The following is a 142,931-nucleotide window of genomic DNA, read 5'->3' on the forward strand; positions in this document are numbered from 1 at the left end:
TTTAGTACATTTCCTAATGAAAGGGATGATAACAGAATCAATCCATCTTTATTATGTTTAGTGTTAATAGGAAACCCAAAAAATATATTTTCCCTATCTTCAGGGAAAAAAAGAAGAAAGGAAATTGGCCTCTTTATTTTTTTTTAATACATTTTGTTTTTAGGATATGGTGGGAAGGAAATTAAGAACAAAGGGGGGCGTTGGGTACCTTCATAAATAACCAAAACGACACCGTTTATAGAAAATCACCTCTCTCACCCATGCTCACCGTTTCATGACCCATGCCAAGTAAGCAGAGCCCTCTTTTCCGCCCAAGTTGAACCCTCGCGTACATTAGTAACTTCACCCATTTGCCCTTAGCCATGGCAAGGGGGGAGCTAGGGCAGCTAATATTCACGTGAATAGTGGTTGCCCTTGCAAATAGTATTTTGTGTTTCCACCCATTGTCATGGCTAAGGGCAATTACTATTCATTTTTTTTGTTTTTTTCACAACTTTTTTAATGAAAATAATTAATTTGGATAATATTTTCAGATAAGATTTCCGGGTTCCTACGTGTTAAGACTATTCATAATCGGATAAAATTTCCGGATAAGATTTTTGGATTCAAATTTCGGATGAATTTTAAAATTCAAATTTCAGATAAATTTTTGGGTTCAAATTTCGAATGAATTTCAAAATTCAAAATTCGAATGAATTTCAAAATTCAAAATTCATATAAATTTGGGTTCAAATTTCGGATGAATTTCAAATTTCAAATAAGAAAATCATCTAATCAAATCAAGCCACGTGGCATGTCTATCTTGTCAAAATTTTCTATAAAATCAGAGGCTCAGCTCATACCTCTCACACCTATATTTTCATTTCTCAGAGTTTAGATTTCATACTTCATTCATTCTCAATGGAAGATTTTAGGAGATGCTTGGAGAGGCAAGAGTGAGAAACAAATGAGAGAAACCGTAGAGCAGATGAAATCAATGAGTTGCAGAGACAAGTCGATGAACAAGTTCTCATAGCAGTGTCTTTGCAAGATAAAGAGAACCAAGGTCGTCGCCGTGGTTCACAAGTCGGCCGCCGCCGGAATGTGGACAAACATAGGCATTTTCGGGGTAAGAATCTTTTGGAAGATTATTTTATCCCAACTTCTTTGTACTCTGATATTGATTTTCGAAGGCGATTTAGAATGCAACCTCATTTGTTCAATAAAGTCATGCATGATATTTGCAATTATGATGTATACTTTGTTCAAAAGTGTGATGCTACTAGGGTTTTGGGGCTTCTTCTAGAGCAAAAGCTTACAGCTATTATACGAATGTTGGCGTATGGAGCATCTGCTGATCAGGTGGATGAGATTGCCCGGATGGGGAAGTCCACTACGTTGGAGGCTTTGGTAAGATTTTGTCAAGCAGTTGAAACTCTGTACACTATGGACTACCTGCTTAGACCTACTCCCAGGGACGTCCAACGGCTTCTACAAAAAGCTGAAGCTCGAGGATTTCCAAGAATGACTGGTAGCATCAACTGCATGCACGGGCAATGGAAGAATTGCCCAACTGCCTGGCAAAGTGATTACGGAAATAGAAAAGGCCAAAAAAGTATCATCCTTGAAGTCGTTGCTGGCTTCGACACATGGGTTTGACATGCCTTCTTTGGAGTTGCAGGATCCCAAAATGACCTCAACGTGCTGGGTCAATCCCCGGTCTTCAACGATGTATTGAGATGCCAATGTTCCAATATCACCTATCAAGTCAACAATACAGTGTACCAGACGGGGTATTATCTAGCTGACGGCATCTACCCGAGGTAGACCACTTTTGTCAAATCCATTCCGAATCCCCGATCCCAGAAGCAAAAATTATTTGCTACCTATCAAGAGGGATACAGGAAAGATGTCGAAAGGTGTTTTGGCATCCTTCAAGCTCGGTGGTTGATTATTCGAGGTGCGGCCCGTATGTTTGATGAGGAGATCCTCAGAAGCATTATGATGACTTGCATCATCCTCCATAATATGATTGTGGAGGCTGAGTATGATTATGATGCTTTAGAGGTCTACGAACCGGATCTAATGAACACGGCCTTGACACGGATTTATGAAAGGCCCATGGGGCCAAGTGGAGAACCGTTTCAACCGGAACCGTTGGTGAGGGATGGTCATTTGATGACCCGAATGATAGATCGATATACAGAGATGCAATCTTCGTATATTCATGAAATGCGTTAAGTTCACTTGATGGAGCATCTATGGGCGGTGAAAGGCAATGAAGATGAATGATGGAGCATAGATGCTTTGGTTATGTTTTATTTAGTTATGGTTAGGTTGTGTTGTATTTTTATTTATTATGGTTTGGTTGTGGTTTGTTATTATTATTGTGCCTTGTTTATAGTTTTTTTTATTTTAATTTTGTTTTGTTTGAAGTATGGAATATGTTGAATAAAAAGGTAATTTATTGAATGCTTTGTTTATTAAATAACGAAATCTAATACAAGTCATTACGAATTACTACTACTAAAATAAAATACATGAATTACAACAACTTTAATAGAAAACATGAAAAATACAAATACATAAAAGGTATACTAACTAATTTAATGGTTTCCATCATTTAACCAATCCGTGTTGCTAGGCCCATCATCTCGGAAAAGTCTTCTTCTCATAACATCCCTTCGTTCTAGCTTCCAAAATTATTTTGTTTCAGGGGGACATATGACTTGTATCCATCGCCATGGTTTCCCGATCCATCTCGTCCATATCTTTTTTGCCCAAATACTCCATTTCTCGTGCATACTCAACTTGAAGGGCCAACTCGTTATCTTGGCGTTTCTGCTCCATTTCAATTCTTATGCCGTTTTGCCTTGCAATTTCCTCCAAAAACTTTGAATTATTATTGCTTGAATTACCCACTTTCTTTGCCTTCACGGCCTTTCGACCAATAGGCCTCGGCTCCTTTTCGATGGGTGAGTCTTGACTCATAGGAGAATCGAGAGGTGTATCCGATGTCATTGAATCACGAAGTGGCGTCTCGTTTAACACAACGGCGGGACCCGTCGGAATAATTATGAAGCGTTTGCAATATTTCACCACCTCCCAACATTCATGATGGTTGAAACTTTTTTTGCCACCCCCGGTTGCACTGAATCCACATTTGTGCTTGAATCATCTATTTAACAAAAAAATGAAAATGCAATAAATATTTAAAATGCATTGGATATGCAAGTAACAAAAAAAATAATAATGGAAATGCAAATTAACCTTACAAATAAATTAGAAGTGCAAGAAAATTAAGAAACAAGTGGAAATGCAAGAAATATTAACAACATATTGAAAATGCAAGAAATATTAACAAAATATTGAAAATGCAAGAAATATGAACAAAATATTTAAAATGCAAGAAATATTAACAAAATATTGATAATGCAAGAAATATGAACAAAATATTTAAAATGCAAGAAATATTAACAACATATTGATAATGCAAGAAATATGAACAAAATATTTAAAATGCAAGAAATATGAACAAAATATTGAAAATGCAAGCAATATTAACAAAATATATATATTAGGAGATTAAACTTAATAAAACAAAAATTATAAAATACTTACCTCGTTAGTACGATTTTCCCTGCTTCTATAGTTGTCCATCGCTTTTGCTAGGGCATCTCTCTATTTTCCCAACTCTTTATTGAGAATTTTCCACCTACTGGATAATGTCATCTCCATACGAATAGACCCCGGAAATTTTTCACAAAATTCGGCATGAATTTTTTTCCACATATGAAAAAATTTCATCTCATTGCCGAACACGGGACAATGACAAATTTGGAGCCAAGCCTCACACAAGGAAACATCTTCCATGGTGCTCCAAGCCCCTCCGGTTTCAATAGAAAAAGCCATAAAAATATGAAATCAAAATACAAGGTGAAAAAGAGGAAAATGTTCAGTAAAGAGTGAATAATAGTAGAAGTATAATGAAATGTATGAGGATTGGTGTTGAAAGTGAAGGGTATTGATAGGTATTTATAGAAAGAAAAAAAAATCTGAATTTTTTAGAATTTTAAAAAAAAATTTCTGATTTTTTTTCATATTTTTATTGCCCAAAAAATGCCAGCCGTAGGATTGGATTCGGATATGCTGATCGGAGGGCTGGGGGCGCGACACGTAGCATCTAGCCATTGGAGCTGGCATCGCGCTGACGTCAGCGTGCGCTGGTTCAAATTTTTTAGCGCCCGCGGGCTGAAGCTCGGGCTCGACTTGCCTTTGGGCTGACCCGAGTTGGTGGGTCCCACAAGCCCCCCAAGCTTGGGCTAGCCGCTGGAACGAAATTTTTTTTTTTTCTCCCCTCGCCTTGGGCTCGGCTGGCCCGTTGGACTTGCTCTTAGGTGCTAGACTCTCTCTCTCTTTCTCTCTCACGTCGCAGAGCCCTCTTTTTCCTTCACTCCTATATTATATCATGTCCCAGGCCCAGATTTACTCTGAAACTTGTTAGTAATAGGAAAAACATGTAAAGGGTTCTTTTTCCTCTTCAATCCGTTTTTAATTAGGCCGGTCAATTCTGGGTTCTGTGCCAATGTAGTGATTTTGGATTCTAACCCTTGTTATAAAATGACCTGAAATATGTATGAATATTGAGCTGCACGTAAAGTAGATGAGACACAGCATTTAACGAGGTTCGGCTATGCCTACGTCCTCAGAGAGCAGCAGCAGTAACTTTTCACTATATAAAATAATATGGCTACAACTTTAGTGTTTACAACATGTGTGGCTCACTGAATTCTCTCTAGGAGAATTTCTCTCTACTCTCTCTCTCTCTTCACTCATTCACCCTCTTTCTTCCTTCTCTTCCTCTTGTCTCTTTCCTTTTCTCTCTTTCCTCTTTTCTCTTCTCTCTCTTATTTGTTTCCTCTTCTCTCTTTCCTCTCTTCTCTCTTTCCTCTTCTTTGTTTCTTTCCGTTTCCTTTTTTTCTTTGCAGGCAGGAGGATTGCCTATTTATAGGAATGATAAATGGCACCCGTGATGTTTCTATCCAATCATCTTCACTATTCACTATTCACCCGTGAATAAACTCATGCACCAAAGTCTACAAACAAATAGTAAGTGGGCTCCACTACTTTATACTTTACAACACTCCCCCTTGGAGACCACATGTCCCTAGATTGGTTGCCTCATTAAAATATTGCTTGGAGAAAACCTAGTAAGGTAGAGAACTGATGGAAGGAAGAAAGAAGAGTACAACAATCTGTATAGCATACTTCTGGATGCTCCCCCTGATTAATATCTCCCCCTGATGTCTTCATGACTATCTTTTGGAGTGAGAATCTTTCGGAGTGAGTGGAGGATGTAGCCATTAACAATTCTCGTAGTTGAGTAAGTAAATATATTTCCAGTGAGCTATCTCTATGTAAATCATAGAAATTTTCAAAGTCCGCATTTCCAACAAAACTTGGGCTATTTGTAAGTTCCCTTGAAAGAATATGCCCGTACAAGGTGTTATGCGGAGATAGCATCAAATATACCTCACATCATTCCAAAATGATGGTGATGGAGTTGAGCCCTATCTGGAAAATATGATGTCCGGTCAAATATACTTCCGGAAAATCATTAAAGTGTCCAACGGATAATCCTCATAAAAATGCTTCAATACTTTCTTAGTATAAGCAAGAATCTCGTTGGCATAATGCTCGATCCTTAAGTCGAGACAAATATTTCTTGAACTCTTGAGAAGCTTTAATGTGTTGCAAACACATTATAATCAATATACTCACTGATGTAATTTATGTACATTAATATTGAGTACAAATTTTGTGCTTCAGGCACATGTCATTCAGGGACTTGCTTCATGCAATTTCAATCCTTTCAAGGATTTTGTTTAAAGGGATTAAACTTTATGACACATTATATAGCTTTAACCCAGCTATTTATACATCTTTAGGGAATCACTTCAGGTGGTATGCTCTGTGCATTTAATAACCCTTAAGGATAACATGTTGGTCTCCGTAAATGTGCAATAAAGGGGCACAATTGAATCTATAAATATGGAGAAAACCCAACATTCCTTGTTTCTGCCAGAAACATTGTGTCATGCAAAGTAGGTATATTCCCTTTTATTCCGAACACCCAAGTATAACATTCAGTATTAACAAATTTTGGGGTTCGTACTGTGGGTTGTTCCTTCACGTTCATTCTTATCTATAATGGAATTACCTCATTCCATTTTGGCCAATGATATTGTCGACATTTAATAATTGAACGTGGTTCCAATCAACACAGCCCATTGATGATTTGAGTAGCTACTCCAAAATCAAAATTTGTCATTCATCAATTTATGATCCCACCATTCTCATTTGCATGCGCATACATCAATTATAAGCATTTCTTTGCTTTTGGGTACCCAAGCCACTGCAGGGGGCTTTTATTATGTGAGAATGTGGATTATAACCTCCAATGGAGCGTTATTTTATAGTAGGGCGTGGATAATCTCCATTTAGGGAGTTGAAACATTTAGAACCCATATATCTGTCATGCTGCAGGCATGCCACAGATTAATACATACATGTCAATTAATTTATGGGACTTTAACCCATACAATTTGCTACGCATTAGGCGTGCACAATATCAATATTGACATGTCAAAGGATTGTCCTTTCGGGACTTCAATCCACATCATCTGCTACGCAACAGGCGTGCATCATATTGATCACTGCTATACCCATATTATGTTCTTATGGGACTTTAATCTGTGCAGTGTATTATCAATGTATCCAACTTGTAATCTGTAAAATTTGCGTTAATAATTCATGGATACATACAAGCCATTCTTTTGGAACGGACTTATCTCCCCATTTGGTTACCTTTCAAGATAAAATATCAAATAGGTATATAAGCATAAAATAACACAAGTATTGCTTACATCCTTAGGTGGGAGAAACTTTTCTCAAGTATCATTCAAGCTCATATCGGCCCAGTAAATATAATGTAGCGCTTGATGATCTAGTTATATCCTGCAAGAGCAAAAATCATAACTCTTTTGCCTCTGTCAAAAAAAATAACCCTCATAGTTAGGATTACTTCATGGATTCATTCTTCAGATGTTCATTCTAAAGAAATAAAATCTCTTATGAACAGAGAGTTATAAAAAGAGAAAAAATGCAAAAATAATGTGATATTGATTGCAAGAGAAGGTAAGCAATCAAGGAAGGAAGCTGGTGGGAGCAGACAATAAGCTCTCATATCTCCTAGTCTAGAAGGACTTCCGGAGATTAGAGCATAAGATCGCCTTCTCAGTTTCCTGATGTAGTGGAAACGTGATCAGGGATAGTCTTGCTTCCTGAATGGATGATCAGAGATAGTCTTGCTTCTCGGGCATATTGAGTGCTCACTGATAAGAAAAATAAGTAGATATCGCATCACTAGGTATGGAGTAAACTGGATGTCTTCTGCAAAGAAAATTTCGTTAGTAACACATTTATACACAAATACAATGAATAGATAGAACCGGTGAATTTCAAATTAACCATAGGAAAATTGCGAGATTCTCGGGATACTTTTGAAAAAGTAGCTCCGTGAAATCCGTAAAGCAAGATCGGCTTTGACGAAAATAATACTTGAAAACGCCGAAAGTGCCGACAGGCATTATTAGAGGCCACGTGAAGTTTTGGACTCTGGGAAAGAAAAAGATAATATGGGGATTCAAGAAGATATTGGAATCCTGAAGATATTGCCATATTTTCGTCTATAGATATTGCCTTTGCAAAACTTGATTGGAGCAATTGCGTTTCAACTTAACTTCCTTCATTTTCTGAAACTTTAGTTTTCCTAAGGCTTTCTTCGAAACCTTCTTAAAAATGGCTTCCTCTTCTTCCTGCCCAAATTATTTCAATTTAAATGATGCTCCCACAACAACTAGTGACGCCAAAGTTTGGCGTCCATCCTTTGTATCCTAAAATCGTCATCTCACAGTTAATGATTCTGTGATGATGAATGATGCTACTGCTGTCATAGTAGCTAGGAATTTCATTACTCCAATGGATGAAATGCTGTTAACAGGGAGGTCTGAGGAAGAGGCTATTGATGACTCAATGGCTTTTAGCATTCAGAGTGCTGCTTCTGTTTCTAACATGGCTGATCGTTTGCGTGCTAGAGCAAACGAGGTTGAGAGGTTAACAACTGAAAATTCGTCTCTCCAAAGAATGCTTCATGAGTCTCAACAGGAGGTTGAGAAACTTAAAGGAGAGAATAATGTCTTGTTGAAACTGGTGAGTTCGTACTCTGTTGATACACTGAGAAGGCTAGACATGCTGCAGGTCTCCAATGAAAGAATTTTGGGAGACCACGAGAAGCTCATGGCTAAGCTTAAGAGGCGCCGTCCTCTTCCTTCAGAGGCTTCCAGAACATAATGTAATTTTATAGATTTTACAGGGCCTGCACCTTCATTGCAGGTGGAAAAAATCTATCTGTTATATGCTCCTTTCCTATTATAATAATTGCGCACATTCTTAAACTTACACCTGTGGTTTTTACGTCTTTTCAAAATGACGGTTTGGAACCTTGTGCCTTATAGGTTCAAATAACCACATTGTCTCTCCCAAATTTCATATTTTATCGCATGGTAGCCTGGAACTTTTGGCCTGAGCTAAACACAAACTCAGAATTTATTTGCCCTTTTCAAATGGACATGAAATATGAATTGAGTAAAAGCCACGATAATATCGCAATATAGTAGTGAAGAGCATTAACTACTATATACCCACAACTTCAAGTTCAGGATCTCTCATATATTTGGATCCATGGGCCTCCGGCCCAGATATAACAAAGTATGTGGGGAGCCTCAATTCATTATTTGAGGTTTATATTAATATTATCCATTTCGCGGTGTATTCTTAACAACCGGAATTCACAAAATATATTTCTTCCTTGAGGTGTCGATTATAACAAAATCGAACTTTATTAAATTCATCATCTTCTTATGCCAAAGAAATATGTGGCATACCACAATTTGCAATAATACCTCAAGGGTTGTCCATTTAATTGTTGGAACTTCAGGTTCTCAACACTGTTAAATTTTGAACTTCAGGCCAAAGCCACATATTCTCATGGTATGGACATTTTTACAATTTTCTGTACATATTTCGGGACTTCAAGCCCTTACATAATTGTCCATATTTTGAGGAACTTCTGGCATCTCATTTAATTGCTCATCCATGAGTTTAAGGAACTGCAGGTTCCTTTTTGTATATAGTGACGGTTTACCCAAAATGGTTAATATTTATGCATACGTCACTATTCATGTGAATAGTACTATTCATCAAGTCATGAATACGTATCTATTCATGTGTACAGTACATCTGCCAGTACAGTTATCATCCATGTGTACGGCACTATGAACCAATACGGTACTGTTACATCATTAAGGAACTCTAGGTCCTTATTTACATGTCAGGGATCAAGGACCCTTAAGTCCAATCACATGTTTACAAATACAGTACCGGAGAGACTGCCAGCTCTCATATTAATATCATCATCAAGGATCTTCAAGTCCTGATGTAATTGTATGATGAGGATCAAAGAACTTCTGGTCTTGATCTGCATACTGTAAAAACTCACCATACAGCACAATTAATCCATAAAATAAATTGCTGATAAATAAATTACTGGTATGGACGATAAACCCGCACCATACTTTAAATAAATGTAAATGTGCGGTAAAATAAATTCATAAATTAAATTGCTTGCTGTATGGACGTTAATCCCGCACCATACCTTAAATAAAATTAAATGTGCGGAAAGTAAATGTGCTTGTATGGGCACTAATTCTGCTCCATACATTTAAATAAAAGTAAAGACATGGGCGATAAACCCGCGCCACCCTTTTAAATAAATACTGTCGTATGGGTAATAATCCTACACCATACAGTAAACAAAATAAATGTGGGGATAAAAACCTCCACCTAATATATATGAAGTGCATAATATATTATATAGTGTGGGCAATATAACTGCGCCACTATTCAAGATATAATAGATGGGTTTTAAGATCACACCATCATTTTATTACAATAATTTGTATTACAACGCGATGGGTAAAAATTACACCACCATAAAATAACAGGACTGATTAAACAATATAGAAATTACAAATTACGTTACAAAGAAGTAAATTAAACAAGCATGGATTAAACAACATAGAAATTGTGAGAACATAAAAAAGAAAGTTTGCATGTCGTTGTAGTAGTAAAGTGAGAGTAGACATATGACAGAGAGGAGACAGAGAAGTAACCACATAGTGTTGAGTTGAAAAATTTCAGAAATAAAAGGAGAGACTATCGTGCTGATAACGTGTTATAAAATGACCTGAAATATGTATGAATATTGAGCTGCACGTAAAGTAGATGAGACACAGCATTTAACGAGGTTCGGCTATGCCTACGTCCTCGGAGAGCAGCAGCAGTAACTTTTCACTATATAAAATAATATGGCTACAACTTTAGTGTTTACAACATGTGTGGCTCACTGAATTCTCTCTAGGAGAATTTCTCTCTGCTCTCTCTCTCTCTTCACTCATTCACCCTCTTTCTTCCTTCTCTTCCTCTTTTCTCTTTCCTTTTCTCTCTTTCCTCTTTTCTCTTTTTTCTCTTCTTTGTTTCCTCTTCTCTCTTTCCTCTCTTCTCTCTTTCGTCTTCTTTGTTTCTTTTCGTTTCCTTTTTTTTCTTTGCAGGCAGGAAGATTGCCTATTTATAGGCATGATAAATAGCACCCGTGATGTTTCTATCCAATCATCTTCACTATTCACTATTCACCCGTGAATAAACTCATGCACCAAAGTCTACAAACAAATAGTAAGTGGGCTCCACTACTTTATACTTTACAACAACCCTTTATTTATTTTATTTTTGATTTCTATTCACGAAGAGGAAAAGAAAATCTGATGAGGAAATCTTTGTCAAACCCATTAGAGAGATGGAAGAGGAAATTACTTAATTCCTTCTTTAAATCCTGCAAATTTGGAGCAGTAGATGATTCCTGCGTTTCTAACTTGTTTCCTAAATTTTCTATACTTTCTGGATTTCTTATTTGATTACCTTTTCTCTTTGGATTAGGATTTCTTTCCTAGAATAAGTTTAATTTTCTTTTCACTCTAGGGTTAGATCGTTATAAATACAACCCACCTCCCCCTCCTCCTATGTAACAGAGATTGGAGATTTGAGTTATTGAGTAAAGTTTATTTTGCAGAGATTGGAGAATTCTTGGTGTGAAGCCATTGCATCAAAATCCACAGCTTCAGCCACCCCAATACGAAACACAGAAATGGGTCCTTTTATAACAGATGTTCCAAAGTCTGTCCTTCAAGATGTTATATTAAAGCTGCCAACAAAGAGCATTATCTTGTGCAAAAGCGTCTGCAAGACTTGGTATTCTCTAATTTCGGACCCTGCATTTGCTAGGCTGCATTTCGCACAAGCAGAGGCCTATCCTTTGGTCCGGCCCGTGGATGGAAGAAGCGTGTCAAGAAACCTTTTCTTGGTTGAGCCTGAAGATACCTTTGGTTTTGATTTGAAGGACCATGATTGTAACCGGTCTCGTGTCCACATGAATCTTTCCAAATATAAATTCCCATTGTGTCATGCTGAGGAGTTACTCAATTACCATAGGAATGGCAATGTGATGCCTAGTCATGAAACTGAAAGAGAGGTTCACATGAAGATAACGAATATTGATGACAACAACAACGAGGTGGATTGGGGTGAAGGTATCGCTTTCATGATGCAATATGATCACAACAACTACAACTTGGTAAATTCTTGTAACGGTTTGCTCTGCCTGTCTGATTTTTTCGTGAATTACCCTGCTGCTGTGTGCAATCCAATAACCGGCGAATTTATAAACCTTCCCTATGGTCCTAAACATGAGAAGGCAATGACTTTAATCGGTAGTGGATTAGGTTTCAGTCCGAGGACTAACGAATATAAGGTGGTGAGAATTCTTAAGGAACGGACACCTGATCCCAAGGTTGCTGAGATACACACCCTGGGAACAGGTTCATGGAAATCTGTTGGCACTGCTCCCTTTTCAGACGCTGAGCTATCATTCCCCACTTGTGTGAAAGGAATGCTTTATTGGTTTTGCGATAGGTGGACAGGTTGTAGTGTGATTTCATTTGACTTGGATACTGAAGAGTTCCAATCGGTTCCATCACTGCCTTTTATGGAGGATGATTGTGATGTGGGCATGGGAGATTTGGGAGGTAGTCTTTGTCTGTGTGAAACTGAGAGTTTTGAAATCAATGTGTGGGTAATGAATGATTCTGGTCCACAAAAACTTTGGATGAAGAAGTTATCAATTCGTACTGGTTTTTCTGGAAGGTGGCCAGATGACGTATACATACCCATGAAATACTTTGAGAATGATGGTCTGTTGATGTTTAATTCTCGTCTCAATGCCTTCTTTTACTATCACCCAGGAAACCATAGTCCATTCATTTATCTTAAGCTTCGAGAGATCAATAAATCTTCTTCTGAGGCAATTAGTCATGTTCCGAGCTTTATTTCGTTGAAGGATATTCTGGTGGGGAAGGATGTAGAAATACTGAATATAAATTCAAGGTAAGGATATTTGATTGTACATGGTTGAGTTTTATACTTTTGAGTAGATGAACAGCAGATTTGAATCTATTTTTCTCAGTTGGTTTCACTTGCTAGATGTTTTGTTTTTAATGTCACAACTGTTGTTGATGCAGGTGTGCAGTGTTGAAGCTGCCCGGAGAGACCGAAGCCCTATCTCTGGTGGAAGAAAATGCCAGTTCGAGATACTCTTCTGACAGTTGGGAAGAATGAACAAGCACATAATGGTGGATGGGATGCAGTCTAAGACTGAGCTAAAAGACCATTTCGTTACCCTAATTAATATTTTTAGAGTTGGACACCAGAACCTTAATTCGCATTTAACTTGGTGTTTTGTTGATGTTACTTTGAATAGTTTTGGATTAGAGGTTAAACTACTTGTCGTGTTTGTGGAGGTACATTGCTAATTACAGGCTTTACTTATCATCATTGCTTTGGTTAATTTGGTGAGTGAAAGATTTAACTACATGTCTGTCTGCCCTGAACACACAACTATGACTGCAAAACTCAATTCGATTCTGTCTCACAGCAGCAATTACAAATAAGCTAAAGTAAATATCATAGTTTCTGTTGGCACACCCAAACCAACTGAATACACCCTTCTATCCGTTTACATTTCCAAATGTACACTCTCATAAGGAGAGACCTTTCTTCATCCAAAGTTACTTTAAATATTTTTGGAATCTCTTTATTAGATCCACACTTTTGCACACAAAGACATAAGTTGATGCTTGCCGTAGTGTATCAGGCTTCATATTCATTAGTTAGTAGGACCTTTATTTTTAAGGTCTGACTTGGTTGGACTTTTATGATGACAAAACTACGTTATCACAATTTTGAAAAGTAAAGTGTTTGAATTGTGTTTGGGTCCTAAATTCCACTCGCCAGCCCAATTTATTTTTGGCCTATGTCAAAAACAGGAGTTTGGGCTTTGTTTTGTTAAAGTAAGAAGTCAGCCCAGATGGGTTTAGAGGCCCGGACCTTTGTGTACCCAATTTGCAAGGAATAAATTTACAGATTAAAGATTAATTGCCATTTATGGTGATTTAATTTGGACAAATCAATTTCTAAATTGGTTTAAAACTAAGCCCGACTTCTAATCTCTCAAAAGGCTCAAAACTTGATCATCACCGTTGATAACAATTTCATAAATCAAGTCAGCAGATTCCTAGGAAGATCTCTCTCTCTACAAAAGCTTAAAGTCAAGATTTCAACATGGCTGGTAGAAGGTTTAATCGGAAAACCACTCTCCATACCCATTTAATGCCAGAAAAGAGGGTCAAGTTTCTTTCCTATGCTCGTGAGGGCTTTGCATCAGGGCAAGTGGGGTTTATGAGAGATAGACAAGAGATAAGAGAGTTGGTTGACAAAAGATCAAAATTGATCATCTTAAAAACTAACTTTTGATAGGGGTTTTCTGTTGTCAGACTTAATCATTATCCCATTTTCGCGCTAGAACAAGGAATCCTCTCAACATATCCGTCCTCCATATATTAAGGAATAAACTCTCATTTAGATTCTCTATAAATATGAGAGGAGGTGAACAGGGTTGGTGACAGCCAAAAAATTCAATCACAACAAAAACTCTTAAGTCATACGGACAATTCAAAACAAGATCATACGATTTCAAAAGCCTTCAGACTCTGAAGCAATCAAGCTCTTTGATTTACAAAAGACATCCAATATCTAACAAAATAGGCAGAACTCAGACTTCTGACTTCAATTCAACCCAGGAAGGTAGTTCACAAAGGAAACGAGATTTCTCTTATTACAAATTTGGTTCAACATGGGCCAATCAAGCAGAATTCAGGTTTTTCATAATATGAAAACCTCAACAAATTTACAGAGATGCCTTGATGTATGAGAATCATCAAAACAGATCGCAAGTGATCCACAATTAAGCAGAACAGGTGCTGAAGTGCAGTTTTGTATCAGAAATTATCAATCCAGCCACTTCCAATCTAATCAAGACTAGTGAAATCCCAGTTCTGCCTATCCAACAAGCCTCTCCATGACGAAAATATATTAAAGCTCTGCCAATCTCAACATTGGTATTGATTTCCAGCTTAACCTCATCAGTTGAAGGTGCTGACGTTTGAATCCAACACAGGTACATCCAGTCCAGCCTAAATCACAGGCAACAATCCAAGCAGAAATCGAAGCCCAATGTTCTGTTGTCCTTTCAAACGTGGCAGTTTCCTTTTGTTTTAAAATGTGTAATAGGAATTTCTCTTTAAAACAGCTGGATTTATTTTCAATATTCATTTTGGCCAGAACTACTAGTTTTTACTATGAGAAATTGTGAAGTCCTCACCAGTCTGAGGCAAGAAAAGAACTTACTTGTGAGATATTCCTCACCCAAATTCACAATCACTTGTTTAAAGTTAGTAACTTGAGGCACAAGTTATTTATTTTTCATAAGTCTATTAGGGTCTTGGCTGTTAACAATGGCACCCTCGCACATCAAAGAAAGTTGACTTGTTGACCACCAATAGTTTTCAAGACAATAGGGAATTTTACCCTACCATCACATGAACTATATCAAAATAGGTGAACAAATTGAAAACCAGTATTACCATGCTACCATGTTATTTAGTGAAAAATTCAAGATACTAAACTGAAATTAACCAATTTTTTTTTTATGGGTTAGAAACTCAATTGTGATTAATTGTTTAGAACTAAAACTGAGTTGTATTTTATGAACTTTGTAATACTTCATTACTGTATATTTGTGATTGGCAAGGCTTAATAGAGAGCTAATAATGTGCATTATCTCACTATAACCTTTGATTTGATTAGAAGCATGTAGACAACAATTTTGGCTTTGTTTATGTATACTTTTTTGTTTTAGTACAAGTTAAATTCTAAATTACGAGGGATAGAGTTTCTCTCACACACACAATCAAGATGTCATGAGAGTTTGAATTTAAGATTTATAGTCTGCAAGTCAAGGCCTTCTTTCACTGAACTAGACCCCGTTGGCTTTATGTATCCTTAGTTAAAATACTAAAAAACCAGAGGATTTATTTACCTATAGCATCATTAATTGAACAATTTGTACTGTAAAATAATATGTATTAGTAAAAACAAAATTGTCAAAAGTAACTATAATTGATCAAGCAGTGCATTGTTTTGACATTACATTGCATTGTTTTGCCATTACATTGCATCTACACTGAAATAGAATTTGGTTTGTTTTGGAATTTCGATGGTCTAGGATGGTTGAATGTGTTGAAAAGTTTAAAAATATAAGAGCTTATGAATTTATTTATTCCAGCTTTGCTTTGCTATTGTTTTACCTTTTAAATCCTTAAGCCATTTGGAAATACCTTATAAAAGAACATGAACAAAGTAAACAATCACACAAAACCAAGAATTTAATGATATTCAACAATGTGCCGACATTCTTAGTCATTACCAAGGTCTAAAATATTGATGATTTTGGAAATATCAGTAATTCAAAAATACGAGATATTATCAATATCGATAAAAATTGAATAAAAACCACGAAAATTATAAGAAAAACTTGGAAATTTTTCTTGAAACTTTGGAGGATGTTTATTTAGTCATTATCTATTACTTTATCACAAAAAATTGGAAGGAAATGCATTGCATGATGGGTTTAATGGATTTAAGTTGATTATATAGCGAGCTGACAAACAATGCGAGTGTAGAAAATATGTAGTAATTAATGAAGAATATTAAACGCACCATAATCATTTATTTATAATGATTTACCAATATTTTACACTTTATACATTGCATGATAAGATACATGACTAACTTAGTACCACATAGAGTTCCTATAAGGTTCAAATTTGAGTTATTTACACTTACACCTATTTTCGGTTTTTTCACAAAACTTGTTGAGGTTTTAGAAATTACAAGAACACCCCCTGAGGTTTTAAATTATTTTCACAAAACTCATTTTCATCCAAAGCTATGATTTTAGACATTTGGCTTTTGGAATTGTTGTAAAACTGAAAGGTGAATGGTGGTAAGGAAAGAGTATTAGAATGTGTGTTGGCAATTAGTAGAGAGGGCCTTGAAGGGAATATTGTGGGAATGATGTTGTGTAGAGATTTCTAAAACTCTACAACCAAACTTTGAGAGTATAAATCACCTAGCAAGCCATATTTAATTTGAAATCAAAGTAAGAGCAAAAGCATTAAATGAACTAGGGATTCATGCAAGTCTCATTTGGTCCCGATCTTTATAAGTCTAGGAAAGTGTGCATCAAAGACTCTCTAAATTCTATTTGAGAGAAAGATAAGATATTCATACCCTTGGAGCGAATCTCGAAACCAAGAATGGTGTTCAAGTAGAGGGAGTGGTCTCTTTGTTGTTGACTCTCCCTTTGATGTTGATTCTCCACCTTGTAGCTCTCCAAATAGGTACAAAGATATGCACCACCCCAAAGCCCTTCACCAAGGATTGAATGAGATGAGAGAATGAGTAGACAACAAGTGAAGAGTTGTGCTAGCACCATTACTTGATGTGATAGATTGAAGGGGTTAGGGAGAGAGACCTTGATGTTTTCTCTCTTCCAATTTCACAAACTTGAAAACCCTAGAATGATAGGATTCCATAGCTACACACTTATAGGATCAAAAATATCACAAGAGTAACAAAAATGCCCCCAAACCCTAGTGTAGCCACACACCCCCTTTTGTGTGTCATATTTTGCTATCTTGGTCTAACACATTAATCCTATAATGTATCACATATGTGCCTAAGTCCATATGTCAAATCCCTTTTGAATTTCCAAGTCATATGAGACCTTTAATTAAAGTTTCATAACTTTAATTGAATAACTAAATTAATCTAATTAATTTAATTACTCTAATGACTTGTCTAACGAGTGTTGGTCCCAGTTATCCTTAGTTGACCGTGTCAAGTCTCGGGTCAATCATTTGACCTTTGACTTTTGACTTTGACCTTTGACTTTCATATTGACTTTGACCAAGTCACAAAATCACTGATTCTCTTCATAATTTTCCAATCAATTTCTTTTCGGTGTGCGATCTTATAAGTTCTAATTAGCGAGGCAGTGGGTATAAATGATTCACTCTGAATCAAGTGTGAATTATATCCCTTCATACAATTCTCCCTATTGACGAAGGCTAATTATAAGTAGTCCTTACAAAGCTTCCACAAGTCATGAGTGACACCTAGCAGTATGTCATGGCTACCCAAGCTAAAAAGAATTCATTTAGAGAACCTAGTCAATTTGTGATCAATTCGATCCTTCTCTAATTCAATACTATATGTCATGATCATATTCTCGGGATATGGTAAACTTGTGTCATATACTCTATGTCAAATTCCATAGTTTGTCATGAGGAAGCAGGTATGATCATTATTTGTGAACTGTGTATGTTTCTTTTTTGGTTAAAATAATCTTATTTGTCCATGATGCAGTAATCCCCAAATTCACATTCTATTTTCCTTTACAAAACTCCAAATGTCATGATACTTATCTGCTACTATTGAGAGATTTATTATTATTATTATTATTGTTATGTTAGAGACTTATTCCATATGTTGATGTATATATTCCTTTTTCTCTCTAGAAGATCAAATTTTGCCTGGGGGGCCGCCTCCATCTGAATGCCATGCAGAAGTTCATACAGATTATGATGAATCTCTAAATTAAGATACAAGCCTTAGCTTTAGCTTTTCACCGGTTAGGGTTTGCTTGGATCAAGCTAAACGTGCCAAGCCTAATGAAAAGAGATGTAATATAAGGGTATACAGCCCATTTGAAACCTGTTGCCATTCTCCAGATATCTATGGGCATAGACTTGGACAGTGCTGGCTGAAATACGTAAGAATTAAACCTCTTTACCACGATTGACACATTCATTACTTTTTCCTTTAATCTGATCCTAGACGAGTCTTAATTATGTGGATCCAATTGATAGGATTTTTAGTACCTGCGCAAACAAGGTTAAAATCACATAAAATACTTGCAAGAATACAAGGCTATTGTAGTATAGATGCTCATGCAAGGTCGTTGTTCCCAGAGATTGTTTGACTAATTTGTAATTAAACTAACTCTTAAATAATAATTAAAATAGATTTTATCAAAGATTTGAAGTTTATGAATTTGAAAAGAGTAAATTAACAGTAAAAGAAATTTGAAAGTTGGGAAATAATAACAGCAAAGAAGAAAAACGTTTTCTTTTTAAAAACTAACAATTTAGAGAAAACTAGGGCTTAGCCATTACCGTCACAATCCTATTCAATTTTATCAATTACTTATGAATTTCCATATATATGTTTTGAAGGTTAGGTTTTCCTAATGCATATTTTCCTTGTGATGTTCAAGCGAAAACATATATCTAACATGCAATCCGTCTGTGATGTTCAGATCAAATATAAACATGCAAGACTCATTAAGCTTTGTGAAAACCCTTTGAAAAACCTTGCAACCCTTAAGAACGTGATGTTTGCCTTAACTGAACTTACAAATACTAATCACAAGAAGCCCTCCTCAATTTCAGGGTGATGTTCCAACATAAATTGCATCAAATTACTTTTCTAAATATCCTAATGGTGATCAGTCATTAAAATAGACAGATAGTTTTAAACGCAGTAATTAGTAATTCAAAGCAAACATGCATCCATTCATAAGCAAATTAATGAAATTACATATTCATGCTAAGGCTTATGGCCTTGTCCTAGCAGTTGAATTAGTTACACATACTCATAATTAAAATCAAAGAAAATATCATTCGAATGAATAGGAATAAAAACACCTGAAAGTCGCAAATACTCCAAAACCCTAGCAATTGCTCTCCACTTTCAAGAGCCAAAAAGAAGTCCTAAAATTGCTGTGAGAAGGAGCTTAAATACTTCCTAAAACCTAGCTACCCCATCCCCACAAGAAAACTAAGTTAAAATAAAATAATACTAGGAGATAAAGTCCAAATTGGATTAGGAGAATTGAGTTCGTCTATAGTGAGTGGAAAGTTATAAGGGGTGTTTTTAAGGGGTATGTAAGAGCCGTCGGAAGAAATCCAACGGTGAGTTTTTAAAAGAGGGTGCATGTAGAACCGGGTTGAAATCTGACCCGTTAGAAACCCAACTTCAGTTGAAGATTTTTCCTTCTCAGTGAAAAACTCAAGAACACAATCCTCTCTTTTTGAATGTAATGCAAACCCACAATTAGAAAGATCCAAAGCTCCCAAACCCTATAGTCGCTCCATTGTCATCAGCTCCTTGGGAGGCTTGCGATTTATGGTATCCTCGGTATGACGATTAATGGCTCTTACCTAGCTATTGCCTTGTTTTGATTCTATGGCTCAAGTGAAAACCCCTTCTCTTTTTCATTCAGCAGACGAGATTCCAGATGAAAGCAAAGTAGCATATCTCTTTCTGTAGCTAGACGCCGCAGCAGCAGTTGTTCCTCGATTTTGGTAGAGATGGAGTCTCCACTACCAAAGAGTATTCTCTAATGTCCACCACATTCTCTCAAGCTGACTAACTTCGGAGCTCCTGATTGACTTTGAGAGGTAAGTTCACTCTTGCTGGATTGATTTTATTGGGTTTAGTGTATTTTTTGTGAGGGTGGAAAATTCGCATTTGTGGCATCAATAATGCGTCATTTGTGGAATCAACAATGCGTCATTTCTGCCATCAATATTGTGTCATTTCCTTATGAATATTCAATATACTTAATTGATTATTTTTGGTGGGGGTGGAAAATTATGAAATGTAGGTAAAAGATCCTAAACTTAGGCTTTATGGCATTAGGAGTAAGCATTTGGAGAGGATATTGGGTGAAGTTCTGTAATTGCTGGTGTGAATTACATTTGTATTCTTAGTTGAACATGTTGGTTCTAATGTTATTTTTTTCAAATTATTTCACAAGAGATGACGTAACTATTATTAAATTTTGCTTGTGTTTTGTGTAATTGGAATCCAACAAGCTAGGCTATGCATGTTTTGTGTCAATTTGGGCAATATTTTGTGTAAGTGGAATGCATTGATATGTTGTAATGCAGTAATGATTGGTTAATGAATTAATATTTGCTATGCAGTACTATAGAAGTAGTTTAATAATATATATGGGTAAAATGTCTGGAGGCTCAGATAGTGATGACTCTGTAACAGCTAATGGGAGGGTTTACATTCGTGAAGTAAGAAATGAGGAAACACCAGCAGTTGGGATGAAGTTCGACCCGCTTGACCTCGTTTATAATTTCTATAATAGATATGCATTTTTGGCTGGCTTTGGTATTCAACTTCATTCCAGCTTTTGGGGGAAAAATAAGAAAGAGATTATGAGGAAAGAATTTGAATATTGCAAACAAGGTGCATACATGAAAGATGAAACTCGGGAGAGAAAAAGACAGCGGGGAATAAGTAGATGCAATTGCAAAGCTAAGATTGTGGTTGTGAAGACAAATGGGAGCAAGAAGTATACCATATCTCTTTTTGCAAAGGGACACAATCATAAGATGACACCTTCAGAAAGAGTGCATTTATTGAGATCACACTGTCGTATTTCAGATTCTACAAAAGTATCCACAAAACAATTAGGTTCGGTTAATATTCCCATTCATCAGAAGGTAAGTATTTTCGAGGTACAATCTGGAGGAATGGATAAAATCAGTTTTATCAAAAAGGATATTTACAATCTTGAATGTAGTGTGAATGGGAAGATGAGGAACCACGATGTTGAACTAGTGACCGAGTATTTTATGGCTGAATAGAAAAAAAATGGGGCTTTTTATTTCAAGATTGAGGGAGATGGCGATGTTGAACTAGCCACCCAATGCTTATACTTCGTCAACATACAAGGGGCATACACCTTATACGTGTTCTGCCAATCCATCCCACATGCCGGAACCCTGCCATTTACAACGTTCAGTAAACTGTTTCTAATTTTCCACTCAACCTGCTCTTTTTTTCTTTTATTATCTGCAAAGCAAGTATGGATGTGATTCTGTGAAAAAGAAAACAATCAATGGTTAAACATCTCCATAAAGCAAGTATGGATAATTTGTAATTATTAACTGCACTTGGTCAAGGCCTATGACATACCATGAAAAATACATCGGTCGTTGTCCAGTCCGATATTTCTACAACCTCCAAATCTTGTTGTCGCTTCCGGATGAGATACAACCCTAAATCAATGTGCTGCACATATTTTTCTGGTCAATCTCATAATCTATGTACATTAAAACAAATGCATAATCAATTAAACTTATATCTCCTTTCAGCCAACCGTCAGCTTTTACGAGGGAAGTGAAGAATTCAATCTCAGCTTCCAGGTGGCCAAATTGCATCACTAAACTGTGAATATAAAAAAAATTTAATCACAACAATTAAAAAAATATATACATTCATGCCTTCTATCTCAAAAAATAAAGGACTTACTTTTGGGTTATGATGCCATTCCTAACAAAGTTTCAGCAATTTCACCATATCATCATGCGGAATCACCTTCATTGGGTCTAACATCCGAAGTCGAGTTGTCTTTGGCATAGTTTTTTTCACCAATTCACTAGCTTCAATGATCTTCCACATAGGAATAATCCTCTTCCTCTTCCGTAATTGGACCCCTTGTTCCACAGCTTTACCTTTATCATTCAACAAAACGTTCAACTGAGATAGCACAGCTGTAGGTTGATCCAAATCAATGTCCCCGAGAGTAAACTCAACCTTTGTCCCCACCGTGCTCTCACCAATGTCATCACCAAGCAACATAACTTCATCATCCTCTTCCTCACATTCCTTTCTTTGCACTTCCTTTTCCTCACTTCTTTTTCTTTTCACTTCCTTGCCCTCCCTTCTTTTTCTTTTCGGATCCTCTCCATCATTGCTTTTTATTTGCAGTTCCTCTTCCTCACTGCTTTTTCTTTGCAGTTTATCTCCCTCACTATTTTTTCTTTTCACTTCCTCTCCCTCACTGCTCTTTCTTTGCAGTTCCTCTCCCTCACTGCTCTTTCTTTGTAGTTCATCTCCCTTATTGCTTTTTCTTTTCACTTCCTCTCCCTCATTGCTCTTTCTTTGTGCTTCCTCTCCCTTGCTGCTTTTTATTTTCACTTGTTCTTCCTCACTTCTTTTCCTTTGCGTTTCCTCTCCCTCACTTGGTTTTCTTTGCACTTCACCCCCTTCAATCCCCTCATCTTCCTTTTCCTCTCCCTCAAATCTGTTACTTGGCCCTTCATCCCATTCAATGTCATCAACTTCCTCACATCCCTTAAATAGATGTGAGATAGCACAATGATTCATCCTCTCTTTTAGTAAATCTGGGTCCCTCCTTACTTCCTACTCAAACTGAGGACCTAAACAGTGGTCCAAAAGTTTTTCCATCTGTATGACCTTTAACTTAAGAACGTCCATTTCCCGCTTTACTTGAAACAACTCGGACCTCAACAAGCTTACCATCTTATTCAACTCATCAAGATCAGCACATGAAGAAGGAATTGACTATGCCGAGACAACAGCAGGGTGATCCTGTGGCCAACTCCAATATGGTTGTCTCATTTCCTCTTCACTCGGACGTAGCGCCCGCAACTGAACTGACTGTTTTAGAATACAGACAAGATTCATATTCAATCATTCTACTTAATAATTTCATTGAATCTTATAAACAGTTTCAAGGGTTGCAAACCAAACCTCTTTGCTCTGGAAAAAATAATTGTTCAACTTTCTCATCTCGGAAACAACGTAGTAGTTCTCCATTGCAAAATACGCGGGACAGCTGTTGGATCAACAACCTTGCAGTAATCCAAGTCCGCCATTCTAGGAATTAATTCATATACCCAAATCTACACAATTCACATGACAAAAGTCATTATTTAAGTTTTAAAGTCCACAAATCATAACTGACATGAACATTATTACCATCTCCTTTGCACTTCACCATGCTTATCCTTCTTGCCCTTCTCATTTCTCCGGCTTGTTCCCGTTACCTTACTTTTCCCCTTCCCTCTTCCCTCTTCATTTTCAAAGCTTTTCGTATACTTTGTTGGTGCAGAAAATAGACTGTATTGGGTTTTTTCAAAGGACACCGAACCCCACGAATACTTGTTGAATGCATTCAAGTCCTTTAAAGGGTCAGGTAATTTACATTGATGTTCAAATGCTTGTCCCTTCCCAAAACCAATAACTCAACAAAGTAAACAAGAGCTAGCTTGTAGATGTCATCTTCCTCTGTGCACCTCAGAAATGCTTCTTTTAAAGCATTACATGTAATTTCTTCGTCTATAAAATATCTTTTCTGAAGTCTAATTTCAGTATTTTCTCCATTACAAACTTCAGGCACTTCCCCAAAACGAAGCTCTGTGATCAAACAAAAATCCAGACGAGTGAACTGAGCAACGTCGCACCCTATTAAGAAACTCAGTCCATCCAAGTCTTTCACACCTTACCCCGCGACTCGACGCAACACAACCCCATGCACAATCTGCCTACTAAACTGAATCTGATCTATATTTAGAAGATGGCCAAAGCATGATGTCTTGAATTGTTCTAATTGTTCGGCACTCAACTTCGCTCTAATTGCAGCTAGGGATGAATTTGCATGTGAGCAGTTGTTCACCCGTGACGCATATGCCTCTGACTCTGGCCATACCAGCTGCACGTTGGATCCCATTTTCTAAAATAAAAGATGAAATAACGTGAACACATATATTACCACGTATTTGCACAATCATATTGGTATTTACACAACTAGTCAACCAGGCACATTACAAATTTTACATGCTCATAGGGATTTCAAAAAATATATATATTCTAGTGCCAGAGAGATAATCTGCACTCTGCACTGCTTCAAATGTGGAAGGTTTTGAGGGCCTCCTCCAATTCAACACCATTATCTTATTCATATCATTATTGACATGTTATTGATATGTTATTGACATGTTATTGACTTGATTTTCATTCGTTTTTTAACATATACCCAAGCAAAAATTAACATGCAAGTGAAGCACAAAGAAGAGATGCCAAATCCAACTACATTGATGGTACAAATAGAGGAAAACCGTTACTCTAACCCTAAACTCAAATTCCATAAATTACTCACCAAATGCTGGTTATTGAACAATCGCAAGGTGTTTGTGCGGGGTCTTTGTGCGGCTTTGCTCCCCAAATGGAACCTATCACTTCCAACGAATACGGCTTCTCTCCTTCCCCTTCCACTGCTTCGTCCCTTCCACTCAAAATAAATACTTTTTCAGGGTTTAGAGAACGGAGTTGCATTCAACTGTTGCCTTCAACCGTCGTTAACCGTTGCCTTCAACCGTTTCTCAGAGCTTAGTGGTTTCTCAGAGCTATGGGTTTTAGAGCGATGAGTTTTTTCTGTTCAAACTTCGAACGTGCCTTCTTTTTTTTTGGGACCAACTTCAATGCTGGATATTAAATTCGGGTTTGGGTTCCTCACCTACCCAATTGTAAAACTTTATCTCAATTCTCCTCAGCCCTTAGATTGATCTGATGGCTATAAAGTGAACCCTTTATAACTTGCCACTCATTATAGTCTGGGCGAGGAGAATCTGTCCACAATCTGGTCAGCCACGTTTTGGCCTCAAATCTCCTCCAAATCTGGCCAAAGACAACTTTTTTTAAAGATAAAAATATTCTGAACACTTCTCCAGAAGGCCACGAACCCATCCGAGGTCATCTTGGGCTCCGAAACGCAATAAAAGCCAACAATCTCACTATTCCAGCACCGCGCACTGCTCCTTTATTTTATTGTCAGAAAATAACCGCTTGGTAGAAAAATCTGAAATTTTGATACGATCAAGCTAAGTGACTCACGTATGTCCTCCAACTGGAATTACTCCAAAATTCGTCCATTTGGTTATGTTTTGCTCCATAGGAAGTCGAAAGCCCTATATTAGAAATATAATTCAAAGTATCAAAATTCTTCCAAAATATTAACCAAAATATACTAAGAATGAGGTTAAATATATAATATAAACTCGACTCATCACCAATCCAGTCTAATATTTCTTGCTTTCAATTATCAAAGTGCAGGCAGAAACGCTGAAACTCAATTTTAAGGACAAGTATCCTGAATCATACAGAAACTCCCATCCATCTGCACCACTCATGTTGTTCCTTGGGCCTTTGGCATTGTTGGTCCATGCAGATAGCTTCACTGGAATCTATAATCATGATAGGATATCACCAGAAAAAAAGGACGAAGCGTTGTCATTGTAATGTGACCCACAAAGGCTACCAATGTTTTGAAAATATCACAACACACATGCAGATAGCTTCACTGGAATCTATAATCATTGTCTCCCTGGGTTTATATACTCTTGTTCCTTTCAAATTGTTTTACGAAAAATGGAAGAAATAGGGAGAAATTCTTTGTAAGAGAGTGGGGTGTTTGTTCACAACTCATTTTTGGTAATTCGGATTGTCATTGTATTGGTTCTGATGGTTCAAGGTGAACATATCTTGGTCGGAGGCAAAGTGAGCCTTGTTGTTAAGACGTTGAAACTTTCCCGGTGAATTATACTCCCTATCTTTTCTCTAGGGGACCGGTACAGATTTTTCGCATTCTTGTTTCTCAAGTATCTTTTGATTTGTATCTTGGAGAAGTAAGATGAAGGTGCATGTAAAAAAATAAATTAAATTTCCAATTACTAAAAGCTCGAACAAAAATTCTTTCTACCAATTACCACAGTACAAAATTGAGGGGTTGCAAATCTGCTAAGAACTAACTAATATCTCGATTCGACTGGAAAAAAAACCTAAGTAATACAAAATTAAAAAGAAATAAACAAGAACACCAGTGGAGCCAGTACTAGCTTCAGCTTTCCCATTGATAGCTTGGAACTCGAGCCACCATTCACATCTAAGTGCAAGATTGGATGAGGAGGGTCTGAGTTGAAAGTTGGATAAGGGGGGATGCTCTGCTCGTTCCTGAAGAAATTTGCTGGATCAACAGCAGTCTTCACCTTCACCAACCTATCAAAATTTTCATTGAAGTACTTCAAACCATACACCTTTCCCTGTTCATAGCTTCTATTACCAAATTTATTGACACCAATGTCAAGGTCCCTGTAATTCAAGAAAGCACTCCTTGGGTTCTTGGACACAAATGGGGTCATGAACCTGAAAAGCCTCCTGGTGTCTGTGGTATAATTCTTCTCTGCTTCAGCCCCTGCTTCCCCCCAGCTCACAGAGTACTGAACTTTGAACAAGTTCCCAGCACGGTGCGGAAAAGGGGTGGCAGAGGCCGGAATCCGACTCATCATCCCACCATATGGATTGAAAACCAAACCTATTTTGCCTATTTCAATCATCTTCTTCCACACTAACTCCAACCTACTTTTGGAAATTGGGGTTTGAACATAATCAGACTTTCTTTTCAGGAAATTTGCATGATCAGGATTTCTATCAAGCAACACATCAGGGGAGGTCCCATTATCATAGTTAGCCCACCAAAGAACAGACTCAATCCAGCTCATCTCCTTACAGTCATCCTTCTTCAAACCTAACTCAGGAAACTGCTTCCCCAACAATGACACAAGTTGGTCAGCATTGCCTAGAAACTCAGCCATAATTGTGGCCTTAACAGTGTTGCTCCCTGGCTGCAACAGCAGCCTCATAAACAGACCATCATCTGTGGTTGGCGCCACCTCTTGCCACCTCGAAACAATGGCGGTTGCATTCTCTTCCAACGTTCTCGCAGCCTGGAAAACTGTGACAGTTTCTGGGACAGGAACCAGCTTCAATTTGTATGCAACAATGACACCAAAGCTTCCTCCACCCCCTCCTTTAATGGCCCAAAACAGGTCTTCTCCCATGGCTTTTCTGTCAAGAAGTCTCCCCTTAGCATCAACAATCTGAGCATCAAGGACATTGTCAACAGCAAGGCCAAACTTCCTCAACATGTTTCCATAGCCACCACCACTTATGTGCCCACCAATACCAACTGTGGGACAAATTCCAGCAGGAAAGCCATGAACTTTGCTCTTCTCTGAAATCCTATAGTACAATTCTCCAAGTGTGGCTCCAGCCTGAACCCAAACCGAGCTGTCCTCAATGTCGTCTACAGTCACAGTCCTGAGGTTGAACATGTCAAGGACAATAAAGGTCTGATCAGACCAGTAAGAAAGGCCCTCATAATCGTGCCCGCCGCTTCGGATTCTCAGCTGTATGCCAAGCTGTTTGGCACAGACAACAGAAGCTTGAACATGAGATGAAGCTGAGGGTGTGACGATGAGGACTGGTTTTGGGGTTGAAGTGGTGTTGAACCTTGAGTTTCTGATGTAGGCTCTTAGAACAGATGAGTATGAAGGGTTGTTTTCGGCATAGATTATGTTGGACAATTGGGTTGATGATGGGTTTGTGTTGGTGTTTAGGCATTGAAGAAAGTTGTCATAGACAGAAGCTGAGGCTGCCCATGAAGCAGAAACATGAAAAACCAGGAGAAGAACAAGTGAAAGCATCATCATCCGAGGCATTGCTTCTCTCATTATCTTTGTCAATTTGTTGTATTTTTGTATGTTGTAAGGTTTTGGTCCTCCTATATATATAAATACATAGACACCTGTTTGTTAAGGGAATTGTCAACTGTAGAAATTTAAAATCATTCCTTGGCACAATGGGAAACTCAATTCCTTGGCACAATGGGAAAGTTTTGTTTCCTTTTTTTCCATCAACACTTTTTTTAGTATCTTTCCTAATGAAAGGGGCGATAATAGAATCAATTCATCTTTATTATGTCTAGCGTTAATAGGAAAACCAAAAAGTATATTTTCTCTATCTTCAGGAAAAAGAAGAAAGGAAATTGGCCTTTTTTTATAAAAAAAAAAAATTTAATACATTTTGTTTTTAGGATATGGTGGGAATGAAATTAAGAACGGAGGGGGAGCGTTGGGTACCTTGAAAAATAACCAAAACGACACCGTGTATAAAAAATCCCCTCTCTCACCCATGCTCACCGTTTCATGACCCATGCCAAACAAGCAGAGCCCTCTTTTCCGCCCAAGGTGCCAGACTCTCTCTCACTCTCTCTCTCTCTCTCTCTCTCTCTCTCTATATTATATCACTCGTATATTATATCACTGATTTACGCTGAAACTTGTTAGTAATAGGAAAAACATGTAAATGGTTCTTTTCCACTTTAATCTATTTATTTTATTTTTGATTTCTATTCACGAAGGGGAAAAGAAAATCTGATGAGGAAATCTTTGTCAAACCCATTAGAGAGATGGAAGAGGAAATTACTTAATTCCTTCTTTAAATCCTGCGTTTCTAACTTGTTTCCTAAATTTTTTATACTTTCTGGTTTTCTTATTTGATTAGGATTTCTTTCCACTCTAGGGTTAGATCGTTATAAATACAACCCCCCTCCCCCTCCTCCTATGTAATAGAGATTGGAGATTTGAGTTATTGAGTAAAGTTTATTTTGCAGAGATTGGAGAATTCTTGGTGTGAAGCCATTGCATCAAAATCCACAGCTTCAGCCACCCCAATACGAAACACAGAAATGGGTCCTTTTATAACAGATGTTCCAAAGTCTGTCCTTCAAGATGTTATAATGAAGCTGCCACCAAGGAGCATTATCATGTGCAAAAGCGTCTGCAAGACTTGGTATTCTCTAATTTCGGACCCTGCATTTGCTAGGCTGCATTTCGCACAAGCAGAGGCCTATCCTATGGTCCGGCCCGTGGATGGAAGAAGCGTGTCAAGAAACCTTTTCTTGGTTGAGCCTGAAGATAGCTCTGGTTTTGATTTGAAGGACTATGATTGTAACCGGTCTCGTGTCCACATGAATCTTTCCAAATATAAATTCCCATTGTGTCATGCTGAGGAGTTACTCAATTACCATAGGAATGGCAATGTGATGCCTAGTCATGAAACTGAAAGAGAGGTTCACATGAAGATGACGAAAATTGATGACAACAACAACGAGGTGGATTGGGGTGAAAGTATCGCTTTCATGATGCAATATGATCACAACAACTACAACTTGGTAAATTCTTGTAACGGTTTGCTTTGCCTGTCTGATTATTTCGTGAAGTACCCTGCTGCTGTGTGCAATCCAATAACCGGCGAATTTATAAACCTTCCCCATGGTCCTCAACATGAGAAGGCAATGACTTTAATCGGTAGTGGATTAGGTTTCAGTCCGAGGACTAACGAATATAAGGTGGTGAGAATTCTTAAGGAACGGACACGTGATCCCAATAAGGTTGCTGAGATACACACCCTGGGAACAGGTTCATGGAAATCTGTTGGCGCTGCTCCCTGCTCAGACTCTCAGCAATCATTCCCCACTTGTGTGAAAGGAATGCTTTATTGGTTTTGCGGTGAGTGGACATGTGCTAGTGTGATTTCATTTGACTTGGATACTGAAGAGTTCGAATCGGTTCCATCACTGCCTTTTCGGGAGGGTGGTCGTGATGTGGGCATGGGAGATTTGGGAGGTAGCCTTTGTCTGTGTAAAATTGAGAGTTTTGAAATCAATGTGTGGGTAATGAATGATTCTGGTCCACAAAAACTTTGGATGAAGAAGATATCGATTTGTACTGCTTTTACTCGAAGTTGGCCAAGTGGCGTATACATACCCATGAAATACTTTGAGAATGATGGTCTGTTGATGTTTAATTCTCGTCTCAATGCCTTCTTTTACCATCACCCAGGAAACCACAGTCCATTCATTTATCTTAAGCTTCGAGAGATGAATTATTCAGCTTCTGAGGCAATTAGTCATGTTCCGAGCTTTATTTCGCTCAAGGATATTCTGGTGGGGAAGGATGTAGAAATACTGAATATCAATTCAAGGTAAGGATATTTAAACTGTCGTCTATGTTTTTATTCAGTCTTTGATTGTACATGGTTGAGTTTTATACTTTTGAGTAGATGAACAGCATATTTGAATTTATTTTTCTCAGTTGGTTTCACTTGCTAGATATTTTGTTTTTAATGTCACAACTGTTGTTGATGCAGGTGTGCAGTGTTGAAGCTGCCCGGAGAGACCGAAGCCCTATCTCTGGTGGAAGAAAATGCCAGTTCGATACGCTTCTGACAGTTGGGAAGAATGAAACAAGCACACAATGGTGGATGTGATGCAGTCTAAGAACCTTAATTCGCATCTAACTTAGTGGCCGTCAAGTGTTTTGTTGATGTTACTTTAAATAGTTTTGGATTACTTGTCATGTTTGTGGAAGTACATTGCTAATTACAGGCTTTACTTATCATCTTTGCTTTGGTTAATTTGGTGAGTGAAAGATTTAACTACATGTCTGTCTGCCCTGAACACAAAACTCAATTCGATTCTGTCTTACAGCAGCAATTACAAATAAGCAAAAGTAAATATCATAGTTTCTGTTGGCACACCAAAATCACCCAAAACAACTGAATTCACCCTTTTCTCCGTTTGTAAATCAAATTTACATTCCCAAATGTACACTCTTCATCCGAAGTTACTTTAAACATTTTTGGATTAGAAATCAATGAGCCCAAGTTTAAGAACATAAAAAGAACACTTGCAGTAGCAGGGGAGTAATAGAGGAAGGGATTGAAAACAAGCAAAAATTTGGATACTATATTGAAATTAACCAAATTGAAAATGCCATAACTACGTAACTTTTGGAAAATACTTGCCTCCTGCCCTGGAAGTAGGAACTCATATTTTCCTGCCAATCACAGTTTGACATGTGTGTAGAGATTTTCTTTTTGTGTTTTTGATGAATTATTTTCGCACGTGTCAAACTGTGATTTGTAAGAAGTAGGAATGCCCCTTTCCAAGGAAGGAGGGAAGCAGTATCCGTAAGTTTTTTTTTTTTTCTCTTCAAATCCCTTGCGCTTAACAATTTAGGTTGCATTTCTGCCCTTATGTTGTTTTTTTATTTTTTTTATTTTTCTGAAGTAGTTTGTAGGCATGGTTTATTGTTCCATGTTTCAACCAAATCACTGCTAGAGAAGTAATTTTGATACTAAAACAAAAAAGGATACATGGTAATAGCAGGGTGAAAAACCCATAAAAAAGTCCCATAAAAAAAAAAATTGTGATACCCATAGCAGTGTTCCATTTTTCACTAAAGACCCATAAAAAAAATTGGTTAATTTCAGTTTAGTATCCTTAATGTTTCACAATTTTGAAAAGTAAAGTGTTTGAATTGAAATTAACCAATTTTTTTGGGTTAGAAACTCAGTTGTGAATAATTGTTTAGAACTAAAATGAGTTGTATTTTATGAACTTTGTAATACTTCATTACTGTATATCTGTGAGGCTTAATAGAGAGCTAATAATGTGCATTATCAACCTTTGATTTGATTAGAGGCATGTAGACAACAATTTTGGCATTGTTTATATCCTTTTTTCTCTCACACACACAATGAAGATGTCAAAGGGGTTCGAATCTAAGATTTATAATAAGCGAGTCAAGGCCTTTTCCACTGGACTAGACCCCGGTGGCTTTATGTATCTTTGGTTAAAATACTAAAAGACCAGAGGATTTATTTACCTATAGTGTCATTACTTGAACAATTTGTACTGTAAAATTATATGTATTAGTAAAAACAAAATTGTAAAAAGTAACTATAATTGATCAAGCAGTGCCTTGTTTTGCCATTACCTTGTATCTACACTGAAATAGAATTTGGTTTGTTTTGGAATTTTGATGGTCTAGGATGGTTGAATGTGTTGGAAAATTTAAAAATGTAGGAGCTTATGAATTTATTTATTCCAGCTTTGCTCTGCTATTGTTTTACCTTTTAAATCCTTAAGCCATTTGGAAATACCTTATAAAAGAACATGAACAAAGTAAACAATCGCACAACACCAAGAATTTAACGATATTCAACAACGTGCCAACATTCCCAGTCATCAGCAAGGTCTAAAATATTGATGATTTCGGAAATATCGGAAGTTAAAAAATATATAAATTAAATAGAAATATTGGGATATTATCAATATCGATAAAAATTGAATAAAAACCAAGGAAATTGTAAGAAAAACTTGAAAATTTTTCTTGAAACTTTGGAGGATGTTTATTTAGTCAATTATCTGTTACTTTCTCACAAAAAATTGGAAGGAAAGGCATTGCATGATGGGTTTAATTTATTTAAGTTGATTATACAGCGAGCTGACAAACACTGCGAGCGTAGAAAATATGTAGTAATTAATGAAGAATATTAAACACACCATAATCATTTATTTATAATGATTTATTACAATATTTTACACTTTATATATTGCATGATAAGATACATGAGTGATTTAGTACCACATAAAGTTCCTATAAGGTTCAAATTTGAGTTATTTACATTAACACCTCCTGAGATTTTCGGCTTTTTAACAAAACTTTTTGAGGTTTTAGAAATTACAAGAACACCCCCTGAGGTTTTAAATTGTTTTCACAAAACTCATTTTCATTGCTTTTTCATCCAAAGATTGGTGATTTTATACAAGAAAATTCTCCAAATGACTAAGTTGGCCTTTGAGATTAGATTGCATATACTTCATTGAGGTTAATTTTGTCATTTGTAAAATATTTTTCAATGAAATCATCAATTTTAGGACAAACAATCAACGAAAAGGGGTTTTGTGAAAACAAACTGAAACCTTAGGGAGTGTTCGTGTAATTTTTGAGACATGAGGGGGTTTTATGAAAACACAAGAAACCTCAAGTGGTGTTAGTTTAAATAACTCTTCAAAATTTTCATTGTCTTCATCATCTTGATATTGTCGATATTATAGCAATATTTGGGCAAATATTGCTGAAGTGTGAGAGAAATTATCGATATCAATATTTTTCAATATTATCGATATTTATATGATATGTATATGGATATGTTCTAAAATATCTTTGACTCGAAAAAACGATAATATCCTCGATATTATCAATATTTTAGACTATGCTCATCACATACATAAAATTCACTAGTATGACCAAGATGTAGGCCTCATCATTTGGTTCACGGGCTCATGGGCCAATGGGGGCCTAGCTGGCCCCTGAGAAATAGCCCGGCCCGGCCCGTTATGTACTTTGGGATGGCCCGGCCCGCATTGGGCTGGGCTTGACTTGGACTTGGGTGTTTAAAGCCTAGCCCGGTCCATAGGCCCTGCCTGGTTGAGCCCAAGAAAGCCTGGCCCAACCAGCCCACAAAAGCTCAGCCCGTTATGACAGGACCTGCCCCGGAATTTCTCGGAACCCGGAGCAGACCCTGTCTTTGTTACCGACATCACCCCCGATGCCGGGCCCAATTACTAAAAATCGAGACTTCTACCAAAATTTTGGCAGAGTCTCCCCTGTAAATTGAGCAAACCCAACAAAAATTTAACCTGCACAAAACACATAATATAATCCCAACCAGCAGCATGCTTCCAACATACTAAATGGCCTCCGGCCTCACAAGTAAAATCTAACATGGGCAATAACAGAGCATCTACTGAATTTAGTTTACAAGAATAGTTGAGTAGAAGGAAATTACTCGAAGCCTAATCTACTGATGTAAACGATTCGGCCTTCGAACACTGCTTGCAACCTTCCTGGAGCGACTACTGGTTGGGGGGTGCAAAACAGAAAGCATGTGAGTGGACAAAAACAAGATTTGCATTTAAAACAACATAGTAACCCCACCGTGTAAAAGTAATGCTCAAGACATGTAGGTTCACAATTCATAATTAAATGTTCAAAAACATATTTCACTAAAAACTCTTTAAAACCACAAATCATTCCATCCATAAACCTCATGCCCACAATTTTACTGCTCCTACCAACCCACTGTATAGACTCTAATTTCTTCACACTCACATATAACTATACAACATACTCATCACACTACCTAGGTACCGGGAAAACAATCCAACCGGGGGATCGTTTGACTAGCCTGTAGGGTTTCCAGGTGCTACCCTGCGTCTAGGGATGAGTGGTCTAACCGGGGGACGAAACTCCATAGCTCACACACCGGAATATCCAACGCCATGTGTAGCTCCAATACTAAGCCCTACACGCGCAGACTAGATCATCACACACCGGAACATCCAACGCCATATGTGATGATCCCAAGCAATATACAGAATCTTTCCATACGCCAGAAATTCCAACGCTGCGTATGGGAAGTGTCTCACATGACGGAACATCCAACGCCACGTTGTGGGAAGCCTAGTAACTGGAGGAGGTACTTACATAGTGTAATCATACAACTTCTCGCAACAACCCCTCATACTCAAGTCCTTCCACAAACTCACCTCAACAACTCAAGTACCCCACCAATAGACAATATATATATATATAGAACTTCCCCAATATCCATACAAACATACTCTCTATACTCAAATATGTCAAACCCACAATATATTGCCAAAGCGCTATACAAACATCAAATTCAACATTTGAATATAATATATTCAATATACCAGTTAAAACATTATGCATAAATCTTTCATCAATAAAACCATGCGTATGATTGAAAACAAAGTCCACTCATAAGTATTCCCACGCTGCCTGACCACAGAGGGTCCTGCCTGCTGAGTACTTGTAGTCGGAGCACATATTTTGAGATACAAACTCTGAATTAATATAAAATTACTTCGAAACAAAAATTAATTTCTTAAATCCCCAATTCCTGGTGTGTGTACGTAGAACGAGATATCCTGTGGTCCGGTTACAGGTTTAGGTTTGTACGGTTATCGCTGACCCACAAATTTTGAATTATTGAATTGGAACATTCGGGGCTCTGATTCACGATCCGCGAACTCCTACACGTTTCTAAGAGTGGCTAGAACAACATATTTTAATTGGGAAACGATCCAACGGTCAGAACCTATCGAACCCGGATAACGCACAATATGCGAAAATCCGTTCGATAGTCAAACGACGTCCGAATTGAGATCTGCGAAATCCTACGTACTCATGACAACCTGAGGATCTCATCGAGACAAAATGTAGCTTCACCACCCTCGCCCATGCGCAGCCACATGCGTCGGCAGCGCGTGGGTGTGTAGAGTAAATTCCGGTGACGGAAAAACTCCACACATGAGCTCCCCCTTCCTATCCTAGATACTTCTCGAGGTAAGGATCATTTTATTCAACTACAGGGAGGTCCAAATAGGACGGCAACTGGCCGGAATTTCACTTTGAAATCCGGCCAAAAACTAGGTTTTCAAATTGATTTTCTACAAAGCAAATCGATCCAAACCTATGCAACAGTCAGCTAGAGCAAGGAAAAAGAGGAAGAAACCTCACATTTTTCATCATAATCGGACGGCAGAGGCGACGGCACAACGATGGCCAAATCTCCGATTGAACCAGTCAATATTGCCGGCCGAATTCGAGGTTTTCGACGGGGAAAGCTGGCAGGTCCTGACCGGGACGTCGAGAGGAGTCGATCGGGACCAGTGGCACGCCCAGCCGTGGCCAGTGTTGGGAGAATCGAAGAGAGAGAGAGTTGGTGTCGGGGAAAGAGAGAGACTGAGGAGAAAGAGAGAGACTGAGAGAGAGAGAGAGAGAGTTGAGAGCGCGTGAGGAGAGAGAGAGAGCTGAGGTGAAAAATCTGATTTTTACTAAACTTTTAGAATTATTTACAGTTTTGCCACTGAAAGTGTTTTGATTGTCGTTTCCTCATTATAACTCCGATTCAAGCTTATCGCGTGTCTACGAATTCGTCTCAGTACGACACCCAAAAATACTAGTTGTGGTCCCAAACTCCTTCCGGATAAGAAAATGACTAATTTACCCCTACCCCAAGGGTAAATTTGTAAATTCACTTAAATAATTTAAAATATAAATTAAATTTGGAGTCGGGGTGTTACACGTTAGGCCCGCATACATATATAATTATGTATAAATAAGGGTTTAGAATTAGGATTATATCACTTGAATCACAAACCACCCCTCTCTCCCCCCTTCCCCCATCCCCCTTCCCGCCTCCTTTTCATTTTTTTTTGTGTGTGTGGCTTGTTTGAAACGTTGTGTTTGTTTCCACTGAATTCTGCTAATTTTTGTATCTATATTTTATTTTTTTGTGCTGAATCCAACCGTATAAAGAAGAAAAAAATTTGCATAAATGGTTGAAAAGTTATAGGTCAAAAACTAGACAGATGTCGAAACTGAGAAACACAACTCTGCCTAAAACGTGATAAACTAGTGCTACCATGGTGATAAAAGGGTTGATATAAATTGTTGTTTGTGTTTATTTTGGGTTTCTTGTTTTGTTTTCATTTCATTTACTTTTCTTTACTCATTCCTAGTTTATAAGTGGATGATTAGCACATTAATTTATGTCAATTCTTAATACAACAATTATATATATCAAGAATAAGACCAACAACATATCATATCATCAAACATAATCATACCACCAAATATATTCATGCTTTTCTTGAACCCATCACCAAGCATTTGCATATTTCTTCATACAATCCTTTTTAAAAAAATATTTTTTTGATACTTATTATTTTTTAAAATTATTTCTTACAACGTGTTACGGTCTAATTATGATGCAACTGAGTGCCTCTTTTTGAATGGCACACTGTTTCTTTCTCCTCTTCTTCTTCTTCTTTTAGAATAAAGTAGGCCCATTTCGGTCCGGCTCGATGGGCTTTCTCAAGCTCGGCCCATGACTCGGGCCTGGACTTTGAATTTTCTAAAAAACCCAGTCCAACTCAGCCCGTTATTTTCTCCATCCTCTTTGAAGCTCTGCCTGGCCCGACCATGCCCATTGAGAAGCCCTAGCAAGAAGCAATTTCAATTACAAGAATACTCTCTCCACCCTTTAGCCTCTTTTTTCTAAACTCCTAGGCCCCATTTGGTTCATGGGATAGGAGACTTGGGGATGGGAAATCAATTACTTTCTCATGTTTGGTAAGTCCAGACATGTGAAATCGTTGTCTAGCCCATGGGAAAGTAGGAGGGAAAGTGAAGCCATCCTCCCAACTTGGGTTTTGTTTTCCCTCCTCATGGGAAAGTTTGGGAAAATGAGCCAATATTAAATAAAAAAATTTCATGAATATTTTGTCCCCATTAACAATTTAGAATTACTATATATCATTAAATGTATTTTTTTATTTGATTTAATATGGGCATAATTGAAAATTTATACAAACTTTATTTTCCATTCCTACTCAAAACAAACACAGGAAAGGAAATAAAGTGATATTTCCTGGTTACTTTCCTAGCATTACCAAACGTGGGAAAAGAATATTTCATTTCTCATCCTTTCGAAAATGACATGGAAAATAATTTCCCTTCAAATTCATTCCGTGAACCAAATGGGGTCCTAGTTCTTAATCTATCTCTTTCATCATTACTTGATGTCTTAGTGTCTCCCTCTATTCTCTCTTATTTTTGTTGTCATCCCACACCTAAATGTTGTGAAATTTCCCCTATATAAGCAGTTCCTTCCATGGATCAGTCATTATATTCTAAAGAGTGCACCCGTTCTCATGTTTTTAAACCTTGAACCAAACGGCCCGTTGATTTTTATTTATTTTTGTCAAAAACATGTTTCATTAACAAACACAAGAGAGAGCTAAAACAATAGCCCAACAAAATTAATACAAGGCCTGACGGAAAGCCCAAAGAAAAGCCACCTTTATTTTATTCCTTTACTTTAGCACTTGTTATTACTGTGAATAAATTTCTTATAATATATATATTTTGGATCTGGAATATTTAAGTTATTCATATACTTTTTTTGTAGCGTATTTGCTTAGCAAGTCAAATTGCGTCTTCTCTCTCCATTTAGGCTAAGATCCATAGCTATCATTTTAGACATTTGGCTTTTGGAATTGTTGTAAAACTGAAAGGTGAAAGGTGAAAGGTGAAAGGAAGGGTAAAGGAAAGAGTATTAGAATGTGCGTTGGCAATTAGTGGAGAGGGCCTAAGGGATTTTGCAAAGTTTCTATCCTCCAATCCAATGTGGACAATCTCAACACGTCCCTCACATGTGGAGTCTATTGCTTAGTGGGAGAATGCGGGATCGTTGGCTTGCCAAATGGATAACTGACTCTGAGACCATATTAGAATGTGAATATCCAACTAATTGCCCAACATCCTTTAAAGACTACTGCAAAGCTTCCACCCTCCAACGTGGGAGCTCTAAACATAAAGAGCAGTGAGAGAAATAAAACATATTATAGTAAATTGAGCTTAGACTCATAATATTCATTTTAAATCACCTACAACCCTTTTCTTTAGTTTTCCATTTAAAATACCCAATTTTTCAAATAATACCCGATGACTAGGATCTAATTAAGCAAGTTACCTAATATAACTTAAAATCTGATTTATTGTATTTTTAAGATTCCAAAACTACCCCTATTTATAAGTTAATGTGTTATGGGGGATGTAACTAATGACACCCATTCAATTTGGAAATATCTCCAAATAGTTGTAATGGATGTAGGAACTAATTTAGAAACTTATTTGAAATTAAATATTAAATTCCACATTAAAGTTTTAGTAATCTATTTTACGACTAGTAATCTATTTTTGAATTAATGGTGTTTTCCTTCTATGAATTACGACTAGTAATCTATATAAAGTATTAATAATTTAAATTCAATATTAAATTTAGGAGTTAATGTTGTTTTCTTTTTATGAATTATACCACCAGTAATCTTTTTTATTATAGTTTTATGAATAATAGTGTACATTCTAATTATGTTGAAAAATAATTTGATAATCTATTTATTGTTTTGTTTTTAAAATATTTTTTTTAAGTAACCTATTTTTTTCTTTATTTCTTGTTTTATGAAAAATAATTTGATCATCTTTTTACTGTTTGTTTTATGAAAACATTTTTTTTTAAATGAGCCTATTTTTTCTCTCAAAATAATGTACCTATTTTTTTTTCTCTAATAATGTACCTAGTAAAACAATTTACCTACTATAATGAACCTATTTTTTTTCTCTAATAATGTACCTATTTTTCTCTCAAAATAATATACCTATTTTTTTCTCAAAATAATGTACCTATTTTTTCTCTCAAAATAATGTACCTATTTTTTTCTCTAATAATGTACCTAGTAAACAATTTACCTAGTATAATGAACCTATTTTTTTCTCTAATAATGTATACCTAGTAAAACAATTTACCTAGTATAATGAACTTTTTTTTCTTCTAAATAATGTACCAATTTTCAATAAATTATTGTGTTCCTATTTTTAATTTATGAAAAAAATACGGAAATTTCAATTACAAAGTAATTGACCTGTATTTGTTAATTTTTTTGGTAAATATTTTACCTTTATTGATATATTTATATTTATATTTTTCATATGTACATTATTGGATATGTAATTTACATATTTTTTTATTTGCAATTTTAAAGGGCCATATCCACTGCCCCTCCTTCCCTCCACCCATCTTCCCCTTCCTCTCCTCATCTCCTCTTATTTTTCTCTCATATTTTCCTTTCCTCTTATCCCCTCTTCTCCTCCCCTTTCCTTCCCCAGATAGTCTAAATCTGGTTAGATCTAGGTCTATTTGTCTATTTGTTTTATTTGGTTATTTTTGCAGTGTTCTAGGTGACTGGTGTTGTCTTTGTCTCGGTAGCGGCGACAGTATTGACGCTGTATTGTGTCTCTCATTGGTAGAGTTGTGATACCTGGTGGCTGATGTTTTGTCTCTGTTTTAACGGCCGCGGCACCAGCGACGCTAGTGGTAGTTGTTGGGATGCGGTGCTCTTCTTTACTCTATGCCGACTGAAGAACTATGCTTGGTCATAGGAGGTTTTCGTATAAGACGCCGTATAATTACAAACAAATCCACGGCTTTAAAATACAAAATATCGCCGTATTAAATTAATTTACAACGACGGAAAATATAAATATAACGACGTCATTCTCGTATAGTTCTACGACGTTATCTTTAAATCGTACAATAAATTTTATCGTCGTATTTATTCATTTTATACGTCGTACCTTTAATTTTAACGGTCGTCTTAATAAGAATTTTTGTTAACAATTTTTTTCTTTGATTTTCTTATCCTACGTCGGTAGATCTATTTAATGACAAGAATTGAAATAACCACGACGGTTTATATAGAACACCGCCGACATAATCAGATTTGTCTGAGATCCCAAGGGTTACGAAATCTTACCAGATGGAACTCTGTTCCACATCATAATCTTAACAGATGACACAGATTTGCAAATATTGCGTCGTGTTAGTTTACAAATTCTAGAACATTAATTTCCCTCATTTTAAATTTCCTCGGGAAAGAAAAATATATTTATCACGCTTTGGAATTGAAAACTAAAACTGAAAGAATACGGGAAAAAAAACTCTATTTATAATTTAAAATTAAAATCCACGTCGGTTGTAGTACACTTAACGACGTTTAACAAAATAATCTACGTCGGTAATTATAAATCTACCGCCATCTTAACTTAATATAGACGACGATAAAAGACGACGGTAGAACAGAAAACCGCCGTTGTTTCAGTTTCTTTAACATATCTTTCTGCAGGACTTGTGTAGTTCAAAGCATTGACAATGTCTTCATCATATCTCCCAGAAACTACTGATTCAATTGCTCATGCTTTAGAGGCCATCTGAAGCCATTTCTATTCTTTATCGCATTCTTGAAACCCATCTTCTTCTTCTGAAGCTCTACGGATAAAGGAAGAGGCTATCACAAATCCGACGGATCTTCTTAGGCAAGAAAATTAAGCAGAGGATCAGGCACATCTGATCTTCAGATTTCCCTGAGAAGCGAACTTTCCTTCGACAGCGAGTGGAGGCCAGGCTTGCATCTCTTTTGATGGAAAGCAAGGAGTATTCAGAAGCACTAAGTGTCCTATCAGGCTTGATCAAGGAAGTGAGAAGGCTAGTTGACAAGCTTCTTCTTGTGGACATATATTTGATGCGAGTAAGAGAGGAAGAACTTGGAACCTTAAATGTAAACCGAAAATGAATGAAAGCGACAAATTTATAGAATAAATTTTTAAAACCAACGGCGGTCCTTACAAAAAAAAACGCCGTTTAAATTGTAAAATCAACGTCGGTATGATAGACGTATATTACAGGAATCCACGTCGGTAAATTAATAAAAACGACGTGTTTTGTAATTTATACGTCGTAGTTATATGTAACCGCCGTATTATTTTTTTGAAATGGTTTTATATGTAAGCAACTTTTCGTCTACTTGACTTACACATTAGTTGTTTTTATATTCTTATTTTATTTAAATCTGTCATCCAAAAAAGAAACTTTACATATTGCAGAATATTAATTTCCTTCGTTTTAAATTTCCTCCGGAAAAAAAACTTTATTTATAACGCACTGTAATTGAAAAATAAACTGAAAGGTCACGGGAAAAAAAATTCTATTCATAATTTAAAAATTAAAATCCACGTCGGTTATATTAAACCTAACGACGTTAAATGAAATGATTCCACGTCGAACGAAAAATATTGCGTCGTGTTAGTTAAAAACGACGTAGTTAAATGTAACCGCCGTATTATTTTTTTGAAATGGTTTTATATGTAAGCAACTTTTCGACTTACACATGCACTGTTTCCAAACCCGATTAAAAATTTCAATCTCCCAGAGAAACCTTTTCGTCTTTTTTCCTTGTCAGAGCATTGTCAGAGTTTCTCATCGTCTTCCTCTCGTCTTCTTCGTCGTCTCTGAACTTAAACATCGATCATCTTCCTCTTGCTTTCATTGCACGCAAAAGGTAAGCTTTCATTTTCACTATTTTGGTTACTGTTTTGCATGCTCATACGTTTTTTGTTTGAAAAATCTTTTGACCTTTTTTCTGGCCAAAATCATTTTACTTCTTTCCAAGTTTGATAAAATATACAGACAAAGAGGGAAAGTTTCCAACTTTGAAGACAACTACATCAACTAAATAAGACGACGGTAGACCACGACGGTTCGTCAGTTGTTCTAGCGTCGTCTGAAAATTGACAAAGTTGTTTTTAAAATAATAGTCTTTTTTTATATGCTTGTTTAATTGCAGGTTTGATTTCTCTGAACAATGGTTTTTGTTTTTCCCTTATTTGATAAAATATAAAGAAAAAGAAACTAGGGTTGGTATCTAATATAGACGACAAAATATCTTATTGTTTTACGTCGTGTGAATGTTAATACCACGACGGTGTATTACTATTGACGTCGTATGAACATAAATACCACGACGTTATATAAATAATAGTTTACCACGACGGTGTATTACTATTGACGTCGTGTGAACATATATACCACGACGTTATATAAATAATGGTTTTAAACATTTATTACGTCTGAGATTATTTCATTGCGTCGTCTAAAATCATATCATACGTCGTATTTTTTTAATACCGTCGTTTGTGTTCTTAATGTTTTCCTGAAATATTTTCACTTGCAGTTTTGTCTGTTAAAATGGTTTCTCAACAACAAACTAAGGATTCTGGCTCCAAGAAGCTTGGAATGGTAGCTCCTCAAGACAAGTCTTCGAAGGAGATGAAGTCTTCGAAGAAGATGAAGTTTGCTTCATCATCTGCTGAGACAGAACAAACCAGCCAGACAACAATCTCTGATGATTCAAAGACTGGTCGAGGTATGAGCACAATGCCTCGTGTTGTGAAGAGAAAGCTTCAGAAACTGAGGCCAATTGTTGAGTACAATAAAAGGGGGAAAGGTGTTGGCCAAGCACATATTGAGATGCAGTCGTATATTGGTGTGTTGGCACGCTCCAGGATCCCACTTGTGGACAAGAAATGGTCCCAAATCCCCAAGGATATAAAGGAGCAGATTTGGGAAGCAGTTGACATGGCTTTTGTCGTAGGCCAAGGGGGCAAGACCTCTGTTTTAGCTTCTGCTTCCAAGAAATAGAAGGATTTCAAGTCTACACTAACGAGGCATTATATCCTTCCATACACCAATGACAGGGAGAAATTAAGCCAACCCCCTAAAACATATAAATTCATAGAGAAAGCACAATGGGATGCCTTTGTAGCTTCAAGGCTATCCAAAGATTTTGAGTCTGTGCATTCTCAACATGCACAGATTAGGGAGAAACTCGAGTACAATCATCGATTGTCTCGAAAAGGATATGCTGGATTGGAGGATCAATTGGAGGAAACCATGCCTGGGGTAGAAATTGATCGATCTACCTTATGGAAGAGAGCTAGACAGGACAAACATGGTAACATCCCTGATCCAAAGGTGGCAGAGAAAGCAAAATTAATTGTAAGCCTACTATCACTCTGTTTTAAATTTTTATTAAACTGTGAATTATTCTTATTACGTCGTATGTTATATTTTTCGTCGTGTGAATGATATTACCACGTCGAAAAGTTTTTAAAAACGTCGTTAAAGGTCTAAATAGGAATCACTACTATGTTTTCTGTAATTATAGCATAAGACGTCGGTGGTTCATTTTCGCGTCGTGTGAATGATATTACCACGTCGAAACTTTTTTAAAAACGTCGTTAACGGTCTAAATAGGAATCACTACTCTGTTATCTTTAATTATAGCATAAGACGTCGGTTGTTTATTCATTTCGTCGTTTTAAATAAATAACCACGTCGGTATAACTACCGTCGTGATAAGTTATAATAACGTCGGTTTATACGTTATTGCGTCGTGTGAAATTATATAATACGTCGTTTGTACATAAATAACCGTCGTGTGTTTTTTTGTTTATCTTTTTTTAGGATGAATTGCAGAAACAAGTCTCGGAAGGCAAAGTCAGAGTAGATGGCAGCAATGATGTGCTGACCATGGCTTTGGGCCCCGAGCATCCAAGCAGACTAAGGGGAGTTGGTGCTGGTGTTTCCCCAAGGCAATATTTCAATTTGCCCAAACCACAGAGGTTGAGCTTTGACGACCGTTTGAAGGACAGTTTAAGAGTTCTCCTTCAAGAAGAGACTAAAAAGATGGAGGCTAAGGCAAGGGAAGAGGCCTTAAGGATGGAGGCTAGGACAAAACAATTGGTAGAGGCTGAGAGGGAGCATTTCCTGAGTCAGCTTTCCCAATTAATTCCCAATTTTGATCCAAGCATGCTTAAACCAAGAATTAGCCAAAGCCCCAAAAATCCAATGTCTGACAAAGCTAGCTGCTCTGGAGGTGATATGAGATCCCTACATTTGGAGGATGATACTGCCAAAATGGGGAAACATCAGCCAGATGAAGAGAAGGAAGAAGAAAAAAGAGATGAAGAGAAGGAAGAAGAAAAGGAGAACGAAGATGAAGAAAAGCATGACGACAAGGTATGTTCACATAACTTTGCCTTTTTTATTTGTTTTTCAAAATTTCAGACGTCGATATTTTTATATAATCCGTCGTTTGTTTAAAACTTAGACGGCGGAATTTTTTAAGACGTAATAAAATATTTAAACGACGGTTTTTGCACCGTCGTTTAAATTGTTTCAGACGACGCTTTATTAATAACACCATCGTCTTTATTGAATTACCACGACCGTTTTTTCACCGTCGTTTAAATCCTTTTAAGACGACGTTTTATTCCTTAAACCGTCGTCTTTATTGAATTACCACGTCATTTTTTTTATTTCTTTAAACAGGTTATTGAAGTTGGTGCTTATTCAAATATGGAGGCGCCATCTTCTTTAAAAACCCTTTGTCGTTTTGTGGAAACGACACTCCTGCCTGAGGATAAGACACTCCAATTTACAATTGATAAGGAGGTGTTTGGTGGTGAGCGCGATACCTTCCTCCTGCCTGAAGATATTACACAATTTGCAGGCATGGAAGAAATTGGAGCTACTGTATTGGCTGTATATATGAGGTTTGTACTTCTAAAATAATACCTCGTTGGTTTATATATTGCGTCGTCTTAACTAACTAACCACGTCGTCTTAACTAACTACGGTCGTGATAAATATATTATAACGTCCTCATCTATTTCAGTACGTCGTGTGAAATATTATAATACGTCGTTTTTTTTATACATAACCGTCGTGTTTGTTTGTGCTGACTTGTTTATATTATTTTATGTATTTAGGTACTTACACGATGTTTTGAAAGAAGCCAATATGTGCAGCATGGTTGGCTTTATCGACCCTGCTACAGTTAGTGCCAACTCTGGCACAATAACTGAAAGATCACGACTCGTAGCAGCTCGACTTCAGAAGACAGACGGTGAACAGATTTTCATGATGCCTTACAATCCAGGGTTAGTCTCCTTAGGATTTTGTTTTTATGATTTTCAATAAATGACAGCTTATAAACTAACCACGTCGGTGTTTTATTTTATTTAGTCGTCTGAAACTACTAACCACGTCGGTAGTTATTTATCGTCGTGAGACAGCTATAATGTCGTCGATTGCTACTTTATTTCGTCGTGTGAAATATTATAATACGTCGTTTTTGTAAATAACCGTCGTTTTTATATTAATTTTGTGCAGCCGTCATTGGATTTTGCTGATTGTAAGAGCAAAGAGAGAAACCGTCTATTTTCTGGATCCTCTGCCAGGAAATCGTGTGGTCGATGAAGAGGCCAAAAACATCGTGAACAGTGCTTTAAAAATATATAATACCCACATAGGCCGAGCAGGACGTAAAAATGTAATTTGGAAAACTCTCTCAGGCACACCAAAGCAACCCAGCAATGTCGAATGCGGGTATTATGTGATGCGCTTCATGAGGGACATCATCATGGATCCTTCCTTGGGGTTTGAGAATAAGGTAAGAAGAAATTACCTTCATACATTTCACGTCGTTTTTTGTATTATCAACGACGGTCATGTAAAATTAACGTCGTTGAATGGATATACTACGTCGGTTATGAAAAATATCGTCGTCTGTGATTGAATTTCTTTTTATTTATAAACCCTAATAGTCATTGTTTATGCAGTATGCCAAGGGAAACCAGGAAGCTTCATACCCCCAAGAAGCCATTGATGAAGTCCGGAATGAATGGGCAGAGTTTGTTTTCCAAATTATTAAACAGGGCAATTATTGAACACTTGATATTTATGTATAATGTACAAATTTTCTCTATAATATGTAATGTAAAAATTTGTTGAGGTTTTTACATTACAAAAAAAAACAAACATACAAATTGCTTAACCGACGTGTAATACTTTTCCAACGACCTAATAAAGTCACAAACCGTCGTATTTTGTTGTTTCGTGTTTTAAACAAATACGACGTAAAAATATAGTTAGACGACGTTCTTTGAACAATTGAGTCGTTTATGGTATACAACATCTTCAATTTCTTAAGGGTTCAGGGTATCATCGACGACGTTTATGTTACGACAGCGGTTAAGTCGTTGATATATATATTTTACGTCGTATAGGTAAATAGCCGCCACGGTTTCTCATTTTAACGACGTCATTTTAACGACTTAGTAGTCTATTACAATTTACAACGTCTACAATTTATTAACACCGACGTGGTTTGTTGTTGTGGTAAGAATATTTTATTATTTTTATATCAAAATATTCAAAATAAATTTAAAATAAATCAGAAAATTGAAAAGTCAACTCCTATGAAGTCATTGATATATTTTCTTCCACATAAACCTTGAAAAAATTCATTTTGAATAACAAAAATTTAAAATGACCATCCAAAACAAAATTGTTTTGATGAGTCATAAAATCACTTCTAGTTTTATGGTTTAGGGTTTAGAGTCTAGGGTTTAGAGATTAGGGTTGTTATTTATTGGGGTTTATTTTTAAAGTATAATTTTTGGGTAGTCTAGGGTATATGTTAGGCTTTAAAACCATAAAACCTTTTATAAACTTAATTTTTTAAATTGTATAATTTAGTTTTATGGGTTTAGGGTATTAATTTTTAACGACGGTGGTTGCGTCGTGGAATACATATTTTACGTCGTACAGAAAAACATACGACATGGTTTACTCTTTAAACGACGTCATTTTAATATGTAAGTCGGTTTATATAATTTACAACGTCTTTAATTTCTTAACACCGACGTGGTTTTTCAGTCGTCGTTATATAAAAAATTCAAAATAAATTTAAAATTAATCCGAAAAATGAAGCTTCAAAATGAACGGCCTTACGTTCTTAATCCGAAAAATGAAGTTTCCGTCGTGGAATATTAAATTTACGTCGGTACGTGTAGAACTTTCGCCTTGGTTTTTCTTTCTACGTTTTAAAACGCGCGAACTCTAAAAATTTTCGCGCGACCTAAATTTTTTTAGATTTGGCTCTTATTCTTATACTTCGAACCCTGAAACCTAAAATTTTCAGATTTCGCGCGACATAACATTTCGCTCTCTCACTTCTGCTCTAATTAAAAGTTGCACTCTCCAGGCTCCGTCGAATCTGTGAGCTCGTCTAACCTGTAAGTACAAACCCTATCTTCCCCTTGTAAATTCATTGAATGATATTAGGTTGTTTTGTTAAAGGGTTTTATGTGTATGGTTTGCGATCTGTTAATAATGTGCTTATAGGTATGGGTTCATGGATTTTCTGTTTAATGGGTTCATGACAAGATCAAATAAAGGTGTACTTTTGCTGGAAATCAACACAAAAAGACACAGATCACCAACTTCCAAATGATTTCCAGCAAAAGTACACCTTTATTTGATCTTGTCATTTTCCGCTATGGAGAAAATGATGGGGAGCAAATAGTACCTACGAAGGAAGAAACTGATAATGAAGATGGGGATTCGAGTGATGATTCTAGTAACGATTCGAGTTATATTAGGTTGTTTTGTTAAAGGGTTTTATGTGTATGCTTTGCGATCTGTTAATAATGTGCTTATAGGTATGGGTTCATGGATTTTCTGTTTAATGGGTTCATGGATTACATTATCTGTTATGTTGAATTGGGAATGGATTTAATTTTGTCGTATCTTTTAATCACCCTATGTTATGTTGAATTGGGAATGGATTTATTGTTTTCATGCTTGGTTTCATGTATATGTTGGTTTCTTGCTTGGTTTCATATATATGTTGTGTTCTTAATGGGTTTTGTGTTCTTGAAAATAAACTGAGACACGACGAATTTTAAGGCTTACGACGACGATTACACGACGGTGTTTTTAAACTACCGTCGTTGTATTACTTATACACGACGGTTTTTTCATAAACCGTCGTTTGTATTACTTATAATAGATGACGTCTGTTGAAAATCCGTCGTCTATATATGCCAAATACGTCTGTTTTTGTTTAAAACCCGTCGTCTCTGTTGTGTATTACTTGCGATTAGATCATTGTATAATCTGCTATAGTGATGGTCATTGCCTGTATTTTCACTTTATTATAGATAATAGGTTATAGTGTCGGAGATGGATAAGTCATGGATGCACTCGGATAGAAGATCGAAGGCATATGAATTTGGGGTGGAAGCATTTTTGAACTTTGCTGTAGAAAATCTTCTAACTACAACACATATCCGTTGTCCATGTGTTAAATGTGTTAATTTGAAGTTGTTTGGGGTTGGAATTATAAGGGATCACTTATACTTTAATGGAATTGACCAAAGCTATAAGAATTGGACATTTCACGGAGAACCTTGGGAAGCAACTACTAATGCTAGTATAAATGTTGAAGAAGATGATGGCCATAGTAGGTACAGTTTTGTGTCTGAAGAAATTGATATGGATGATAATGATTTTGGTGATTTTGGTTCGGATCCGTATGAGTTTGCCAATGTGATTGGGGATGGAGATCAACCAGTGTACCCTGGTTGTAGAAAGTACACGAAGTTATCGGCATTAGTGAAGTTGTATAATTTGAAGGCAAAACATGGGATGAGTGATGTCTGTTTTACAGAATTATTGATACTTCAAGGCGATTTGCTTCCAGAAGGAAATACAATACCAACCTCCATGTATGAGGCTAAAAAGACTTTGTGTGCATTGGGGCTGAGTTATGAGAAAATGCACGCATGCCCCAATGATTGCATCTTGTATAGGAAGGAGTATGAGGATTCAACTAATTGTCCTACTTGTGGTATCTCAAGGTGGAAGGAAGGCAAAGATTCAATCTTGAAAGAGGGTGTGCCAGCGAAGGTGGTGTGGTATTTTCCCCCAATTCCAAGGTTTAAAAGGATGTTTCAATCACATGAGACAGCTAAGAGTCTGACTTGGTGGCATGCTGCTAGAAAATCAATTGACGGTCAGATGTCTCATCCGGCGGATTCCCCGTCTTGGAAACTTCTTGATGATAAATGGCCTGAGTTTGGTAATGAGCCGAGAAACTTGAGATTGGCTCTTTCATCTGATGGATTCAATCCCCACAGTTCTCTAAGTAGCAGATATAGTTGTTGGCCGGTTATCTTAGTTACATATAATCTCCCTCCATGGCTGTGCATGAAACGAAAGTTCATGATGTTAACCTTATTGATTTCCGGTCCTAAACAACCCGGAAATGATATAGACGTCTACTTGGAGCCTTTGATTGATGATTTAAAATCCTTGTGGGTTGGGATTAGAGGAGTGTATGATGCACATAATGGAGAATACTTTACACTCAGAGCTGCATTAATGTGGACAATTAATGATTTCCCCGCCTATGGAAACTTATCTGGTTGTGTTGTTAAAGGATATAAAGCTTGTCCAATATGCGGCGATGATACACCTAGTCACAAGTTGAAAAATGGCCACAAAATTTGTTACATTGGGCATAGAAAATGGTTACCAATCAATCATCCATATAGGAGGCAACGTGCAGCTTTTAATGGGAAACCTGAATATGGCATACCTCCCGAGCCATTAACCGGAGAAGAAGTGCTGCATATGGTTGAAAATGGTGACAGAGTTTGTTGGAAGAAGAAATCAATATTCTTTGATCTCGAGTATTGGAAATACCTTCCTGTAAGGCATGCCCTAGATGTTATGCACATTGAGAAGAATGTTTGCGATAGTATCATTGGTATATTGCTGGAGATCCCTGGAAAAAATAAAGATGGGATTGCTGCTCGATTAGATTTATTGAACATGGGGGTCAAAACTGATTTGCAACCCGAGTATGGAGAAAGACGTACTCGTTTGCCTCCTGGGCCTTGGAATTTGTCAAGAGCAGAGAAGAGAGAGGTTTGCAATTCTTTCTATGGTATGAAGGTCCCTGAAGGTTATTCTTCAAATATTAAAAATCTTGTATCTTTACAAGATTCAAGACTTCTTGGCCTTAAATCACATGATTGTCATACCTTAATGCAACAATTGCTCCATGTGGCAATTCGTTCTGTTTTGGAGAAGCCTGCAAGGTATGCAATAACTCGTTTGTGCTTCTTCTTCAATGCTATATGTGCAAAGACTGTTGATGTTTCCAAGCTAGATAAGTTGGAAGAAGATGTAGTAGTTACTCTGTGTTTGCTTGAGAAGTACTTTCCCCCTTCATTCTTTGATATCATGGTTCATTTAGTAGTACATCTTGTCAGAGAAGTTCGTCTATGTGGGCCAGTATATTTTAGGTGGATGTATCCGTTTGAAAGATATATGAAAGTGCTGAAGGGGTATGTTCAGAATCGTACTCGTCCCGAAGGTTGCATTGCTGAGCGGTATATAGCTGAAGAAGCGGTAGAGTGTTGTACTCAGCATTTATCTGATGCTAGTACAGTTGGAGTGCCTTCAAGCCAAAAGATGGGACTTTCAAAGCCATTATCAGGTTGCACAGTGAGCGTAGTTGATCAGGACCTGTTGAATCAAGCACATCTATATGTCTTGGAGAATACGGAGGAAGTCCTACCTTATATCGAGTACGTATGAGCTTTATTCTTTAAGTTTCCATTTTAAATTATTTCTTATGTTTATCTTCTATATTTAGGACCGTAATGCTTGAATTTTTCGTGTCATGTAGGCAACATATGATTCACATCAAGACTGCTTATCCAAAATTTAGAAAGAGAACAAAGTGGCTGCAGGATAAGCACAATAGCACTTTCATTCAATGGCTACGCTTCAAGGTATATATTGTTGAATAACATATTTCTCTTTTAATTTTCTTCTTATTTATATGTTAGATTGAATTAAGATATGATTAATTTGCAGGTTCAAAGTGAACTTGAGGAAGACAATCATGGCGTATCAGAAAATTTAAGGCGGCTAGCAGCTGGTCCAAACATGTCAGTGCCATTATATAGGAGCTATCTTATTAAAGGTATTAAATTCAATATCAAGGCACAAGATGATGTGCGGACAACTCAAAATAGTGGAGTTTATTTACTTGCACATACCATGCAAGTTGCTAGTGCCAAGGATAAAAACCCAATTCTCTCAAATATGGGTTTCTATGGTGTCATTCAAGAAATTTGGGACCTTGACTACCAAAAGTTTACAATCCCAGTCTTTAGGTGTGATTGGATAGATAGTTCTGGTCTTGTAGTCGACGAACTTGGATTTACCCTTGTAGATTTGAGTAAAATTGGACATAGGAATGACCAATTTGTTTTGGCTTCTCAAGTCAAACAAATATTTTTTGTTGACGACCCGATGCATCGTGGTTGGTCGGTAGTGTTATCAATGCCTAATAGAGAATATAATGATGTTATTGGTGATGAAGTCTTAGGTGATGTGATAATTGAGTGTGAGCCATTTACTAGAGGGATGCCAAATGTTGACACATTTGATGAACTGGTGGGTGAGTTAGGCGGTCAAAATATTCGAGATGGGTGTGAAGATATATGGATTGAATGATGCTTATGTAATTGGCAGTGTATGACATTAATTTTGTAATATATTGTAATGTGATTTCTTCACTTTCTACGTTCAAATAAAACACGACGTTATTGTGAACCAGTTATTCACCATATTTACCGACGTCTTAAAGCAACGTAACAATGAAGAACCACGACGCAATTGTGAAGCAATTATTCAGGATATCACGTCGGGGAAGGATTAAGAACCGCCATGTAATTCAAAATAACACGACTCCAATCCCATAATACCGACGTCTAAAAACGAGATATATAATCTGAACGTTAAAAAATACGACGTCATCATACATTTTCCACGTCGCAAGTTCTTTTATAAACGAAGAGGAACGAAATGAATTCCGACGGAAATTCATTATAACCGCCGTCTAATAACAATTAAACGACGTTATTTGTAATAGGCTCTCATCATAATCAACGCCGTCTATATGTTCTGTAATACGGCTCTCATTTATTTGGAACCGACGTTGTTTAGAAGTTCAACGTCGTCTATATTATTAAGTGCGTCGTGAGTAATGATGATAGATATAAATACAACGTCGACTATATAAATGCCACCGACGTTGTTTCGCATTTCAACGTCAACTGTATAAATACATACGTCGTAAATAATGACACTGACAACTACTTCCACGTCATCTTTTTTAGAAAAATCGAAGTGGAAAATTTATTTCACGACGGTTGTTTGTAAATAAGAGACGTAGTATATTTCAATAACGTCGTCTTCTCATGTATTTAAAGGCGTCATATTTTTTCTTGTCGTGTAAATTATATTTAACGGCGTAAAATTTTAGTTGTCGTCTTTGTATGTATATCTTGCGGCCTTGTTCTTTTAACATGTGTCATATTTTTCCTTTTTAACGACGGTGATTTGTTTGAGTTGGTCGTCTATTCTCATCCTCGACTATTTTCTAGAACTTTAGCAGACTAAACACGTCTGTTTTTATTGTTTTCCGACGTTGTTTTATTTAACAACGTTTAATATTTATCGTCGTTGTTTGTTTCTGAAAATATGACGTATAAATTTTGTAATACGACTCTCATATATTTGTAACCGACGTTGTTTCGTTTTTCAACGTTTACTCAATAAATACATACGTCGTAAATAATGACACTGACAACTATTTCCACGTCATCTTTTATCGAAAAATCGAAGTGGAAAATTAATTTTACGACGGCTGTTTTTATATATGCGACGTAGTAGGTATCAATAACGTCGTCTTCTAATGTATTTAAAGACGTCAAATTTTTTATTGTCGTGAAAATGATATTTAACGGCGTCGTTTTTTTATTTCCGTCGTTGTATGTCTATCTTGCGGCCTTGTTCTCTTAATATGTGTCATATTTTTCCTTTTTAACGACGGTTTTTTTAGAGAGTTGGTCGTCTATTCTCAACCTCGACTGCTTTTTTAGATCTTTTTGCAGTACAAAGACGTCGTTTTGTATTTGTTGATGACGTTGTATATTTTAACAACGACGGGGATTTAGCGTCGTGGTATATGAGGGAAAAGATGACGGTGGATTCCACGACCATTGAAAAATCGAATACACGACGGTGATTTACCGTCGTCTTTTTGCTTTTTTGTAGTAGTGATGCTAGAATTATAGAGATCGAAATTAATCATTTATTAATGAAAATGTGCTAAAAATTTATTAAAACAATTCTGTTATATAAAACAGGTACAAAATACAATCACTAACAATCATAAGAACATGTCCATCTCCCGAGTCTTCACAGAAAATATCTAAAAGAACAAACCCATGATGACAAGGGACAAGAAGGACAAAGAGAAACCCGCCACAACAGCCGGTGAAGAAGAATTATCAGGGGGCGGGGAAGACCGGGGAGTAGCCTTCACAGTGGGCCCGCCAGCCGTGGACGGTGACGGTGACGGGACTGGAGCACAAGCAGCAGGGTTTTTCGATGACGGTGATGGTGTGGTAGGAGGGGTAGTGGCCAGTGGTGGTGGTGGCGCAGAAGTTGGTGCAGAGGGCGAGGCTCCAGGGGCGGCGGCTGAGACGGTGATGGCTAGCTTCTGGCCTGACTGGCAGTGGGTGCCGTAAGTGCAGATGAAGTAGTTGTCGCCTGCTGAGGTGAGCGTGACGTTGGCTGGGCCTGTTCTGATGGACGAGCCAATTACTTTGTCCCAGCTGCATGAGTCGAACGATGCTTTGGGTACTTGTTGTACATCGTGTTCGTTGGTGGCGAAGTTGAAAGCTGAAGAATTATTAAGAAATAACGTTTAGTGTGAGAAGAGAGGTAAGTAATTTTTAAGAAAAAAGAATCAACTAATACTTAAGTTATATTAATCTAAAGGGTAATTTAAAAATCAAGTAATCTCATGAGAATTAGGTAAGACCTAACGTCAAATAATGAGTTCCCAATTGACTAGCAAAGACAATAGGTGTAAATTAGAAGACTTGAGAAATCTTACTGAGAATATCACCAACGGCGAACTTGTTAGCAGATGCCCAAGTGACATATTGTTGCCCAGATTGTGGAATGGCCCAACCTAAGCTATCTCCCACCACATGCGTTGTCTGTGCTGCTACACATTGCACAAACACGGCCACAAACACACCAAAAACAACCACCATTTTGCTCTCCATCTCTCTCTCTCTCTCTCTCTCTCCCTGTGTCTGTCGCCTTGTCTCTTAATTTACCAAATTGTATTGTACAGGTCACTGATGAATAATGAGAATATATGGAAACGATACATGAATTCAAGCCTATAAATAAAAACTCAGGAGTAGAAGAAAAACAAAAGGCAAGACTTGCTAGAGTCTTAGACGCGGCAGCGGCTTTGACAATGGAGGACAAGAGGGCACATGCAATGCAATTCAATGCATGACCAGGCACGCCTGTCATCTCAAATTGTATGCTTTTTGCATTTGTTGTTGGAGTCCATTGTGTGGAACCAAGACCCGAAGTGGCATGTTCCAACCCTTCTACTTTTCTACATGGAGTTGCAAAGAAGTTAGACGTTTCAATCATGCTTGACTATACTTTATTCATATAGTAGGTAACCATCAATGCAATTCGAGAATAAATAACTTTGATGATTTGGTTGTGAATATAAGTATAATTTATTCTTTTTATTAATTGGGAAGGGCATTTGAATTTGGGAGATTTGTTTATTTATTTTGGATACAAGTGATTAGAGGAGAGGAGATTCGAACACAGTTACATAGAACCTCTAATGCAGGGGAGATTCGAACACAGAATTAGTTGCTTGCAATTATTCTTGAAATTAAGTATTTATAATTATAAAATATTGGTTAATTTAAGAAATATCTTTGAAATTATAACGGTCTAACTTAGAATTTATATTATTGTTTTAAAGAATTCTAATCATTGCATGTTTTGTTGTCCAGTGTATCCCAATCAGTTTGTTACCACTAATGGCAGATCCAGGATTGTTACCCCAAGGGGTCTTAGTATAAAAGTTCCGATATTTTTTTTAACATGAAAATAACACTAAAAGATAATTTTCTATTATTTTCCTCTTATCGTTCCATAATTCTACACATAAATTAATCAAACCAAATAGTCAGCCATTTTTTTTAAAAGAAACAAATTTTATTAAGACAAATGAACAAACAGAGAGAGGACAAGAAGTCCATCACAAAATTAATCATAAACCCTAAATTCCAACAAATCAAATAATCATAAATAGTCATCCAATCCAATAAATCATCCACACACAAAATCATCAATATTCATCCATTTCATTAAATCATTATCCAATAAAAAATTAGGCATTATCATCAAACAAAAGAATGTAACACAGAGGTTTAAGTATACCAAGAGCAATAAATTTACAATATCGGTGATGGAGAGGGAAGAGAATAAAATTTTCAGCCATGTTTGAGGGTTTTGTTTTTGGGGGAGGGAGGGGAGAGATTTAGTTGGGAACTTAGGGTAGAGAATAATAAAATTTGGGGATTTTAGGAGTCCATTTGAGTGTTTGAGTTGAATGGAGAAGAGACATGGTATTTTATTACATTTATTTAAGTATTTTTATGTTTTTCATAAATCTTTGTCTCATGAAAGCCCACTCTCCACTTCAGAGAGTGGACAAGACGACCCAATGAAATGGGACATTGGAAGGGTTGTTGGGTAGATGCGTATATTAAACGTTGGCCAATATTTTCCAGATTTGGTAAAGTTGTATGATTGAAAGCAATGGGATGGAGGTATTAGGTGGGTTTGGACTTTGGGGGGAGTTGCTGGGCCATGCCATTTAAAAAAAAAGATTCCTAGGTCAAAACGACGTCGTTTTGCCCAGGATGTTTAAAAAAAAAAAAAAAACAGAGGCGCTTCTTCTTCCTTGTGCAACTCCTTTCTTCCTCAGGAAAAACGTCGAGCACGTAGTGTGCAATTCCAAGGGGTCTCTCCCCCAACTCCAAGGGACCTCTAAGCCTATTTTCATAGCTTACAAGAGGTTGTGCAACCCCACTGACCCCACTGTGGCTCTGCCACTGGTTACCAACTAAAACCTTGAAATTCTTCTTCCCACAAAAAAACAAAAACAAAAACAAAAACCTCAAAATTCCATGATTTTCAAACCCTCATATCAGGTTTAGTGTGTTGCTGAAATTACATTTGTGCCCGTTTAATTGTTTTTCCTGTGTTTTGAGCTCAATGCTCTCTTTGACATGAGCTCTGTTATATGCGAGCTATGAACACGTCTCCAAGCTCACTTTTCTGGGTTCATGATGATGAGCACCAATTCATGAAGGTTGGGCACCTCTTGGCTAGAACGACGAAGAAGCTCACAATGTTGTGTTCGTTAATGTGTAAGCTTCAGTATAGTGTTGGGCACGGCTGAAATTAACCCTACATTTCTGCACTTGACCAGGTGGAAAATCTCCACATTCGAGCTAGAGGAGATGGTGGCGATTCCTACATCATTGACATGAAACTTTTCGAGCTCACTTGCTCCGCTATAACTTGTAGAAGCTTTGCCGTTATAGCCAGAGGATTGAAGAGCTTCGGAGTCCTTGGCGCCAATTATGAGAAGACAAAAAGCATTGTTCATTCTGTAGGTCGTTTAGGTGAGAATGTTCGGTTTAGTGTTTTAGATATGTTTTCAATTCTTGTATTGAGATTGAAAGCGTATTGCAAGGTGGTTTGTGATCTTGAATTGTCTTGAAGTTGTGTATGATGCAAATTGCAAGATCAATTCGGCTACCATCCTCAAACAGATGGGCAGATTGAAGTTGTTAATCGGTCCCTAGGAAATTTATTAAGAAACTTGGTGGGAGATAATTTGAAGACATGAGATCAAAAGTTGAGCCAAGCAAAATTTACTTTCAATCACTCTATCAATAGGAGTATTGAGTTCAGTCCATTTTTTGTTACTTATGGCTATAACCCAAAGTGTCCTCTTGACCTTGCACCAGTTCCAGATTTGAAGCAAGTTATTGTCAAGGCAGAAGAATTTGTGACTACACTTCAGCAAATTCACTCAACAACAAAGCAGCAGCTTGAGGATGCCAATGCGAAATACAAGCAAGTGGCTGATGTGAAGCGCCGACATGTTGAATTTGAGGTAGGTGACTTTGTTTGAGCTATCTTGACTAAAGATTGTTTTCCAGCTAGTGATTACAACAAGTTGGTTGAAGGACAGATTGGTCCAGTGGAGATTATGGCTAAGATTAATCCAAATGCTTACCTTCTCAAGCTTCCTAGTCATATACGTACTGTCGATGTTTTCAATGTAAAACTTCTCTTTCCTTACCATGGTGACAGTTCTGATGAGGAAGAGTTGAATTCGGGGATGAATTCTTCTCAACCCATGGAGGATGATGCAACAGGCATCGCTCATAGTTTTATGTTTCAGTTTGACAGGTGTAAGATGCATAATTAATGTTCTAGGAATCTGTTTTAGGCAAATATTTTTGTTTTCCTATTTTAATTAGAATTTGGAGTTTGGTTTAGGAAGTAAGTGTGTTTTCCTATTTCAGCTAGGGTTTGGAGTTTGGTTTGTTTTCCCTAAGTGCTATCTTATAGCTAATTATAAGACAATTTTTGGCGTTGAATATTAAACTTAGAGGATTCTCTCTATTTTCCTATCAACTTGGTATTCTGCTGAAATCAACAAGGCATAGAACCCTTTTGCACTTGGTTATTCTCATCTAGATAATCAACAAGGATTGAAGGTTTATTGTTTTCTTTTTTATTCTTCATCATTCTTGCTATCACGCATTGCATCACCAAGGCTTTGGAGCCAGATATACTTTATGGAAGTTATGATGCAGTCAGATGACTCAATGTATGCAAAGGAGGGTCTGCTCAAATCCTTCTTTTGCCCTTTGTGAACCCTTCCTTCTGGATAACCAATGATTTCATAACAACCCTTAATTGCGTGGTTATCTAAATCACATTTGGTATACTTCATTGGAGGCCGATTACGAGTAGGGTCAGCATTGTGATTGTTCGACCGAGATTTATTGGACCTGGCAGTAGCCAAGGCTATGGCTTCAAAGGTTGCACCAGTTCAGACATGGTTCCCTGTTAGTTACTTTCTCTTTTAACATGTGCAAATACTGCCTCAAGTTCAGGTTTAGGCTCCATCCTCAAAATCTCTCCACATATTTGATTGAAATTACTGTCCAAACCTACAAGAAAGATATAAACTCGGAGAGGATCGATTTCCTTAGGTCTAGTTCAATGTCTCTTCGATGCTACATATTGCTTGGACTTAATTGATCAAGCTCCTGAAAAATCCCAGTGAGCTCATTGTAATATTTGGCAACTGATGCACCATTCTACTTCATTGTGAATGACCTTTTGTGAAGGTTATAAATTTTGGCTTCAACAGCACCATCTGAATAGGTTTTCTTGATTACCTCCCAAACTTGCTTTGCTGTCTCATAACAAATAAATCGTTTCATCTTATTGGATTGCATGACATCGAACAACCAACTTTTGAAATGGCAATCTAATACACAACATTTATTGTATGTCGGGTATGTGGCTGCATGTTGGGTCATTTCACTGGTTAAGTAACCATGTCTTTCTCGTCCAGCAATCTTTATCTCCATGAATTGATGTCATAAAGAATAATTATGTTTATCCAGTTTATCTCCTTGGACATTGACAACCCGAGTGATTAAATTTGATCCACCACTAAGGATTGATATGAGTTGATATTGTTGGGATCCTCTTCGATTTCCATGATAACGGTTCACGATGAAAATGACTGCTACTATTTCTGGTTTGAATTTTGGTGATTACTTTGATCGAGCATGATGACCTCGATGGCTGCGAAAAAAAACTCGAAGGTCTAGTTGCTGGATTTGGCTAATTGTAGACGTCTTGAAAGACTTAAGCTGCAAGTAGTGATTAAATGCCGTGAACGATATACATTGCAAGTAGTGATTGAATGTCGTGAACAACGTACGCTGGTGATTGAACATCACGAACAACGTATACTATGTTTGTGTAAATTTCTCATTGGAGAATATTTGCTTGTAGATCCTTCACCCTTTGAGCTTCCTTCTCTTTCTTCCTCGAAACCTGTAAAATTAAAAATAAGTAAAAGACCACACCTGGGAGGTGTTGGCCAAAGGCCCTATAATGCCTAAGTTAGTTCGATTGAATCTTTGAGAAACAATAGCTAAAAAGGGGTACAGAGTTTTCTGTATAGGGAGAACTGGGTGGACGAAGCCGTGTGTGGTGGCCGGAGCCGTGATAGGAGAGATGAGAGTGGTATGGCAGGCGGCAATGAAGGTGTTGTTGGCTTGGAGAGAGGGAGATTTCATATGTTTAAGGTTTTGTTTAATATTAACTTGTGTTTTGAATGTAGCCATGTATTTATAGGGCTCTAGGCATATAGGGTTTTTCAAAGAATGTCTTCTTATTTGGAAGGAATATATTCTTTCCCAAATTATAGAGATTGAATCAATTAGGGATTTCATTGGGATCAAATCACTTAATTGATGATGATATCTCCAAAATAGGATAATACCCTAATTAGGTGATATTATCTTTTCATTGGTGATTATATTCCCAAATAAAGATAATCCCATATTTAAGATAATATCCCTATTTTTAGTATCAATTAATTGGTCAAATAAATGGGCTCAATTAATTGACCTATGAGATATTTTTCTTGTCCACGTGGTGCCTTGTGATTGGAAGCCAAATTATTTGCTCCCACATTCTGCTGGTCTAGTTTTTAATGACGCAAGTCATGGATGATGTACGTTGCTGGTATGGTTTTTGAGCAATGTGAGTCATGAACGACATCTGCGTGAGTCTGGGTTTTGAGCGACATGAGTGGTGGTGGAACGCGACGGATGGTGATGCGGGTGGCAGCTGTTGCGACTGGGTTTGTATGGTTGTTGCAGCTGCGGAAATATGGTAGGGTTAGGTCAAGAGCCAGTCATGATTGATTGCTCTTATACCATCTCAAATTGGGTGGGAATTATATTTCATTGATATTATAATGTACAATAATAGGAAAGTTATATACAAAGCCTAGGAAACTATTTGAGGAATGTAATTATGATCCTATAATCTTTCATCATCAAATAGTCGACTTAGACTAATTAGGAATATACAGCTCATTTGACAGAAATAATGCCAGCCTACAAATATGATTAACACTAGATAAATCTGACATTGGGAAGATTCATGTTAGATGATATATATTTTTAATTATATCTTTTGGGGTGAGATTTAGTTATAAATTTACTCTCAATATGTATTGTCCAATTTTATTTTTGTTGTTGAAAACTTTGTTTTATGAAGTCCCGTTGCTCATTTAGCACTGGACCCCTAAAATCTCAGAGCCACTCTGCTTGGATTCAAATATCCTTTAACTCTTAGGTTTCTTGTTTTGACAATTTGTAATGCTGTGTGAAGAAAAACCAAAAACCAAAAAAAAAAAAAAAATTCCAAGCTTTTGATGCTCTTTCAGTGGTGAGAGAAGGTGGAGAAATGAACCCAAGGAGATGTTTAGTCCAAAAGTTGAAAGGCCCATTGGGCCAGTCAGTGCATAATCTTTTCCCGCCAAGCTGAACCCTCTTCCCGCCAAGTTGAACCCTCACGTACAAATTAGCAATTGCCTTCCCGCCTTCTGCCATTAGGTAAAACACTTCCGTCTCTTTTGACCCAAAAAAGCAAAAAGACTTCCATCTCTCTGCAAGGGGCTACTTTTTCGTAGTTCTTACCATTTTATCCAGGTAATACTTTCAGTTCTTACCATTTTAGTGTTTTAAACCCTATTTTTGTTACTAATTTTGTAATTTAGCTTTTCATTTTGATCATATGTTACCCTAAAATTCTCATTTTTCCTTCACTTGGATATTACGTCACTGATTTACTCTGATTTTTATATCAGTAATAGGAAAAGCATATAAGTGATTGTTTTTCCACTTCAGTCTGTTTTTCATTAGGTGGGTCAGTTGTGGATGTTATGCTAATGTGGTGATTTTGGTGTTCTTTTCTCTGTGGCACTTAACCACAACTGGCTTAACCCTTATTTATATTATTTTAGTGTCTTTTTATCAATAGATTCATGAAGAGGAAAAGAAAGTCTACATCTTGTGCCACCCAAATAGGGAACAAGGATGACCACATTCAAGAAATGGGTCCTTTTATAACAGATCTTCCAAAGTCTATCATTCACATGGTTCTACTAAAGATCCCAACCAGGAGCATTCTCTTGTGCAAGTGTGTATGCAAGACTTGGCATGGTCTAATTTCAGACCCTGAATTTGCTCAGCTGCATTTTGCACAAGCAGAGGTCTTTCCCATGGTCCGGCCCTTGGGTCCCGCACGCGTGTCGAGAACCCTTTACTTTGTTGAGCCTGAAGATAGCTCTGGTTCCTTTTTGAAGGACTCTGGTGCATATTACCGTTATCGTAAGCGATCTGATTTCCACATGATTCTTTCCAAATGTAAAATCCCATTGCGCAATGCTGAGCAAGTAATCAGTAACCACGGTAATGCCAATGTGATGCTTGATAGGAAACATGGCACTACAAGAAAGCCTTGCATCAAGATAAGGCGAAATGATCACAAGTACAATGTGGTGAACTCGTGTAACGGCTTGCTTTGCCTGTCTGATCCATTCTCCAATGACCCTGCTGTTGTGTGCAATCCAATAACCGGAGAATTTATAAACCTTCCCAAAGGTTCTAAACCTGAGAATGAAAAGATTTCAATCGATTGTGGATTCGGATTCAGTCCAAGGACTAACGAATATAAGGTGATAAGAATGTTTAAGCAAGGGACCCCTCGTCCCAATAGGGTGGCGGAGATACACACACTTGGAGCAGGTTCATGGAAATCTGTTGGTAGTGCTCCCTACTTAGCTAGTAAGCTAGCATTCACCACCTATGTGAAAGGAGTGCTTTATTGGTTTTGCGATGAGTGGTCAAGTCTTACTATAATTTCTTTTGACTTGGATACTGAAAAGTTGCAATCAGTTCCATCCCCGCCTTTTGGACGGGAGAAATGTCGTAATGTGGTCATGGGAGTTTTGGGAGATTGTATTTGTGTGTGTCATACAGATGATCTTAAAATCAAATTTTGGACACTGAATGATTCTGGTGCACAAGAACTTTGGAGGAAGAATATTTCGATTGATACCCAAGATGCTGGAAGGTGGCCGTATGGATCATTCAAACCCATGAAATACTTGCAGAATGGGTGTCTGTTGATGTTTAATTCTCATACTAATGCCTTCTTTTACTATCACCCAAGAAACCACAGTCCATTCATTTTTCTTAAGCTTCGTGGGTTCAAGTCAGATTTTGAGGTATTTAGTCATGTTCCGAGCTTTATTTCACTGAAGGATATTCTGGTGGGGAAGGATGTAGAAGTACTGAATATAAATTCAAGGTAAAGATTTAACCTTTTTGCATTATTCTTTTACCTTCTAAGACTTAATATGAATTGGTTGTTGTAGTCATGCTTTTCTAGGATGTCAATGTAGAAGATTCTTGATAGCATTCTTTTGGGAAATTGGTTTGCTTCTTTTTGTTTTGCTATTGGGAAGTTAACTCGTGTGTGGAGTTTCTGTATAAAATATGCCTCTACCTCAGAAGGCTTTATATATGGACCAACATTTATGCATGATTGTCATCTAAAGATCCATAAATAACTCAACATATTCATGAATTGGTTGGCTCCCAATCAATTTGAACTGTCGTCTATGTTTTGATTCAGTCTGCGATTGTACATGGTTGAGTTTTATCTTTTGGGTAGATGAAGAGAGCTTATTTGAATTTTGAATGTTGGAAAACAATAAATGCATTTCTCATTTTGGAATATCCTTGTGTAAAAGCCACTTTTTCAAAATTTCCATTAGTCATAACTTTTTTGAGGGACTGGGGCAAAGCAATTGACAACTTCTATTGATTCTGTTTTGTTATTCTGTCTGCATATCTGTTTTAAAATGGTACTCAGTAAGCCATTAAGAGAACATTAACCTAACACATTTGTTCAAGTATTTTTTTAAATTCCTTGGAAATGACCGGTATCTGTTCAAGTATTTTACTTTTTGATGTCACAACTGCTGATACAGGTGTGCAGGTTTGAAGCTGCTAGGAGAGACCAAAGCTCTTTTTCTGGAGGAAGATATTGCAGAGTTGGGATCAGATTTTTATTCGACTGACAGTTGCGAAGATTACGAAGATTGAAACAAGCACCCACACACCACACTGATAGAGGTGGTGCAGTCTAACAATGAGCTAAAACACCATTTTGTTAAAGAGGGCTGTGAGCGCCCTTGATTAATATTATATAGTTGGACACCAGAACCTTAATTGGCCTCTAACTTAGTGACCAGCTAGTGTTTTGTTTGATGATACTTCAAATATTTTTGGATTAGAAGTTAAATTTCTTGTTATGTTTATGGAAGTACAGTGATGTTAAAGGCTTTGCTTATATCATCTTTGGTTGATTTGGTGAATGAAGTATGTCTTCAGTACGCAAAAATAATTATTGACGCACTTACAACTCCTTATGGTGTTTTTACCCATGAGCTTTGGTTCTCTTGATGGACTGAAGGTTGATGAGGCTCAGGTTTGTTTTATTGTCAAAAGCTAGAACTTGTTGTAACTGAAAATATAAAAGTCGTGACTTGTTAACTGTGGCCACCACAGAGGATTTGCAGCTGAGCAATCAGATGAAATGAAATTGTTTCTCTCAACAAACAAAAGAACCTTGAAGTTGGGGAAGTGAAGCCACAATCAAGCAACAAGTCTTTCCAACTTCTCTCCATGATCACATATGAATGAAATAGTGAGATTTGTGTCTCTAAGAGGAGGACAGATCCGTTGCACGACAAGCCCACAATCAGTACACTCGTTGACACTTAACTGGACTATGAATTGGAAAGGTCCCAGAGAAAAGTCTCCATATAGGAGGAGAGCAACTCCTCCTCAATTCTCATCTCCTCTTCTGTTTTCTTTTGGGTTAGTGAATAAGTTCATTAAGCGTTTTGAATCAAAAGCCTTTTGTTGTGATTTCTTATAAGGCATGCTCATATCGAAGTTCACCTTGACTTCTTTTGGGCTATGTACTCAATCAGATCTTGCTCCCAAAACCCTTTATCTAACACTTCTCATCTTCTCTAAATTTAGTTCTACCTCGTATTTGAAGAGTTTGCTACCCAATTGGTTTTTGCCATGATTAACATATTTGTTCGCTGTTATTCGCAATTAGATTGATGAAAACCAAGTTTTCTCCAGATTTATCACATGTTTTGTGTTCACCTAAAGACTATATGCCCTAGTGGGTGGGATTGCGACTCTTGTGTTGGTTTAGTGTTTCGGTTATCTTGGGTTTTCTGGGGTGTCATTGAGATTTGGCTTAATTGTAGTGATGTGTGCTAGTAATTGTTTGTACAGCTTTTGTCTGCTTTAGTTTTGGTTTTTAGGGTGTTAGTCTTCTTGTCCTCTTGGGCTTGGTTCTTTAGATGGTACAAGCGAGAGTCTAAACTAGAGGGAGAGGGGAGGTTTGTCACAAACACACACACACTACCATAATGCCATAGGGGTTCAACTTAAGACCACTAGTTTGCAAGTCTTTTTCACTGTTCTAGACTCTATTAGCGTCATTTTGATATTTTAGTTTGTATTCTTGAACTTTATTTAAAGAACTTGTTTTTTCATTTAAAAAAATAGATACATTTATAATATAACTCATTTCTTGCATTCATTATATATATAAACACTAAAACCTATAAATTGAAGAAAAAACCAAAAAAAAAAGACCAACTAATGTGTAAAGTACCACTACTACCCTTGCATTATGATTTTTAGAAAGAAAAAAAAAACTCTAATAGTAGTGTTGTAATTCTTAGGTTTTTTAAGGCTTGTGCAGTATATTTGGTCCCTTGTAAAAGTCAAAATGGGCTTAAGCCTAAGGTTTAAGTATTGTTGTAGGGTTTTTCTATATTTTGGACCCTACTTATGGGTTTACATGTGAACAACCCAAAAAAAAAAAAAAAAAAACCCATTAGATCTAAGCATTTTTTAAGATAAAAACTCTAATCGGGCCGAAGATTTGTCAACTAAGGATAAACTATTATAATTTTATCGTATTTCTTTTTTTGTATGTGGATGACATACTATTGTTTGGGAATGATAGTGAATACTTTGCTTGGGATTAATATCTCTCTTGTGCAAGAATTCTATAGTGAGGGCCTGATACATGGCCCTTAGGTAAGGCCTCATCTATTAATCATTGGATCAAATTGGTTAGCCGTTAGAAGAAATTGGTTAGCCCGATCCAATGGTTAAGAGATAGAATCACGCCTAAGAGTCATATATAAGGCCCTCACTATACAATGACTTCTCTTGTGATAGATCTAGAAAGCAATTGGATCTTAAGTAAATGGAGAGGTATCAGCTTGTTGAGGCCTAAAAAATCCAAGGCTAGGCTCAAATATATTTTCGGCCCAGTATAACACCAAGCGAAAAATCCTTATTTAAGCAACATGCCACGCTACAAGCTTAAATGGGCCCAAGCCACGAGAATGTCTGGGGTTGCTGAGCGAGTTGTGGTATGGATGGTTATGAGCATTCACGAGGCCCATTGATGGGCCAAGAAGTGGAAGTTTTGGGCTGCTTGAGAGCACCAAAACTAGAGCCCATTTCTTGAGCCCAAACATATGGATAAGTCTGAGAGAGAAAAAGTGGCCCAATAGCTTAGAAAAATATCCAATGGCTTGTAAACACTTGAGAAATCTCACATCAGCCAAAATATCCAGCACCTTGATCAAATAGGTTGTTTCCAGCAGCCTGAGAAAACTCACAGGCTACTGGAAACAAAATACCAATAGCCCAGCTTAGCATCGTGGAAAATATCCAGCATATCTGTCAAAACCATCAGAACCAAGCAAACTTATGTGCTGATCACCTTTTTTTAACTAGCACCCTTACCCATTCTTTCCTTTTCAAGCTTTGGTAAGAAAACAAGAAACAGAAGTGGGTGGCTCCTGACCCACATGGAGAAGTCCATCTGCATGAGGACCTTGGAACTCCAAAAAGCCTCATGCCTACATGCTCAGGCTAGGGAAGTTTCACCAAATAAGATGGAATGGAAGAAAGTGAAGGAAAAGAGGAGAGGGTGGCTTGATAAAATTAAGGTTTTCAGTGCCTATAAAAGGAGTCACTTTCTACCCAGCAAAGACAACTCACCTTGGTTGCTGCAAGCCTCCCAGCAACCATGAGAATTCATCGAAGGCAAGCATCCCCTCTGGAACCCTTCAATTTCATGCTTTGTTCTTCCATCTTCCTCCTTTCTCTCTTTCAAAACCCACATCTAGAGAGAGCAAGCATCATCTCTCATCTCTGGAACCCTTCGATTTCAAGCCTTGTTCTTCCATTGCTTCCCATTTTCTCTTCTATCAAATCACCCAAGAGCTTGACGAAGCTTTCGTCAAGCTGCTAGAAATATGTTAAAGCCACCATGCTTCCATCTTCTTCCTCTCTTTCCATGAACACACATCCAAAGAGCAATCATTATCTCTTATCCCTGAAACCCTGCAATTTCGAGTCATATTCCTCCATCTCCTCCCATCTTCTTTTTTGGAAATCGCAGGTCTTTCTCTCTCTCATGCTAAATTCACGAATGCTCAGCTCCCATGCCACAAGCTTCTCATGCCAAGCCAATAATTTATCAGTAAGCGACTGTTGGTTTCATTGGTGAAGCAAACCCAGGTGTTTCCTAAGGCTCAGCTACCCTTGGGGTCTGATCCTTGAACTCAGACACAGGGGTAGCTTCACCTGTTTCTCTTTTTCGGTAGCTCAAGCCATTCGCCAGGCTGCTGGAATAAAAAGACCCCTACACAACCAAATAGACCAAATTTGGGAAGGTGGGGTTTGTTCTCTAAGTTCTTAGAAGTCATTTTACAAAGGAGTAAATTTGACTTTAAAATTTTGAAGATAAAATAGGTGGGGAAATAGAACAGGGGGATGTAAATAGCAGCACTCTTTAATATATGTCATCTAATTATACACATGCACATAACCCAAAACATAGAGTTTGAAATTGGTAAGTGTAGCATTGTTTTCAGATTGATTGAGGAGATTGAGAATTTTGTCAAGATTATATTTACTTTAATGTTTTACGTTATATTTTTAGAATAAGTTATCAATCAAGATATAGTAAATTTCATTTTAGTACCCGTAAATTTCCCAAAATTTTGACTGCGCTACCTAAAGTTTTTCTCATATAAACTTTGTACATAAAGTTCAATTTCCTCCCATTTTTATACTCACCGTCAATCAGCCGTCAAAAATTATATTAACTCATTACGTGGTAAATGACGTGGCAACAGAGAGACCCACAAATTATTTAAAAATAATAAATACATTTATAAAACATGGTAAATATTTATAAATAAAAATAAAAAATAAAAAATAAAAAAACTCTCTCCACCTCTCTCTCTCTCTCATCCCCTCTCTCTCAATTACCAAAACATCAATTAAAAAGCATTGAAAAAAACCTAACCAGGCCCCTCCTACCCCATCCCCGACGACCAGCTACCACCCCTTCTACCCCACCACCATACCAACCACGAAGACCCACCCCTCTCTTTCAACTCATTTCGTAAACTATTACTTCATCAACAAGATCAAAACTACAACATCAAGAAAAAATTAAAACAGTGATGCTCATGGCAAAAACAAATACAATATTTGTTTTCTGGAGATAATTTATGGGATTATGGGCAAAATATATGTTCAGAAGCATCCATTAATTGATCACCACTACTAGCGAAAAGGTGAATAATTTGCAGAACCCAATCCACCCAGCAATTTGTCAAAAAAAAAAAAAAAAAAAACTCACCCCAGCAACGAAACAAAATAAAGAACAAAAAGATGATTGTGCGTGATGTGGAGTTGAGCAAGCCACCAAGACCTTCCCACCCTCAGAGTATAGGGCCTTTAGCTCCTAGCATCCATTATTTCAAGCATTTGTTAATTGCTAACTACCCATGGTGAGTAGGGAGTGCCCTGTTGACCTGGGGCTTACCCAAGATCCACATACAACCAATCACTTTAATGCTCTATTTAGTTACAAGGCCACACTACTAGGCTCGGCAATTATAAACCTCAGTGTAAAGCCTTATAAGTTTTCCTATATTTCAGTAGTTTCCGATGTGGGACTCTAGTGTTGTTTTAATTTGTGTAAGAGCTAGAGATAACTTGTATTGTAAGTCTGCTATCAGCAAAGGAAGGAATCTGAGGTGAATTGCAGACATCTCTCTTGCCTTTTTTTTCTAGTGTGTATGCTGCTAGAAAGGTAAGAAGCTGCTCGGAAGTATTCTCGAAGATCTTTCAAGCTTGACTTAAACACAGACATGGCAGTCCCACAACTTGTCCTGACGGACGCGCGATGTCCCACAACAGTCAAAGTTTATGAATTTGATGATATTTTATAAAGACTTGGATTGGTTGCCGGGGACGTAAAGCATCTCTCAAAAAGGGGCTGTTTTTGTCCATGGCTAAACTCAAATGAACTGTTTTTGTCGCATACATCAATCTGATTAGAAGAAATTTTAATCAGTTCGATTTATTGCATAGGATTAGAACCACAAAACTTATTTGCGGCTAAAAACCACTTTCATAATTTGAAATACAAATTATTCTGTTTAAAGTTCCATAATTCTCTAACTGTTTGTCTCCAACAGGGATTATACTTTTTCAATTCCAGCATTGTAGACTTCAAAACCGAACTCGTCCTTCAAATTTTTCAGTTTTTCATCTCCTTCATTAATAATTATCTGTACACTCAAATCCAATATAATCCAGAAAGGCAGATGGGAGATGAGAAGTTCTGGATGACATTAATCAAGTACAAGAAAGTTATGGCAAGAGAATGAGGGACCAAAAGGATGACAATCTTAATGCAAGGGATAACTATTCGTACCAAAATTAACACAGGTTAATTACTACAGTTGAAAAAGGTCAATCTTATGGCTAATTAACTAAAGGTCCAAACCACCAAAGGCTTATTTAGTATCTGCGAAGGCCCAAAAGCTTTTTGGACATATGCCCACCTCAAATGTTGACCAATGCTTGGTCAACAAGTGCTTCGGACACAAGCAGCACTTTGAACACAAGTGTCTGATGCTACAGTGTATCGTTTCGGACAAAAGTGTCCGAAGCTACAGTCCAATTTGGACATAAGACTTGTCCGACGCCACAATCATGGTTTCAAACACAAGCGCTATAGTCCCCCTTCGGACATAAGAGATGTTCGATGCTACAGTTCCATTTCGGACAGAAAATGTCTGAGATTACAAACTAAAGTGGACTAATAACCAATCTGAATTATTTTTAAACTGCATTTCATCTAAGCAAGTAGCATGAACTAATTAAACAACAATTTGAGCTTTGGGTCGAAAACAATTCAAACTGCTTCGTTTATACAGGTGGTGCGCATTGATTTCTAACAAAGCAATAAAGAAGTCTGCTCCGACAGGGAATATTCAGTCCTTGACAGGTAAAAAATGATAAAAAACTCAGAGCTGGCCCATTCCGGTGCATCCTGTAGCATAGTCCCTAAGTTCGAGACTGAAGAGCACCTTTCCTGATCAACTTGAAAGGCATGCGCACATTATCTTGTGAGTTCTTTATGGTTTGGAGCAGCAATGCCCATCAAGTCATCCTTTTTTCTCTGAAGACCTTGAAGCCTATAAATAGAGGAAGAAAGCTCAGTATTAAGGATCCAACAACGAATTAATCAAATCTATTTTGAACAACCTTCAAAATATGCTTACTCTCGACAACCTCGAAGTAACCCAGACTCAAACCCTTGCAAAGCGTCTCATAGCAAACCAAAGCCAAGTCTTGAATCGAATCCTCTCCGTGTCTTTGAGTTCCCAATTGACAACTCCTAATTGGAATTCTATTCTTTTTCCAAACACATACTCTGTCCAGTCCCCAGTTGACAACTCCTGATTGGAATTGCATTGCGATTGTTTCTAACCTATATGCTCTGCCAGCATCGCTTGGTATGATTTGACAGTTGGTCTCGATTTCCAGCTCACTTAAATAAAAACTCCTATCTGTGGTTTGGACAAGTTCTAGCTGCAGATATTTTGATAAACTTTCATTGGACATACCTTTAGCATTGTCTCAAGTAGATTACAGTTATGTCCGATAGAATTTGTTTATGTCCAATAAGGCTCCTGTAGTTTTGTTGGAATCAGCTTTACTTTTAGTTGTATTTATTATTAAGTACATGTTGGATATATAATTGCTTCCTGATATTATTTCATCCATCGGACACTTTTCATGCAAGGCTTGTTATTATACTCTTTGTCTGATGATAGTCTAAAATCATCATCCATCTTGCATTTTATTCCATAACATGTGAAATATTAAAGTCGTTTTCATTGAGGAATAAAAAAGAACCTATCTAAAGCAAGATTCCCCTATTTAGAGCACAATGGCTTTGATTAGAAGATAAGAAAATAAGGGTGCAACACTTTAAACAAGCTTAATCTTCACTTCACTCCCTCTCTCTACTAGAAGAATATCACTAGTAGTGGCACGCCTATCGCAAATCACTAAAGAGAAGCTTTCGAGCTCACTTCAGGGCCTGGATCTCTCTCGCATCACTTCCTTCACCAACAAGCAATCGCTAGCTACCAACGTATAGCCTACTAGCAGCCAGGGGCATCGCAGTATTCAAAACCTGACGAATAATAACTATTTTAGAAAATAATCTTAAAAGAAATTACCAATAAGAAACTAAGGGTTTAGTTTCTCCATCTCCAACGTATAGCTCGAATGGTTTAGGTAGGAGTTTTCTAAGTGGAGGTTTGGTTATAAAACAAGTAATTAAGCTGCATAAAATGTTTCCACTGTTAAAAAAGAAATAAGTTGCACAAACGTTAACATGGTTTAAAACCAAATATGAATATATCAAATTAATACACAATCAAATCATAGCCAATTACATTTGGCCTACACGTTTTCTCAAAATTTAAGACATTAAAATCCAAAACAAAGCTACCATAAAAGATCTGTAGGGGCTTTTTTTCTTCCAGTAGCTACAAATGGGCTGGGCTACCTTAAATAGCAAAATGGCTGAAATTTCCCCCTTGTGTCTGAGTTTAAAGATCAGACCCCAAAATATTTCGAAAGGACAGTAAAGCCTTAGGAAACACCTTAGTTACCTACACCAATGAAAATAATGGCTGCTTACAGATGAATTCTTAGTGCTTACAGGTAGAATCTTTGCTTGGCATGAGAGGCTTGTGGCATGGGAGCAAAGTTGTCATGAGTTTAGCACTAAATAGAAAATTAAGTGTTCATAGGGGAAAGATGGGGTATTAAGGTAAGAGAGAAAGGATTTTGCAGAGAGGTTTGGTTGAGCATAAGGGAAAGAGAGGAATGGGTGGCTTGAGTGTTTTTCCGGCAGCTTGACAGAGACTCTGTTAAGTGTTAGAACAGCTTGCCACGAGGGAAAACTAAGGAAAAAGGATGGGTAGAGCACGAAATTGCTGGGTTTTGGGAGTAAGAGAGGAAGCTTGCTCTTTGGATGTGGTTGATGCTTGTTGGTATAAGAGGCCCTTTTTATAGCCGTTGGAAGTTGACATTTTCCAAGAAACCCTAATGGCTTCTATCCCATTTTGCCAAGTCTTTCCCTTCATTTCTCCTCTCATCCCTTTAATCATCTTATTTTGGTGAAATCTACTATGCTCTTTTGCACAAAATCAGGTATTTTGGGAGCTCAAGGTCCTTTTTCTGCAGCTACCCTAGTGAAGAATTCCTATTTTCAGTCATCCCCCTTCCTTTCTTTTCTTCCCTCTTTCATGGTCAGATCTGATGAAGGAAGGAAATGGGTATACATGCTGGTTTCGAAGGATGATTCCCACTTTGCGCGCCAACATCCCATGGTTCGCTGGGTGTTTTGTGGTTGAAACTTGTTTCTTCCCATGTGCTGGAGCCTCCAGCAGCTTTTCAGACTTTCCTTCGTGGCTTTGTTCTTCAGCCAAGTGCTAGAGCTTTGCAACTCTTCTATTGTAATTGTATGGGTCAAGTTGATTTATTGAGTAAGTGGGCTATTTTTATCAAGCGTTGGGCTTTTTTGGTTGAGTCAATAGGCTATTTTGGTTGAGATATTTTCTCTTTTGTGCTTACCCACATGTTTGGGCCTAAGAAATGGGCTTGAGTTCCAAGGCTCCCAAGCAACCCGGAACCTTCATTTCTTAGCCCATTAATGGGCCTCATGACAATTTATTACCATCTATACCACAATCCACTCAAGCAAGCCTCGGACATTTGAATGGCTTGGGCCTACTTAGGCTTGTAGCATGGTTGGGCGTGAAACAATAATTTCCTACTTGGTGTGGCATGTTGCTTGGTACGCTCTAATTTTATTGTCCTTAGAGAGGGACACGGTGCTTATTTTAGCATGAGCTTGTATTTTATAACCTTACCCCAGTTCCTGGCATGACAAATTATTTATTTAGCATGGCACGTGGGCTGTGACTTGTATATGACTGGCCTTCATGTACTCTGATATTTGACTTTTCTTAATACAGTATCGTATTGGACCGAAAACTTATTTGGACCCAACCATAGACTTTTTTGGGTCTCAACAAGATCAAAGCAATATTAATATCAATAGAACACGTCTAGATAGTAATAATAACAAATAATCATTTAATAATAATGTATTTTGAAATAGTCACAAAAATTCCAACAATCACCATCCAATTTGATCTATGTAGCTAGTTTGGATATGGATTTTTGCCATTCTTGGTTTTCTAGCAGAATGTGAAAGATTGTTTGTTCTTGAATACAACACAGTAATCAATATTTATTCTTGCAAGAATGGATTTTTTCTATCTATGGAAGTTTATTCTCCAGTATTTTAAAACTTGGGTTTAAGTTGGATTTTTACTTCTTTGGTGTTTGTAATTGTAGAGATATAATCTTGGATTCTGGATCTAGCTTTAGCAAAGAAAAAGAGGGAGAGGGTGAGACACAGAGAGAGAAATGAAGTGATTGATCCTTTGCCGACGATGAGGAGTAGGTTGGGTTGTTGCCGGTGCAGTGAGGTGGTTGGGGTGGTTGTTGGGGTTGGGTGTGTGGCACTTTGATTGTTGCGGCTATGGTGGTGGCTGTTGGTTTTTTATTAATTTTTAGCATTGTTTTTAGATTGATTGACGAAGTTTGAAGCAATTATGGATTTTGTCAAGGTTATATTTACTTTAATATTTTATGTTATATTTTTAAAATAAGTTATCAATCAAGATATGGTAAATTTCACTTTATTACCCGGAAGTTTCTCAAAATTTTGACTTTTCTACCTAAAGTTTTTCTTGTATAAACTTTATAGATAAAGTTCAATTTCCTTCCATTTTCATATACACCGTCAATCAGCCGTCAAAAAATTTATTAACTCATTACGTGGTAAATGAAATGGCAACAAAGAGACCCACAAATTATTTAAAAATAAAACATGATAAATATTTTTTTTTTAAAAAAAATTTAAAAAAAAAACACTCTCTCGACGTCTCTCTCTCATCCCCTTTCTCAATTACCAAAACTTCAACTAAAAAGCATTGATAAAAAACCTAACCAGCCCCCTCTAACTCCATCCCCGACGACCAGCTACCACCCCTTCTACCCCACCACCATGGCAGTCCCAAGACTTGTCCTGGCAGACGGGGATGTCCCCTAATTTAACCGGGACAATTTTCATGTTTTTATTACTTTCTTGCAGTTCGTATTATTTACCATAATTTAATAATTATTTTCTTGGTCAATTAGGCTTTCTATATGTTTTCTTTTTCAATTATGATTTCTTAATGCCGTTAAGGTTTTTTTTTTAATCTTTCTATTTCAACAATCAGTAAAGGTTTCATGCGGAGACTACTACTTGACTACTGATTTCTAACCTATTCTTTTTTTTTTCAGGTGACTTTCTATATATTTTCTACAAATTAGAATTAGTGGCAAAGTTAGAAATTCATGTTAAGAGGAGCATGTTAGACCTTATAAAAAAAAATTTCAGAAAAAAAGACCATATAAAAGAAATTGACTTTGGTATAAAATCGGAATAGTAGGAGATATATTAATGATTTTGTTGTGTTAATTTTCAATGAAGTGTTCTTTTCAATTTCTAATCTATAAGTCTGAACATTTAGAGAAGACAAATAACTAAACAAAATATGTGGAAAGAATGACCAATTCATGATTTGTTGATGAGTCACGTGACTTATTTTGGTTGATGAGTCACGTGAACGTTTAGAATTTTTAATGACAAATTAATTATAACATTTATAAATTGGTGTGAATAATATCTCCGTAGTGGATACAATAATTCTCAGTTTTATACTCGAGGATGAAGTTCTTCTCATGTTGATCGAAAGGCCAATTCATGATTTGTATGTGAATTAGCTAGATGAATGGTTAATAGACAATATTTTTTTAATCAATAGACGAAGTAGAATTCAAAATTTTGACATATTTTAACAAAAAAAAAAAGAAGAAAAATATCTCTAAGCATTATCAGCACGGACAGAGTCAAATAGTCTCAAGAAGCTGTGAATGCAAAAAGTCCCACATTGAAAAGTTGAGAAACATAACAAGAGCTTATAAGGAGTTGGGCTACTCTTCCCATTGCCAATTGATTTTGGGATGAAACCTTCAACTTTCTTTATGGTATCAGAGCGGGTTAGCCCACGTGTGAAAGCCCAACGGTCACGTGCTCCACGTCACCTAATATGTATTGTCTACGTGTTAGACTTGAAAAATTGCCACACGTACCGGGCATATGCAATCTAGTTTACTAATGTTCGAAAGTCCTTCAAGATGTTCTAATAAAGCTGCCAACAAAGAGCATTATCTTGTGCAAAAGTGTTTGCAAGGTTTGGTATTCTCTAATTTCAGACCCTGAATTTGCTAAGCTGTACCTTGCACAAGCTGAGGCATGTCGTCTGCTCGGCCCGATATGGGTGTCAAGAACCCTTTACTTGGTTGAGCCTGAAGACAGCTCTGATTTTGACTTGAAGGACTCTGCCTGTGATTATGGCACATCCAAGAATTTTCGCAAATGTAAGATCCGGTTGCGCAATGTTGACCAGGCAACCCAATGCAATGCTTAACGGGAAACGTACAACTAAAAGGAAACCTCCTCCAGCAGCTCATGAGACTTATATCAATGTGTGGGTAATTGAAGATTATGGTGCACAAAAATCTTGGATAATCCACAATTTGGGTAATGGAAGATTAAACTTACATTTAAAAAAACAAAAACACATTTAGAGATTTTGGGGTTAGAAACGTGTTTTACTGTGAGATTTTTTTGTTTCTTGTTTAAATTAAATTAATATGTTATGCAGTAAAAGTAAAAGTAAATTGTTTTGATCTTCGGGTTGGACACAAACCCGGCCCGAACCCTCCGTGTCCACTGTCAGTAACCAAACACACCATTTCTCTCTCAATACAAAATCGAAACTATTCTCAAGAGAAAAATAATAAAAAAGAAATTGTGCTTGTCTTCCTTGCTTTGAGAACATGAATGTTCTTGGCGGTGGAGGCCATGGCGGGCTTTGGGGTTGGAACCCTTCACCGAGAAAACCGAAACAACAAAGAAAAAGGCGATTTGATTCCAAATCCCAGTCCTCCAATTCTGTGGAGGCATCCGGAGGAGCCGGTCACTGGTTCCCCTTAAAGCAAGCCGTCACAGCTGGCTCACTGGTTCTAACAGGAGACACAATTGCTCAGCTCAGCCAGCGGTGGACAAAAGCCAAGGCTCTTAACCAACAGGTTTGGTGAACTTTTTCTCATTTTTGTTTATTGGGTTTTGTTTGGTTGCTGAGAAAATGTAGGAAAAGGTTTAGGTAAGAAAATAAAAAGTATTCGGTCAGTTTCTTTTAGGACATACTCCTTGTGAAGAAATTGTTGGGATTATATGCCGTGGTTGGTTGCTGAGAAAATGTGGGAAAGAGGAACTTGAATGGTTTCACTGTTGGGATGGGGTGGGGAAAATTTCTGCTTTTTGCCTGTTTGGGTGCTCAGCAAATGTGGGAAATGCAAGTTTGACACTTCTAATAATTTTTTATAGCTGGACTGAAAGAAGGAGACATTTTTGGTTTCTATGGTTTGGGTATTAGGAAAATGAAGTTTCAGTTTTCTGTTTGGTTGTTCATAGTTTTGTAAGTAACAGGTACTTGAGACTTGAGATTTTTTTTTTTTTTCCTGTAATTCTGAGGGGAGCACCGGCATATAAATTTGCAGGCGGATGCTGTTTTTCTTCAGTGCCCCAAAGTTAGTGCAAATGCTCATACGTATGCTCTTTTTGGTTGTATATACTCTGTGAATTTTAGGAAAGCTTGTTTTTATTAATATTACTAGAATAAGTGCCGAGTATGCCAGAATAAATGGAGTCTATATCATGTTGGACGGCCTCGTTAGACCTTCCAGCTATAGGTTTTGTCTGCTAAGCCAATGCTTAGTCAAAAGATTGTGATTCTAAGGTTGTGGAGGGTGGAATGATGGATCAAGACTTTGTTCTTTGAAAAATTTGGGTCTCCTAGTTGTTTTGCTTGCAGAAAATTCAGTTCTAGGTTGGAGACATATTAGGGCTTTCATGGCGTACTTCCTAGTCAATTTTGGTGGTCCATCCTCCGGGCCTGTTGACTCTTTTGTAGCTCAGTCAATTGGCCTTGTCATGTCCAATCTTAACTTAAGGCACTTCAAATCACTTTGTTATAGTTTATTTATTGTGAGGATGCTTTGTTACATTGCGGTCCTTTGAGTTTAGTGTTTGACCAAAGCCTCTTTCTTAGGATGGAAAAGATGCTCTCCTCTCAGATCATGATTGGCTTCGTGCACTTCGGATGACTTCCTATGGGTTTCTTTTATACGGCCCCGGTTCCTATGCTTGGTACCAGTTTCTTGATCATTCTTTACCTGCGACAACGGTAGGGAACCTACTACTGAAGGTATGACCTTTTTTTATAAATATTGTATCACCTTATGGAACTTGGAAACCCCAAAAAAATTAAAAATTAAAAAAGCAACGCAAGCCTTTAAAATGTACCTCATAGCTTTCATTTCTTACAGGTTTTATTAAACCAAATTGTGCTTGGTCCAACTGTGATTGCTGTTGTTTTTGCATGGAACAATTTATGGCAAAGGAAACTCTCACAGCTCCCGGACAAGTACCGGAGAGATGCTTTTCCCACTTTACTTTATGGTAAAAACCTCTTCTGATTGATATTTGTGTTCACTTGATACTCCAGTTCAGATTTCAATAACTGATAACTTTTCATTTTGATTATTATTATTTGTGCAGGATTTAGGTTCTGGATACCTGTCAGTTTATTGAATTTTTGGTACGCCTTTTTCTCTTATCCTCTTTTTTTCTCCTTTTGCCCCTCATCGGTATGGGTAATCCAGAGCTGCTGTTTATACATTTTGTTAGACGCAGCATTGAAAACTGTTTGTAAACGTTAGTTTCTGTATGACCCCCTAAATGTGACAAATCTTTTCCAAGAGCATCATACTTTAGCATAGATTTCAATTTTTAATGTCAAAATTAAGTAGTACTTTTGTGTGATAGTTTAACCTCAATGCCTCTCTATACAGGGTGATACCTCTTCAAGCCCGTGTAGCTTTCATGTCTGTGGGCTCAATATTCTGGAACTTTTGTTTGTCTTCAACTTTGAGCAAGTAAAATCTGCGTATTTTAGGTTATTTTATATCAGCAAGCAGACTTGTGAGCACAAGGTATCTTTTGCATATCCAATCTCTTCCGTGGTTTTGAGCTTCTTAATTCTTTCTGGTTTATGTTATTTCTTGCTTGTTCCAGGTTAATCTGCAGGTCCGGCATCTGGTACATTCGAGAAGAAAATGAGGACCAGAAGCACCTTTTTTAATTGAAATTCATATGCTTCAAATTTAAAGACGAATGATTGTTGTAACAGCTTGGACCTGGTGAACTGATCTTTTCCTGCTTGCCAAAAGAAAAAAAGAACAGGAAAACTTGGTAATTACTTGATCGTTTGCATAATTTTTCATTTGTGTAACTCAAACTGAAGCATGTACATTTTTTGAGATGAAGATCTTCAAAGCTATTGTCGCCTCCTAATGGAGATTGGATTACAATCATATCTATTTTATACTCCTTACTAGCTCAATCCCACCTCCCCATGGGACTCAAATAGAATTTAAGTTGTACATTTTAAAAGGATATGATTTTGCAATTAAACCACTCTGAGAGTAAACAAATAAATAAACCAACTACTGCTTTCAGGTGTTTTTTTTTTTAAAACCACTTTCAGTTGTAGATTTTGTTTTCTTTTAAAACAAAAACTATTACACTAGTTTTTTTTAGTTCTAACACGTTTAGAAGTGTTCAAATTTGTCATTACTAAATACATGATGTTTGTTTATGAGATTTACACTCGAGACTTCTTCCGCTAAAGTGGAAATTAGATGTCATTAGACTAAATTAAATTTTAAATTGCTTTTTTACATGCATTGATGCATTGACAAAGTTGATGGGGGCCAAAAGGTGACAACTGAAAGCTCAGAGGAATAAACTTTTAAGAACAGGCAAATGCAGAGTTCACTTGTCATTAGAGAATTTCAGAACTGCAATATCAACGGATAGAAAATTCTGTAATTTCTGAAGAGAGACAACCGTCACCCTTTACCAGAGAGGATTAAAGTTTTCTAAAGAAATCAAGAACTTCACCAATCAAACACAATCGTCCATGTGTGCATGAGCGATTGTATACATCAACGATAGCTTAAGCGTGTTGTGCGTGCCGATGCTGGGAAATCTCTACCGTAGAATACATTGTCACCTCAATCACATAATCACAGAAACAGGAAAAATATCCCATGTGGGATGGGGTAAGAATCGATTCCTACCTTACTTTCCGTCGAATCTGTTGTAGCTTTTTCACGTAAGCCACCAGACAAAAGGCATCTATAGAATGAAGAAACCATCACATACTTCACCACTTGACATTGCAATGCGAAAGTGTGGAGCATAAAAGCAAAAGAAAACATTGAGAAGTTATAAGTATTCCCTAGTGCCTGAAAGACCTTCAAGCAGAGGAAGGAATAAAAGCTCATAAAATCCCAGAACCATCAACATTGCATCTAACCTTACACCATGAGCAGAAGCACCAACAATAACACTCCAGCCTATTCTCCTCCTTTTCTTACCTATCATGATCCGTATGACTACTTCTTCGGAATCAATGACGATATTGGTGAATGGCCTTTCGGGCAATCTATTAGTCCCCTGTCTGATAATTTTCAAGCCACCCAAGTGAGTATAGTCTTGTCCTCTGTTTCTTTATCGTGCTATTCAAAGATGATGAGATTGTGACATGAATTGTTTTGGTTGCATCAACAGGCTACCAGAACAGCTGCATCGGATTCAAGGCGACCATTTGAGGGAACGCAAGCACGAGCACGAGCACAACCTCTTGGCTTAGCAGGGTAATCACAATCAATTAAATGATTAGTATACACATGTATGAGGTTTAACATCAATAATTTTCAACTTATGTGCATAGAAAAGCTGCAAAGTTTCTAGTTCCGTATGGAAAATTTTAATCAACTATTAATTTTTGGAATAACTTCATTCCCAAGTCTTCTGAGGTGACCTCCTTTTCTGCCAATGTTTGCTCATTTGATGCTACAAGTATTCAAGAATTAGTAAAGCTCTAAGCCTTTAACCATACATATACTTACTTTCTGTTACTAATACGGACGTAACTTGACAAATTATATATCAGTCATTGGATTAAACACAGGCGAATGAGACTTATAATGGGCGAAAAGTGAAGTGCATCTCATCTCAACCGTAGCATCCATTACTTGTGCATTGTTATTTATTTTCTATCCATCTCTTATTAATTTGGGATCACCATCTATACATATACATATGAAATTGCAGATCAGCAGCACCGCCAGGTTCCCGAATTCATATTCTGGTCCTTGGCGATGAAATGGCAGGACAGGGAAACCCCTGGAGACAGATCACCGGCAACCAATGGAACGCAGCCGCCCCGTCTAGGCTGGAACTGGACTCAAGATTGAGCAACACTGAGCAAAAGCGGGCATTGCAGAAGCTCAAAAAAGAAATATACAAACCTTTTAGGAGACTATCACAGAAGGTCAACTTGTATTACAGAGACACGGTTGTGAATGCGAATGAAATGGAGAATGATGAAAATAGCAAGAGGTGCGCCGTTTGTTTGGAAGACTTTGAGCCCAGACAAGAGGTTATGCTCACACCTTGTAGACACATGTTTCATGAGGAATGCATTGTACCATGGGTGAAGAGCAATGGCCACTGCCCTGTCTGTAGGTTTGCAATATGTGAGTAAAGTAAAGCAAGGGAGGCTGCTCTGAATCCTTAACAACAAAAACAATCAAAATATCTTATGTTGAGGCCAATGCTTATGTTGAGACTATCACTCGAAGTTGTATATCAAATGAAGATTGTACTTAAAAAATGCCGAAATGTTTGTGGCTTTAATTAGAATGCCAAAATGCTTGCTAATACTCCACATATAAGGAACTATCTCTTACCAGCTGCTTCTTCAAAAAGCGTTTTTATTGCTCATAATCATTTTTAAATTTTTCTGTCAAACCCAGTTAAAAGTATTTTCGTTTGCCACAAAGCGCTTTTAACCCTTTTGAAAGCGCTCCCCGAATAGAGATAGTTCCTGATATGTGGGGCTCTGGCCTCTATATTTACATCAGATTAGCCTGTTGATGAATGTATACCTGTATTTTCAACGTTTCACTTTCATGTTGTGGTAGCAAAAACGTACACGTAACCCTATTGATCCCCAAAAGAAACCAAATTGAGAAAAAATATCATAGAATTATTTCTCATTAGAGGTCGGTATTGATACATGTCTTTCAACTATCTTCATGTTCACAAGCAAAACTAAATATTCAGTGACAGTACACTTGCATTGACTCCTGTTTAATGTGCTGAGAAAAATCAAATTATAATCTATACCTCTATTACAACAAATAATTTTGTAATTCAAACAAAATTTAAGGTTCTTTGCGTCACGTGGATAAAGATCGTTTTAATTAACTCGAACTTTTAAAATTGTAAAATAATCAAAATTTCCTTGAATATATTATATTCCTGAGAATTCTGTAATTATAAAATAATTGTTGATGAGATTTGAACTCAAAATTTTCTTCCACAAGATGAAAATTAGGTGCAGGTGCCACTGATGAAATGTTTACCGACTGTTTTAGCTGATTGAAAAGAGAAAAAAACAATGTTTTTAGAAAGTTTTGATTGCGTCCACATGGTGCAAAGTGTGTGACGTGTACTCTTTTTTTTCCCAATTCCTGGCTTAAATATGTGACGTGCCCTTTTAAGATCCCCAGCATAAGAACAGAAAAATTAAAAATTAAAAACAAAAATCTTAAACGATTTCCAAGTCCTCTGACCGAAAATGAATTTTCTTCAAAAACGTCCGATAAAAATCCAAACAGGTGAAGAAGACAGGAACTAGCCACTAGCATCAAGCCACGTACGCTGTTCTGAAACCACATCCACTCCATCTAAATACCATTTTGCTTCTTCATCCTTTCTTCCCCTCTCAGCTCTCTCTGCACCAAAGGGTCCAGAGCTATTTATCTCGCTCGCCCTTCTTAAATCCACATTCTTTCCCTCGCAAAAATCCTCTCTTTTGCAAGGTACAAACTTCTTCTACTGTTACTTAGCTTGAATTAGCTTGTATCTGTGATGGGTTTGTTTTCAATTGTTCAGTTTCAGTGCATTTTAGTCCATAACTTGCCTTGTACCCATATGGGTTTGTGTATTTCTATGCCTATGTCTTGATATTGGTACTTTGGAAACAAAAAATCTGGAGAGGGGTTTGGTGGGCTTGGCCTGAATGTGAACTCTTTTAATTTTTTGTTGCTGTCAATGGGATGGGATGCTTCTTTCTTGAGGTAGCTAAATATTATTCATAATTAAGCTTTATTTTGCATGTATTTGTGGGTTTATTGAATCAGAAAGACCATCTTTGTTACCAGTCCTTCAATTTGTCTCGTAATGGCTTCTTTCATTTTCTCCTCGTCCACATAAAAGTTATGCTGTTGTGTTTGCTTTTGATTAAATTCATTTTCTTCTGAAGAAAAAAAAAAGTAACTGAAAAAAATCATGCGTTGGGTAAAACTACATTAAAGGGTTAGTTGAACTTGAATGTGTTGCTATTGGGTTATCCGTTTTAAAAGTTTATCTTGTGGCTATTCCCTCTTTCCATTTATGAGAAATTGCTTAAATATTGTGATATGGGTGAAGATCTTGGAATTCATTCATGTTGTTCTATAAAATGTTGAATTGCTCTAATTTCTACTCCAGTAATGTTTATTCATGTCACCTTTTGTCTTAAGGTCATTATTATAATGCTATGTCTTGAAATAAAGCTGATTTCATCTGCCCCTTACTGTGATATTTTTTGTCTTGCATGGCTGTTGAACTACTTGATTTAATTTCCATAATCTGACAGTCATTCTTGACATTGCAATACTCATGCATTTGTTTTTGGATTTTTCATTAATTCATTAACTTACAAGCACCTTTCTTGTTGTACACACAGATGGCAGCATCGTCAGCATGCCTTGTGGGGAATGGGTTATCTACCCATAGTACTAAACAAACTTTGAGCAAGGACTTTTCTGGGAGACATCTCTTGCACCCTTCAGCTCTGCCATCATTGGGTAAGGTGACCAAAACATCTATCACAAGGGCATCGCTGGACCAAAAGCAGCATGAGGGAAGAAGAGGCTTTCTGAAGTTGTTGCTTGGAAATGTGGGAGTAGGAGCTCCTGCTTTACTTGGGGCAGGGAATGCTATGGCAGCCGATGATCAAGGGGTCTCTTCTTCAAGGATGTCTTATTCTAGATTCTTGGAGTATCTGGACAAGGGCAGGGTGACAAAAGTTGATTTATTTGAGAATGGAACCATAGCTATTGTTGAGGCTGTTTCTCCTGAGTTAGGGAACCGATTGCAGCGAGTTCGCGTTCAACTTCCTGGACTAAGCCAAGAGCTCCTCCAGAAGTTCAGGGAAAAGAACATTGACTTTGCAGCACATAATGCCCAAGAAGATTCAGGCTCTCTTTTATTTAACCTGATTGGAAATCTGGCTTTCCCACTAATCTTAATTGGGGGTTTGTTCCTGCTCTCAAGGCGTTCATCTGGAGGCATGGGTGGTCCTGGTGGGCCTGGATTTCCTCTACAATTTGGTCAATCTAAAGCCAAGTTCCAAATGGAACCGAACACTGGAGTGACATTTGATGATGTTGCTGGGGTAGATGAAGCCAAGCAGGATTTTGTGGAGGTTGTGGAATTCTTGAAGAAGCCTGAGAGGTTCACTGCTGTTGGGGCTCGAATTCCTAAAGGGGTTCTTCTTGTTGGTCCTCCAGGAACTGGAAAGACTCTGTTAGCAAAGGCAATTGCTGGTGAAGCTGGTGTTCCATTTTTCTCCATCTCAGGTTCTGAGTTTGTTGAAATGTTTGTTGGTGTTGGTGCTTCCCGAGTTCGTGATCTTTTTAAGAAGGCCAAAGAGAATGCACCTTGCATTGTATTTGTTGATGAAATTGATGCTGTTGGACGGCAAAGAGGAACTGGAATTGGTGGGGGAAATGATGAAAGAGAACAAACCCTTAATCAGCTTTTGACAGAAATGGATGGTTTTGAGGGCAACACTGGTATCATTGTGGTTGCAGCGACTAACAGGGCAGACATTCTTGACTCTGCCTTATTGAGGCCTGGCCGATTTGATAGGCAGGTGTCTGTTGATGTCCCCGACATACGGGGCAGAACAGAGATCTTAAAGGTTCATGCTAGCAATAAGAAGTTCGATGGAAATGTTTCCCTAGATGTTGTAGCCATGAGGACACCTGGTTTTAGTGGAGCAGATCTCGCAAACCTTCTAAATGAAGCAGCTATATTGGCTGGTCGGCGTGGGAAGACGGCAATTTCACCGAAAGAGATTGATGATTCAATTGATAGAATAGTGGCTGGAATGGAAGGAACAGTAATGACAGATGGAAAGAGTAAAAGTCTGGTGGCATATCACGAAGTTGGTCACGCCATCTGTGGGTAAGTGATAATTTAGTCTCTGGTTCTTGTTGTCTACAAATTCTCTTTATGATAGTTTTCATCAGGCCAAGGTTCATTCTTTACACTGGTTTCCTCTTCGCATTACACCCATGAATATTCTGCGATATGAATCTTACTTATTTTTTTTTAATTATGTTATTTTACAGATATAAAATTAGTTTTGAATGTTTGAATTTGTAGTATATTAATATCATCAGTGGCAAAGGAACCCATCTAATATCTTAAGACCATAGAAACTTGTTTAGGTTTTCTACAAGAGTGTTCATTACTTCATTCGTGATCCAAGTTCATCAACTAAATTTTATAAAAATGCGTTTTAACTTCTGATGGTATAGCGTTGAATGTTTTAGGTTCGCACCGATGCTCACCTTTTTGCTGTATGCTTTTCTCTCACTCTCATTTCTACTCCCTTGCACCCATCCTATCATTTGATATATCCAAAGATATCTTACTTAGCTTGTTATTACTTGTGCTTATGAAGCTCAAATACCTTGTAAGGTAAATTGTAGAAAAATGGAACTTAAATAACCCACACAATGTTTTCATTTTTTCTTCAATGCAGGACATTGACTCCAGGGCATGATGCTGTCCAAAAAGTGACCCTGGTCCCTCGAGGTCAGGCACGGGGTCTTACCTGGTTTATTCCTGCGGATGATCCTACCTTGATCTCCAAGCAGCAACTATTTGCAAGAATTGTTGGTGGGCTTGGTGGTCGAGCTGCAGAGGAAGTGATCTTTGGTGAGCCTGAGGTGACAACAGGTGCAGCTGGTGATTTGCAGCAGATCACTGGTTTGGCCAAACAGGTAACTGAATATATTCATTATCTGGTTATAAATAACTGTCGAATTTCAGTGATCCTGGGTCTTATGAAATGTGGCTTGAAACTCTTAGTTCTTTCATACTTTAGAAGCATAAGAGCTTTATTATATTGTTACTCATGTTAGCTTCCCCATAGACCGGTTAAGGCAGACATTTGAAATTGCCAGTTTAAATAGTGGTTTCCAGTCCTATTTGTTGAATTCCTAGTGTGGCTCCGAAGTTAACTGCTTTAAGAGCACCCTCTCGTTAGCTCTTAAACATATTAAATCAACTGTACTGAGACTTAATTGGCGTTGTTGCAGATGGTCACAACCTTTGGAATGTCTGACATTGGACCGTGGTCGTTGATGGACGCATCCCAGAGTGGTGACGTCATAATGAGAATGATGGCAAGGAACTCAATGTCAGAAAAACTTGCTGAAGACATTGATTCTGCTATAAAGAGATTATCCGATGAAGCATATGAGATAGCATTGACCCACATAAGAAACAACCGTGAAGCAATTGACAAGATCGTGGAGGTCCTCCTTGAGAAGGAAACAATGACTGGGGATGAATTCCGGGCACTTCTCGCTGAATTCGTTGAAATCCCAGTTGAAAACCGGGTCCCTGCTTCAGTTCCATCACCAGTCGCTGTTTAGGTAGTGAACTCATACTGTCATCGACACTTAGCTAAACGTCTGTAATTGATTAAATGTATAAAGCTGTAATTTTTTGATCATATGTAAAGTACTGTAAGTTGGAATGACCAAATATACTTGGGCCCTTGGTCTGTTTGAAAATCCTTGTGACTCTGCAGACTTAAACTGGTAGGTTTTTGTTCGCTCTCTGCTCACACCATGCTCAAGCTTAGCCATGGTTTCACTGTTCATTTAGGTCAAATCAGTAAGTTCTAGTTTTGCGCTACATCATAAGTTGCATTGAATGGTTTCTCTCTTGAGAATTATAGGTTGTAAATTGGTAATTTAGGATCTGGATGAATGTACTAGCCCTCCTGCAATTTACCAAACTATCATTTGTTTCGATTCGATATTGAAGCTATGCTTAAACAGATAGCTCTGGGTATATTGGTGCTTCTCTTTCCTTCTACCAATGTTAATCCTCTAGTGACAATATGTTTTGGCCATGGACTTTTTTACCCATTTGATGCGTGAATCCTTGACAAAAGAAAATTCCTCACTAGTATCTTATAGTAATTTTGATGCTTATATATAAGATTAGTAAACAATGATGGAGAAATATTATAAAAATACATTAGATTTTGTGAAAAAGATCCTTCAGTCAAAATGGTCTCTTTCAGTAAATTGTCAGAGATGCATAAATTTTCCAATTCTAAACTGACTCTCTCACTCTTTAGCAAGATACTTCCTAAAAATAAAATTTTAAAAATGAAAATATAAAGATTCAGCCTGTAAACCTTCGTTAACAATCGAGAAATACCCAATTCAGTATTTACCAAAAAAAAAAAAAAAAAAAAAAAAAAAAAGAAATCCCAATTCAATAAAAAGTGCAAAACACAAAGATCCAACAAAGATAAATTAAATTCGTTCCTTCTACTTCAAAATTTGGACCAACCATATTCAGATAAAACAGCAACTAACTTAAATCTTTATAGCTTGAAGCTCTGACAGACTGAAAATGATCATTACCCAAGAAATAAAAAATCAAAACAAAAGGCCCGATCATAGAAGAACAAATTCGCAGTTCATAGTAAATTAGTATTGAAAATAAAGAGTAGTAGTAGCAAAAGAATTGGTACGTTTGATTAGGCTTTCTTTTTATAAATAAAAAAAGTAAATTTCATTAAATGGAAGCATTGGTTACGATAAGGTCATCAAGAATACAATTCATTAGCCACACAAGGCCTTCTTCTAACTAATAATAAGGACCTTCTTCGTGTAAAGCAAAACGGGCAATAGCATGAGCCACTTTGTTACACTCCCTAGGTTGAAATTGGACTTCAAGAAAACTACACGAACAAGTCTCTCACATCATCCATAATGTTGCCAATAGTAGCCCAAATAGTCTCCTTTGAATTAATCATCATAATATCTTCAAAAAAGTCAGTTTCTATTATGAGAGGGAAAAAACCAGCACTTGCAGCAAATTAAACTCCTCTACAGATCGAATGAAATTCTGTAGCTAGAATGAAAACCCTGCGAGGGCTTTGCATGGCTAGGGCACCCATAAAAACTCCAGAATCATGACGAACAACTGTACATATACTATGCAAGCATGCTGCGTTGTCAGTAGCTCCATCAACATTGAGCTTATAGAAACCTTCAAGGGGACAACTCCAAATCTCATTTTGATTAGCCTTACAAGCACGTGGTTCTTCTTGAGATTTATGAGATTCTTCATAGCTCAAAACTCCTCTCAAGAAGATGGGTTGGATTATGCACACCTTGACCATGAAGATTATCATTTCTAGCTTTCCACAACATCCAACAAATGTAAGCAAATTGCTCCAACTCTAGAAGACAAAACTATTTTAGCTTTCTCAAAGAAATCAATGAAGCTCAACATATGCCACTGCTCAACAGCAAATCCCAACATAGAAAGCCTCCATACTTTCTTGCTTAGTTTGCACTCCCATAAAGCAAGGATAAGAGATTCATTGGACTTGTTACAACAAAAACAAATGCCTTTTGAGATTACTTTCCTGCTCACGGTTGAATATGGTGAGTAGGGTGTATTTATTAAAATTACATTTATTTTGCAATTCAATATATTATTTTTTGTCACTTTATATTAGGGTAAATTAGTAATATAATAAATAGTTTGATAGTAAGGTGTACTCAGTTAATTTTAAGGTTCGTTTAACAACATTCTTTTTAGTATGAAAAATTTTGAAGAGTATCTATATATTATACTTCATTTGAAAAATAAAATCCAAAAGGATTGGCATGAATTCTTTAATACTTCTGTCTTTTTAATAAAATAAAAAAGGGAGCACCATTCATAAATTTTATTGTACACAAAACCCTGTAAAATCTCAAGATCGAGTAAAAAAGAAAAAGGAACTTCCCGCCACAGCACCACCTTGATAAAGTTCCAGTCCTTGCATGTTTTGAATACAACTCGCCAGCCAGATGTATGGGGACAAGTCTTGCAATTCCGTATTCAATACTATACGCATTCCCACTTCACGCTTTCTGTCCACAAACACCTCCAGAGTTGTATCTAAGCTTGGAGACTCCGCCGCAGAACAGTTAAGCAGCCTCTGCTCTAAAGGACATATCAAAGAAGCCTTTGAGAGCTTTAAATCCGAGATATGGTCAAACCCATCTCTCTTCTCCCACCTCCTCCAAGCATGCATACCCAGAAAGTCACTTTCATTAGGAAAGCAGCTCCATTCTTTGATTATCACATCTGGGTGTTCCGCGGACAAGTTCGTATCCAATCACCTCCTCAACTTTTACTCCAAAGTTGGAGACTTGGGAGTAGCGTTAACTCTGTTTGGTCATCTGCCAAGGAGAAATATTATGTCTTGCAACATTTTGATCAATGGGTATGTGCAAAAGGGTGATTTGGAAAGTGCCCAAAAGGTGTTCAACGAAATGCCTGAGAGAAATGTGGCTACGTGGAATGCCTTGGTCACGGGTTTGACCCAGTTTCAATTTAATGAGGAGGGGTTGGGTTTGTTTTCGGAAATGCACGAGTTGGGATTTTTGCCTGATGAGTTCACTTTGGGTAGTGTTCTTAGGGGATGTGCAGGTTTGAGAGCATTACATGCTGGTCGACAGGTTCACACTTATGTGATGAAATGCAGGTTTGAGTTCAATTTGGTTGTTGGGAGCTCTTTGGCTCATATGTATATGAAGTCTGGTAGCTTGGAAGAAGGGGAAAGAGTAATTAAATCACTGCCAATTCGAAATGTGGTTGCTTGGAATACTCTTATTGCGGGAAAAGCTCAAAATGGGCATTCTGAGGCAGTGTTGGATCAGTATAATATAATGAAAATCGCAGGTTTTCGACCTGATAAGGTCACATTTGTGAGTGTTATTAGTTCATGTTCGGAATTGGCAACACTCGGACAGGGTCAGCAGATTCATGCTGAAGCAATTAAAGCTGGGGCTAGCACAGTTGATGCGGTCATTAGTTCCTTAATTAGCATGTATTCAAGATGTGGGTGTCTTGAAGATTCTCTAAAAGCTTTCAAGGAAAGTGTAGGTGGAGATGTTGTACTACGGAGTTCTATGATTTCTGCTTATGGGTTTCATGGACGAGTAGAGGAAGCCATTCAGCTGTTTGAGGAGATGGAGCAGGAAGAATTAGAGGCAAACGATGTTACTTTCTTAAGTTTGCTTTATGCCTGCAGTCATTGTGGATTGAAGGAGAAAGGGATTGAGTTCTTCAACTCAATGGTAGAAAAGTATGGGTTGAAGCCTAGAGTAGAACACTATACATGTGTGGTTGACCTGCTTGGCCGGTCTGGCCGTTTGGAGGAAGCTGAGTCAATGATAAGATCAATGCCTGTTAAAGCAGATGCTATCATATGGAAAACTTTGTTATCTGCATGTAAAATCCACAAGAACGCAAATATAGCAAAAAGGATTTCTGAAGAAGTTATTAGGCGAGATCCACAGGACTCGGCTTCTTACGTGCTACTTTCAAACATTCATGCTTCAGCTAGAAGGTGGCAGGATGTTTCTGAGGTTAGAAAAGCCATGAGAGATAGAAAGGTCAAGAAGGAGCCAGGCATAAGCTGGCTGGAAATTAAAAATCAAGTTCACCAGTTCTGTATTGGTGATAAATCACATCCACAATCTAAGGAGCTTGATATGTATCTTCAAGAACTAACATCCGAGTTGAAGTTGCATGGTTATGTGCCTGATACTGGCTCTGTTTTGCATGACATGGATAACGAGGAGAAAGAATACAACTTGGCTCACCATAGTGAGAAGTTGGCAATTGCTTTTGCATTAATGAACACACCTGAGGGTGTACCGGTAAGGGTGATGAAGAATTTGCGTGTTTGCATTGATTGTCATGTTGCTATTAAGTACATATCTCTAATAAAAAACCGAGAAATTATTGTACGTGATGCTAGTAGATTTCATCACTTTAAAAATGGGAAGTGTTCTTGTGGAGATTACTGGTAAGGGAGGTCATACTGGTAGGTGTTCTTCATCTGATTTAGAAATGTTTTGAGATTACTTTCTTTTTTTATGTCTGTAACCACATCATTCCCGAATTGGGGAGAACTCTATTTTATACAAATAAATGAGAAACTTCTGTCAACATTAACAGTAACGTGATACTCGTTTCATTTAAACTTGGTTTCCAAGTAGTATGCTGTGGGTTTTTCAGGATGATGAAAATAGATAATATATGGTTAGGCTGTAACGTTCTTTGTAATTGGGTATTTTATGGATAATGTCACAATTCTTGCCATAGCTGGTGCCATTTTTTTTCTTATCTTTTGTATGCAGCATAACGGTAAGGATGACCAAATCGAAGGAAGGTGAAGACGACATTGACAAAGTTCTTAGAATTCCCATCATGAAATTTTCATATGTTGACTTGCAAGTTGCAACAGAGGATTTCAAGGAAGAACTTGGAAGTGGAGGGTTCGGTTCTGTGATCAATGGAGTTATGGCAGATAGCACAATGATTGCAGTGAAGCAGTTGGATAACAGGGGCCAGGGGATGACGGCGTTCCTAGTTGAAATTGATACAATTAGGAGACTTCACCATTTTAACCTCGTAAGGTTGATTAGATTTTGTGCATAAATTTCATCCACGATATGAATATATCACCTTGAGGGGTCTTTAGAAAATTGGATTTTCAAGATATTAGAGCAGCAAATGGTCTAGAATTAGATTTGGAAACTCGAAAGAAGATTATACTTGACATAGCCAAAGGGGCTTATCTTCGTGAAGATTGTAGGCAGAAAATAATACACCCTGATATAAAACCGCATGATATTCTCTTGGATGAAATTTCAATGCCAAAGTTCCAGATTTTGGGCTGTCGAAGCTAATTGTAAGAGATGGGAATCAAGTGCTAGGAACTCCAGGGTGCCTTGCCCTTGCCAATAGTCACTGTTAAAGTGGGATGTTTATAGCTTTGGAATTGTTCTTATTGAGATAGTCACAAGAGGGAGAAATGGGGATCGCTCAAGGTCAAGCCTATTTACTGCAAACGTTGCAGAAAAGAGCTCAAGAGTGCCTCCCAACAGGTCTCATCTTGTATTAACTTTGAACTATATTTGGTGGGGTGCGCCAGGCCCATGCAGTAGTGCAACACTTGGGCGACGCTCGAGAGCCCCATTAGCAAGCTAACGTAGCGGGCCCTCCCCCTAAAGAAATTAATTTAATATCGTGTGAGCCATTGGCCCACGTATCAGATATTAAACTGATAAGAACAGATACTACACTTGATCTTAGCCAAAAGGCCGAGAAAGGTATGCTTCTTCTCTTGTTTGGTTTCTGCCTTTATACACCACTTCACCAACGCACTTTTCTCCTGCAGCCGATGTGGGATATGAAACTTCATAATGTTTTTTATATTACTTTTGAAATTATATATTATATACTTTGTGATGTTGAGAAGGACCAAATTGGAGGAAGAGGAAGGCAATAATCTTGTTGAGCAAGTTCTTGGAATGGAAATAATCATGAGGTTTTGATCAAATGATGAAATTGCAAGTTGCCACAGAGGATTTCAAGGGAAAAACTTGGAACTCGAGGTTTTGGAAGAGTTGGGAGCCTACACTACATGAATTAAGAGCAATTGTATTTTCAAGAGATCAGAGCAGACCAATGGTACAGAATTAGGTTGGGAAACTCGGAAGAAGATTAAACTTATACATATATAGCCCAAGTATTGGCTTATCTCCATGAAGATTGTAGGCAGAAAATAATACATTTTGATAAAATAAATGCCAAAAAGTTTCTGAACTTGGGTTGTCCAAGCTATTTGCCAGAGATGTGAGCCAAGTTTTATCCTTGTTGGCAACCAAAATTAGAAAATCATAAAGGTGGTGATGTGAAATAACAAAATACGAGAGTAGGTTCTTTATTTCTTCCTTTTCATGCTTACTCTTTCAAGAAAACTTATCAAATGCAGACAACCTATCTGAGATGGCAAGTCCTTCCAATCTATGAAGATCTCTACGTTGAAATTGCTTTCACTGCTCCCAAAGCACCAGGTAATCAATCTCTTTAACCATGGTGTTACTCTGCAAAATTGACACTTCATACTTCATTGACTTAAGCATAAGAGAATTCGGTCAGTACCATATTGGTGCCAAGGTCCTTACCGATCTTCTCGTCTTGCAGATCCGCTCTAAGTTGCCAAAGGAACACTGGAGCAGCACTTGAAGAATTCATTCCCCTTTTAAGTTGACTTCAGTTTTGAACGTCAACAATTGTGTTCACTTTGGTTTTTGCCTTTCGACCTATGGACCATTATTTCTTTATGGGTCAAGCATTACATCCACTAGTTTTACAACAAATGAAACTCTCTTCTTTTTTATGAGGCTATTGGCAATTTTTTAAACATTGTTTCAGTTATCAAAGTATAATTTACCTCTTCCGAAAAAAAAATAGAGTATAACTTACCTCAAAAGTTTGTCTATGCCCTTAGAGCAGTTCCACTCATTTGTCATGGCAAAGGGCAAGGGTAAGTAAGGGCGAGTACAGTTTACGTGAATAGTGTTTGCCTTGACAATTTTGTATTTACTTTCCTACCCATTGCCACGGCAACCCAAAGACAATCACTATTCACATGAGATAATTTAATTTATACTTATGATACGAGGAGACGTATTCATAAAAAACAATTTGATAAGAACATTCCTAGGTAAACAATGTATTTTATTTCAGAATTCTTTCCAAATTGTTTTTTTCAATTTTTATTACATAAAAATTGTTAGCCATTGGATGGAGAAAAAAATTTGAATCGGACGCCCTAAGAGCCGCCACATGGCGCACATGACTGTTAGAGATTTCTTCGCTGAACGAGACGTGTGCTCGTGAATAATTTATTTGCTAACGTCAGCTCCTTCAGTAGCATCTCAGGATGGTCTTGCCTGATTTTGATGGAGCCCATAAGTTGCCAGGGCTAGTTTTGTTGGTGTGGTGATCTTTTTCAACCCAGGTCCCTTTTTGCCATGGCACAAGCAATGGATGGAAGTGATCTAGGGATTATTATTTGGTCCGTGAGCTGAAAAGGGTAGTATGAGGCCCAATGGGCTAAAGCCTGGCCTGATAGTTAGGCCCGCTCGATTTAGCTCGTTTTAAGATTGGCTAGGGCTTGGGTTTAGGATTTGAAACCTTTGCAGCCCATTGTCCGCTCCTACTAGGCCCACCTATGGCCCAACCAACCCAAGTAGGCCCACCCATGGCCCGATTAGTTCGGCCCGAGTAGGGCCTTCCATTATCTTATTTCCATCCCAAACATTTAAGTAAATGTCTTGTCTTTTTATTTTAAGTTATTTTTATATTACTCCATTTACTTAAGTTTACAATGTAAATAAGAAAATACCCCTCATTTGGATTCAAGTAAAAATAGGGAGATTCACTATTATACCCAATATAGGGGCCTAAATTATTATTATTTTTAAAAAAACCTATATGAAATGGATTTTAGAAATACATCCAAAGTCCATTTACAACATAACAATGAGGCTTTTAACTTCTTATAAATTACAAAATTGCCATCGATTTCTTAAAACAAGCCCAACCCCAAAACCTCATTAAAAAAAAAAATCAAAAAACTCAATAAGACATTAAAGTAATTTAATAATCAAAATTAAATTCAATAAGGACAACTGTCATTTTTGGGTTTTTTTTGGGTTTGTTTATAGAAATTAAATGGTGTAGGATATATTTATATCATTAATGCTAAGTGTCCGTTTGACATTGCTTATTTAGGGTGATAAGTGATTTAAAAAAAAATTTGGGAAGCCTAGCCCTTTTGGTAAACAATGAGAATCACTTATTATTAAAAATTACTGTAAGAGAAAGCTATAAGGGAAAATAGTTAATTATGTGCTTTTATTTTCTGATTATGCAGGAATCAGTTTCGAAGAGACGCTGGGTTTAATGATTATGCGGGAATCATTTTCTGATTATGCATCAACAAATTCTCTTACAGTTATTTTTAATAGCGATTATTTTTACAGTACAGTAATGCCAAACTGGCCCTAAGTACTTTATGGCTAAATTGTCAAAATCGCCATGAACTTTTTTCCTTAATTCGAAAATTGAAACTTGAACCATTGAAAATGATAATAATTGGGTCCTGTCATCCTCCCCCGCTCCATCTCTTGATATACTACGTGTCGTTTTTGCAAATAGGGGATGGCGTATATTGCCGTCTGCCTGCCGCTGTCCTGAGTAGTAGACACAGACGATAGATTCGGAAAAGCCCTGCTCCAACTGGTTGGTTCGTTTATTGACGCCATGGATTCCCTCCACAGCCTGCACAGCTCTGCTTCAAAGCAAAGCCCATCTAATTGTATGTAAAAGTTCCTACTTGAACCTTTTTTTTCCCAACATTTGTTCAGTGATTTTGAGCATCATTTTCAACATCGACGCTGAGTATTCAATTCATAGCTAGAAAGAGCAGAGGTTCATGGCCAGAGCTCCATCTTCAATCTTAATCTTCCTCCGCCAAAACCCTCGTGCCCGCCAAAACCCAAATACCCAAATCAGATACCATATAACAGAAACCAAAGAATGTGACTTTACAGAAGTTGCCCAACATATTTGTAAGATTATTAGAACAAAACCCAGATGGGAGCAGACTCTGCCCTCTGAGTACCCTTCTTTCAATTTCTCTGATCCCCAGTTTTTCACCGAGCTTTTGAAGCTCCAAAAGAATGTGCTTTTATCGCTTCGATTTTTCTTCTGGTTGAGCTCTCATAATGGGTTTTCACCCGATCCCATTTCGTGTAAAGCGCTTTTCAGTGCCCTCGTGGAGGCTAAGGCCTGCAATGCTGCAAAATCTTTTCTTGAACATACCAGTTTTAGCCCTGAGCCTGCCTCATTAGAAAGTTATATTCAGTGTCTTTGTGAGGGTGGATGTATTCAGGACGCGATTGATGTGTTTTATAGGTTGAAAGAGGCTGGAGTGTGCCCTGCTATAATGACTTGGAATGCGGCTTTGTCGGGTTGCCTTAAGGTTGGGAGGACTGATTTTGTTTGGAAATTGTATCAAGAAATGATAGAATGTGGTGTTGTAGCAGATGTTGATGTTGAGACTGTTGGGTATCTCATTCAAGCTTTTTGTGCTGATAACAGGGTTTCAGAAGGTTATGAACTTCTTCGACAGGTTTTGGTAAACGGACTAGTCCCTGAAAATGCTGTTTTCAATAAATTGATATCTGGGTTTTGTAAGGAGAAGCAATATACTAGAGTATCCGAACTCCTCCATACCATGATTGCAAAGAACCGTGTCCCAGATAATTATACATATCAGGAGGTAATCAATTGGCTGTGTAAGAAAGGAAAGGGGCTTGAGGGTTTACGTGTTTTTAATGATCTTAAGGATAGAGGCTATGCTCCAGATATTGCCATGTATACGACCATGATTCATGGTCTTTGTACAATGGGTTGGCTTGGGGAAGCTAGGAAGCTGTGGTTTGAGATGATTGAGAAGGGATTTCATCCAAATGAGTACACATACAATACAATGATTCATGGGTTTTGTAAGATTGATAATTTTGAAGAGGCCAAGATCTTGTACAAGGAGATGTGTAATAAAGGTCATAAAGAAACCACAGTCAGTTACAACACAATGATGACAGGGCTGTGTTTACATGGAAGAACCGACGAGGCATATAGATTGTTCCAAGAAATGCACCAGAAGGGTATTGTTCGTGATTTGATAACTTACAACACTATAATCCAAGGTTTCTGTAAGGAGGGCAAGATAGTAGAAAGTATGAATTTATTCCGAGAGCTCCTGGCTCAAGGTTTACAGCCATCAACTTACTCATACACCCCACTTATTCAGAAGCTTTGTCAGGTTGGAGCTGTACAAGAAGCAAAAGGTTTGTGGAATGATATGAAGAATATAGGTTTGGAACCAATTGTCGGTACTCATGATTATATCATCATTGGGTTGTGTGATCAAGGAGATGCTGCAGAGGGAATGGAATGGTTCATAGAAATGTTAAATAGTAAACTTAAACCAAAGCAGGAAACATTGGGAAGACTGGTTGAATGTCTCACACAAAGAGATAGGTTGGATGATTCTTTACTTGTTTTAGAATTTATGTTTAGGACAGGTTATGCCCTGGAAAAAGGCGTATGTCATTCCCTGGTCAATAAGCTTTGCTGGGAGGATAACCATTTTGTTGAAACATGCCTAGGGGAGATCTTAGAAGGAAAGTGATGTTTCAACTGTTTTTGAGATGTTCCTTGTAACTTGTGTAAGTTACTTCTTTTTTACAGGAAACTTCTGTAAGTTACTAATAATTAGAAATGCATAAATGATTTTTCGCTTCCTTTCAATTATTTTACAGCTAGTAATCATTTTGCAGCGTGCTTTGTATGATTATTTATTGTGTTATGAAATTTGTTAGTGAGTAAGAGGCTGTTTTTTATTTATTTTAAAGACTCGAATGAAAGTTACAAAAAACCCTAAGTCTGAGTAAGATATCACAATTGGATGCCACGAGTTTAAGATCAGTGGGTACTCACTCGTCAAGGGTATGGGAATCGTCAAGTACATTGGATCCTATTCATTTGTGGCCGGTGGCTATACACGGGATACATATTTCTATCCAGATGGCAAGAGCGTCGAGGCCAATGCCCCATCCGTGTCTTTCTTCATAGCTCTAGCGAGGGAGGGCACGGACGTTAGGGCTTTGTTTTCGGATCAGAGAGAGAAACAACGGCACAGGGTGTAGCCATTTTCTGAAGAGGCTCCACAGTGATCCCGATACGCTTAAATACTGTGGAAGCATGTGGTATGCACTGAAATTTTTTATTTAAATGCATAGTTTTATTAATATACATATATATATATATATGTATGTATGTATGCAATTATGTATGCATGTATTGGATTCTGATTTCAAATATCTGTTTGAAAGTGAGGCTTTTGGTGTTGGATTATTTAGTACATGATGGTATGGCCTGTCTTTGATATGGAATGTTGCAGGTTTGTTGAGTTAATATTAACTATGCTTATAGGGATTAAAGGCTTTTTTAATTCTTTTTTAACCAATTTAAGTTGAATAGATGGTAAGCTGAATGCAGTTTATTCCTGATGCAGTTATCAAACTGGACTCCGCCCCACTCCCCTCTCACCAGCCATTGTCAAACGCTTTCTTGCTCTCTCTAAATTCATTAGCTGTCGTCGTTGGTTTCTAAACTTTCCATGATCTTCGTTTATTAATCAAGTTGGTAAGCCTAATAGATGTTTCTTTGTTCAGATCTGTATAGTTTTCTTCTTTTCCTTGGGCACATAAGGCAGCTGTGTATATTTGAATAGCTCTGAAAAAAAAAATGATACCATACAACAGAAACCAAAGAATGTGACTTTACTGAAGTTGCCCAACACATTCGTGAGGTCGTTTGAACAAAACCCATGGGAGCAGACTCTGCCCTCTGAGTACCCTTCTTCAATTTCTCTGATCCCCAGTTTTTCACCAAGCTTCTGAAGCTCTAAAAGAATGTGTTTTTATCACTGAGATGTTTCTTCTGGTTGAGCTCTCATAATGAGTTTTCACCTGACCCCATTTCGTGTAACGCGCTTGTCAGTGCCTTCGTGGAGACTAAGGTCTGCAATCCTGCAAAATCTTTTCTTGAACATACCAGTTTTAGCCCTGAGCTTGCCTCATTTAGAAAGTTATATTCGGTGTCTTTGTGAGGGTAGATATATTGAGGATGCAATTCATGTGATTTATATAGGTTGAAAGAGGCTGGAGTGTGCCCGGCTATAATGACTTGGAAGGCGGCTTTGTCGGGTTGCCTTAAGGTTGGGAGGACTGATATTATTTGGAAATTGTATCAAGAAATGATAGAATGTGGTGTTGTAGCTGATGTTGAGTTGAGACTGTTGGGATATCTCATTCAAGCTTTTTGTGCTGATAACAGGGTTTTGGAGGGTTACGAACTTCTTCGACAGGTTTTGATAGATGGTTTGGTCCCTGAAAATGCTGCATTCAATAAATTGATTTCTGGGTTTTGTAAAGAGAAGCAGTATACTAGAGTATCCAAACTCCTCCACACCCTGATTGCAAAGAATCGCGTCCCAGATAATTATACGTATCATGCGGTATAATCAATTGGCTGTGTAAGAAAGGAAAGAGGTTCGAGGGTTTACGGGTTTTTAATGATCTTAAGGATATAGGTTGTACAATGAGTTGGATTGGGGAAGCTGCGAAGCTGTGGTTTGAGATGATTGAGAAGGGATATCATCCAAATGATTACACATACAATACATAAGGGTCATAAAGACACCAGTCAGTTACAACGCAATGATGACTGACAGGGCTGTGTTTACATGGATGAACCGACGTGGCATATAAATTGGTCCAAGAATGCACCAGAAGGGTTTTGTTCGTGATTTGATAACATACAACACTGTAATCCAAAGTTTCTGTAAGGAGGGCAAGATAGTAGAAAGTACGAACTTATTCGGAGAGCTTAAAGACTTGAATGAAAGTTATGAATACCCTAACTCTAAGTAAGATATCACAAATTGGTTCTTTAGCTGTCATCGTTGGTTTCTAAACTTTCTATGGTCTTCGTTTATTAATCAAGGTGATATGCCTAATAGTTGTTTCTTTGTTCAGATCTGTATAGTTTTCTTCTAGTCCTTAAGCACATAAAGCAGCTATGTATATTTGAATACCTAAGCAAATGGGTTTGGAAATATGCTTTAGCTCTATTCTGTTCCCGTATTTTCAGTTTCAATATGTACTTCTTAATTGGCTTCTGTCTAAGTTAATTTTTGGTTACTTTTCTCTGGATGTTAAAGTAGAATTAACTCAGATTTGTATGTTACTTTTTTGTGTTTGAATTTGTTCCCCTTTGATGCAGTTTTCAGATATCTCTAAAGAAACTACATATCCTCTGGACTATGTTGCTTTCTACATATCTCTGATGAAATATGTTGAAATTTGGGTGTTGTGGATTGTTCACTTCTATTGAAATGCAGCAGTCGTGTGCTTGGGCGTGTCCTGCATATGTAATTACTTTTGTGCAGCTTTCAAATTTTTGCAGAATTTTATTTACCATAGTTGCTAAGAAAATAACATTTATTTTGTAAAGTTTTGTTTTACGTTGACATCTACTCCTTGCATCGTCTTCTTTTTTTAACATAATTAATTTCTTATTAGTTCCGCAAAATGGTTGTGCTTAAATTTCAATTGTTTTCATTCTTCCACTGTTGTAAACCATCAGTGAGTTTCGTATCCTCCTACGGCTTTGTTTTGTTTTGTTTCAGTAATCTAATTCATAGTCTTATAAAGACAAGTTCTAGCATTTAAGTTTTTGAGTGTGCTATAAACTTCGTGAAAACTAGAAACTTTGTGATAGACGGATGACCATACCACCTTCAACTCCTAAGAATGTACTATTACTAACATTGTGACTTACTGAACTCGACTGGAGGATGTTATGTTTCTGCTTCTGTAACGGATCCATACCAGACACTGCAGATGCAACTTTGTGCCACTGACTCGATGTCCTTGAGGCTTTTAGATAGCTTGCCTTGCAGCCTTATTTATTTGATTTTGAATCATTTATGTTGTTAGCCAGGAGAGACGTGCTTTTCTTCTTTTCTTAACAGTCGTGAGTTTTAATTTCTGTTTGTCATGTGATATATAGAGGAAGCAGTTGGAAAAGTATAGTTTCACCGAATCAATGAAGCTTATTGCTGTTCTCTCTAGCAAAGGATGAGAGAGAATATATATAGTATCAGTTGAACTAAACTAGGAAATATATTGTGAACTCTTTTAAAGTTGGTTATAATTTTTACTGTAAAAAGGTCACAAAGTAATGTAATCAGTTGACAAATGTTTTCATAATGTAGGCTGGTTAGGATGAATTGGGACAGTAGTTTGTAAATACGTCATTATCTTTAATATATTAAATGCTTTATTTTCCAATGAAGTTCTGACCATAGTTGCACTTAAATTCGAATCCTCTTTCCACTTAGACTTAGAGGTGCAAGGTCGAATCCTCTTGAAATAAATTAAAGTTGCTTTTCTACGTAAAACGAATACATATGGTCTCTTTCATGCTCTTCATCCTTATATTCGTTCTCCCTTGGAGAACATGGCTTCCAAATTTCTTAGGCAGTGAAGTAATTAGAGCACTTCCACCGCAATAGGCTGGCCCGGGCAGGACAGGGCCTAGGCTTGCGAAGCGCTTCCAGCGCTCAAACGCAACCTAAGCAACGAGTGGGAGCCATCAACCCGGACAAACCCAAAAGCAAATCTAGCTCGCGCTATTGCCTGAGGACTGGTGACGCCAATCTAGTCTTTCTGCTCCAATCCAACAATTGCCAATTTTTTGTGGAAAAAAAAATTGAAAAAAAAAAATTCAAATTTTTTTTTTTAAAATATCAAAAAATTCTGAAATTTTTTTTTTCTATAAATACCTACCAATATTCTTCATTTTCAATACAAATTCTTCTCCTTCCAATATTATTCACTTTCTACACCAAATTTTCTACTGAATTCCATTTGTGTAAAAATACAAATGGCCTCTTCCATCAAAGCCGGAAAGTTGTGGACAACCATGAAGATGTTTTGTTGTGCAAGTATTGGGTCCAAGTTGATCATTGCTCGATCACGGACAATGAGATGAAGTTCTCTCATATGTGGAGAAAAATTCATGCCGAATTTTTTGAAAGATCGGGTTCGACTCATATGGAAATGACATTGGCTAGTAAAAGTGGCGTATCCACATAGGGGCAAGACCGCAAGCCCGGAATCCACCATAGGAGGCCAAGAACTTGACCCCTGCAAATGCTTAGAAGGTGTATGATGAAATGCCCTAAAGAGGGAGCAGCCATAGCTAGGAGCAAGCAAGAAGCTTGCTGCGTAGCGCTTCAAATTTTTTTTTTTCCTGACGTCAAAACGACTTCGTTCCACTTAAGTGGTTTTTTTAAAATAAAAAAAAACTAGGTAAAAAGACGTCATTTTGGTTCAAGTTTTAGGGAGACTTGGGAAAAACCCAAAGGAGAGAGAAATTTTTTAAAAGAAGCCAAAATGAGCAAAATTGCCCTTATTTAATTTTGGATTTCCTAAGGAATCATTTACATTTGCATGTTTTTGATTTGAAAGTTGAGAGGTTTTTCTGTCTTTTTTTAAACAGCTTTGGTTTTTTTCAAAAGTGAAAGTTTTTTTGTGGCTAAAACCTAAATTTACTTAAATAATAATTTAAAATAATAAAAAAATAAAAAAATAAAAAAAGAAAGACAGAAACCCACATGCAGCACAACAACTCGATAAAAGAAAGTACAATCAATTGCAAACACATACTAAGCAAATTGATTACTGTTTGTCTAAGAATACTATACGGTGAAATCAAACACATGTGCCTTAGATATCTTTTGGATATAATATGGCGACATGTTAATGAGTTCCAATTTATTATTAAATTACAAGCCAAACATATATTTTACCTATTACACAACCTTGATTGCTGAAGGCTTGAAGCTTCCTTTTACAAGCTCAACCCTGCAGATTTGGATCATTTTTCTACTGAGTCAGGTGACGTTCATGCAAATTGTACCTTTTAGCATCAGCTTGCAAAGAAGCCAAGATCATCATTTTTCTGCTTGGTTCTGCCCTCTCCATTGTTTTATATGCATCATCCATGGTGGCCATGACACGGTAGCACAACCATTAAGTATGGCTTTTATGGTGGATCCAGAATTTCTTATCTGCTTTGCAAACAACTTAAGTAAACCTTACCTGACTTGTATATGTTGACCTCTTAGAATTGAACCCTGGAGTTTGATGAGTTTAACATAAAAAGCTAAAGGCGGAAAAAAAAAAATTTCCTGAATTAATCTATAAAACCAAGTTGTGTTTATCCTGGGCCAAATCATTTGTTTTGTCTAACATTTTCCCATGAGTCGAAGGACCTATTACAATTTACAAATATTTTTCTTGGTAATATATTTCCTGGAAACAAGCCCTCTATCAAAGAGGCTAAAAGAATTATAAACGAAAGTTGCTATCATCAATATCGTCACTATCATCAACAAGAAAACATATTGTACATAATCTATAATATGCAAGAGAGAAATACATATAGTACTTTCTTATATTGAAAATTTGACATAAAATACGAGAGTGGTACATTTTGTATAGAATTTTTTTACCTTTTAGCTGTTGACCCCTGCAAGGAAAATTCCTAAATCTGCCACTGGCTAGTAAGTGGAAGATTTTGAATAAAAAGTTAGGAAAATAGAGAGATACGTTGGCAAAAGCGAGGGACAATGTTCGAAGTGGCTAAAATCTTGGCAACGAAGTAAATTATTTGCATTTCCAATTTTTATTTTTATTTTTAATTATAGATTATGCAAGCACAAACGTGGTTCGGTGCCATTTACAAAGGCAAAAAATATTTCAACAGTCACCAATGTTGGGAGGTTGTGAAAAATTGTTCGAGATTCAAAATTATTCCCACAAGTCTGACCGTTGTTTTGAATGAGATGTAATTTCATGATTCATTGGCATCAGATTCGCCGTTGGAGTCCCTGATGAATCAAGACTCACCAACCCAAAAGGAGCCGAGACCTATTGGGAGATAGGTGGCAAAGGCCAAGAGAGGGAGCAATTCGACCAATGATTGAGCAAAAATTTTGGAGCAAATTGCCATCAACGACACACTGCAAATTGAGAGAGACATGAAAAGAGATGCGGCTGACAAGGCAAGAAATGTAGCATTTGCAAGAGAAAGGGAGTGTACACAAAGTCATTTTGGATGCTAGAACGAAAGGATGTTATGAGAAGAAGGCTTTTCCATGACGATGGACCTAGCAATACGGATTAGTTAAATGATGAAAACCATTAGGTTGTATTGACAGAGTTGTCATTTATTAATTAGTTGTATTACTTGTCTTTTATTTAATTATTTGTATTGCTTGTCTTTTATTGAATAAAGAAAGCATTCAATAATATAGCTATTTATTTAAAACATTGCACACATTAAAAAAAAAAAAAAAAAGAGAAGAAGCATAATTCATTACAAAACACAAACAAAGCATAATTCATTACAAAACACAAACAAAGCATGATTCAAAACAAAACACAAACAAAGCATAATTCAAAACTAACCATTAAACTTGACTTCATTGACCATGATTGTCTCTCAGCGCCCATCAAGTCAACTTGACATTTTTCGTGAACATAAGAAAATTGTATTTTCGTATAACGGTCAATCATATTGTTGTTGTAATGGCCGTCCCTAATCAACGGTTCATGCTCTAGTGGTTGTCTATTTGGTCCCATAGGCCATTCATAAATTATTGTCAATGCCGTGTTCATGGGATCAAGTTCAAACATCTCTGGTTCATCATAGTCATACTCATTCTCCACAATCATGTTATGGAGAATGATGCACGTCATCATAATGCTCTGAAGCACCTCTTCATCAAACATACAAGCAGTCCCCTAATGATTGCCCACCAAGCTTGGAGAATACAAAAACACATTTCCACAGCTTTCCTATAACCCTTTTGATAGACAGCAAAGTATTTTTCCTTCTCCAATTAGGGATGCGGAATTGTTTTAACAAATGTCGTCCACCTCGATAAATTCCGTCTGCTAGGTAGTACCTACCCTAGTAGATGGTATTGTTGATTTCATACGAGATCTGAGGGGCTTGACCTTTCAACACATCGTTGAACACCGAGGATTGACTAAGCACGTTAAGGTCATTTTGAGATCCATCAACTTCGAAAAAGGAATGCCAAACTTAGGTATCGAATGATGCAACGGCTTCCAGAATGATACTTTTTTGGCCCTTCTTATTCCCATAATCACCTTGCCAGGCAGTTGGGCAATTCTTCCACTGCCAATGCATGTAGTCGATGCTTCCAATCATGCCCGAGAAACCTTGAACCTTGACATTTTATAGAAACCTTTGGAGGTCCCTAGGCATAGGTATACGGAGGTAATCCCTCGGGTAGAAAGTTCTGATTGCATCAGAGAATCTAACCAAGCTCTCTAGGATAGTGGATTTCCCCATCCTAGCAATTTCATCCACCTGGTTTGCAGATGCGCCAAACGCAAACATCCTAAAAGAAGTTGTAAGTTTTTCCTCCGAAAAAAGACCCAACCCCCCAGTAGCACCGTATTTCTGAATGAAGTATGTGTCATAATTGCAAACATCATGCATGATTTTATTGAACAAATAGGGTTGCATTCTATATTGCCCTGGAAAATCAAAACTAAAGTACAATGAATTTGTGATAAAGTAATCTTCCAAGAGATTCTTACCCCGAGAGTGCCTACGTCTGTTTACATTCGAGCCACGGTCGGGTTGTGAACCACAGTGGTGTTGGCTTGATTGATGGACCATACCCATTGCCATGGCAACTTGATCATCATCTTCTTCCCACTTCCTTTCTTCTTCAGCTCGTTTGCGCATTCTTTCTTTATTTTCTCTCTCTTGCCTCTCCAACAACCTCCTCATGTAAAACATTGAGAGTAGAATGTGTTTTCTAAAATATGAGAAATGAAAGGATAGAGATGATGTGGTGTGAAAGGTCTGAGTTGAGACTGGTTTTATAGAGTGATTTAGAAGATAGAGATGACACGTGACGCAATTTTAGAAGATGAAAATCTTATAAGAAATTTGATATTTGAATTTTATAATAAATATTAACAACCAAAAATCTTATCTGAAATTTGAGATGTTAATTTTATAATAAATATGGACACGTGACATCCGAAAATTTTATACGAAATATGAGATGTGAATTTTATAATAAATATTGACATGTAGAAATTGAAAATCTTATCCAAATGAATCGTTTAAATATAAAAAAATTATAACCCATTGTCATGACGAATGGGTGAAAATACTACTACAACACAAACTTGAGTTTAAAAGTAATAAAAGGTTGGAACTAGATTTGATGGGATGCGCCATGCCCATGCAATAGTGCAACGCTTGGGCGACGCTCGAAAGCCCCAATAGCAAGCTACTGTGGTGGGCCCTTCCCCTAAAAAAATGAATTTAATATCGTGTGAGCCATTGGGTCACGTATCAGATATTAAACTGATAAGAACAGATACTACACTTGATCTTAGCCAAAAGGCCGAGAAAGGTATGCCTTTTCCTTCGCTTGGTTTCCCATTTTATACACCAGTTCCTCAACGCACTCCTCCTCTGCAGCCGATGTGGGATATGAAACTTAATTTTTTTTTAATATTACTTTTGAAATTATATATTATATACTTTGTGGGGTTGAGAAAAACCAATTGGAGGAAGAGGAAGGCAATAATCTTGACGAGCAAGAAGTTAAGAGGAAATTTTTTTTTCTTTTCCATTTCAGTTATTATATGGACCAAGCTTGAGTTGAATTTAGAAGGTTGATGAGCCTGCCCAGCAATTGGAATTTGACTGCAATCTGAAAATACACTTTGTGCAACAACAAGGTGTTGTTCTAAACATGGCAGCAATAGCTCATGAAATTGTTTCTTGAAAATGAATAGAACCTCTGATCAAACCATTAGCTAAGGCCAAAAGATCGAACCCTCAAACTTCTAAACAAATTAGGTTCTGATGGTTTTTTTATTATTGTTTTAATTTGCATATCATCCACCGTCTTATACCTGTGTGGGCCTTTTGAGGATTTGTAGTTGTGATGTTTTTGTCCCACATTGGAAAAATTGATGTTTTGCATAAGAGTTTAAAAGATATAACTTTTTAGTCCATAGTCAACGAATTGGGGCTTGGATCCTTCAATTCTATCGTGGTATCAGAGTCATGTTATTTGCATGTTGCCACCACATATGTGTTGCTCATATAAATAACCTGGCTCTGATACCATAACAGAATTCTGTTATCCATAATAGAATTAAAGGATCTAAATTTTTTAGATTTGGTGTTTTTATTTATATATTTGTTCGTAACTTTTAATTCCCTAGAATATAAATGGTTTAATTCTAGAGAACCAGACTTTAATACAATCCAAGCATCCGGATAAGAGAAACTGTTCTCTCAAAAAAGTTTATTTGCTGCTTTATTCTATTGTTTGAGAACAGGGATATTATTTGTTTACTTTATTTTTTGTGGAAGGATATTATTTGTTTACTGAGTTGTTGTGACCATACTTGCATTTACTAAAACGTTTTCGTTTAGAATAACTAATTTTGGTCTGTTTGTTCTGTTATACCCTCCAAATTTTAGTCATTTTGACATGTAATTATGAAATTGGGGATATTATGCTAGGAGCTTTGGGGTGGCATTATCTTCATGTGCAGATTATAGCCGCTACTGAAACTTACAAGTTAACCTCTGTACAAAAATTCCATTGTTAATGTTCAACCCGCCGCCGTCAAATGATTGGGCGTGAAGCATCTGTAGGTGGTTTTCTAAGTACGCCTGCCGTCAAATCCGAGGGCTCAACCCTGGACATGCGGTGGAAACTACCAAGCTGGAGCACCAGGCACCATTTCAACAATTTGATGCATGTTCTAAGTTCCTGCCAAGTCTAAGCATACTCCGAGTATAACACTTTCAAAGTCTGAACTTTCCAGTTGCCAGAGTGCACAAATAAAAAAGTAAAAGATTGAATTCTTCTTCAAGATTGCAAAGCTTAATGTTATAGTTTTATGAAGATGATTACCATGATGAGACTCTGAATAGTAGAATCTCCCAAGATTGCTACCTCTTGCTTCCATTTTCATTCCAACTTAATGATCAACCAATCATTTGCTGTTATCCGTCTGCTGAGAAACTATATACAAACAAAATGGGGGAAGCAATATAGGAAAAACTACCAACTTTATACACTATCCATACCCTAAATATGGTAAAGATGCCTCCTGCCTAATCTATACTTCTGTCTCAAAAATACTAACTCTGTTATTGAAAAAACAACAAAATTTGACTCAGTTTTTCATGGAGAGCTTTCATATCCTTCTTCAACGGGTGGCAAAGAATCAAAGGCTTTCAGAAAGACATTTAAGCATGTTTATCACTTCCGTTGTATCATCCAAATAATAAGTTGCCTTGCTAGGCTTTTGTCCAACCGTGCAAGCGAAAACTGAAGGATTGGGAGAGAGAGTACTTCTCAGCATAGCATTATCAAATATCTCAAACATGTCCTCATCAGATCTGTCATCACCAATACAGAGCACAAAGTCTGCATGTTTTCCATTCTCAGCCATTGATGAGAAAATCTTCTCTGCTACGTGCCCTTTACTAACTTCCTAGAATCATAAACAAACAAATAGAAGTGAAAAAAAAATTATCTTTCTCTGGATTCTAGATTGATATAACTGTTTAACTTTATACATGAAATAAAACAAAGTCTATAAAGAAAAAATTATGAGACACACTAATGATGGCCTATGCCAGCAATGGAAACGACAGCAGGGTAGCAGATCAAAGCAAAGTTTTCTATCAATAATGAGACCCTTACCTGGCAGTTAATGGTCAGAGTAACAACCAATACATGTCCCAAATGTATATTTGAATTGAAAAAGAAAAGAAAAACGAGGAAGTAACGAGGACCATATAGGGGAAAAATGTATCATGTCAAAAAGAATTGAGACATCTCTGAACTACCACAAAAGAAAAAAAAAAGAGGGGAAGCGTAGAAGAAGTTTATTGGAATTGCAGAAGTTGTGATTCATGGATATATACCTGAGGCTTTACTTCTACAATGAACTGACCCTTCTTGACAGCAACAGGTTCATTTGCTAAGACACTCTCTAAATGGTCTAACATCTCCTTTGCCTGGGAGGACCCAAAACCTGGGTCTGCATCACGATATTGCCAAACCAAAGCACTTTCCTTAGTTTCAATAGAAGAACCATCAGTAGACTCGGTATACAATTGCATCACTGGTTCAACGATTTTCATCCAGCCAAACTCAAAACCCTGACGACAGATTTCCCACTCCTGATTTTGCGACCATCTGAGAAGTTTCATAAATTGGTGTTAAAATTTCGTGAAAGTAAAAGTTCTTTTTTAAGCACTCTCCTAGCACAACTTATTCATCACTTCTTGAAAATAAAATTAAGATGAATCAACTGCAAACAATAAGTTTACTATAGCTCCCACATCTTTGCTTTCATATTTTCCCATCCTTTGGCAAAAGCGCAAGCTATACTTTCAAGAGAATTGTACCATAAATTCTGACATTTGAAATACAAGTGACCTGAGAGAGAGAGAGAGAGAGAGAGAGAGAGAGAGAGAAGTACACCTCAAGAAGTACCCATGTTCTGCCGCAATTCCAAGCCTTTGACAGGGAGAAAACCACTTGCTTAAGCTCTCCCTCCCTCTGCCAGTGACAATGAAAACTGTATTTTTTGGGTCCGTACAAAGTGTGTTCATAATTGAGATTACCTTCTGACTGGGGGACTTGTCAATTGAGTTCTGGGGCATTACAGTACCATCGTAGTCCAACAGAATGGCCCTAGTCTGTGCCCCCCTATAAGCAGATATAATGGCATCAAGTGACAGCTTTCTGAAATTAGGATCAAGGGCCACAACTCTGAATCCGAAGCCAAAACCAATTCCCCAGCATCTTCTCTTAAAATGGTCTGCACAAGCTCTCTGCATGTCTTGCAAGAAACTGCGGGACCAATAAGCCACACCATGTGTACTTACATACCGATAATGCTTCTCGTGTCTTAATTCTTTCTCTGAATCAAGCATTGAAATGGCGACATTCATTGCCTCCCCAGTTGTTTCAACATTCCATGGGTTGATACGGATTGCTCCACTAAGTGATGGAGAACATCCAATAAATTCTGACACCACTAACATGCTCTTCTTTGGGCCATCGAAATTTGAACAAGATTTAGAACCAGTTATTCCCTGTCTACAGACAACATATTCATACGGAGTAAGGTTCATCCCATCTCTAACAGCTGTCACAACAACACACTCAGCAATGTTGTAATAGCAAATCCTCTCATTAATGGAAACTGCCCTGTCAATAAGAATTATTGGCTCATAGCCTGGTCTCCCAAATTGTTCATTGATCCTCCGGCAGCTTTCTTGTATTTCTGCAAGTATTTCTTCAAAATCTATCCCTTTACCTCTAGCAGGGTTTAGAATCTGGACCAGCACAGCCTTTCCCTGCCACCCGGGATGCTGCTTCAGCATTTGTTCCATTGCTAGAAGTTTCAAATTAATACCCTTAAAAATGTCAGTATCATCTACACCAAGCAACATTGTTTTCCCTTGAAATTTTTGTTTAAGCTCCGCCATTTTACTCTCCTCATCCGCCACTTTCATCACCGACTCTATCCAGTCCATATGAACCCCAACTGGCATAATCTTGATCCTAATGGTCCTTCCATAAAATTCCAATCCTAAGTAACCTCTCTTTGACTGATATGCCAAGCCCAACATCCGACTGCAACAAGTGAGGAAATGACGAGCATAGTCAAAGGTATGGAATCCAATAACATCGGAGTTGAGTAAAGCCTTAAGTATTTCTTCTCTTACAGTAAGAGTGCTATAGATCTCAGATGAGGGAAAAGGGCTGTGAAGGAAAAATCCGATCCTAACCCGATTAAAACGCCTCCTTAAAAAGGTTGGCAGCACCATCAAATGGTAATCATGAATCCAGACATAATCTTCATCGGGGTTTATAAGCTCAACTACCTTTTGAAAAAACAACTTATTAGCTAAAATATAAGCTTCCCACAAAGATCGATCAAATCGGCCTCCTTGATCAGCTGAAAATGGCAACATGTAATGAAACAGTGGCCACAAATGCCTCTTGCAGAAACCATCATAGAATTTTGACAGAATATCAGGGGGTAGAAAAGTAGGAACACATCTAAATTTATCCAATAAGACCTGGGACACATCATCCTGCTCTCTAGGATCAACAGAGACCTTCAATGACCCTACATAAAGAACCTCCATGTCTTCTGGTAGCCCATCCTTAAGGTGCAATAGCAAAGCATCCTCATTCCAACTGAAAATCCAACCTTTATTATCCTCTCTCCTCTTTGCTTTCACAGGAAGTTGGTTTGCTACAATAATCATCCGATCTGAAGCAATTGATGATGGCTGATCAGATGACACACTACGTGCTTGATCATCATCAACATCTGACAAATTGCCCGGAGCTGTATTCACCCTCGGAAACCGTCTCCTTTTCCCCTCCATTGTAGGGAAGTTCCCTGATGCCAAATCTAAAAGATTTACGTATGACTTCGACATTATTTCACAACCTTTATAAATGGATAATCTCACAAGACTCTTTTCCACTCAAAATAGAAAAATCACACAATCTGCATATAGCCCATCAATTTCACATCAGTAACAAAAAAACAAAAATCCTAATCCAATCCTACATATTATAAATTCCAAAAGTACATAACACAGAAAAACGAAAGGTAAAACGTTCCAAAAAAAAACATAATATAACAAGAAGAATCAGCCAGAGCCATACATGGTTCAATGCAGTGAAAATCAGACACAGAACTAAAGAAACTGAAAGAACAAAGATTTTCATTCCGAAAACAACAGAAACTACTGACATATCCAACACATATTCTAATCTTACAGATGCAAAAAGCCCAAGATTCTTTTTCCCTCTGAATGGGTTAACTTATACCACCGAATGTTCTCAAGAACCCAGCTTTTCCACAAAATGTAACAGAGCAACCAAAAACAGGTACACTTAGATACCACATTCAGATCTGTGGCAACCAGAGCCACATTGTACAAAATTCTCATGAACACAAAAAACAGAGCACCCCCCCAAAATCAAAACCAAAATGCTATCTATTGACACTCAACCAGGAAAAACATGAAATATAAACCATACCCAGATACTGCAAGGGCACAAAAACAATAACCCAATTCTTCAAAAACCCTAATCTTGAGAAATGATAAAGATATCATGATTATAGAAGAAGATTGAAACTGACCTGTGTGTTAAAAAGCAATAAGAAATGACGCTTTATTTTGGTGCAGTATGATGTTGGAAGTCTAGGGTTTCAATGTATTTACATATATCATTGTTTGACATCTACAATTTTCTTTCCCAAATTGAATTGGGCAAATTAGGGCTATCATTATTCTGGGAATGGTGTGTTAGAGATTAATTAGGCAAAAACTTAATGAGAAGATTAACTTGCCTTTCATGTAAACGTGGAACAAATCCAAGAGAAATTATACGAGCACCAGGCACCCCACGCCAAGAGCCAATGAGAGTGGAGACTCGCACGTGAAAGCGTTGAGCTGAGCCAATAAAACAAGACGCCGGTGACGGTATGGTGTACTCTGCTGGTGAATTTTATCAGCGCTTTATAAGAAATTGGATAAGGTCAGCCAGCTGGCCTCGCGCGGCGACTAGACACACGTTCAACACGTGAGCTGTGAGAACTGGACAAGTAAGACGAGGAGAGTAGGAGACCAGCGGAGAGTCTAAGCGCGTGAAAACGCCTCGGGCTTTGGTGCGTACGGACTAACCAATCAGGGGCGCGATTTAGGTGCTGACTTGGATTGACAGATAGACGCTGGGCACTTGGAAGCGACACGTGGCAAGTGGGCGACAGGTTTGCGTAGAAGGCGCGGCTTTAAGTGGCGACTTTTGGCAGGGACAGCTTGACGTCATTGGAAATGAGCTGTGAAAACTCAAAAAGATTGTTGTAACCGAAAAATTAAAAATTAAAAAAAGAAAAAAATAAATTATTGAAATGATTGTGTGTTTTGGGAGAGAGAACAATCATGCTCTTTTTCTTTTTCTTTTTTTAAAGTTAAAATTTAGCTAAGAATAAATAAAAACTATTTTAAGAGTTTTTTTATAAAATTTTAAATTCAATCATACTCTCGAGTTTAAGGAGTTCTAAAAGCTATAACTTTTTTTTAAGTAGTCCATCTTTATAAAAAATATATATATATATATAAATTAGTTAATATTAATTAAAGATTTAAAATACTCATAAGATAAAGCAGCATTAAATTATAGTGAAAACACTAGTGCAAAATATGGTTCATTTTAAGTACTTGGAATTTTCAAGGTGAAAGTCTGACAAATTTTCGTTTCCGTACAATGTAATTTAACTAGGTTCCTTTTAGAACTAGTAATGGTTAGTGGCACGTGTAATATTAAAAAACATAAATATTGATTTGGATACTTTAACAACCATTTGTATAACTTAGAACCTTGCTATAGGATCCCTCTTAATGCTAAATTTGTAGGCCTTTCGGCTTTAAATATGGCTAAGATCTAGTGAAATCATATTAGCTAGATAGTTTTCGCAATGTGATAGAGTAACCAATTAGCTCTTAATTTACTGATATTTTTCTTCTTATAATTGACAAAATTCGAAGTTCAAAATTCCTCCTACCATGTTGATAAAAAAAGAATGTGACAAGGGTATATTTGGATGATAATATATAATTACCATATTGCATTTGATTTCTAAGTTTAATATCACAATTGTTAAAAGTAATAAGAGGCACACAAGTGGAATTAGAGGGTAAATTAGGGGTACAAACACTTAAAACTGGAAATTGTAGGGCTTTACCCCGAAGGGAGCCCTTGCAGAAATTCTCGAAGGCACAAGGCTGAGCCAAGGCCTAAGAGGGGGTTTGGAAATAGTTTTCAACCAGCAATAGACGCGCCTCGGTTAGAACCTCATTAGCTGCGTCATTGCCCCAAGCGCAAAGATAGCCTTCCCATTGGGTTTTGGATGCATTTTATACACACACGTGACCCTTTTATTTATGTACTCTTTCGATGTGGGAGAATAAGTTATGGTGGAAATTTGCTTTTAGAAGCAACCAAACACTAACAATTCATCTAGTCATGTTGGAATAGAAACCATCCATCCCTTTGTTTAATGGTAATTCTCTTTTCAATATTGAAAGACGTCTCCAAATTCGAATTCTCAACTCCCACTAATTAAAAAAAGAAAATAAATAATAAATATACAACAATAAGTATACTTATTCTGCTCCAAAGGCATGAGCATCTTTCCCTTAAAACAATCCAAGTGGTGGATGTGAGGGCAGATGGACCATGGCAATCACCAATCTGCCCCCTAGCTAGTGAAACTGCTATAAGCAATAAAAATAAACAATTTGGAATAAATAATATAAATTTGTCTTCGCTTATGTAGTCAATCTATAAGCATTGAATTATTTGGGCGATCTAGATATTGTGAAATGCCAAAAAAAAAAAAAAAAAAAAAAAACATACTTTGTAAATGTAGATATGGATGTCTACATAGACACAAGTAAGTGAAACAAAATTAATGAACTTTTACTTGGGGCCACGACATAAACACAATCATGTAGCATTACGTAATATAAACATGATAAAAATCAAGCAGAGTTTAACAAAGGGTAACTGAGAAAACAAGAAATTCATGCAAATAAAATAAGAACACGACTTCTAAGGCAGTAAAGTTTGAATTGATTGTTCATTCTGGGTCCATCCAATTAACTTTTACAAAGTAAGTCAGCAAACGAGATCAATTAATCCATAAATCCCATAGTTATCACTTACAAACTTAAACCAAAGCCACGTTGATGGAATGTGATCGAAAACAAGGCACAAAGAGACCAATTAAATTTATAAAAAATAACCTGTAAATATTCATATAGGGCTCATTTGGTACGTCAAATTATATTGATTAATTTGTATTTATTCTGGAGAAGAGTACTGACTGTTTATTTATAACATTATAAGGCGTTTGGTGCTGTTCTAAAAAAATAGTCCGACTAAGTTATAATCATTGTCTAAAATATCGATAATATCGACGAAATATCAAGGATATTATCGTTTTTTCGTGTCACGGATATTTCGGAATGTATCCATACACATATCGTATAAATATCGATAATATCGAAAAATATCGATGTTGATAATTTCGCTCACACCTCAGCAATATTTTGTCAAAATATCGCTATAATATCGAAAATATCAATGTAATGGAAAAAAAAAATAGAAAGAACACACGCAAAAGGGATTCAAACCCTTGCCATTTCACTTCTCCAACGCCTTAATTACCAAGTTGCTTATGTTTTTGTGATAATATGCTAAAATATGTATATCTATATTGTTTTGTTTTGAACTGTTTTTGCAAGAATTAGATTTTCACATGAGAATGTGAATCTTTGACCTTTCCTTTTGGGATGGAATCGAGCAGCTCATGGAAAGAATTTGAGACCCAATCTATGATTTTGCTTATGGACAACGTCAACCAATCTCGGATCCATATGGGTGGCATGTTAACAATTACATGGAAAACTATTTTGAGGATTTATCATTTGATGACTACTCACAATACACTTACTCTACACATAGCGATGATGAAGATACTAAAATTTTTTGAACCTCATAGTCACTCATGTATCTTACCATGCAATGTATAAAGTATAAAATATTATAGTAAATCATTATATATAAATGATTATGGTGTGTTTAATCTTCTTTCATTAATTACTACATATTTTCTACACTCACAGTGTTTGTCAGCTCGCTATATAATCAATTTAAATAAGTTAATACTATATAATCAATTTAAATAAGTTAATCCATCATACAATGAATTTACTTCCAATTTTTTGTGATAAACTAATAGATAATTGACTAAATAAATATCCTCCAAATTTTCAATAAAAATTTCCCAAGTTTTTCTTACAATTTTCGAGGTTTTTATTCAATTTTTATTGATATCGATAATATCCCAATATTTTCGTGTTTTTGGACTACCGATAGTTCCGATATCATCGATATTTTAGACCTTGGTTATAATGTATTTGGTACTCCATTGGATTATTATTCTTTAATTCTTTGGCAAGATTCATATGACCTTTGTCTTTTCTTTTTTTCTGCCAAAATCTATAAGACAAGTTTACATGAACTAACCCATCATCATAATTGTACAATTTGAAAATGGGATAACATGAGTGGCTGTCATAGCGGGTCATGATGATGTACTGTTTTTGTCTTACCCCGAGTGAGATTATTGTTGGAGCAATTTCTTCCACAAGAATATTCGATTCAAAAAGATTCCTCTTTCTTCTTCGCTGCCTCTTTCTCCCTGCAAAATAGATCCAAATAAGGGGACCACACTCGGGGGGGTGTTGGCCAAAGGCCCTCTGATGCCTAAATTAGTTCAATTGATTCGTAGAGAAAACAATAGCTAAATAGGGTACGAAGATGTATATGTACGGTGTAAACCGGGTGGCCGAAGCCATCAGGGGTGGCTGGATCCTTGTGTAAGAGGGAGAGAGAGTGTGGCTGCTAGGGTTTATGAGAGGAAATTTCTGCAGAGTTTTAGTAGGAATTTTGGCTTACCTCAATCCTTGTGTGTGGCCATCTATTTATAGGGGCCTCGGTGGAAATGAATTGTTCCTCCTCGATTTGGCGAGATTGGCGTAATTAGGGATTTATTTGATTTAAATCAAATCCCTAATTAAGGTAGGAATCAAATCAATCCCAATTTAATTAGGTAACTCCCAATTAAATTGAGTAACTCCCAATTAGATCAAATAATCCCCAAATGGAAGGAAATATTTGACCTAGGGTTTTGATTTAATTTGGTTCCCACAAATGCCCCTAGCTTCTGAATGGCGCTTGGTGGCATGTAAGAGATGTGGATTGATTGTGAGCTGTCCAACTGTGCTTGGGCTTCCTTCAGTGAGTTGGACTTCTTTTGCAGATTGGGTTCCCAATTGGAGTGGACTTTTGATTGTTCTTGGAGTTGGGTTCCTAGTATGATTGGGCTTGCGATTCCTTCTTGACCTAGGATGCCCAACCTGTGTAAATGTACGGCTTCTCTTCACTCTTCTTCACATCGCAAATTTAACTTCTCTACTTTCTAGCTTGAGAAAGATCTTGGAGAATTTGTACTGCTTGTCGAAGCGATGAGTCGTAGTGCATCACAAGGTAAGTCGAGCACATATATTTCTTTTTCTTCGTCTTTTCTTCTTTTTTGCAGCGTTGGCCAGCTGGGGGAAGCTCGGCTAATTGTCATCATGACAGGCGATGATTGGCAGTGGGTAGTAGCTATAGTGGAGTAGGTGTGCACAGGTGGACCAGCTGCTGCCTATCGTTGCAGGTCTGCGCTGGAGCATGCTAGGCCTCATGCGTTGCAGGCCACGTTAGCTGAGCGAGTATCAGGAGGAGGTTGATGGTCTGCTCCCTGCCTAGGATGTTGAGAGATGGAAGCAGAACGTTCTAGGCTTTAATGATCTGCCTGCAGGACAAGAGGAGTGTTTTGTCGAACCCCTCCTCAAAGAGGAAGGTTGATGTCAAGTCTTCAAGAAATAGAGCTGTAGCTTCGCTGGCGAAGGATGTATCTCCGTTGAGGAAGAGATCAAGGCTCCATTCTGCTGAGAAGACATAAGTAGGAGCTGCTCCCCTTTCATTTGCTAAGGTTAAGAACTCAAAACAGAAACCAGTATCACAACTCAAAACAGAAATCTATATGTGGCATTTGTCATTGTTCAAACAATTAAAGAAGCACAGTCTCAGAGAAGAAGAAGAAGAAGAGCAAGACAATGGAACTGGATAAATGCAAGAGCTGTCAACAACCCTTCAAGTTTTCTAAGAACCCTTTTCACGGCACCAACACAACCTTGGCATGATACCAACCTTGAGGACTGCAGACTGCACCAAAAACATATCCAAGATTGAATTATAAAAAATAGAGAAAACAAAGATCCAACATATGCCAACTTTACAGTATCGAACTTATGTTAAAATATTGGCATTTTCATGAAAATTACATACTCTCTAATCACTTCAGGACATATCCTTCATCTCAACACATAATCAATTTATGTACTTCATTCAAAAATCACATCCCAAAACAAATTCAGATCATAATAGATTCTTGAAGGTGCATAAAGCTTTCAAGTGGCCCGAATGTTCCTTTATATTAGATCAAACAATTCCTACAAAACCAAGAGACCATTGAACCAAATAATTGTGTTTCTTCAATTGATATTTATCAAAATAAAAATCTAACTCAATAATCAAATTCAATAATCAAAAGAAAAACTTCAAAATCATTGTAGCCTGTACAAGCTTCAAGTATAATATTCCTTAAGACAAACTGAGAAATATTTGTTACACAATCCCAAAATTTTGATTCAAAAAGTTATTGTATAATCCCATTGAAATAACATTCTCTACAGAAGCTGAAAATATTAATTATAATCAGAGAGAGTAAAATTTTGCTTAAACCCACAATTATGTTTCAACAAATTTCTATACAATCTCACTCAAATTTGACTTGGAGGAACTTGAACTCACATCAAGCACTAAAAATCCCAACCCAGATATGAAATTGAAACAAGGAGAAGAGAACCCAAATAACATATGGATATGAAAAAAAATCAGGAGTTTATCAAACTCAACAAGGATATTGCAATGTACACTAATGAACTATCGGAGGCTTTTTTTTATTTATAAATGTGTACTACGGCTACATAATATCATTTATTTCTATCATGCAAGCACAACTCCAATTTTCTTGTTTTTGTTGAAGTTTCCATTTGCCATTGCCTTAGTTACTCTCATATTGGTCACTAATTAATAAGACTTGTCTTCGTTTGCTGGATATAGGCAGGGCTGCTCAGTGCTTACCTTATTAAAAAGCATTATTTTGGCAGGTATATTGTCATAATTTATATATTCAAGTCATGCCTAGAGTTTTACGGTCTTGTTTTGTTTAGCGTCTCAAGGTTTTTTTATTTCTATGTTGAAACCACAGCAGTTTTAGAGAAGATATTTTTTTCCTAACACAACTTGGTTTCTGACATAATTCAGGCACTCTACAGATCGTGAGGTTGCTCTTATGATGCTCATGGCATATCTGTCATATATACTGGCTGAAGTAAGCTTCTCCTCTACTCTAGGCATTCTACAGAAGGCTCAAAGCCTTCTTCCCTCCTCTTCCCGGCTTCAAGTGTTTATTTGAAACCTTGTCATTTGTTGCTGAGACTTTTATCTTCCTTTATGTTGGTGTGGATGCCTTAGACATTGAAAAGTGGAGATTTGTAAGTGACAGGTATGTCGTTATTTGTTCACACAGAATGGTTTTCAACCTTGTATTTGCTCGTAACATTATCCCATCATATCTTTGACACAAGTTCTAGAACATAACTGATTTCTACTAACTCTCTAGTGGGTTTACATGTGGTGCTTGATTTTGTATTCGCAGACCCAGAACATCAGTGGTATTGAGTTCAATACTGCTAGGTCTTCTTATGCTCGGAAGAGCAGCTTTTGTTTTCCCTCTTTCATTTTTGTCAAACTTAGCTAAGAAAAATCCAAATGAGAAAATTAGCCTCCGGCAGCTAATTTTGTTTTATGAGATTTTGCCCCTTTCATTTTGGATTTTGTTTTCCGCTATCCTAAATAAGAAAAATCCAAATGACAAAATTAGCCTCCAGAGGAAAACTTTCAGTTGTCTCCACACTATCAAAATCAGGATGAGGAAATTGAACCGGTTTATGAGATTTTGCCCGTTTCAACTCCAGTACCGCACCAGTCACCTGTTGAGGAAGTCATTCAGGTAACATCTTTTCCTAAAACTTATAACACTAACAAAATATCCCATGATGATTTGATTTTAGAAGGCACAAAGCCTACATACCAGCTTCCAGAAAGGAAGAACCGTGGCAAACCTCGAGTATAATATGAAGCAGATCTTAAAGCCAAAGAGAAATACCCCATCAATAATTATATATCTCTTAGCTGATTAACAGAGTCACATGTGTACTATGTGAAGCAGTTGGCTGACATATCTCTCCCCAACAGTGTAACTGAAGCACTAAAAGACCCAAAATGGAAAGAAGCTATGAATGAAGAAATGCGAGCTCTCCAAAAGAATGTCACATGGAAACTCGTGCTCTTTCCTCATGGAAAGAAGATAGTAGGATGTAGGTAGATTTATATTGTGAAACTCAAAGCAGATGGATCTGTTGAAAGATATAAAGCTAAATTGGTGATGAAGGGGTACACACAGAGATATGGGATAAACTACAAGGAGACCTTTGCCCCATTAGCCAAGATTAACACTATTAAAGTCCTATTGTTTATAGCAGCAAATCTCAATTGGCTACTACATCAGTTTGATGTTAAAAATGCATTCTTTCATGGAGACTTGGAAGAAAAAGTATATATGGACTTACCCTCAGGATGTAATTCAGCTTCTGACAAGAAAAATCAAGTTTGCAAGCTCAGAAAGTCATTATATGGGTTAAAGCAATCGACCAGGGCATGGTTTGGCAGATTTACTAAATCTATGAAGAATTTTGGATATACACAGAGTAATTTAGATCATATCCTGTTCTTGAAGTGTGATGAAGGAAAACTTACTGCATTGATTGTTTATGTAGATGACATAATCGTAACTGGAAACGACACAGAAGAGTAACTGAAGTTGCAAAAGTATTTGTATCAGGAATTTGAGATGAAGGATTTAGATGATCTGAAGTACTTTCTTGGAATCGAAGTAGCAAGGTCAAAAACTGGTATATTTCTGTCTCAAAGGAAGTATGTAATGGATCTACTCACTGAAATAGGAATGCTTGGATGTAAGTCTGCTGACACACCCATTGAAATGAATCACAAGTTGTGTGAAGACATGGACCAAGAAAAACCAATAAGGAATAGTACCAACGCCTTGTTGGAAGGTTGATATATTTGGCGCACACAAGAGCAGATATTGCATATGCTGTGAGTGTGGTTAGTTAGTTTATGCATTCGCCTAGTGTTTCTCATAGGAATGCAATTGATCGGATCTTAAGATACTTAAAGTCAGCCCTTGGAAAGGATTAATGTTCTCAAAAAATGAAGATCATGAAGTTGTTGGATATACAGATGCTGATTGGGCTGGTTCCATTACAGATAGACGCTATACTTCTGGTTACTTTACATTCATGGGAGATAACCTAGTCACTTGGCGGAGTAAAAAGCAAAATGTGATTTCTTGGTCTAGTGCAGAAGCAGAGTATCGAGGAATGGCTCACGAAGTTTTTGAATTATTGTGGATCAGAAGACTCTTGACAGAATTGGGCTTCAAAACCAGAAAAGCCAATGGAGTTGCATTGTGACAACAAGTCAACTATCGATATTGCCCATAATCCAGTTCAACATGATCGAACCAAACATGTTAAGGTGGACAGACATTTTATCAAAGAAAAAATTGAGAAGAAGATCATCCGCCTACCATTCGTAAAATCAGAAGATCAACTAGCAGATATCTTAACAAAAGCTGTTTGTGGCTGAGTACTTCATGACTCACTTACCAAGTTGGGTATTGGTGACATATATGCACCAACTTGAGGATGAGTGTTAACGTGAGTCTCCTAATTAATCAAGAAAATTTATTTCCTTGATTAATTAAGGGATTTACTTTCTTATTAATTTCCTTGATTAATTAAGGGATTTACTTTCCTATTCTATATAGTTGACAAATCATTGTATAATTAGGAGATACAATCCTAATTGATTACTGTATCTATTTCCTTGCAAAGCACTCATGTAAACTTCTATATATACCTCCGTATGGAGAAGAATAAAACCTAACCTAAAGTATTGAAACCATATTCATATTTTAGCACAATCTTGATCACTAGCACGATAACTGTTGTTCTCGTCAGCACAATGGTAAGGCCTCTCCTCTGGATTTTGTGTATTGCAGCATTGTCTTAAACTATCCTTGGTTACCTATGGAGCTTGCAATTCTTTTAATTCATTATGTTTCCGATGGTTTTTGTGTCAATTAGAAGTTTAAATTTGATGGCCACCAATATTCACATTAATTTTATGTTTGCGGCAAATTTGGATTTACTTATGTATGATACATGCTCATTTTCTTGGACTCGGGAATGATTATTTTCACTGGATTTGTGTTCAGGTGTTTGGTTTGATGACAAAGCCTCTTATAAGGTTCTTGGTGCCTCATTCAAAACAAACAACCAGCATGGTGTTGTCAAAACCAAACACTTCAAAATCAATCATTGTTCCACTTCTTGGGCAGGATTCTAAAGGTGATCTGGGTAGCCAAGAGGTTCGGCGGCCGACAGCATACATGATCTTCTGACAACTCCAACACACACTGTCCATCGCTATTGGTGTAAGTTTGATAACGCCTTCATACGTCCAGTGTTCTCCTTGCTCTGTTTCTTCACTTTGTGTGTTCTATTGCTTTGTGCTTGCTAAGTGTGTATTGAGTTAATAAAAAAGGCAACACTTCATGCATTTCCTAAACACACCCGCAACGCAACAACTTATCAATACACCTCTACCTTGGATACCCTTCTAGTCTAGACCCAAATGTAAAGACCTATGACGTGAATCTATAGTACTAGTCTATAGACTAGATCACTAGACAAATGAATTTTTTCAGAAGCACTTAATTATGGTTTAATTGCGGCTAGGCTAGCCTAACATATTACTACTGATGGAAATTGGAATAGTCAAAATAAGCAGCTGATGTTAACCAAAACGAGCAACTACGAAAATGAAACGAAATAGAAAACTCAAACTCAAACTCAAAATGAAAAGAGGAGTGAGAAAGGGTCAAGGAAAGACATGTGAAAATGAATATCTAAATACTGAATACTGAATACTGAAATACTGATGATGGTGTTGAAAATTTTCATTCATTCATGTCATATATACTTTTGAAGCAGAAATTCATGAGTAAGCTTAGGCGCCCAAGTATTTCCTCAGTGCACTTGCAACAGCTAGCTCATTCTTATCCAGTAGGAAACATCACCTACGTACCTTCCTTGTTTCGGAGTCCTTAAATTTCATCCGGAATTAAAATGATAAAACAAACAACTAGCATGTGAAATCCTTCCTTAATTACTAACTCAATAGACTATGTGATTCCTTTTGCTGTATTTCTTCTATAAATATATCAGAAAATATATGTGTTATCCTGTGCTGCAGTGAAAATTGTTTTGTGACTGACTAATCCAATAATAATATTATATGGATATTGGGTGGTAACATTGTATATATAATGAGAAATTGGTAACATTGATCATATCATATCATTATACTTTTCTCTATTTCAGCTTTTCTTTGTTTAAGCTTTTCTCAGCATCCTACTTGTCACCTTGTTGGTGTTCCTCGGAACACAAGGCTATGATCATCAATCTCATGCCTTGACCCTCAAAATCAAACACCATCCCTTCCCTTTCCCAAATATCCCCAACAAAGCTTCTGCTTCTGCGCCAGTGACAAGGGTATTCTCTGGCCTCTTTTATACCCACTTGTATGTCGGAATATAGGTGGGCATAAAAATCGATAAACCGATCAAACCGACCGAACTAAACCAAACCAAACCGAAAAAAGGAGTTTTTTGACTAAATCGAAAATGTCAACTATGGACCTGAACCGAACAGAAGGTCCATGGTTCGACCTTCGGTTCCAAATTTTTAAGAACCGGTGGACCTGAACCGAACCGGATAATATTTAAATATATATACGTTACACGTGGCGTTGTTTGATTGGCCAAAAAATAGTTTCATGTGAGACTGGTTGCAGCGTATCCCTCAAATTTATTTTTTTTTCCGTAACCCTCTCGCATATGACTCATCTTCTTTTAGTCAGCCTCTTTTTTCTCTTCAATTTTCATTCTTTCTTCTCTTTTTGACCTTACCGGATGTGGCTGCTGTTGCGTCTGCGCCTCTCTCTCCCGACCTCACCTCAAATCTTCAATCGAGCGCTCAGAAATTTCGACAACAGCATATGTGCCGCTTCTTCATCGATCTCATGATCTCTCGTCTGCCAGGTATCATCCCTTCTCTGTCTCTCTCTTCTGGCTGTGTATTCCTCTCTCTCTCTCAAGTCGACCTCAGCCTAACCCACATCACCCCTCTCTGTTTCAGGCACGCACAGCACAAACCCGACCAAGAGCCGCCACAACCACCTCCGTTGTCGAAGGTAAATTCTCTCCTTTGTGCATTCTAGGGTTTTTTTTTTTTTTTTTTTTGCTTTGAAATTTATACCTATATCAGAATGATATATGCTCTGAAGTTGAGAATATATTATTGCATTTTTTTTTAACGATTATTCCATTCAATAATCTGTCTGTGCTGCGCAATATGTCTATGCTCTGTGTTTTTTTGACAGAGTAAAGAAGAATAGATGATAGATCAATAGAGAAAAACATGAAGAATTTACATATGTTAGAAGAATATATCAATATGTCCATGCTCTGTCTTTTTTTGACAGAGTAATCTGTCTATGCTCTGCATTTTTTTTGAATGATTTATGGTTACATAAGTTTTAAAATTGTGTGGCTTTTGAGACTGTTTTGATTTGAGCATGAAAGAAATTTGGTTTGAATTTTAGGGTTTTTGTAGAGCAGTGAGTATTTTAGGGTATTTAGTTTGAATTTATGAAAGGAATGAAGCTTGTTTGTAACCTAACCCTAGTTTTGTTTTCATTCACAGTTGTTTTGCATTTCTGCTACTGTGAGCTTTGAAAGTATCGGAAATATTGCTTAAATGGAGGTAAATATTTGCTTCTAACCCTATTTTTGTTTTGTTTTGTTTTGAGTTAATATGTTTGTATTCTGTAATTTGTAATTTGTTTTATTGATTCTGTGTGTGTTTTAAATATGTTTTGACTTTGTTTAAATTTATTTTTTTTGGATAATATATATGTTTTAATCTTTTCATGGATATGAAAGTCTGTTTTCACAGTTTAAATCTGTTTTTTTGGATAATATATATGTTTTAATCTATTTATGGATAGGAAAGTTCTATTTAGGAGTGATTAAATTTGTTAATTGGATTGTATCTGTTTTAATCTATTTATGGATAGGAATACTCTGTTTTGACTGTGTTTAAATATAGTTTTTGGATAGAATATATGTTTTAATCTGTCTATGGATAGGAAAATTATGTTTTGACTCTATTTAAATTTGTTTCTTGGATAGGATATATGTTTAGGGAGTTGTATGGATCGGAAAATCTGTTTTGACAGTTTACATGTGTTTTTTTTTTTATAGGATATATGTTTTAATCTGTTTATGGATAGAAAAACTTTGTTTGACTATGTTTAAATATTTTTTTAATTTGTTTATGAATAGGAACCAGCTTCTATTGAGGCTCATTTGCCTGGGAATGATGATTTTGTACCATGTAGTGATGTTGTTGCACCTTCTACAACAGCAACACAAAATCCTATACCATCACCATTAGAACCTAGTACCGGGAAAAGGAAACCTTGTAAGAAGGAGAGTGATGTGTGGGAACACTTTGAAAAGTATGATTTGGTATTGGATTTGAAAGGGGTAGATGGGACTAAAAGAAAAGAAGTTGAAAAAAGGGCTAAGTGCAAGTATTGTAGTGCTACTTATGCTAGTGATACCAAGAAAAATGGGACTAGCAACATGTGGAAGCATCTAAACAAAAAATGCTTGCATTATCCTTATATGCACAAGGATAAGAACACACGGACGCTCGCATTTGATGCGTCCAAGGGTAATGCTCTTGTTTCTAGGAATTTTAACAAAGATGATTGTTTGGATGCTTGTATTAAGATGGTGGTTGGAGATGAGCTACCTTTTAGCTTTGTGGAGGGTGAAGGGTTTAGGGAATTTTGTAGTGTTGCATGCCCACAATTTAATCCACCTTCTCGTAGAACTCTTGGAAGAAGATTTCTAGAAATGTACACAAAAATGAAGGAAAAGTTGAAAGTTGACCTTCGTTCACATAGAATATGCCTTACAACCGATACTTGGACATCGATTCAAAATATGAATTACATGATGTTGACTGCCCACTTTGTGGATTCCAACTATAAAATGCACAAAAGGATCCTAAATTTTTGTGTAATTGATAGTCATAAGTGGGAGAGCATTGGGAAATTGCTTGAAAATTGTTTGATTGATTGGGGACATGAGAAGATACTCACAATTACTGCAGATAATGCAGCTGCCAATACTAAGGCAATTGAATATGTGAGGAAGAAAATAAATGGGTGGAAAGATTCGAATAGTGTGTTAGGAGGAGTTCACATGCATATGAGGTGTAGTGCTCATATAATCAACTTGATAGTTAAGGAGGGTTTGAAGAGATTAGAAAATTCAATTGTGGCAATCCATAATGCGGTCAAGTTTGTGAGGTCCTCACCTTCTCGGTTGAGTTACTTCAAAATGTATTTTGAGACAGAAAAAATATAGTGCAAGGGGTTGGTGGTGATGGATGTGCCCACTAGGTGGAACTCCACTTATTTGATGCTTGATGCGGCATTGAAATTTCGAAAAGCTTTTGATAGAATGGGGGATGGGGGATGGTCCCGATTCTTCCTACTTAATGTACTTCAAGGAAAAGGAAGGAGATGACGAGAGAATTGAAGGAATTGAAGGAAGTGGGAAAGGGAAGGGAAAGTCTAAGACTAATAAGAGTGTGGGTCCACCTAGTGATGAAGATTAGGAAAAAGCCGTGATATTTGTGATGTTTTTGAAGACCTTCTAGGATGTTACTTTGAAAATTTTAGCTTCTTTGCATCCAACATCACACTCAACCTTCCATGACTTGCTTGCCATAGATGGGGAGATTCGGGAGTTGTATAGATATGATGTTACAATTCCTATTGAAGAACGGACAACCATGGATACTCTTTTAAATGATATGGCAGCATCAATGAAGAAGAAAGATGAAGTTCAATTGTGGCAATCCGTAATGCGGTCAAGTTTGTGAGGTCCTTACCTTCTCGGTTGAGTTACTTCAAAATGTGTTTTGAGAAGAAAAAATATAGTCCAAGGGGTTGGTGGTGATGAATGTGCCCACTAGGTGGAACTCCACTTATTTGATACTTGATGCGGCATTGAAATTTCGAAAAGCTTTTGATAGAATGGGGGATGATCCCGATTCTTCCTACTTAATGTACTTCAAGGAAGAGGAAGGAGATGACGAGAGAATTGAAGACATTGAAGGAAGTGGGAAAGGGAAGGGAAAGTCTAAGACTAATAAGAGGGTGGGTCCACCTAGTGATGAAGATTGGGAAAAAGCAGTGACATTTGTGATGTTTTTGAAGACCTTCTATGATGTTACTTTGAAAATTTCAGCTTCTTTGCATCCAATATGACACTCAACCTTCCATGACTTGCTTGCCATAGATGGGGAGATTCGGGAGTTGAATAGATATGATGTTACAATTCCTCTTGAAGAACGGACATCCATGGATACTCTTTTAAATGATATGGCAACATCAATGAAGAAGAAATATGATAAATATTGGGGTGAACTTCATAAAGTGAACCCATTCTTGATGATAGGAATTGTGATTAACCCCCGATTCAAGCTTCGCAATTTGAAGCACATCTTTGAAGAAATATTTGAAAATGATCCTACTTGTGATAGATTGGTGGCCCAAAAGACAGTGAAACAACTTCTTATGAATATGTATGAAGTGTATAAGCCTAGTAGTAACAATATGGGTGCTACTAGTACTACCAATGAGAGTGGTGGTAGTACTAACAATGAAACCGACTCTTCTTTGATTTTTGGAGGTCATAAACGAAAAACCATGATGGAAAAGTGGAAAAAAATTCAACAAGAGAGTGAGAATGTGGTTATAACACATGAAATGGATAGGTACTTGTTGGATCCACTTTAATCCATTGATGAGGAGTTTGATATACTAGGGTGGTGGAGAATAAATGGGCTTAAGTATCCTACTTTGGCATCAATTGCAAAGGATGTGCTTGCAATCCCTACTTCCACAATAGCTTCGGAGTCTTGTTTTAGCACAAGTGGGAGAGTTATTGACTCGTTTCGAAGCTCATTGTCTCCTAGGATGGTTGAGGCTTTGATCTGCTCTCAAAATTGGATAAGGTCCGAAGATATATCTTCATTGCAATATGTGCCAAGCATTGAGGAAATGGAGTTCTATGAATCAATTGAAATGGGTAATATTTTCATTTCTATAAGTATATTTGAATCAGATTATTTTCTTATTTTTATGTGTTCTAACTCAAATTGGTTTGATTTATTTTATTATATTTTGTAGAAATGGGGAGTAAAACATCCACTACAAATTTGAATAAGACTCTCCCTTCTTAATGTGATGAAGATATGTTGGAAGGTATTTTTCTTGCATCCTATTTTAATTATGATTTGTTGATGGTGAAACTTTGTGTTAATTCTTTTAAGTGTTGTGTAGGTTGCTTTGTTAAGGCTTTGGAAGAATGGATGAAGTAGATTTTTTATAAGGATGTTATCTTTATGTGTATTTTTGTGATGGGTTGTAATAGACAGAGCCAATCATTAGTTCCCAACCGTGGGGCGAATGGAATCCTATACATAAATTAGTTAATAAAAGAATAGAAAAAGCTTTTATTGTGTCGCTTAAGTTATATAGGAATTCTTGAACCCAAGAGTTAAGAATAACAAGTTCTTCATTACCTATAATAGAATAACCACAAGGATAGCTATAATGTCTTGAAGTTCTTTGTAACGTTGTAAAGTTTCTTTAACTCTTTGTGCAGTTTCATAATGTTCTTCACCGACGATCCGAGGTTGGAGCATAGTTGATGTTGAATCTAAAGGATCTACTGCTGGATAGATACCTTTGGTAGCTAATCCCCTTGATAGTACGGTAGTAGCATCTAAATGTACAAATGTCGTGGCCGGAGCAGGATCGGTCAAATCGTCCGCAGGTACATAAACTGCTTGAATAGAAGTTATGGACCCCTCTTTGGTAGAAGTAATTCTTTCTTCATAAGTTTAATTTGGATTGCTTGCTTTATTTGTGTATTATTTTTTGTAATAGTTTGTAAGAGATTATATTTCCTTTCCTTTCTTGGTTGGTTGAATGTGTGAATGTGAGATTCATTTAGTTGTTTAGAAACTTAGATTGGAATGATGGATTTTTATAGGTTGAATTTGCATAATTTCAGGTTTTGAAAGAAAAGTAAAAAGTGATTTGGGCTTGTTCACAAGAACCTATTAGGTTTTGGCCATTTGACAACAAAAAATGGATTTTGGCTGAAAGTAAATCTAATTTGGGTTTTCTTTTTACTAAAATTAAATCTGATTTAGGCTTTTTTGGCTGAAAGTAAAAATGATTTGGGCTTTTGAAAATGGTAAAATTGGGCTCATGCCCAAATCGATCACAACTCAAAACTGACCGGAGAACCGAGGCCCATTTACAGTTCAGCCCAATTTCAGGTTTTGCCCTAGACTCGACCCGACCCGAGAACCGAGCTTACCTTTGGTTTGGCCCGCGGTCGGCCAAAAATTGACTCAACCCGAACCGTGCCCAGGCCTATGTCGGAACTTCGCCTGTGAAAGTCAACCTGGCATTTGACACCGGCAGCAGTCCACATGGGTCCAATCTACCCACTGTACGGAGTGCTTCCAAGTTTCGTTGCCCAATTTCGACCCCAACAGTTCGCTTACTTTCCAGCCTATGCCCTCTGACCATCCACTCTGTCACGGTACATGGCTTGCTCCAATGGGAAATTTATGCAAGTACGGGATTGAATACCTCGAAAAATAGGTCACTACAGGTGACTTCGGCCTCGACACCTTCTACTTCACCACGACTCTGAACTACCAAGTTGGGCAGCAGCAGCGGCAAACACAAATCCATAATGTGGCATTTGGCTGCGGTATCATCAATCGTATCCTTCGTTTCGCCAAAGATGCCCATTATGCCAATCCATTGTCTGGAATTCTGGGGGTTAGGGAGGGATAATCCCTCCAGCTGAGCGATATCATGCTGCTGAAATTCTCCTATTGCCTCCGGAGATGCTCATTATGCCAATCGTGTTGGAGACGAAGCATCTCTGTTTTTCGGCGAAGCGGCAGAGCTCAAAGTTCCTGCGGGTCAAATCCAAACAACGCCAATTGTGGGGCCATCAGATGAGTCATATTATTTAAACATGACGGGTATAAGCTTGAATGGATCCATTCTTCCAATTGATTCGAAGCTGTTTACATACGAGGGTGACTATGGAGTTGCTACAGATTCAAGTCGCAGTACTCTCTGTTGGTGGACGGAGTTTATCAAGTCGTGCGCAAGACCATGGTCTCCTACTTCGTGGATAAGTGGGTAGTGCAGCCTCTCAACAAAACTAAGTCCTGAATGGACCTCTACTATGACATTATATACATAGCAGCAACAACAACAACAACAACAATAAGAGGAGGAGGAGAAGGCCCAGGCAGCCAGCTATTTTCGGTTACACCGCCGATAGTGTTTGAGTTTGATAGCGCCCATCTTGAGCTAAAACAAGTGTTGGTCCTTTTTTTCGTCCGCTGTTCCTTTTCACCACCCGAGGGAGTCAACTCTGCTTGGAGGAAAGGAGAGGTTCGTTGGATCAACACCAATGCCCCGATTGGATGGTGTCTCTTAGCTCGTGGAGATGACTTCTTCAATTTTTGAACAAAATTGAAAGTTGAATCAGTTTGCTAAAAGCGAGCGGGCCTAGTTGAGGCCCTATCTGTCAACTTTTCTCAATTTCAATTCATGATGTAGCATAGGCGTGCCACTATTGGGTACATGACCAGCCCAATAGACCCGATATGGAAGTTTATGAATGGTTAATTCTGATGGAACTCGCGCGTCTTTTTCTGGACTTCTTCTCAAGCCATTGTGCTCCAAGGGGGTACTGCCTGGATTGATTCTTTTCTATACTTCAATTAAGATAAGAGGACTTCAATATTCTTTCATTCGCGAGTGTCTACCTGATAAGTATGAGCGACACCTGAACAAGTAAGAGAGAGAGAGAGAGAGAGAGAGAGAGAGAGAGAGAGACCAAGTTCGTGGTTAGTAAGACCGTATCTGGGTTTTATCAACTGGTTTCAATATCTATATCATCCTCAGGCTAGATTAATAGTTAATTCGAGCCCAGTGCTATAATTTGGGCCCAACTCAACTTCCTATCCCTCCTATCGTTACTGTTTCATTCGGGCCCCTATTCCTTTTCGGGCCTGAACGTTGGTTCTTTGGACTTTTATAAAGGGACGAAGGTGGGAGTTCGGTTTTATGTACTAAAATAGTCCATAATTCATTTTTAGGTAATTAAGTGAACTTTTTTAAGATGATTTTTCTGCAACTTATACTTGATCTAAGCGTAAACTAAATAATAGAACCTTCTTCAATTAATCCATCAATTATCTTTAAATCCGAATTACAAAGCAAGGAAAGAGAGACTAGAGATTTCTCAATCCAATTAAGTGATTACAAGAATTGAAAAAGATTACTTTTAAAAGAAAATCATACCATGAATATGGTAGAGCTACGAGAGATAAACACAGGAGTTGTCGACTGGTTATCTATAGAAAGTAGGCAGATTGCTATCTTGAGAGTTTTCAAGTGTTTTTTGAGATGTTGCATTTGACTTTGGAGAGAGAGTCCCCTTCTTCTGAAGTAGACTTTCTTTATTTATGGAGGATGAAAGAGCTTGTAATGATGGAAACTGTGACAAGATCTTTGGCTTATGGTTCAAGGTCAACTGCTGGTTTGTTGATTTTAATTGGTTCATAGAAGGAATGATGGAATGCTTCTGTTAGGAACTGTCAGTTTTCTTTGTGAAGCTCTCTTGATTTGACCCCTCTGTACTTGAAGAATTGGCTGACAATTTGATCCTTCTTTGGTTTTGGTGGCTTCTGTACGACTTGCTCTCTTGCTGGGAAAGAATGAGGTCAAGTCGTCATTAAATGTGATAATCTCCTTAAGCCTCCCACGTGGGCCCAGAGAACATGTTTATCGATTTTTTGGCCTTTAGTGGGAGATAAGGATCTGATCCTCTACAATTTGGACCTTCTTATTGATTTATTCCAAAAAGCCCGTTAGGAAAAAGGTGACCTTTTAAGAAAAGACAAATATTAATAGGCCAGGGTTTATCTTTAAAATATTATTTTAACCCATTAGACCATTTTTGGTCTGTTTACCAAAACTGGGCACACAAATTGCCCCCTTAGTTTTGATGGGCTTGGGTCAGGTTTATCAAAATTAGACTTTCTAGCTTCTGACGGATATGTCAAATCGTGAAGAAAAGAATTTTTTGAAAGATACGCGCCATATTAGTGGTAGCAAGCCAACAACTGTCTTCCCACGTCTAGCAATTAATTCGGCCTGTCAAAAGAAAACTTCCCAACTTCTCATTTTTCGAACTCATCTTTTCTAAAAAGACCATCGCTCAGACTCTCTTCTTCTTCTTCATACCGCCGCTACCTTTCATTTTTTTCCAAGAACCTTGTTATGGCTCATAAACGAATGAAAACTACCAAGGCTTCCACCGAAGTTCCTAATTGGATTTCGGAGGAGGAAACAACGAAGCGTGCTTCTGAATTTCAAGCCATCCTTACTCAAGAACAATCGGCTAGCTCGGCGAGGCTTTATTCTACTTTTGCATTGACGCTGAGGGGTCCCTACAAAACTCCATTTTTGGGTCCTCATTATTCTCAAGCCAAGCCCGACAATCTGCTGGTCTCAGATACTTGTTTGGTCCGAGCTTCATTTTCTTATGGCATGGAGGATATCGATTGGGGGTCCTGGGAAGTAAACTTGGAGCGGTTAGGCTCGAACCCTAATGTGCCTATTCCCGTGGATTTTCTTCCTTGGGCCAGCTGGGTAGACGAGATGATGCCCCTGTTCAAAGACAAATTGATGCAAAATAGGATTTTTTTTATGCCATCCTGCTGTCGAAACACCATTGATTTGAACCCCTCGTTGATAAGTGCGGCTCTCTACTTATGGGATAGTACCTCTAACACTTTTGCTTTCGGTCCCGAGCCTATGACCCCCACCATTCTGGACATGGCAGCCCTTTTTGGCTTCAGACCCTGGGGTTCTAGCATCAATGTTCTAGGGGATTACGAAATGAGGAATCGGAAAGTTGTGGTTCTGATGAGGGCTAGCAAATCCGAGATTATGCGCTTGAGAACCTATTCTGGTTTTGTGATGATGTACCAGGGTATGCTTGATCGTGATCAAGAACACATGACGTTCTTACTTTTCTGGCTGAACAAGTTTATTTTCCCTCACGCTGATGAGGTTGTAAAGACTGAATATATGCACTTGGCAGAGGCTCTTCACAATGAGATGAGGCAGGGGACGAGCCTTTTTATGTTAGCTTCGCTCTATCACTGCCTTTATCATATTACAATCCGCCCGTTCAATCTGAATGTCTGTGGTCCTGTCTGGATGGTCCAGATATGGTTGGAGTGGTACTTCCCTGAATTGGGGAATGAGGAATTGGAATATCTTGAGGACGATGTCCCGGCTACTGCTCTGGCTATTAATTCCAAGAGGCCAGTCAATAGTGAAGAGTGCTTAATTTTCCTCAGAGAGTGTAAATGACGTCTAAGAATGACCTGGCTCCGCTCATTGTTTTGCGATACACCTTGGTTTGTGGATAGTGGTCTTCACAAAGCTCCCCGACGTTGAAGGGATTTGACTAATTTTCGGTCCAGATTACATGCTGACATAAGTGTCTCTTGTTTAACCAGCAGGTATCTCTTCTTTGGAGGGATTCATACTGACAAGAAGTGCGCTTATAGGGTCGAAGCTTACAATCCCCAATTTGTGAGCTAACAATTTGGACTCGTTCATGCCATTCCTGAATTGAGATACGGCTCAGTAAACAAAGAGAGTTCGTGGCGGAACCTAACTTTGACGCCTCAAGAGGTTAGAAAGGTGAGGACGTCGTGGCGGAATAGGATTGATAAGGTGAGGGTTCCTCCCTATGATCCATCTTCACTCTTCACCCCCATCATTCCATGAATTTTGGGAGAACATATTGTTTTCATGGCTACCTGAACCTGCCAAGCTTCTCTACACTTCGACTTTTCAAAATTGCCCTTTCGCTAGATCAATGACGGAGCAAGAAAAATCTTCCATGCAGCGTAGCTTGGTGCGCTTCCAAGGAGAAACTCTAATAGGTAGAGGTGTACCATTTTTAGCATTTGTATTTCATTCCAAGCCATTCGTACCATTTCTAACAATCTGGATTGTTTTTGGTATTCTGGCAGAAACTACTGTGAACGAGCCAAGTGGTCCTGGAGGGATTGGTAAGGCTTTATCAAAATTTCTTCCTTCTTTCGATTTTAGCAGAGTTAATTTCTTTTTCTTCACTGTAGCTCGGAGTGATGCCCCTTCTACTGGTGAGGTTCTAGAAATGCCCCATATTTCTCCCGTACCTTCTCGTCCTTCTAGTTCGAGTTTTAGGTCCGAGGACAAAGGGAAGGCTCCTTTAGAGGAACGTGACGAAGAAGATGGTGACGAAGATGAGGATGAAATACCACTTCAAAGGAAGCATAGAGCCTCTGCCCCACCAACTCTAAACACTTATCTTGGTTTGGCCCCTGAAGGTGGTATGTTCTTATTTCCGGACCTTTTCAATTTTGGTAAGAGTTCTTCTTCTGCTTATTTCTAACGCTAGTTGGTAATTTCCAAAAGTTGGGAGTAAAAGGGCGAGGGTAGAATCTTCTCCTGATACTGAGGAAGCGCCTTTAGTGGGCCTAGAAGATATGCCTCAGGTTTGTCCTGTTTCAATTTAATTCCAGCTTTGACTAAAGAATTGTATTTTATTTATTTTGATTGAGTTATTAATAAATTGAGTTTTTTATTATTTAATTATTATAAATATGTTATTATTCATAAGAGAAAAATGAAAATAAATAAATAAAGTAAGATAAACCAAAAAATTTCTTTGATTTGAACTCACCTAATAAAAATTCAAAAAATAGAATAAATCATATTTTTATACAATATCTTATCTTTTTCAATATAGAAGTCGATCTCCATGGAAGCTTCATTATTATAATTTTTAAGTTAAGGTGTGCGTGATCACTATTCTTAAAAGTAACTTTCGCCCCTCCGAGACAATGTCTCAATAAACACTCACAACACTTGGCTCAAATGAAGAACTTTGAATTTTTCCCTTCAGAAATAAACTAAAACTTGAAAGAACAATGCGGAGGAGAGTAAGCACAATGTGACGGAGTGAGAAAATTGTTTGGATGTTGCTGCTTTTCTAAAAGGTTTATATAATGTTGGCTGTCTCCCTACCTAAGGCATTATTAGATCAATAAAAACACATTTAAAAGTATGCCGGTTTTGCAAATAAAATTCCTAGGAGTTAAGGTGCTGCAAATTTTGTTATATGGGAGCTGGCTATTCAATAATTGAGGCTAGGTATTAAAATTTGGGTGTTTCATTACTATGGACACACTTAAAGTTCATTTATAATATAATAAAAAGACTTTGAACTTCCTATAATTTATAAAACTACAATTGATTTTCTTAAAACAAGTCCAACCTCAAAACCTCACTTAAAAAAAAACCCCAAAACACTTAAAATTTTCCCAATTTTAAGGATATGTGATCCGAATCCTTTTTTATGATAGCTTCTCTATCCACAGATGAAATCCTAATTTCACTACTGCAGTTCCCCAATTTGATTTTAACAAGTAACCATAACACAATGTTCCCGCCTTCTTTCATTCGCAAATTCCAACGTTTTGGATTTTTGGTGTAGCTTCCGCGTAAGTAAATTAAGAAAGTTTTTGTGTGTGTCTGTCCGTACTAGAAAAGTAATGTGGCACCATTATCGTATTCTCGTGTCTTCGGCTATTATTCTCTTCCTAGATTTCAGCCAGACCAGTAAAATAGTCTCCATCATTTCCCATTTCAAAATCTTTACCTACAAAATCCTTCAATATATTAAAAACCAAATCTTTGCCTTTTTCTAAAAAAGAAAAATTTAAAGACCACCATGTCCCCATTTCTTCTTACGCCAATTTTCAACACTTGTTAGACCAAACCAAGAAAAAAGCTGTGTCCTTTATGCTCGTTGCTCTTTGCTCCTTCTTTCTTTCTCTATTTCCTTCTCTCTATTTCTCTTCTCTCTCTCTCTCTCTCTCTCTCTCTCTCTCTCTCTCTCAGTAAGAAGTATATATCATATATGGCTGGGTACAAAGCTGATGATGACTATGATTACTTGTTCAAGCTGGTTTTGATTGGTGATTCTGGTGTAGGAAAATCAAACCTGCTTTCCAGGTTCACGAGGAACGAGTTTAATCTGGAGTCCAAGTCTACTATTGGGGTGGAGTTTGCTACCAAGACTATGAACGTTGATGGAAAAACAATTAAGGCTCAGATTTGGGACACTGCTGGCCAAGAGAGGTATGGCTTTTCTTTTTCCTTTGTTTATTGCCAAATTTTTTGGCTTTTGTGATGTGGGGTTTGATCGTTTTATCTGATTAGACATGGGTTTTCTCTAGAGTATTGGAAAAACTTTTATTTTTACTTTTTGGGGTTCGAGTTGGATTGTATGCTCTGGAGGCTTATTCTTTCTGAAGATCAGATATCATAGGTTTGGTATTTTTCAAATTCTTCTGATGATTTATGATAGCTGTTCTTTCTTTCTGCTGAAATATTTAGGCATATGAAGCCTTAGGCAGATTGGTTTGTATATGTTAGTACTGAATCAGAGGTAAACAGGACGAATACAACATTCGGCTTTGTCAAAAGGGTTTCTCCATAGTTTCTGAAATATCATGGGGTTTTGATGTTTTTTTCTTTGTCTTCCTAAATCTTAGGCAAATATTTTGAAATTTTATCTGTAATAGATATAACCGCTTGGTGAAGTTTTGCATGTTTTGACTTTTGCAGTCCTTTTGTATGCTATCGTGCTCCTAGTGTGGCATGATATTATCCTTGGGGAAAGGATACTTTTGCTATGCAGAATTGGTTGAGCAAGCTATTATGTTACATCGAAATGAAATTTGATATTAACCCTTCTTATATGTTCACATGTCATTTTATGTGGTGAAAAATCATTTAATTCACTTGTTAATGAGTTGCAACATGTTGGAGGCATTGTTATCATCCCTATTGGCTATAGAGAAAACTAAGTGATTTAAACATCATCTACTCCTCTTTTAGAAGACAAGAATTAGGTGCTATAGAGAAAAACCATGAATGCCCTTGAGTAAAATTTCTGAGTTTTATTATTATTATCATTATCTGTACTGGAGGCCAAAATGGATATTTTCTTTTTTCAAGTGTTCAATTTTTCGGGTGATGTAGATGAGAGTGTTTGAAATGTATTAGATATTATCAATTTTTCTGCTGATGTAGATGAGAGTGTTTGAAATGTATTAGATATTACACTTTGATGTCATGTGCGCCCTGATGAAATGTTTCGTTAGGTAAATTATTCCGAGTTTTTTTTATAATATTTTGGCATAAAGAAAAAAGAATAGGATTTATCGAGGTGTAAATGGATAGGCCATTCTAGACCCTATGCGTCTAAAGCAATATAGTTTGTCTATAGTGGGGATGTTATAGGTGTTAGGCACAAACATGCATCTCCAACACATGTTATTTAGGGATTTAGTGACAAGGCATATTAATTAGACTATGTTGGAATATTATGTAGATAGGTAATAGATGATTATTGTAGAACTAAAGATCAGAGAAGCATGCATTTAATAGGGCCTGAAGTCTCAACATGCTTTGGATGTAATACATAGGAAACATAGATTGTCTGTTCACTATACAACTTTCTTCATGTGAGAAGCTGTAAGACACTTTTCTTATTTGTTTTTCATTTCATTACTTGGAAATTTGGGACTCAGAGTAGTTGCTCCTTTGGAAGTGTATCCCTAACATGGACTATTCTTTGTTCTTTTTTATTACTTGGCTTGTTGGCAGTGTATGGAGGGAAGGTTTTTCAATTATTCATTGTTTGATCTCAATTTTCAAGAATCATTGAAGCATTTATTTGTCTCCATTATGGCTACTTAATTGTAATTTGTTATTAAGCGAGTCTTAAAAGCTTTAATTTGCCAACTTGATGGCTGGAAAGTATTAAGTCCTAGGGTGAGTTAAAATTTGATAAGGTGATCAGATCACCATCACAATATCGTTATTAATGGAGAAAGAAAATAGGCAGATATTGGTTGACAAAAGAAAAACTGAACAGAGAGAAGGAGATTTGAATGTAGGGGCTGTTCTTAATTTACCCTGTTCTAAAAAAAGCTTCTTTATATTCATAGCATAGTAGAAAAACTTTTTTTTTTTTTTTTTGGTTATTAATAGACTCACCTGAATAGTGCCCGCAACCTACAAGATCCAAGCTGGCTCTGTTGATGATGAAGAGGGGAGTCCAGTACATGAAACATGATGTATGCAGACTCAGCAAGTACGTCTGCCACATTTGCCTCTTTGATAACATGTTGGAGTTCTAGGTGCTCCATGTGGAAGCTGAGTGTATATCTCTCATGACCAGCAACTGCTGTGGTTTGTTTTTTTTTGGCTCCTGGTGCTGTCAATTACTAGTTTGGAGTCACTTCAGGGCTTTGTATTCTGCCATTGGAACAGTACAAAAGTCTAGGTCTCTAGTGTCTGCAAAGAGTGGGTTTTATCAGAGTTTTTGATGATACAGCTAGATTTGACTTGATTGCTATTCTTTACTGGAGCATCCAAGTTGTGTTTAATGAAGTGCTCCTCTGGGGGTTTCCATTTGATCCTCTTTGTGGGAAGGGATTATTTGGGTTCTTTTTGTAAGATGATGTATCTCAGGGCGAAGTCTGTGAGACATTTGAATAGGGTTAGGCTTGTGGTTCTTGAATAACATTGCACACCATGTTCCTGGAGCTCCCAGCACAAGGCCGACAATTTTTCCAACAAATTACTAGCGTCATTCCCTGCTTGTCATCTTTTGTTCTCTGTATCTTCAACCCAATTGAGAAAGGGTAAGTTTGTGTTAGGGTATTGGCAGACCATGCCAACATGCATCTAGACACTTTCCAGAACAGGGCATTATGTCAACTAGTGGTCAATGTTTTCCACCACCTCTCCACAAAAGAGGCATGCCTGGTCTATATTTGGATTAAATATTGCAATCCACAGTTTCGTTTTGAGCCTTCTTTGTAGAAAGATGCACCTGAAGAATTTGATTTTTTGCAATATGTTCAGGTTCCAGATATTTTTTAGAGGAGGTGCTCTGGGTTGTGTTCCTCTGCTCCCTCCAAGTTGTTAATTTGATAGAAAAATGACCATCTGGCTAGATGTTGTCTTTATATTGAATGTCTTTAGAAATGAATTTGAATTTATATGCTAAAGTGCACTTTTAGTCATTACCTACAAACAATCCTCAGAGGAAAAGAAGGAGTTTTGAAAACTTTCAATTTTGAGTTTTGTTGGTAAAGTGTAATGAATCTCTGCAGTGCTCTTAACTTATTTCTGTTTAGTTCATGGAAATACTTGTATTTGCCATCTGCTGTAGTATGAAACCTTACTTCGATGTTTGGCTTTGGGAAAAAATTTTGTTTTTGATCCCACGTATTTCTAGCTTTCATTGTGACAACACTCCTCTCCTATGAGTTAATTGTCATGTTAGACAATAGTTTACCTGATTAGCATTCGCAAATGCTTTTGACTTTCATATATCCGTACTCAAAATACACAAGTTACTGCTTTAGTTCATTTCATATGTATGTATGTTATTTTTGTTAGCTGCCTGTAACTTGATTGATTCCTATTGAGTCCTGGTGGAGAATATAATTTTTAGGAAAAGCATGAACGGCTAACAACACTATCTGCGTTTGGCAACACCAGGTTCACTGAGGGACAGATAAACCAGCTGGCCGCCTTATTGTTGATGCTGCCTGGGACTATAGCATGTTTTGTCTAATTCGTGGTTCAGTATATGCTAATTACCATGATTTGTTGTGCTAATAACTAAACCATAGGGCATTTGAACATGAGTTGCTTGAATGTTCAATTTTCAGTGGAGCTAACTGTTATCAGGGCATTTTATTTTCACCAACTCATGATGTTGTATTGGTATCTAAAATGTCATCAGATGGCATAAATGCTTGATTTTCATCCCTAGTCTCATTCTGCCTGCAAAGCTGCAAATAGTTGGACTGCTATATTTTCGCGTGCATAAAGGCCCATATTTTGTCTCCGTTGGAACCTACCTAAAATTAAGTGTCATATCCAACTGGAAATTATATCAAATCAATTGTCTGGTCAATTCCCCGCTAGAGAATACCGCTATAGTTGCAAATTGGTATTTAAAATTCTAACATTAATGATTTGTGTCAAATTAACGGCTGTTTTGTAGTTTCCACTAATTTCCGTATTCTTATAGATATCGAGCCATTACAAGTGCATACTATCGAGGAGCTGTGGGTGCTTTGCTAGTGTATGATGTGACTCGGGGAGCCACATTTGAGAATGTAGCAAGGTGGTTGAAGGAGCTGAGGGACCATACCGACCCCAACATCGTAGTCATGCTCATTGGCAACAAATCAGATCTTCGCCATCTGGTGGCCGTCTCAAAAGAGGATGGTAAATCTTTTGCTGAAAGAGAGTCCCTCTACTTCATGGAAACTTCTGCATTGGAAGCAACCAATGTAGAAAATGCATTTACTGAAGTCTTGACTCAAATATACCGGGTGGTAAGCAAGAGGGCAGTTGAGGCAGGCAACAACGGAAGTGCTACTGCTGTTCCGTCCAAAGGACAGACCATAAATGTCAAAGATGATAGTTCTGTTTTTAAGAGAATTGGATGCTGCTCAAACTAGACTTGGTAATTCTTTCTGCTGGTGTTTTTTTTAACTGTTTTTATTTTATTTTATTTGTTTTTTTCCCTTCTCTTTGTATATGATCACCGGCAGTGAAACTAGTATGTCAGATATATTGTTTGCAAAACTTGCCTACTAGGCAAGGGTCTGTATACGTAACTTGTAGCCCCCAGGTGATATTTGTTTGCTTGTTATAGTATTTTAGCAAATTCACCCCATTGGTTTTCTTGCAAAATCATGAAGAAACTAATAATGGGCCCGAAAAAGTTCCAAGGTGCAATTGGCGACCTGGGCTTGAAGAACTTTTGAGCATGCTTTTAAGCCTTTTCTAAAACAACCAAACAGGAGCAAGTTTCAATTATTATTAGGGATGTGTTACAGTCAGATGGTCTACATTTAATGCATGTGAAGTCCACATCTCCTTGACGCTTAGAAATGACTTACATACGATTGTGCGATTGACCTCAACAAATTCTTCAGTTCTCATATCGGTGGAAGGGAAACAGTGTTTGGTAACCAAGGGGGTTGTGTCGACGATCCATGACAACGTCGACTGTGAGTGGCTTTCGATAAGTTATATGCTTCCCATGGTCCTCATTGTTGTATCTGACCTTAACAAAATCCTTATAGTGTGCTTGTCCATGGATTGGCGTGGACAGACGAAGAAATTAGTATTGAAGATGCCCTAGTATGTGTTCTTACTATTTCAACCAAAAAAAAAAAAAGAATTATAAAGGCCATACTCCAAATGTCCAAGGTTTTTCGTGTTATTATATGATGTCAACTAAATTTTAAGAATGTTATCTTTAGATCTGGTCGGCAATAATATCAAAACTACTACAAGTACAAGGTGAATTGATAATCATAAACATGCCAACGGGAAAATGATGTCCCGATTTTTTTCCTCTTCTTTATTCTTTGCCATTGTCCAAGAAAAATTTGTACAAAACAATACCAAAAATAAAAATAAAAATAAAAATTTATGAAACACACTTTATACAAGAAAATTTGTAGCTTCTTAGGGTCCATTCAATCAACAAATAATGATATTAAACACCGAGTTAGTATTAGAGTTACCATATTTTTTGACCACGTGATATGACAGTTGATGTGTAAACTAACAACTGTCTTGCCCATTTTGTGATTAAAAAATGTGGTTCCTATACTCTCAACCATTTGATTCAATGTCTATGGTTTTTATCATCTACTATCGCAACAAGGAACTACACTTAAACTACATCTCCGTTTCTGCTCGTCCGATTCCACCATCTTGTGTCGGAAAATCACTGAACCCTCTGGTAACTCGCCCAGGTCGGCGAACAAATACTCATCTTCCTCATCTCCCAACCTCGTTGCCACGTCATAATCAGCGCAACTACTATTTCCCGCACAAATCGGACTTTCTAGAACAGCTGTCGATGCCACGTCACTGAACCAACCGAAGGCGCTAAGCAACGTGGCCGAGTCGTCACTAAGGTCAAGGTCGACTTGGCTCGCAAAAATTGTGAGCTCCTCATCATTGGGTGTGATTGTTTTGGCGGGCAGTTCGGGTTCGGCGTTGGGTGACATGGCGGTGGAGGTTTGGTGTGGCTTGGTGGTGGGCTTGGGGTGGTTGTGCTCACAAGCATAGGTGATCAAGAGCATTGTGGGGTCCACACGACTTCTCTCCACTTGTTTCCTTGCCGGGCAACCCTTGGAGCTACTACATCGATAATATCCCCTGCCAAAAAATACCAAATGTGGATTATATAAAATTATTAACAAACAAGTAGTAAAAACAAACGCCATCAATAAAAAAAATTTGTAGTCGTATCATAAATCAATATATAAATCAAAATCTTATATAAAAATTTGTGTCACATTTAACACATTTGAAAGAGAGCAAACTTATTTTTTATTAAGAAAGAAGCATATATTATTTTCGAATGAGGGTGTTCGTGTTAAAAATAATGTCGTTTATCAAAGTCTTGTAAAGTGGGCTTGTAACTAAGTTGCTAGTATAATGAGCTAAATCAAGTAAGCAAGGTGGTCTTAATCTGTTCATCATTACAAGTAGGTGAAGCCTCATTAAGCATTTCTCAAACCCTCATGTGGGTGGGTAGCAAAAGATATCAGTGGTGCCAAAAATTACGTTCACAATATTTTCAATATACATACAAAATCCAAAATCCAAAATTAACTTTTAAATCCCAAAATGAGGTCGCTTTACATATAAATATGTAAAAGCTATACGGAAGATGCATCTACTAACTATATATAGCTCACGAAAATTCTTCTAAAATTTAGAAAATATTCAGAAACCAATTGTTCTTTCGCAAACTTCATATTTTCTTAATAGAATGAGACATGCGACAGTTTTCTTTTTGCTTAGGAATAGGGAGGGAGATTTCTCACACACATTACCATCTTGCCATGAGGATTCAAACCAGAGACTATTTGTCTACAAATTAAGGCTATTTGCCACTAGGCTAGACCCCCTTGGCATAAAAGTAAAACTTCATATTCCTATTTTTTTGGTTCATATAAAATATCTTTTTACATCTCTAAGTTCAATATTACTATTTGTACCACATTTATTAACGATCTTGTTGACCACCTCGTCTCTAATAAAGCTGGACTACACCGTTGCATGTGAGACTTATTTATATTAGAGAAGTGGTCAGCAATGTGGTCAGTAAATG

At 37.3% G+C, this 142,931-nt stretch overlaps 13 protein-coding genes and 1 pseudogene across 18 annotated transcripts in view; 10 read left to right on the forward strand and 4 right to left on the reverse strand.

Annotated features, from left to right (window-relative positions):
* Positions 4,473 to 13,033, forward strand: LOC18784143 (F-box/kelch-repeat protein At3g06240). Its single transcript, XM_007216743.2, has 3 exons — positions 4,473 to 4,498; positions 11,225 to 12,594; positions 12,729 to 13,033. The coding sequence occupies exons 2-3, from the start codon at positions 11,300 to 11,302 to the stop codon at positions 12,823 to 12,825; spliced, it is 1,392 nt and encodes a 463-aa protein (XP_007216805.2). The 5' UTR covers positions 4,473 to 4,498; positions 11,225 to 11,299; the 3' UTR covers positions 12,826 to 13,033.
* On the reverse strand, positions 23,280 to 28,061 carry LOC18783449 (berberine bridge enzyme-like 21). The gene is made up of 3 exons (XM_007217430.2): positions 26,485 to 28,061; positions 23,487 to 23,583; positions 23,280 to 23,396 (listed from the first exon to the last, which is right to left on the reverse strand). The coding sequence occupies exons 1-3, from the start codon at positions 28,059 to 28,061 to the stop codon at positions 23,280 to 23,282; spliced, it is 1,791 nt and encodes a 596-aa protein (XP_007217492.2).
* LOC18784125 (F-box/kelch-repeat protein At3g06240) lies at positions 28,274 to 30,831 on the forward strand. 2 transcript variants are annotated; one of them, XM_020558853.1, is made up of 3 exons: positions 28,274 to 28,577; positions 29,003 to 30,375; positions 30,541 to 30,831. In XM_020558853.1, exons 1-3 carry the CDS (start codon positions 28,536 to 28,538, stop codon positions 30,617 to 30,619), a joined length of 1,494 nt encoding a protein of 497 aa, XP_020414442.1. In that variant the 5' UTR covers positions 28,274 to 28,535; the 3' UTR covers positions 30,620 to 30,831. The 2 variants fall into 2 exon arrangements, with proteins under 2 accessions (XP_020414442.1, XP_007217408.2); XM_007217346.2 differs by lacking the exon at positions 28,274 to 28,577 and adding an exon at positions 28,618 to 28,691.
* Positions 53,763 to 54,987, reverse strand: LOC18783253 (cucumber peeling cupredoxin). The gene is made up of 2 exons (XM_007216086.2): positions 54,560 to 54,987; positions 53,763 to 54,342 (listed from the first exon to the last, which is right to left on the reverse strand). The coding sequence occupies exons 1-2, from the start codon at positions 54,732 to 54,734 to the stop codon at positions 53,870 to 53,872; spliced, it is 648 nt and encodes a 215-aa protein (XP_007216148.1). The 5' UTR covers positions 54,735 to 54,987; the 3' UTR covers positions 53,763 to 53,869.
* LOC18782894 (F-box/kelch-repeat protein At3g06240) lies at positions 60,913 to 64,013 on the forward strand. The gene is made up of 3 exons (XM_007216723.2): positions 60,913 to 61,319; positions 61,651 to 62,982; positions 63,668 to 64,013. The coding sequence occupies exons 2-3, from the start codon at positions 61,655 to 61,657 to the stop codon at positions 63,780 to 63,782; spliced, it is 1,443 nt and encodes a 480-aa protein (XP_007216785.2). The 5' UTR covers positions 60,913 to 61,319; positions 61,651 to 61,654; the 3' UTR covers positions 63,783 to 64,013.
* LOC18783429 (protein Mpv17) lies at positions 75,988 to 78,734 on the forward strand. Of its 3 annotated transcripts, none has more exons than XM_020558765.1 (6): positions 75,988 to 76,388; positions 77,411 to 77,566; positions 77,688 to 77,820; positions 77,920 to 77,959; positions 78,213 to 78,353; positions 78,436 to 78,734. In XM_020558765.1, exons 1-5 carry the CDS (start codon positions 76,137 to 76,139, stop codon positions 78,298 to 78,300), a joined length of 669 nt encoding a protein of 222 aa, XP_020414354.1. In that variant the 5' UTR covers positions 75,988 to 76,136; the 3' UTR covers positions 78,301 to 78,353; positions 78,436 to 78,734. The 3 variants fall into 3 exon arrangements, with proteins under 3 accessions (XP_020414354.1, XP_020414355.1, XP_020414356.1); XM_020558766.1 differs by having other exon boundaries at positions 76,064 to 76,388; positions 78,448 to 78,734; XM_020558767.1 differs by having other exon boundaries at positions 76,064 to 76,388; positions 77,775 to 77,820.
* Positions 79,602 to 81,352, forward strand: LOC18783899 (RING finger protein 215). Its single transcript, XM_007215868.2, has 3 exons — positions 79,602 to 79,908; positions 79,996 to 80,081; positions 80,542 to 81,352. The coding sequence occupies exons 1-3, from the start codon at positions 79,750 to 79,752 to the stop codon at positions 80,972 to 80,974; spliced, it is 678 nt and encodes a 225-aa protein (XP_007215930.1). The 5' UTR covers positions 79,602 to 79,749; the 3' UTR covers positions 80,975 to 81,352.
* LOC18782584 (ATP-dependent zinc metalloprotease FTSH 8, chloroplastic) lies at positions 82,046 to 86,392 on the forward strand. Its single transcript, XM_007214929.2, has 4 exons — positions 82,046 to 82,316; positions 83,225 to 84,729; positions 85,313 to 85,553; positions 85,872 to 86,392. The coding sequence occupies exons 2-4, from the start codon at positions 83,225 to 83,227 to the stop codon at positions 86,208 to 86,210; spliced, it is 2,085 nt and encodes a 694-aa protein (XP_007214991.1). The 5' UTR covers positions 82,046 to 82,316; the 3' UTR covers positions 86,211 to 86,392.
* On the forward strand, positions 88,533 to 92,974 carry LOC18781716 (pentatricopeptide repeat-containing protein At2g41080). Its single transcript, XM_007216391.2, has 3 exons — positions 88,533 to 91,979; positions 92,129 to 92,726; positions 92,857 to 92,974. Exon 1 carries the CDS (start codon positions 88,662 to 88,664, stop codon positions 90,672 to 90,674), a length of 2,013 nt encoding a protein of 670 aa, XP_007216453.1. The 5' UTR covers positions 88,533 to 88,661; the 3' UTR covers positions 90,675 to 91,979; positions 92,129 to 92,726; positions 92,857 to 92,974.
* LOC109948326 (pentatricopeptide repeat-containing protein At5g18950-like) lies at positions 94,773 to 97,038 on the forward strand. Its single transcript, XM_020561032.1, has one exon. It carries the CDS (start codon positions 95,156 to 95,158, stop codon positions 96,917 to 96,919), a length of 1,764 nt encoding a protein of 587 aa, XP_020416621.1. The 5' UTR covers positions 94,773 to 95,155; the 3' UTR covers positions 96,920 to 97,038.
* On the forward strand, positions 98,051 to 99,429 carry LOC18781934 (annotated as a pseudogene).
* Positions 107,302 to 111,806, reverse strand: LOC18784075 (probable alpha,alpha-trehalose-phosphate synthase [UDP-forming] 7). Of its 3 annotated transcripts, none has more exons than XM_020560692.1 (4): positions 111,630 to 111,806; positions 108,938 to 110,876; positions 108,376 to 108,649; positions 107,302 to 107,939 (listed from the first exon to the last, which is right to left on the reverse strand). In XM_020560692.1, exons 2-4 carry the CDS (start codon positions 110,860 to 110,862, stop codon positions 107,670 to 107,672), a joined length of 2,469 nt encoding a protein of 822 aa, XP_020416281.1. In that variant the 5' UTR covers positions 110,863 to 110,876; positions 111,630 to 111,806; the 3' UTR covers positions 107,302 to 107,669. The 3 variants fall into 3 exon arrangements, with proteins under 3 accessions (XP_020416281.1, XP_020416280.1, XP_007214959.1); XM_020560691.1 differs by having other exon boundaries at positions 108,938 to 110,987; XM_007214897.2 differs by lacking the exon at positions 111,630 to 111,806 and having other exon boundaries at positions 108,938 to 111,570.
* On the forward strand, positions 135,395 to 140,468 carry LOC18784018 (ras-related protein Rab11D). The gene is made up of 2 exons (XM_007215881.2): positions 135,395 to 135,835; positions 139,815 to 140,468. The coding sequence occupies exons 1-2, from the start codon at positions 135,615 to 135,617 to the stop codon at positions 140,248 to 140,250; spliced, it is 657 nt and encodes a 218-aa protein (XP_007215943.1). The 5' UTR covers positions 135,395 to 135,614; the 3' UTR covers positions 140,251 to 140,468.
* Positions 141,106 to 142,931, reverse strand: part of LOC18782597 (probable WRKY transcription factor 69) — a 3,796-nt gene continuing 1,970 nt past the window's right edge. Inside the window, exon 3 of the mRNA XM_020559625.1 lies at positions 141,106 to 141,970. Within this exon, the coding sequence (XP_020415214.1) occupies positions 141,451 to 141,970 (520 nt within the window). The 3' untranslated portion in view covers positions 141,106 to 141,450. The remainder of the gene's footprint in view (positions 141,971 to 142,931) is intronic.

Source organism: Prunus persica, chromosome G3 (genome assembly GCF_000346465.2).
Source record: "Prunus persica cultivar Lovell chromosome G3, Prunus_persica_NCBIv2, whole genome shotgun sequence".
Lineage (NCBI taxonomy): Eukaryota > Viridiplantae > Streptophyta > Magnoliopsida > Rosales > Rosaceae > Prunus > Prunus persica.

Bases quoted from the DNA above. Each gene is read 5' to 3' on its own strand.
- LOC18784143 (XM_007216743.2), top strand. From the start codon at position 11,300: ATGGGTCCTTTTATAACAGATGTTCCAAAGTCTGTCCTTCAAGATGTT. The intron at 12,595-12,728 runs GTAAGGATATTT...TTGTTGATGCAG, and splicing joins ATACTGAATATAAATTCAAG to GTGTGCAGTGTTGAAGCTGC.
- LOC18783449 (XM_007217430.2), bottom strand. From the start codon at position 28,061: ATGAGAGAAGCAATGCCTCGGATGATGATGCTTTCACTTGTTCTTCTC. The intron at 23,584-26,484 runs CCCTTATCCAAC...AAAGTATACGAA, and splicing joins AGGAACGAGCAGAGCATCCC to AAGCTTTGAAAATGAAGAGG. The intron at 23,397-23,486 runs GTGCAAAGGAGA...TGAATTGTGTAG, and splicing joins AGAAGGATAAGCATGGTGAA to ATTTGGGTATATGAATTAAT.
- LOC18784125 (XM_020558853.1), top strand. From the start codon at position 28,536: ATGACCCATGCCAAACAAGCAGAGCCCTCTTTTCCGCCCAAG. The intron at 28,578-29,002 runs GTGCCAGACTCT...TTTATTTTGCAG, and splicing joins AGCCCTCTTTTCCGCCCAAG to AGATTGGAGAATTCTTGGTG. The intron at 30,376-30,540 runs GTAAGGATATTT...TTGTTGATGCAG, and splicing joins ATACTGAATATCAATTCAAG to GTGTGCAGTGTTGAAGCTGC.
- LOC18783253 (XM_007216086.2), bottom strand. From the start codon at position 54,734: ATGGAGAGCAAAATGGTGGTTGTTTTTGGTGTGTTTGTGGCCGTGTTT. The intron at 54,343-54,559 runs GTAAGATTTCTC...ATAATTCTTCAG, and splicing joins CGCCGTTGGTGATATTCTCA to CTTTCAACTTCGCCACCAAC.
- LOC18782894 (XM_007216723.2), top strand. From the start codon at position 61,655: ATGAAGAGGAAAAGAAAGTCTACATCTTGTGCCACCCAAATAGGGAAC. The intron at 62,983-63,667 runs GTAAAGATTTAA...CTGCTGATACAG, and splicing joins GTACTGAATATAAATTCAAG to GTGTGCAGGTTTGAAGCTGC.
- LOC18783429 (XM_020558765.1), top strand. From the start codon at position 76,137: ATGAATGTTCTTGGCGGTGGAGGCCATGGCGGGCTTTGGGGTTGGAAC. The intron at 77,567-77,687 runs GTATGACCTTTT...CATTTCTTACAG, and splicing joins TAGGGAACCTACTACTGAAG to GTTTTATTAAACCAAATTGT. The intron at 77,960-78,212 runs GTACGCCTTTTT...CTCTCTATACAG, and splicing joins GTCAGTTTATTGAATTTTTG to GGTGATACCTCTTCAAGCCC.
- LOC18783899 (XM_007215868.2), top strand. From the start codon at position 79,750: ATGAGCAGAAGCACCAACAATAACACTCCAGCCTATTCTCCTCCTTTT. The intron at 79,909-79,995 runs GTGAGTATAGTC...TTGCATCAACAG, and splicing joins ATAATTTTCAAGCCACCCAA to GCTACCAGAACAGCTGCATC. The intron at 80,082-80,541 runs GTAATCACAATC...ATGAAATTGCAG, and splicing joins CAACCTCTTGGCTTAGCAGG to ATCAGCAGCACCGCCAGGTT.
- LOC18782584 (XM_007214929.2), top strand. From the start codon at position 83,225: ATGGCAGCATCGTCAGCATGCCTTGTGGGGAATGGGTTATCTACCCAT. The intron at 84,730-85,312 runs GTAAGTGATAAT...TCTTCAATGCAG, and splicing joins GTTGGTCACGCCATCTGTGG to GACATTGACTCCAGGGCATG. The intron at 85,554-85,871 runs GTAACTGAATAT...GCGTTGTTGCAG, and splicing joins TCACTGGTTTGGCCAAACAG to ATGGTCACAACCTTTGGAAT.
- LOC18781716 (XM_007216391.2), top strand. From the start codon at position 88,662: ATGTATGGGGACAAGTCTTGCAATTCCGTATTCAATACTATACGCATT.
- LOC109948326 (XM_020561032.1), top strand. From the start codon at position 95,156: ATGGCCAGAGCTCCATCTTCAATCTTAATCTTCCTCCGCCAAAACCCT.
- LOC18784075 (XM_020560691.1), bottom strand. From the start codon at position 110,916: ATGTCGAAGTCATACGTAAATCTTTTAGATTTGGCATCAGGGAACTTC. The intron at 108,650-108,937 runs GTGTACTTCTCT...GAAACTTCTCAG, and splicing joins GAACATGGGTACTTCTTGAG to ATGGTCGCAAAATCAGGAGT. The intron at 107,940-108,375 runs GTATATATCCAT...TTATGATTCTAG, and splicing joins TTGTAGAAGTAAAGCCTCAG to GAAGTTAGTAAAGGGCACGT.
- LOC18784018 (XM_007215881.2), top strand. From the start codon at position 135,615: ATGGCTGGGTACAAAGCTGATGATGACTATGATTACTTGTTCAAGCTG. The intron at 135,836-139,814 runs GTATGGCTTTTC...GTATTCTTATAG, and splicing joins GACACTGCTGGCCAAGAGAG to ATATCGAGCCATTACAAGTG.